Source organism: Pinus tabuliformis, chromosome X (assembly GCF_031772625.1).
Source record: "Pinus tabuliformis cultivar Carrire ecotype Pingquan chromosome X, CPIR1, whole genome shotgun sequence".
Lineage (NCBI taxonomy): Eukaryota > Viridiplantae > Streptophyta > Pinopsida > Pinales > Pinaceae > Pinus > Pinus tabuliformis.
Genome location: NC_142308.1, coordinates 744,673,274 through 744,817,452, shown reverse-complemented (window position 1 = coordinate 744,817,452; position 144,179 = coordinate 744,673,274).

The following is a 144,179-nucleotide window of genomic DNA, read 5'->3' as shown; positions in this document are numbered from 1 at the left end:
GTTGACGATGCGCTACAAGCAGTGAAAGTCGCTATCTTCAAAGTACCACAGGAGCCAATGGGTGTACTTCAGCCAGAATGGACAATACAGTTAAGTAGCACACTGGAGTGTTATAACATGAAGGTTGAGGAGGATGATGAGGACCCATAGAACATTAACATTTCAAAAATAGAAGGCTCTCACGAGATTTGCGGACCATCACTGGAAGACCCCGACATCACCGTGCCGCTAAAGACGAAGCAATTCAACATTGGAACGGAGGCATAACCAAAATACGCAATGCTTGGGGACTATTGGGATGATGCCATGGTCGATATGGTAACTGAGTTACTCCGCGAATACCAAGACCTGTTCCCGACCAGAATTACGGACTTAAAAGGGATCATGGATGATTTAGGGATGATGAATATCACCCTGAAACTCAACGCGAAGCAAGTTAAGCATCACCCTTACCACTTGAATCCAAAGTATAAAGAAAAGTTCCACGACGAAGTAGACAAAATGCTCGCAGCTAGAATTATTGAACCAGTGGAAGAATCCGACTGGGTGAGTCCTATGGTGGTAAATGAGAAAAAATAGAAGGGCGAAATAAGAATATGTGTCGACCTCGGGAAGCTGAACGATGCTTGTGTACACAATCCATTCCCAACACCATTCATAGATGAGGTACTAGAGAATGTTGGTGGTCAGGAAGCATACTCATTCACAGATGAGTTCTCAGGGTACCATCAGATCAAGATCGCGCCAAAAGATAGGAGCAAGACGACCTTCGCAATAGAATGGGGATGCTTTCAATACACCATGATGCTGTTTGGATTGAAGAATGCACCAACTATATTTTCACGCATTGTGGTAGCCACGTTCATAGAATACATCCACAAATTTTTGGAGGTCTATCTAGATGATTGGACTGTTTTTGGATTAGTTAAGCACCATGTAGCGAGCTTATGGTTAATGTTGGATACTTGCCGCCGACACCAGATGGCACTGAACCTGAAAAAGTGCACATTCCTCATTCCCTTTGGAAACCTACTAGGGCATGTGGTCTATAAACAAGGACTCATGGTGGACCTTGCGAAGATTGTCGTTATCCTCAATTCGGAAGCACCATGAAGTATTAAACAACTACGCACTACCCTGGGACACACTGGATACTATAAGAAGTTCATCAAAAGTTATGCACAAATAACCGTGCCGATGGAAAAGTTGCTGAAGAAAGATGTTACATACTGCTGGAATGATGATTGCATGAAGAGTTTGGATGTCTTGAAGGGGAAACTAGCCTCTGCACCAATTTTGGTCTTCCTGAAATGGGACATGGAATTTCATGTACACGTTGATGCATCGTGTATCGCGTTGGGAGTTGTAGTCACACAGGAGCGAGCAGAGGGTGTGGATCACCTGATCAGGCTTTCAAGTCGAAGATTTTCCAAAGAAGAAAAGAACTACTCTACCACCGAACATGAGGGGTTGGCAATGGTGTACGCACTTCAGAAATACCGACATTATTTACTTGGCGGACATTTCAAGATGTATACCGACCATTCCTCGTTGAAATACTTGGTGAACAAGCCTGTGTTGGGGGGGGCGCATATGTAGATGGCTTTTACTATTTCAAGAATATGATTTTGAGGTCATAGTCAAGCTGGGATGCTTAAACGCAATACCAGACCATTTGTCATGAATTGAGACAGGCGAGGAACCAACAAATTTGGAGGAGGGACTACCTGATGCACAACTATTTGTAGTACGCGTCGCAGATGGACACTTCAAATACATAATCCATTTTATAACAACAGGGACTACGTCGAAGGAGTACTCAATCAAACAAAAGAAGGAATTGGTGGTGCATGCAATAGACTTTTCTGTCATCGTGGGGCACCTCTACAAGATGGGCAACAATGAGATATTGCGAAGATACGTACTTGAATTTGAACAAGGTCAGATCCTCGCGGAAGCACATGGGGGCACTACAGGAGGACACTATGTAGGATGCATGACCACACAAAATATTCTTTGCACAGGGTTATGGTGGCCGACCCTGCACCAGGATTCGAAAGTGCATTGTAAGGCCTGTGATATATGTCAAGGGATGGGAAAACCATCACAAAGGGATGAGATGCCACTCCTTAAATGACACTACAACCATTTGAGAAATGGGCAATCTACTTTGTGGGCCTAATCAAACCTTAGGGAAAGACATGTGAGCGCTATATCATCACCGCGATGGAGTACCTAACATGATGGGCAGAAGCACAACCAGTCAAGGACTGCACGGCCACTACGACTACAAAGTTCTTGTTCGAAAATGTGTTGACACGATTTGGCTTCCCAAAAATCTTAATAAGTAATCGCGGCACACATTTCTTGAATGAAACCATTAGCGCACTCACAGAAGAGTTCCAGGTTTATCACCAGAAAAGTACACCATACCATCCACAGGCTAATGGAACAGTAGAAGCATTCAATAAAATACTAGAGGCTGCATTGACAAAAGTATGTAATGCGTAGCGGGATGACTGGGACCTACGCGTACCCACTGTGTTATGGGCATATAGGACAAAATGCAAGAAATTGACGAGACAGACACCATTCCGGTTGGTCTATGGTACGGAAGTAGTCATGCCAATGGAATACATCGTCCCTAGTTTGCAAATAGAAGCACTCATAGGCATGACGGACCACGAAGCTCTGGAAGAAAGGCTCGCGCAATTAGAGGAGCTCGAGGAAGAATGATTTTGGGCTGGATTTCATCAACAGGTACAAAAGCAGCATGAAAAATCCTGGCATGACCGCCATATCAAGTTGCACACCTTTATGGTAAACGACTTAGTGCTACTGTATGATAGCAAGTTTGAAAAATTTCTAGGAAAGTTTAGAATGCACTGGTTGGGACCATATGTGGTAAAAGAGGTTAGAGATGGAGGCGCGATCTAGTTAGTCAAAATTAGTGGAGAACCCTTCCCTGGAAAAGTAAATGGTAGTCGCTTGAAGCCCTACACGGGTGGGTCGACTATCTAACTAACCGACCAAAGTATAGTCTTCACGACTCGAGGAGTTGGACAAGGGCATAGGACTATAAACACAAGCACCAGCAACAGGTACCAAAGAAAAGACACAAGTCAGACACGGATGATGTAGAAGCAACAAAAGATCGCATACAATAGATCCAGTGGACTGTCGATTAGTGCGCCGTGGACCTCCGGGAAGCGAAGGAATGGTTGGAGGGGTTTTGTGCTAAGATCGTCGCACTAGCAGAGTGACTCGGGACGAGTCATGATGATTGTGTTGGGGGCCTGTTGGGCATGGAATCCCCCCACAATAGGTTTTTGGGGCTCAAAGCCAAAGTTTTGGTCAGAAATGTTGTAAAACTCCGCGAATTGCGGGCACGGAGCGTGAAGTGTACAATTGAGTCATATGGTTGTCCGCCCTAAGCATTGTATTGTAAAATAGTGTTAAGTCAGCCTACCCATGGTCCGCGGACCACGAGATTGTATAAATAGAGTGAGGCTCTAAGTTGTAAAAAGAGTTAATAAGGAATGGATAGATGAATAGTGAAGGAATGGTTCGAGCTTAAAATAGAGTTCTGAGTGTCTTGGGTTGTAGTAGTAGGAAGAGGCTCTGCAGCTAAGTGCGTAGAGGCCTAGTAGAGTCCACAACTGAGTGCGCAGACCCCTGTAGCTGAGTGCGTAGGACGGTGTCGAGTTTGTAAGCAAGATTGAATATTAATAAAAGTGAAGTTGATTCATATTCCTGTGTATTTCTTGTGCATTATATACTTTATGGTTGTATTCATTTATGTATTACATGCACTGTTATAGTTGATGAATATGTTGTAATCACCATAAATCTTACACACACAAGTTAAGTAATCGGTTAATTAACAAGGATCTTGGGTATTATACAAGTCACGCCCCGAGTAGGGCTATGCGGAAGTAGCACTGCAGGTTGCGAAGGGATCACAAGTGCACGTAGCGATAGGTCAGACCACAGACCTCCAGTAGCCCATCAGACATCCCTAGGGTGCAAAACCTGCTTCTAGCACCCTCCCATACTACTTTGGGTGAGACCTCAGTCTGCGCTCCACAGACTGTTGTCGAAAGGGCCAGTAGTACTAGGATTTTCTTGGCTAAATTACCTCTAAACCTAGGTTAGGCCCCACTAATCCAACAATATAACATAGAGAATATCTCTATAGAAAACTCAGATTAAATCATCATAACATGCTTACAACTACCTTGATCTAGGCATAGAAAATGATCCAATGACGTTATATGACTTAGATTGGAGATATGGGCTCAATTTGTTCGGAAATTGACCATCAACACTTCAAATTGATCCACAGTATTACATTCCATAAAAACCAACTGAAATGATCCACAACTAATTACTTTTCACACTATATCATATCCAAATCAACCATCTACTCCAATGCATCATAATCTCAGGTTACACGCACAAAATCTCTACCCCCACACATGCTACCAATGATCTCTGCAGGATGTATTCATTCACACACATGTCAGATTGTATTTCTTTTGTTGATATTAATTTAATATGCCTTCATGTTAGTGCTTAAAAAATATGCCACTCTTTATTATGATACAAGAGTCTATCATTTAAACTCTAATCACACTTCAATGTGACATATGGTCACAATTCAATGTCTACTCATTCCTTAAATAACACCATGAAACATGCATGTTTCTAACACATGTGTATCAACATTTGACCTAATTTTGCACATATCTGAATCACACTACATACCCATTAACCCACACAACAATTCCATTCACACTTCAACAATACCCATCAGACTTAATCCTCGTTATTTCTTAATCACATCGCTCTTACGTATCTGATAAAACAAGTCGATCTCGTCATGATTCATTCTTGGCATGCGTGGTTGATCTAGGTTTCTACAACTTGTGATTATGGTGTATAGAACAATCGAGAGCCAACCATTGTTGGAGCTCAAATTTAATGCATATATATGGATTCATCAACCAGTTAGGAGCCATTTCTTTATTTCCAATCGATATATTATGAGCAAAATTGTCGAGCTCATTCTAGTCAAAGGAATGAAACCTTTCATAGGGTTTTAAATTAGAACCAACGACACTACAAACCATTGTCCATGAGACTACTGCAAGACTTCAACTGGTACAAAATGAAAATTTTAATCATAATCTAAGAATCAATGAATCTAAAAGAACTCTAACTTATTCTTCTATCCATATAGTGAAACTAGCTAATTATAACCACAAGATTTCATACCATAGTTCTTCATCACATACACTTTCCATAAAAATGACACAATCATGCTCGCAACACAATTGTTTTCAGTATCCACCACCATATTCAAATAGTACATTCACTGTCATATTATCCATAATCTAACTAGGCCCAATCTAAACATTGAACTCATAAGACATGATTTGTATTGTTACTTGTTCTATCCAAAAACATCCTCTGTCACATATTCTGAATAGGATCAGATATATTTTCATTCATAGTAGCATGAGTTGATTAGAATGGAGACAAGCTCTATATTTAGATCAATTATATGGTCCATAGGTCAACCATTGAGCTTTTTAAATGCCTTCAAATAGGGACTTCTAAGTTTCTTTTTTTTAGAAATCACCAACCGTACATATCAATATGACCAAGGAATTAAGATTCGTGTCTTTATTCTTTTAGTAACTTTGGGTGAATTGGCCCATGCATTAGGTCACATAGACTTTAAATAAACATATATCCTCAACCGAGAGGAACCACATTGTATGAAAACTACCATTGGAAACAACTTGATGGGGACTACATGATTGTTCCATAAACTGCCCTGGATATTCCATTGGATAGTTAATCACAATAGATTTAATAATATTATATTAAAACTTTGAAAATTCTACACTATTACAGTTTATTAAACTTTAAGATATGTGGATTTCACTGTAATTAGTGCATGCATATGAATGGAAATTATGCAAAAAAAATAGAGAATGAAAAAATAAACACACACACACAAGACACAAGACACAAGATATTCTCTCTGGGAAACCCTTTCGGAGAAAATCCAATTGGAAGGTGAGGTCGCTTCGCTCTCTTTCTCTATCTGGAGATATGACTACAGGTACAAAGAAATAATGCTTGTGGCATGTGGGCTGCTATAGTGCACATATCCTCTGTGTGTGCTCTACCTCCTATCTCACCTAGCTATCTTTTCTAAGCTATGGAGCAAAATTCTCTCGAAAGAAATGGTATGCCTCTTCCTCCTAGTGGCCAAGTTATAACACAACTCGATAACCTACTAGTGAGAGAAAGATTTCGGCGAAAATCACATGGAATCTCATTTGTCGACGCGTTTCGAACCAACTAGTGTGGTTCATCGTCAGGACAAGATGAAGAAACAGATCTAGCTCCTCATGTTAAATAGTCTGAGCAGAGCCTCCAACAGCTAGCAAATCTAACGGCTAGTTTGACTTAAGGACAATGGTCAAAATTAATATAATAATTTAATTCGTAAAAATAAATAAACTAAGGTAAATGGTACGAGACCTAAAAATTAAAATCTATAAGTCAATTAATAATTAGTTAAACTATAAATAAAGTATAATTTACAAGTATTAGGAATAAAAGTTAATAATTAAAAATTCTAATTTAATTCATAATTAAAAGGAAATTAGTAAATTAAATGACCTAATGGATGAATAAAAATTATATGAGACCTAATAAATAAAAATTTTATAAGTTATAAGATAATTAAAATAGAATAAAGTAATTAATAATAAGTAAATTAAAGGATATATAAATAATTTTATATAAAAGTATTATTAAAAATATGTAATTAAGGTAAAAGGTACGAGACCTAATAAATCAAAACTATAAGCTAAATAATAAAAATGACCTTGAAAGGCCTAAAAATGTAAATAATTTTATTTAAAAGTAAATAAAAAGGTACTAAAGAAAATCAAAGTTAATAATTAAAAATATAATGATTAGAAGGAAAATTAGTTAATCAAATGACCTAAAATTTTTTATAATTGGTATGAGACCTCATAAATTTTTATTTTTTTATTTTTTTATAAGTTAATTAATAATTTAACAAGGAAATTGGTAATCTAAAAGTATTATTGTAAGTTAATTAAAAATTATAAGTTAGTTAATAATTTAAAAGGAAAATTAGTAAAATTAAATGTTGTTGTAATAAAGGGTGGAGTAATATATAAATTAATAAAGTATTAATAAAATGAATGTTAAATAATAAAATGTAATTAGAAAAGGATCAAAAGACCTTATAATAAAGGAAAAGTTAAAAGAATAGAGTAATGCATAAATTAATTATATTTAAAAACAAAGGATGATAAGCAGTAAAGAATTAGAAAATTAGTGAAAAATAAAGATCAAAAACCAAAGAGGACGAAAAAATGACTAGTAAGAGAGGGCTGGGACCCAGCACCTACTGACTTTCCAACCATCATCTCTATTGAGATTTCTTGGTCTCTTTTCGATCTCAAGCGCTTCCCTGAATTTTCGATGGTGGAAATGCGAAACCTTAGCAATAACACTGGCTTCTTCAATACATACATGATGATTGGTTTTCTCAGCATGTTCAGCCAAAGCAGAAGACTTAGATCTCCTATGCTTTAGATCAGCTGCGTGCTAGCTAATCCTCTGATTAATGGAACGACCAGAGGATTAGCGAGCACGCAGCTGATCTAAAGCATAGGAGATCTAAGTCTTCTGCTTTGGCTGAACATGCTGAGAAAACCAATCATCATGTATGTATTGAAGAAGCCAGTGTTATTGCTAAGGTTTCGCATTTCCACCATCGAAAATTCAGGGAAGCGCTTGAGATCGAAAAGAGACCAAGAAATCTCAATAGAGATGATGGTTGGAAAGTCAGTAGGTGCTGGGTCCCAGCCCTCTCTTACTAGTCATTTTTTCGTCCTCTTTGGTTTTTGATCTTTATTTTTCACTAATTTTCTAATTCTTTACTGCTTATCATCCTTTGTTTTTAAATATAATTAATTTATGCATTACTCTATTCTTTTAACTTTTCCTTTATTATAAGGTCTTTTGATCCTTTTCTAATTACATTTTATTATTTAACATTCATTTTATTAATACTTTATTAATTTATATATTACTCCACCCTTTATTACAACAACATTTAATTTTACTAATTTTCCTTTTAAATTATTAACTAACTTATAATTTTTAATTAACTTACAATAATACTTTTAGATTACCAATTTCCTTGTTAAATTATTAATTAACTTATAACAAAAAAAATAAAAAATTATGAGGTCTCATACCGATTATAAATTTTTTTAGGTCATTTGATTAACTAATTTTCCTTCTAATCATTATATTTTTAATTATTAACTTTGATTTTCTTTAGTACCTTTTTATTTACTTTTAAATAAAATTATTTACATTTTTAGGCCTTTCAAGGTCATTTTTATTATTTAGCTTATAGTTTTGATTTATTAGGTCTCGTACCTTTTACCTTAATTACATATTTTTAATAATACTTTTATATAAAATTATTTATATATCCTTTAATTTACTTATTATTAATTACTTTATTCTATTTTAATTATCTTATAACTTATAAATTTTTTATTTATTAGGTCTCATATAATTTTTATTCATCCATTAGGTCATTTAGTTAACTAATTTCCTTTTAATTATGAATTAAATTAGAATTTTTAATTATTAACTTTTATTCCTAATACTTGTAAATTATACTTTATTTATAGTTTAACTAATTATTTTTTTTTTTCTCGATAACAAGGCTAATCTATTAAATATGTACAGAGTGCAAAAATACATCAGGTAAGACCAGTACGTTCTTGCCCTCTCAGGGCACCAGACATAGACAAAAAACTAAGACTGACAAAGACCCAGACATAATTCCCTGTAGCAAGCCCACGCAGGGGTGATTCCATGAAGTACCAAGACTGTCCAAAGACGGAAGCCCGCACAGGGGTCATAGACAAAAAGAATTGTTCAAGTCTTCCCACGTAGGGGAAACAGTGAGAACTCTCATCATTAACACAAAAAACCAACAACTTAGACATCCTAAGAAAACATTGACAGAACCAACAACAAACCAGGAGGCGACGACTGAGCTTGGAGTAACCTGGTGGAGCAAGGGCGCCGGCGTGATTAATCATTCGGCTCATCAGGTTGCTCTTCCACAATTGGGCACCAGCCGTAGTAATTCGGCTCATCTTCAGTCGGCATGGTTGCTTCCGCTTCCCCAGTAGTCGCAATAGGAGCATTTTGGGAATGCTTGGAATTTTCCTCGACGGTGGCCCGGCTTTTTTCTTCCTGCTCCAACTCAGCTATCCCTTGCTCCCTGGCTTCTATGGGGTCATCTACCTCAGGAGGATTCTTGATGAATAGAATGGAGACGTGTGCACTGATACTCGGGTTTGCCGTAGAGCTGGTGAAGTTAAAAATGGTGGAGCCAAAAGCTGGCAAGGAGGCCGAGCTGGATGACCCAGCATCCATATGTTGGCCTGAGTGCAGGGGAGTGGCTCTAATGGAGCTTATCAGATTACAGTGGCAGCAATGCCTCGAATCCTCTCTCACAGGTCTGCTCGAGCCTCTACCTCTAGAAGAACCACAACGGCTCAGCAACCTCTGTCTGGGGCGCACCATACTGGGATGGGACTCCCTACAAACTGCCAAGTGAACCAGACTGTCGATTACCAGGACCAGCTCCGTAATGGACTCAACCGTCTGAGAGGGGACCTCTTCAGCGTCAAAGAGACCAGCCAAATGCAACACGACCAATATTCCTTGCTCAGAACCGGATATATGCTCTTCATCGTCACCTACCCACCTCGAATTCCCATCCGCCATAACTGCAGCTATGCTCTGGTTCGAGTGCTCTCTCCGGGCATTCACTGCTGCCGTCCTCAGTCCCTTCGAATTAAACCAGGAATGAACTCGCCGTCCTCTCGCATGGAGCGCCACGTGATGCCATGGATCGGCATGTGGCCGGCTTCCAACTCCCGTCCCATCGCTTTAAACACCCGCATCTGGGGGAGTCGCCTCCATTTGGACCAGTCGAGAGCATTCTTGGGCTTCCTCATTCGATAATATGTCATTCGGTTGTCCTGTAATTAGAGAGTGATTACCTCCCACTCCAACATTGGCCATGTAGTCCGCTATCTTATTGCCCTCCCTCTTTGTATGGGTAAAGGTGATAGCTCTGCTACTTTGAAGCTTCTGTTCTATTGCCTCCAGACGTGCCTCTAACCTCCAGCTGGTTGCTACTTTTTTGGCTTGTGATCCGTTTAGGATTTTTTTTACCATATTGATGAGGATTTGGGAGTCTCCTTCAACTTCCAGAGGATAGGGGTGTAGCTCCCCCGTGAGCTGAAGACCTTGCCATAACCCTTCCAATTCAGCAGAGCTGTTGGTGTCCCAACCTATGCTTCCATAGAAGAGTGTCATGGGAGTCCCTTTGTGATTTCTGATGATTCCCCCAAAGCCTGCTAATCCAGGATTCCCTTTTGAGGCTCCATCAAAGTTGAGTTTGAAAGTATGCTTTGGCAGAGGCTTCCATTCAATTTGTTTATCCATGCTGTTTGCAGGGGGATTCTGCTGATACGTGCCGTTGGTGCATCTGATCTGCCAATTGTCCATAATAGCTTTCTCATTGTCTAGGGTAGGCCAATCCTCCTTCTTCCATGATCTTATCATCAGAGTTTCTTGGATATTTTTGCAAATCATATGCCAGATTGTGTCCATCGAGGAGCGTTGATTTTTGAAGATGCGCTTGTTTCGCTCCTTCCATATACTCCATAGGATTATCCCAGGAATCAAGTGCCAAAGATGATTGAGGATGTTGCTCTTGTACGGGTCCTTTTGCCACTGTCGTATGGAATTCATAATTTCAGCTTCAAGTCGGCATCTCTTTTGGCATCGAAAGCTCGCTTTCTCCCATAGTTGATTGGCTAGAGGATAAGTGTTCGAGCGTTTCCTCATGGGCGCAGCAGTTAACGCATATGGAGGGTCTGTGGAAATTTCTTCTTCGGAGCTTGTCCCAAGTTAGGATTCTCTGATGCCCTACCAGCCAGAGAAAATGACAGATCTTGGGCCACGAGCCTGAGTTCCATATTTGGCCCCAGAGTGGGTCCTGAGGTGCAGCGTCATTGCAAATAATTTTATAAGCTTCAGATGTGGTGAACGCTCCCTTTGGTAGATATCCCCATCTTAAGATATCTTCCCTTTCGTCACATCTGATTTTTCTTTTGCTGAGCTCCGTTTCCAATGCTGTGGATGTCTGGCGATTATCATTTGAGAGGATTTGGGTGCCTGGTTTCCAGGTTCTGAAACCTTTCTCCACATCCTGGGTCCAAAAGTGCCTGATTTTGACCAGCTGTGTTTCCTCCTCCAGATGATGTATAGGCTGGTTCAGAGCATTGCTGAGGGTGGGCATTTGATTCCATGCGTCCGTCCAGAATCTGGCGTTGTTGCCATTTCTTACCTCCCAGAAGCTGTGCTTCTGGATCATTTTATAATGTTCCTTGGCAGCATTCCAAATTAACGAACCTTTGCTACAGGGTTCCAATCTGATAAGCTCTTCTTGGGGTCGCTGGTTTGCATATTTTGCTGTCCATAAAGTGACCCACGGCTTGCCTGCATTGGTGAGCCATTGCCACCAGATCTTGGCTCCCATGATGGCATTGCTATGCTCTGGATCCCTTAGTCCAATTCCTCCTTTTGCCTTTGGCTTGCAAACTGTGCTCCATTTTACCAGAGCCCACTTGCGATTGGTTGCATTGCTCCCCCAAAGGAAATTTCTCTGAATTTTCCTTAGTCTTTTTAGGACCCATTTAGGCGCTGCCAAGATGGAAAAGAGGTACAGCGGCATAGCTTGAAGGACAGCTTTAATAAGAACCGCCCGGCTGACAAGGTTCAGGGTTCTATGAGTCCATTGATTGAGCCGAGATTCGAGCTTTTCAATTAAATTGCGCCAGGAGGAATGAGTAATGGCTGAGGTAGTGAGGGGAGCTCCAAGATACTTTGAGGGGAGGGTGGCCATAGGGAATCCCAGGATATGGACTATGGCCGACTTGACAACTGGAGGAGTGTTGAAAAAGAAGATCTGCGATTTGGAGCAGTTGATATTGGTTCCTGAGGCTTCTGAAAAATCAGTGAGGACTGCTTTGAAAGCGGAGGCTTCTTGAACAGATGGGTATCCAAACAGCATCATATCATCAACAAATTACTGATGGGAGGTAGCTGGCAAGCGGTGAGTGGAGATGCCCTTAAGCTGGTGCATGTGGAGGGCATTCTTAATGTGACGTCCCAGTCCCTCAGCCATCAAAACAAAGAGGAAGGGGGAGAGTGGGTCACCTTGCCTGATACCTCGGGAGGGAGAGAAAGGGCGAGAGGGGATCCCATTTACTAGGATGGAGAAGCTAGAAGAGGAGATAAGGCTCATAACCCAGCGAACCCAAGTGGGGCTGAAACCAAAAGCAGATAACATTTGTTGAATATAGTTCCAACTGAGTTTGTCAAAAGCCTTGGAAAGATCCAGTTTAAGGAGCATACCTGCCTGCTTCGAATGCTTGAGAGTATGTGCGATCTCATGTGTATGGATGATTCCGTCTAAAATCTGTCTTCCTTCAACATAACCAGATTGTTCCGGCGAGATGAGCATTGGCAAGAGGGGCTTTAGCCTATTTGCGATGACTTTAGAAATGACCTTGTATATGACATTGCATAGTGCTATGGGTCGGAATTTATCCGGTTTGAGCGCATCCTCTTCTTTTGGAATCAGGGCAATGAAGGTGGTGTTGAGCGAGGGAAGCAGCCAATGAGCAACTCTCGACTCCCCCACCACCTCCCAGACTTCCATCTTAATCAAATCCCAGAACCTGTGAAAGAAAGTAGTGGTGAAGCCATCCGGGCCGGGAGCTTTTCCATCTTTGAGCTGAGACATTGCATTGTCTACTTCCTGCATTTGAATTGGGCTTAGGAGGAGTTCATTATGCTCTTCTGTGACTAATTTTGGTATATGGTGGGTAATTCTTTCAATTGCTGGATTTCTGTTGATGTCAGGTTCTTGGTGGACCTGCTTGAAGTGTTCGAGGAGAGTCTTTTCGATTTCCTCATGCTGCTCCACCTTTTCTCCTCCTGGTTTTTGAATGTATGGGATATTGTTGCCCATTCTGCGTTGCACTGTTGTTCTGTGAAAAAAAATTGTATTTCTTTCTCCCTCTTTGAGCCATCTAATTCTTGATTTCTGTTTCCAGTATATCTCCTCCTGCCTTCTTCTTTCTTCTAGCTGAATGTGGATGCTCTGTTCCTGTGCGAGAGTACGCTCGGTATGCCCGCATGTACTTATTTCTCTTTGCAGTTCCTCCAGTGCTTTTTGAAGATCATTTTTCTCCTTGAATATGTTTCCAAAGGTCACTCTGTTCCATCTTTTGAGGCAGAGCTTTAGATGTTTGAGTTTCTGTTGAAACTGAAACATTTTGGAGCCGTCTTGAGGGCGGAAGGAGGTCCATGTGGAGTTGACGAAGTCTCTGAGAGTGGGATGAGTGAACCAAAACTCCTCAAAACGGAAGGGTCTTCGCGTTTTATTGCCTGGGCGTTGCCATTGGAGGGCAATCAGCCAGTGATCAGAGCCCAAGTGAGGTAGAATGGCCATCGTGAAATCCCCCCCTAATTGGATCGAGTTATCTGAAATGAGAAAGCGATCCAACTTGGAGGCTATTTGATGAGGGCCTGTTCTGCGATTACTCCACGTGAAAGTGCCGTTGCAAAACTGTAAATCTATCAATGATGTATTCTGAATAAAGTTTTTGAAGTAGGTGTTTTCCTGCTCCAGCTTGTTTCTACCTCCGATCTTCTCCTCTGATTTTGTGATCATATTATAATCCCCTCCCGCAATCCATAGAGGGTGCTTGCGATTGGCGTTGAGGACCTCTAAAGTGTGGAGGAGAGCCATTTTTTCCTTTGCTTCCTGAGGGAAGTAAACATTCGAGAGATTCCCATGAATATTTGTGCCGACTATGTGGAAGGTAGCCTGAATGAGATTGTGTGAGGCATGGAAGTCCGACAGAGTAAGGGCTTGAGAGTTCCATGCAATGGCTAATCCCCCTGAAGCGCCCGATGCATCTACAGCGACTGATTGACATCCTGACCACGCTTTGGAGAAGATTCTTTCTATAGTATTGCTATTACATTTTGTTTCCTGGAAAAAGCAAATATGTGGCTTTTCCAATTTAATCATATTTTTAAGCATTCTGAGCTTTCCTGGGCCGTTGAGCCCCCTTAGGTTCCATGAGATGAGCTTCATGATTCACTATTGGGGGAGGGCTTGTAGTACTTCGTAAGCTTAGCATACTTACCGGAGTCCACCAGAATCTTTCCGAGCGCGATTGTTCTTTGGAGGTCTGTTCTTCTTCCTCTTTTTTTGGAGTCTTTTGGGGTTTGACTAAGATCCCAGTGACTGCCTGGCTGAATGCCAAGCTGATTTTGATAGTAGGCCCTGGAAATGACCATTTCCAGTTTGTCCAGCTGTAGTTCTGGGATACTTTCATATGCTTTTCTCTTGCATGCTGCTTCCATTTCAAGTATGTCTAAACCATATAGATCTATACTTTCCGGCTCTTCCTCCATTTGCTGCACCTGATTGTCTTCTTCCGCAGTAATACTTGGATCCTGGGCAGGGCCTGAGGATCCATCAACCTCCATTTCATTATCTTTGTCTTGTTGCTTCTCTTCGCTTTCCACAATGAGGATAGGGGGATCTTTGGAGGAGGGGGATTTGGATGGGTGGGCCTCGGGATGTGGCTGTGAAGAGGAAGAGGGGCGGTCAGAACTTGGAGGGGGGTAGGTGATGTGCTCATCCGAGATATTAGCCAGGATTCCAAAGCTGTTCCTGACTGAATGGTCAGGGCCTGTATTCGATTTGGGTTTCTTCCCTGTGGGTGGTTTTTTGTGAGCTCTCTTGCGAGTTGGGGCTTTGGTGAAGCCATCATTGGGCTGTGATTCAGAGGGTGAAGGGACTTTATCTTGAGCATTCAGAGGGCAGTCTCTAAATAGATGCCCTATGGCATGGCATTTACGGCAGCGAAATGGAACATGTTCATAGTCTAAAGGCTGAATCCACTCATGATCATGGTGAGAGAGACTTACCGATTCCGGCAGGGCTTTGTCTAGGCGCATGAAGACGCATAAGCGGGCATAGGATGTAAATCTTCGGAGTTTCGTTTCTTTAGCAGTCCTAATATATTCCCCTAAGCCATTTCCTATGTTTTTCAGAATGTTCTCATCCCAATATTCGTCTGGTAATCCATAAAGTCTTATCCAGACTGGTGCCCATGTAAGATCCTCCTGATCTGGGTTAAATCTGGGACCCCAATCCCTCAGATATAGACCTGCAGAGTTAAAGAAATAAGGACCTTCAACCAGGATTCTATATTTATCTTCCAGACAAAAAAATATTGTTGTGAAGAATCCTTTTGGGCCTAACTGCAGTGTTACATCTCCCTTAGGTTTCCACTTCGCGGCTATCCAACTGTACAGGGCTTTCTCCGTCGGCCAAAACCCTATGAACTTCCCGATGAGAGCATGGTCAGTCATGTATTGGATTCGGGCTTCTATTATTTCCCCTGGCAGTTCGATTCTGGGACGATCTGTGGCTATTGGTTTGCATGTGGTTGAAGAGACCTTCTGAGTACCCTCTGATGAGGTTGGCTTCACCGTCTCTCCATTTACCTTGTATTTCAGGTTCTCTTTTCCTTTGCGTTCATTCTGGCGCAAGATTTCTGGATTGATGACGTTCTCATGGATTGATCCAAATCGGATTGATCTCTCATTGTGTTGTTGTATTACATGTACGCTGGGGGAGGTTGTAGAAGCCCCCCCCTAGGGGTCTCCCATGTGTCCTGCGCCTTTTCCTCCTTGGTTTTGAAGAGCCTGCGCAGGTCGTCAGGTCCTTGGTGGTAATCTGCTCCGAACAGTCTGTGCCGTCTGAGCACGCAGCCAAACCCTAGCCGCAGTCGCCAGAGCCGTAGTCGCCTCCAAATATAGTCTTAGTTTAACTAATTATTAATTGACTTATAGTTTTTAATTTTTAGGTCTCGTACCATTTACCTTAGTTTATTTATTTTTACGAATTAAATTATTATATTAATTTTGACCATTGTCCTTAAGTCAAACTAGCCGTTAGATTTGCTAGCTGTTGGAGGCTCTGCTCAGAATATTTAACATGAGGAGCTAGATCTGTTTCTTCATCTTGTCCTGATGATGAACCACACTAGTTGGTTCGAAACGCGTCGACAAATGAGATTCCATGTGATTTTCGTCGAAATCTTTCTCTAACCTACTAGTGGTTAAGTTTGACTACATCAACTCTTAACTAGAGTTACAAAATAGACTCTTATAGATTATTTTACATCAAAAACACGTGGCTATCCCCTTTTCCATGAATAATGGGAGTTGACACGACATCCTCCCGAACTATAGGTGTGAAAATAGGAAGGTCAACTTATGAGTGGCATAACTTTTGCATACGGATTTTGATTGATGTGCTTATTGCACCGTTGGAAATATATCTCTATGTAGAATAGAATGAAAAGCTGCCACACTAAAGAAAAAAAAAAATCTATCCCCACAAAATGCCATTTGATGCCTCAAAACACTCTCGAAATGTTTCAGACCTCGTTTCGCCAAACTGGGTCTCTTCAATAAAAATGGTCTTGTGAGTTGATTCCTCCATTTTTTCCACTCCAAATGCATTGAGATGGATAAAAAATAATATAATGATCCAATTTAGATCACACCTCCCCATTTTGGCAGGATTTTAGTCCCCAAAATCTTTTATTGAATGAGGTGAGGAAATTGGTTCTCCACCTTCTCAATGGTAGACCATTTAGCTTTGCCTAGAAGTTTTCCCTTCAAACTAGTCTGCTAAAGGTCATGCTACCCTTTTCTTGTAGTTATGGATCTCTTATGCAAAACTATATATTCTGTCAACTCTACATGAGGATCTAGTGCCAAATCCTCCACAAAAGGTAGGACATGTTCCTCTTCCTGATCTAGCATAGAAGGCTCATAGCGTTTCAAATTATCTACATTCACAACTGAGTAAATGCACATATATGGTGGTAAACTGAGTCGATAAACATTATCACCTACCTTTTCTAGTATCTCAAAGGGACCATACCTTAGAGCCTTGATTTTCTTACCAGGCCCTTGTAGCCTCTCCTTGTTCAATTGTAGCCATAATCCTTCTCCCACCTTGAAGGATTTCTCTATTATGTGTTGATCATGCCTAGCCTTATACTTCTCTTGCAAATTTTACAATGTTTCCTATACATGTAGATGGATCTTCCTAATCTTCTCTATAAATTTTTCAGCCCTCAAAATGTCTCCTATAAGATCTTCCCTGATCCGGATTTAAACAGGAACGCAATAAATTACAGGGATAACCATATACACAAAGATGCAGCGGAAATAATACTTCATTTCATTAATGGAAAAATACTGAAATATGCTTACAACCAGAAATGGAAATAAACCAGCTAGGGTGATGGTAGCTTATCTCTGAGAAGAGATGTGATGGCTACATGCCTCCGAACTGTCTTACAATGAGGCTCGAAGGCCTATTTATTGTTGAGAAACAATGGAAAACCCTTAACATTCCAAAACCTAACCCTAGGAGATGAAACACCAAACTGTGGGCCCCGTTTGGGGGTAAATTGGTACATCAACTTCCCGGGGTCGTAACTTTGGCATATGATCTCCGTTTGATGCGTACAATAGCTCATTAGAAAGATCTATCCGAGCACTATCATTGTTGGAACGGGCAACATCGGTCCATGGACCCATGTTGCCCCTGGATTCCCCAAAAAACGTCGTTTAGGGCCTCAAAACGGCTCCGGAAGTTCAGGACCCGAAAAACTGCTAAAAATAGTAAGTTGTGCTACAATTAAGGAAACTGAAAATGCTGAGAAAGACAATGGTGGGGGTCCAGGTGGACTTGGAAGGTGGCCACCAATATCCACGTGGATCATTCCTCCCCCCTTAGGAAGCAATGGTCCCCATTGTGTTGAGCTCCTCCATGAGATGAGGAAACTTCTGCTGAACTTGTTCCCTGGTGAGCCACTTGCCCTGCTGAAGGAGTTGGCCTGCTTTGACAACTCGATACAGTTGGATATTCTGTTGGCGAGTGTTCTTGATCTGTGTTTCCATGATCCGATCAGTTGCAGCTTGTTCCATGCAATATGGATTTAATTCTGTGGGTTTGAGCTGTTCTGCAATGTCGGATGTGTCTAGCAATGGTGGAAAGTATGGCCGAAGGCGGTCCACATTGAACACTGGGTGCAGGCCAAGGAATGGGGGAATGCTGAGCTCAAATGCATTGTCTCCCATAGCCTTAGTAATGGTGTAAGGACCATATCGGAGTGGTCTCAATTTCCGATAGGCTCCAGTAAGGCGTTCCTTTTGCAAATGCAACCAGACTTTGTCGCCCACCTGAAACTTGTGTGGCACCCGGTGTTGATCATGTCGCTGCTTGTACTCGGCATTTGATTTCTCAAGAATGTCATGGACCTGCTGGCGAATATGTTGGATGCGCTCAATGAAGCTGGTGGCCTTATCTGTTTCGGACTGGACATGAGCTGAATTCATGTGAGTAGCTGCAAGGGACATGGCCACATCAATGGGGCATAGTGGCTGGAATCCCAAACCCACCTGAAAAAGGCTATGGCCAGTGGAGCTGTGAAGAGCTCGGTTGTAGCTGTGCTGAACATAGGGGAGGCTCTCGTCCCATGTGTGTGGATGCTTTGAGTTATACATGCGCAGAATGTGCACAATCATCCTGTTGACAACCTCTGTCTGGCCATCAGTTTGAGGATGGAAGGCTGTGGACTTCGTAAGTTTGGTGTCCAGCATTGACCAGAGACTGGACCAAAATGTGCTGAGAAACCGTCTGTCCCGATCTGAGATGATAGACTGTGGGATCCCAAAGTGCACCCACACTCGTTCAAAGAAGAGTTTAGTAGTGGCTTCTGCTGTGATATTCTTCTTGCAGGCCATCATAATGGCCATCCTCGAGAACCTGTCGACGACTACAAAAACACAGTCATTTCCATGCTTAGTGGAAGGAAGGCCTGACATGTAATCCATGGAAATGGATTCCCAAGGTCGACTAGGGGTAGGCAACGGGGTATAGAGGTCGTGCTTCTTAATGGTCGGTTTGGCAATGGCACAGGCAGTACATGATCAGATGTACTTCCCAACATCCTGTCGAAGATTCGGCCAATAGAAATAATTTTGCAGTACTGCCACTGTTTTCTTGACCTCGAAATGCCCAGCAGCCCGACTGTAGTGTGCTTCCCAAATCATCTTGGCACGCTCGCTTGAAGGAACACAGAGGTGACTGAGGTGGCATAATAGGGCGTCCTGGAGGTAAAAATCTGCAACATGCCGACCCTCCAAGAGTGTCTGGTATGTGTGGCCGAATTCTGGGTCGCTTTTGTAGAGAAGTGGCTAATCAGCAGTCTCGTGCCCACAAGAGTTGAGCACGGTGGTTAGCGCCATGATCGGTGGCCGACTGAGGCAATCTGCAACATTATTGGTGTTGCCCTTTTTATACTTGATATTCAAGTGAAACTATTGCAGGTATGTAGACCACTTCTGATGGCAATCATTCTGCAATTTCCCTTGGGTCTGTATGAACTGCAAAGGTCGGTGGTCTGTGTGGATGACCGTTTCCTTCCCCAAAATGTAATGCTTCCATTGTCGGCAGGCATGTACAATGGAATACATCTCTTTATCATAAGTGGGGTACTTCCGGACTGTGTCTGAAAGTGTTTCACTGTGATATTCCACTGGATGTCCATGTTGAGTAAGGACTGCCCCAATAGCATAGTCAGAGGCATCTGTCTCGACCTCAAATGGTTGTTGTAAATCTGGTAACGCAAGCACTGGTGCCGTGCAGAGGCGATCCTTCAATTCCCTGAATGCCTTCTGTTGAGATTCAGACCAAAAGAATTTTGCTTTCGCCCCGCCCTTGGTGACTTGACTCAAGGGCCAAGAAATATGAGAAAACCCCAACACAAACCTGCGGTAGAAGTTGGCAAGACCTAGAAAGCTGCGGAGCTCTGTTAGAGTGGTTGGAGAGAGTCAATCCCGAATGACTTGGATCTTGGCCGGATCGACATGCACCCCCTGTTCATCAATGATGTATCCTAGATACTGAACCTGGGTCATGCCAAAAGTGCATTTCTCCAAATTGGCACATAGCTTGTGTTGCCGCAGTGTTTGGAGAACCTGTCGGATGTGCTGGAGGTGCTCTTCCCAACTCTGGCTAAGATCAGAATGTCATCCAAGTATACTACTACAAAGGAGTTGGTGAATGGCCGCAAGATGTCATCCATTAGCCTCATAAAGGTTGCAGGAGCATTCGTCAATCCGAAAGGCATGACCAACCATTCGAAGAGGCCCTCCTTGGATTTGAAGGCAGTCTTCCACACATCGGAGGGTTCGATTGGTACCTCGTGATATCCTGACTTCAGATCGATCTTGCTGAAATATTTCGCCCCCTTTAGTTGGTCTAGGAGGTCATCAATCCGCGGGATCGGGTACCTATTATGGACAGTGATCTTGTTCAGCGCCCGATAGTCAATACAGAGTCTCCACGTCCCATCCTTCTTCTGTACCAACACGAACGGGCTCCCACAGGGCGATGAACTCGAATGGATGTGACCTTTCTGCAAGAGCTCCTGAATCTGCCTCTTGATTTCATCGTTCTCCCGAACGGAGTGCCAATAAATTGGTCCATTGGGTAGCGGCGCACCTGGGGTCAGATCGATGGAGTGCTTGACTTGACAGTGCAGAGGAACCCCTGCCGGGGAGGTGAAGATGTCCTCGTACTCCTCCACAACCTTGTCCATCTGTAGTTGTCATGCGGAGGGGCCCCGTTTGGAGGCCGCGACCACTGTCTTCTTCTTTCCTTGAGGGCATATCATCAGGAAAACAAATTTCCTGGTTTTGGAAATGATCTTACTGCATTGTTTTGCAGTAATCAAAGAGATGGCGGTAGGTGGTGCTACCTCTAGTATCCTGAACAACTTATTTCCCAATGTAATAATAACAGCACGGGGCCTTGATTCATACACAGCATGTCGCTTCCACAAGTATGGTTGTCCTAGTAATACATCAAAAACTTCAAGAGGAGCAATGTCACACAATACCTCATCCGTGAAGGGCTTGATGTTGTATGGAAGGCGACACTGCTGGCTCACGCGAAGATCTCGTCCTTGGTGAAGCCACCCAATGGTGTATGGTTGTGGATGTGCTGTGGTCGGTAAGCCCAACCGCTTCATGACCTCTACCGAAATGAGGTTCTTTTGACTCCTGCTATCAACAATGAACTGTATCGGGGAGCCCTTTACCCACATCTGGGAGTGGAAGAGACGCTCCTCCTCCTCTAGATCTTCGGGTTCATTTTTCTGGATCTTTGCGGTAGCAACAGTGGCACTGGGATCCGCATCAATGATCTGCTTCCCTTTTTCATACCCCTTATCGGGTTCTGACTCAGAGTCGGAACATGCATCTAATTCTGAAACCTTTAGCTCAGCCACCAGTGACTGCTTGGCCCGACACTCACTTGTGTTGTGAGTGGAGCTCTTATGGAACTCGCACCATTTTCCAGTGTCCTTTCTCGGCTTCGCGGCGCTGTTCTTTGCTTGCGGCTTCGGCTGGTTGTCTTGGGCTGTCCCGCCTTGGCTTTTTCCTTTGTTCTGTGGTTTAGGGGCACCTTTCCCCTGCTTTGGATTTGCAGATCCAAAGTCTTGCTTCTTCTGTTTAAACTTCTGCTCGACCTTGACGACATATCGGTATGCTGCGCCGAGCGAGGGGATGTTTAGGAATTGTATTTCTTCCTGGATGTACTTGTGCAGGCAGCCACGGTATTTGAGTATCAAATGTTGCTCCGAATCCTTGATACCCAACTTTGTGCGAAGGGTATGGAAAAGATTGGTGAACTCCGGCACGTTTTGGTCCCTTCGCTGCCGCAGTGTGGTCCACTTTATGTATTCATCCTCATAGCTTCTGACAGGGTAGTACTGCTCCTTGATGGCATCCCGGAATGAATCCCAGGTGGGTGCGGCTGAAAATAGTGAGCCAGTACTTTCATCCTTCTGCTCGCAGTAGGTTTCCCACCAGTCCTTGACGTGGGGGGCTGCTTTGAGAAGAGCAAAACCAATCTTTTCCCGACTCGAAAATTAATGAACAGAAAAATAACCCTCTAGCAGATTTAACCATTTATCTACGACATCTGCGTCTATCTGACCCTCGAATATGGGGATTTCAAAATTAACTTGTACCTTAAAGGGTGTGGCGTTTCCAGAGTAGCTGCTGGAAGCCGATGCGTTGCTTCTGGGTAGCCGCTGAAGGATCTGGGCAAAGCTGTCCATCATCGCGTTCCGTTGTTGCTCGAGGGCTTCTTCGAGCAAGATTTTGATGGGATCTCCTGCCCCCTCGTCTTTCTTTTCGTCCGCCATGGGAGGCCGTCGGGATTTGCGAGGCTGGTCTTGCAAAGGTTCAACCAGTTCAAGCCCTAACTCCTTATATCCCGACCTTGTTGGGGACATGCAAAGAAAAACAGAGAAAAAGCAGACCGCTCTGATACCACTGTTCCGGATTTAAACAGGAACACAATAAATTACAGGGATAACCATATACACAAAGATGCAGTGGAAATAATACTTCATTTCATTAATGGAAAAATACTGAAATATGCTTACAACCAGAAATGGAAATAAACCAGCTAGGGCGATGGTAGCTTATCTCTGAGAAGAGATGTGATGGCTACATGCCTCCGAATTGTCTTACAATGAGGCTCGAAAGCCTATTTATTGTTGAGAAACAATGGAAAACCCTTAACATTCCAAAACCTAACCCTAGGAGATGAAACGCCAAACTGTGGGCCCCGTTTGGGGGTAAATTGGTACATCAACTTCTCGGGGTCGTAACTTTGGCATATGATCTCCGTTTGACGCGTACAATAGCTCATTAGAAAGATCTATCCGAGCACTATCATTGTTGGAATGGGAAACATCGGTCTAATGTTGCCCTTGGATTCCCCAAAAAACATCGTTTAGGGCCTCAAAACGGCTCCGAAAGTTCAGGACCTGAAAAACTGCTAAAAATAGTAAGTTGTGCTACAATTAAGGAAACTGAAAATGTTGAGAAAGACAATGGTGGGGGTCCAGGTGGACTTGGCAGGTGGCCACCAATATCCACCTGGATCATTCCCTCACTCCTCCTTGTTGCCCATATGCAATATCCAAAGGTGATGGTAGAAAATATCCAAACCATGTACCTTGGTATCCCAAAGTGTACCCATACCTGTCCAAAGAACAAGTTCGTTGTTTCTTGTCCATTGATGGTCCTTTTACAGGGCATCATAACACACATCTTGTTGAATCTGTCAAATACCACGAATAGGTAGTCATGTCCCTTCCTGGTTGTTAGTAAACCTCCCACAAAATCCATGGAAATTCTTTCCCAAGAACATGTAAGTACATGTAAGGGATGATACAGACCTTATTTCCTATTTCTAGGCTTGCTAGTACAACAAAGCATGAATCCTCTTATGAACCTAACTACCTGCTCTTGCATTTTGGGCCAATACACATACCTCTGCAAGTTAGTCGCGGTCATCCCTAAACCAAAGTACCCTGCAACCTTCAAGGTGTGAGCCTCTCTAGTTAGCTGCAAACTCTCACCTTTAGGAAAAAATAGCTTATCCAACCTGTAGAGTAACACATCCTAGAGATGGTAGTCAACGGTGTTGTCACCATCTAGCACATGACTACGACTCTGTAACTGTTGATACACCTCCTTGAAGTCCTCATCTTCTGAATATGCCTCTCTGTATGCATCATGGGTGAATGGATCCATGTGAATAAGAGTCCCCAAGTATGTAATATTTGATATGGGTGGCCTTGAAAGCACATCAACCAACTTTTTTGTGCTTCCCTTCTTATACTTGATCACCAAATGAAATTGCTGTAAAATTTTAGTGTGGAAATTCTCATTCAAATTCCATGACAAGAGAAAGGAAAGAGCAGGTCTTCTTGGCTTCTGTTGAAGCCTCGAAATTCGTTGTGACAACATGGGGATAACCAACCAGTCCAGACCTTAAAGTAGCTCCTTTTCCGTTTGGTGTAGTGACTCCGACTGGGGATAATGGGACCCGTTTCCCAAAAAGGATTGATTTGATAATGATGTTGGGGTGATATAAGATATAACGAAGAATGATTTAACTAAAGATGATTTAATCTAAAAAATAAACACATGCATATATCTTATTCTAACATCATCTTACTATAAATATACCCGTGAATAATCTAAGATATGCGATTTACAAAGATGTCTCAAAGCAACTGGCAATGAAGATTATTCAACTGCTAAAAGGAATGAAATTGTAAATGATAATTGTTTTGGATAAATAGTTATGCAAAACAATTGAGAAAAGTTTATCAGATATAGTAATTATTAATGTATTAAATAAGAAATCACAGCTGAAACATCATAAAAAAGTGCAATAATGTAAGACTATAACTCAGATTTTCATACATAGGAAAATTAAAGAAAGACTACTGTTAATTCCTAAACGAAACACTATCATAAGATAAAAGTACCATATATGAAAATTCCTACTCATGAGATCAACAATATTGATCCACTTTCTTCCAATCAAATATACCCTAAGAGTACAAAAGTGTAATTTCAGTAGAGTATGCTTCAATATTCAAGAAAATTAGATCTTGTTCCCATTATTTCATCAAAACCTTCACAAAAATAAAGAAGTGAAATGTATTGTAAAGTGTTTTTGATAAAATCTTGGACCTCTCTCTAAATGCATGAGAGAGGTTTAATTACTAATATACATGTTTCAAAAATAGATTATTACAAAAAAAGCTGAGGAGGTTTCAAGCAACCTTCCTCAGAGTAAGCAAAACAAAAAAAACTAAAAATAGAAAATAGACTAATGACAATATTCTTTCATATTGAATTATCTTAGTCAACCACTTGATCCTTGATATTGCAAATATCGATCATTGGTTTCACCTGAGGCGGCTGGCCAATTGTATATTTTAATTGTCTTGCAAATATGGCATTTGAGAGAGTTGGCACCATTTTTTGTGCAGAACTAGTTAAGCAATGTAGAGTCATCCACTGGCTATGTGGTTTTACCAAATGTTGCTAGTATGTCTCCCAATAAAGTTTGGGCAGTAGTTTGATTTCTTCCTCTTTCTTTTGATATGTTTCTTTCCACTATTGTTCTAGCTGTCTGATGTCTAGGAGAGCCCCTAGTATGCATTCTTTAACAAGGTTTGCATTGTGAAGATTTTCATTCATGACCTCAATTATGTTGTTTATTGTACTTTCTACTATCACTATTGCCCTCTCTTCCTACTTTAGTTGTGTATCCCAATCTGTAAATAGAAAGTCTTTATGGGATTCTTCTATCTTTGGTAGATCAGTCTTTCTTCCCTCATCAGATTCCTGCCAGGCAATAAATTCTGAAATCTTTTTATGGATTTCTTCATATTCAAATATTAGATCAATCACTTGGTTAGTCAATTTATTACTTGTTTCATAGTAAGGATTGATCTGTGAGATTTTCTGGCAGAACATCTCTTGTTGTTGTGTCAATAGGGAATTTAGCTTGATTTCCTCTTTAATGAACTCATCTGTCTGAGGGTTATCTTTGAATCTGTCTACGATGGCCTACATTTGGAAAATTTGTGAATCTTTCTCTGACATGCTTGTCTGGTGTTGTGACCTCATTTGCTCAAAAGCTCTTTGAAGTTATTCTACCTGTTGTTCGTCTTTCTGATTGGTACTTTTTTTCTCTTGTTCCAATTGTTATTCCAACAATTGTATTCTCTATTCTTTTTCTTTAAGCAACAATAAGACTTTTGTTACTTTATCAATGGTTGCAGTGGAATAAGTTCTTGTAAACTGTGACAACTTCGTAAGGTTCTCATATGGGTCAACGGGAGTGTCTTTCCATATAACTTCCATTGGTTCCTTCTAAAGAGTTGCAACATTCGTTCTTTCTAACTTTTTCTTCTTTCTTTGTCTTTTTACTACAACCTTATGTGTAGGGTTGTAAAATATGTCGAGCGGAGGTATTTCTTCAATTTTTAAGACAATTTCAGAAGTGGGGAAGTTGTAATGACCTCAATATCTTGAATGTTTGTGGCCCCTTGCTCTGTTTTCTTTGGATTTGTTACTATTGAGTATATTTTGGGGTCTAGAATCCAGATGTATCCTCAAGACTTGTGCCTATTTGGAGCTTTTGATTGAATTGCTCCCATTTCTTGTCTAGGTCAACAATTGGAATCTTCCCTATTTGAGTTGATGTTGAGTCCACCTCTGTATGTTTCTTGGCCAAGGCTTGTTCGGTCGTTTCCTCAATATTTGCTTCTTTATTTTTCTCATAATTTTTGTTGGGACTTTATTCTCCATTCTGAGATTGTTTCTCTGAATTTTCAGACTCTTGAGTTGATTTTTCTTGCATTTCTTCATCAGAATTTTCCTTAGGACTTCCCTCCAAGCTCACGCTAGGAGTAGGTTATCTTATTTGTTCAATTTGTAACAGGTCCAATGGAACCTTCAATAATCTTTTATTTATGTATACATGAAAATAATTTATATCATCTGGGCTTAGTTATAGCGATGCTAAATGCAATACCTATGTAAATGATTCGAATTTCTGGAAGAGGTCATCAAACAAATCTTCTTCATGAGTAAACTGTCTGAATTTGACCATGGTAGTGAAGTCTTTAGAAATTTGATTTGGGTCATACTGTCAACCTAGAATCGTGGCTAATTTTAGAGATGTAATATTCTCTATTTCCTTTACTGTGTGCCCATAATCATGCAGTGCGAAAGCACCACGTTGCAATGGAAAGGTTGGCCAAATAAGATTTTTCATTTCCTTTAGGGCTTTGGTTAAACCATCCCCTGTTGTCTGGTAAGCTATCTCTCTTGCCAATAGTTGGTCTAGAACATAATATGGGAGGACATGTGCAGCTTCAATGCTCCCAAAAACTCTGATATAAGTAAATGTTTCTTCACCAAACCATTGTGTGACTGGAAAGATGTCTATATTTGCCTCTTCAAAAAGCCTTGGGGTTGTTTAATCAAAAATGGTTTTATAGATGGGTAACATTATACCATGGAAAATTTTGTAAAAATGGGAACTGAATTGGGACTCCCACAATAGTTTATGATACACATGGATGAGGAGAGAGTTTTGTGCAGTCCACTTCCAACCCATGTTTGGAAATCGAGAGAAAAAATAAAAGGCATACATTACATAAGTGCTCATATAAAAAGGGGTAATAGTTCTTGATGAGATATTACTATTAATCCTGTATTCCTTAATAGCCATAGCTAAATTATCTAACAAAATATGACTCTAATTCATAATCCTTGTGTTAACTACTGCATCAATTAATTGAACCCACTCTATAGAAAATTTGGTACTATCAGCCTTTCAAAATAATCTACTCCTCATCGCAGCTATGAAATTATGTGGAGTCGAGAGGGATGAAATTGGGTAAATACCAAATTTCTCTCGTTTGAATTTTCCAGAGCCTCACCTCCAGTTTTGGGTAATGTCCATTGGGTCCTCGTTCTCTTTTACATAATGTTCAAGAAAATCTTTGTCATAGAGCTTGTGTGGCTCTGGTAGATGGTACATTTGACGCAATTTATATGGTGTGAAAGATCCCATAGCCTCATGTATTGAATTTATGAAAGTCCTATTTGAAATATTCACATTATCAATTACCCATTTCACCATATCTGTGTATGGTAATATCTTGGGCCTTGCATCTATTCTGTGTAGAAACAAACATGCTTCCTCAAAGTAGGAAGCCTCAGATGATACTTTGGCACCTGTTGCGGCCTTAGTTTCTAGTGGCCTCAATTTTTCTGCCTTGAGTAAGTTATACATGGCTTCCCATGATGTGGTCCCTCCATCTTTGTTGCAGGTGGTATCAGAGAAGAGTGGGGTCATGTCTGATTTCTCAGACGTAGTAGCTTTTCCTTTCTTCGCCATCTTTTCAAACGTTGTTCCCTCAGAGGTTCCCTGAAATTGAGAAATGGAGATTATCAGATAAACACAGAGTGAAAATGACAGTGAAAATGAAATGATACAGTTAATTCTGAAAGATGACAAGGAAGAAGCTTTTATTTGAAAATACAGATGAAAGATATCAAATCTCGTTGAGCTGTTTTAAACATAAATTCCATTAAAACTCATTAATTATGCACTAAGGTCTTTTCATTATTTCCTTTATGATTCATTTAAACCATCGCGTCGTAAATTTGTAAGTAGTACTTCAAGTTGATGCGTTAAAGCATGCGATGACGATCACGCAATTGCGATTAATGGTAATTATCGCAATATCACAAATCGGAACATTGCAATATTGTTTATGTATCATTTCGAAGTTATTTAGTATTTCGCGATATGCGATGCGAGCGGCATACCTCTTATCCTTTTGAGCGCATATCATTTGAATGAATATTTATTATATAAAGTAGTTGTTTACTATACACCGAACCTAATCTAAGATATAACAATTTTTGCGTAATTCCATCGGGTCCAGATCACATCACATTTTGCAACCTTTTGTGTTTCACAAGTTTTGTCATTTGTGAAGAATTCGTGATGTGATGAGTGTTTGACTTGTCATGTCGTAATATCACAAATCATGTATTATTAAGGCTTGCTTGTTTTGCACCTTTATAAATCCCACTATGCGATTGGGATAAGTACTTTATTTCGTAAGAAATGATTTAAGCCTTAGATTTAATGAAAAGTTCAATGATACCATAAGTCTATTATGGTGATCCTTTTTATCTCAACTCATGGATTGTGATTGTCAATTAACCTTTGTTATGCAAGGTTCAACGATTTGCAATAAAGTGAGAATTCCTAGTAACAAAGAGATTTTGGCTTGATATCTTAAGTTTATTCGAAATTTCATTTCTAATAATTCAAAAAGGAAGCTCACATGTGCTAAGTTTTTTGAAAATTTTTAAAGGGTCCCAATTTATCATATAACATTAACTATTAAATCAATAAACTGGTGGGGGGTTGTTGAATAGTACAACAATTGGTGATTCACTAGAAGACCCAGTTATCTCTGATTATTTTGAAATTTTTAAAAGTTGTAAAATAGAGATAGTTCAGGAAATAGGAACGATATGAAATTTAAGATAAGTAACATTTCTTTGAACAAGAAAACAAACTCACCTGATTATAATTCATTTGATATCCTCTTCAAAATGAAAATTCCTTTGTCTATATCAGTGTTTACTTAGTGTAAAGATAAAGTAGGGGGTTGTTGCAGATCAACTTTTAGATGTACTCATTTGTCACGGGTAGAGCCTTTGCTTCCCACAGGTGTCCATAGCCTCGACAGGGTTACCTTTTAACCATCAATGATTCAGTATCCCTTCCAGATAAGAGTGCAATTTTTAGAGATAAATTCTGAATCACATACTTATTCTCTTCTTTTTCTTCTTTTTCTAAAAGATTTTCTTTTTTCTTACTCAAGTCATTTTCTTGGTTTGGTGGCCAAATAGTGACAATTCCATTCACTAGTTATAATTCAACTAAACAAGCTGGCTCACGATGAGACCCCTTGTCTTTTGATTAAAATAACCTTAAGCCATTACCTTGTTTTGATATGCAGTATTGGTAATGTCAGTCTATTATTTCCCTATGAACATGGTAAGCGGGCTCTTAATGGGACCTCTTATCTTTTGATTTTTAGTATATTTTAGAATTACATTCTAAAAAGAGAAACGTTTACTGGATGGGGAGAATCATTGACTCCTTAAGAGTTTCTAGATGACAATTATAGAGTTAAAGGTGCTTATCTTCAGAGAGTCTTTTCTTTGTTAGAGATACTTTTCTTGTATGATAATAGAACAAAAGTCCCTTTATAAAGTTGGGGTTCACAAAGAATAGATAGGAAACAAGCAGATTTCAGAGAGATAAAACTTAGCTTATTTTCAAATGTTATAATTATTTCCTTAACAATCTCTACTTATACAAGCGAAAAATAAAAAATTTATTAAGAGATTTTTTATTGTATGGCCAAGAGTAAATACTATTTAACTTTTATTTTCCTAGGAAAAGTAAAGGCGATGGTGTACAAGGGATATAAGAGGTTATATTCTATGAAAAATGTTTCTTTAAAATATGCCCATTCACAGGTAGAGAATATCTCCTACCTAATAAATCTTCCAATAGAAACGTTGATTGGTCGATCTGTTCTACAATCTGAAATGGGCCAAGCCACATTCTTTGGAATTTAGTATGCTTGCCTTCTTACTCATGTGCTTTATCCCACTTGAATACAAGGTCTACAAGTTGAAAAGATTTAGGACTTACAAAATTTGCATCAAAGGAAGATTTAACTAACTGTTGATGATGGGCATGTATTATCTTGGCTTTCTCTCTTTCTTCTTTGAGTTTTAGGATTTGTGATTTGCCTTAATTGCATAGAAGAGGAAGGAATTTCTTCGATAAATTTAACTAGGGCTAGAGAGGGAATAACTACATTTGTAGGAAGGACAACTTATTTCCCATAGACCATATTAAATGGAGAAGTGCCTATTGAGGCGTTCTGTGTTATTTGATCTGCTCACAGAGAAATTTTTAAATATTTATTCCAATTTCTTTGACTCTGATCAATAAATGGTTTGATGATCCTTATGATATTTTTATTTGTTGATTCAACTAAACCATTTCCTTGAGGATAATAGTTGGAAGAATACTTAAGTTTAAAACCTCTTTTGAGAGTGAATTTTGTCATAGCATTGCCTCTAAAATAGGATGCATTATCAAACATGAGGGCAATTGGTAGGAAAAATATGGTAATAATAAATTGATCAATAAATTCAATAATGTTTTCAGAAGTGGCTACCTTTAATGGAATTTCTTCCACCCACTTAGTGAAGTAATCGGCCCCCGTAAGGATGTATTTATGTTGCTTTGAAGAGTGAGTAACGATCTCACCTATTATGTCTAGTCCCCATTGCTCAAATGGTTGTTCAATGTTGACCGGCCGTAATGGAAATGTGGGTTTCCTTTATCTTCCAGCAGTTGTTTGACAAGTTTTTCACTTCCTTACATATTTGTGTGCATCATTGAACAAGGTTGGCTAGTAATAGCTAGCATGAAAGATTTTATGCGATTTTTTGTCTCCTCCAAAATGTCCACCAGTTGGTCTATCATGGAGTTCCTACAAAACCTTTTCTACCTCATATTTTTCAAGGCACATAAGTAAAATAGAATCATAATTCTTCCTGAACAAAACATCATTGATGATTTCATATTTCTTATCTTTTAATCTCAAAGCCCTTTTTCTTTTGTAACTGGGCTGCATAGGGGAATATCCATTTTTCAAATAAAAGACGATATCATCATATTTAGATTCAGTATCGTTGAGGCTTACCTCAGATATTTGTATATCATTACCTGAATCTTCTGGTGCTAGTAAGTTGGATGCTCTAGCTAACATTCTACAAAAACCTTGACCTTTAAGAATTTTGTTTGGTTTAATTTCAATGTCATATTCTTGCAGTGCTGTCATCCAATTTTCTCTTTTCTCACCTAATTCTCTTTGCATTTGTAAATTTCTCACATAGGAGAATGTAACTATTACTTTAGGGTGAGGTTTAAGAAGAAAAGGTATAAATTTTTTTATTGATTTGAAAACAACAAAATCCTATTTTTCAACACCTAAGTAATTCAATTCAACACCTTGCAAATTGGATCTAAAGAAAGAAATCAATGCTTCAATTTTCTCATCATCGACTTGTGTCAGAATAGTTGCATATGATGTTTCGGAAGAAAAAGTATATAAAATAAAATGATTAGAAAAATTCGGAGTTGCTAAAGAGGGAGCATTTATAATTGCTTATTTGATAAGATTGAAAGCTTCCTGCTCAGAATGTCCCCATTTAAGACATAATTTTTCTTGATCATAGATTTCAGGGATAAAACAATTTGTGAAAAGTTAGGGACAAATCTTTTAACAAAAAATATCCCTAGGAAAGATTGCATGGATTTTTTGTTGTGAGGCAAAGAAATTTCTGAAATTTCTCTTATCCTATTAGGATCTATGTGAAATCCATCTTTAGATACAATAAACCCAAGAAGTTTACCTTCACTTAAAGAAAAGAAAGATTTCTTTGTATTTAGAGAAATTTTATATCTTTTACAATGTTCAAAGATTTGGTTTTTTGAATATATAGTGATATCATATAAATAAATGACCATAGTTTTATTCACCAAACCTTTGAAAGATATATCCATGGCTCTTTGAAATGTTGCACCAACATTGATTAATCCAAATGGCATCTTCTAATAAGTGTATGTTTGCCATTTGGTTTTGAATGTGGTCTTTAGTCAATCATCTGGATGTACAAGAATTTGATTGTAACCTGAAAATCCATCCAGAAAAGACATTAATTCTAAGCCTGCAACTGACTGTAGTATTTGTTCCATAGGAGGCAGTGGAAAGTTGTCCTTTTGACAAGCTTTGTTGAGATTATGAAAGTATATACAAATTCGAATATCACCATTCTTTTTCCTGAATGGAACTAGGTTAGAAACCCACTTTGAATGTCTGACATGAAAAAATATTTTGGATTTGAGAAGTTTATTTAATTCAGATTTTATTTGATTTTCTAAATTTGGATGAATATTTCTCAAATTCTATTGTACATTATTTTCATCGGATATCATAGGAATGGTATGTTGAATAATGGAAGTATCATATGTCTTAAGATCATCATAATTCCAAGCAAAAACATTTTTATATATTCTCAACAAATGAATGAAGGGTAATCTTTCATTAGGTGTAAGACCAAGACCTAGATTAATGTTTTGTGGTTTAAGGTCAGTTCGAAGATTTACTAATTCAAACCTCAATGTCGAACTTTGATGTTTTGAGTTAGTTGGTTTCTTGAATATGTCCTTAAGATCATACAAATCCTCCAACTTAACTACAGATTTAGGTATGAGATTTACACTTGTGTTTTGTTTGAGCTAGTTATCATATTGGTCTTCATCTATTATCTGGTCATAATATGAGCCTTCAGATGTTAGAAAATGTATGATATCTGAATCATCATTAAAAACTCACCAATTGGTGATATTATCAAGAATAGAAGGTCTAAAAATTAATTCTATAGAAAATCGGTCAGGACTATAATCTCTTGGTGATATGAGCTTGGATGAAATGTTGGCCAAAAGATGAGCACTTGCATTTTGAAGTCTTGGAATTGGAGAAATGTTAAACGCTAGGAAATGTGAGGTGAGGTCCTGGACTAATGATTGATAATGCTTAAAATGTCTAGAAAGACATTGAATATTATTTCTTACCTATTTGATTACAATTTCCGAATCTCCAAATACATGAAGGTATTTGATATCAAGGGCTATGGCTTTATAAAATCCTTGAACTAATGCCTCATACTTAGCAGTATTATTTGTGCATTCAAATTCAAGTTTGCATGCGAACATAGCTTTCTCTCCTTCAGGGCTAACTAATATGCAACCTGCCCCAGCTCCATCATTAGATTTAGATCCATCAAAAATAATTTCCAAAATAAAGAATTGACTACAGGTTTATCTACAAAATTGATACATTTAGAAGAATTTGTTTTTGAATAATTAACAGAATTTTCCAAAAAGGGTGAAGTGTGTGCATTAAAATTTCCCAAAAATGATTCAAGTGAATAATTTCCAATGATATTATTATTATATGCAATGGGCTCATTCTCTCCTTCCAGTTTAGTCACAATATACTTTAAATGTTTTTCATGGTCAACCCTTATTTGACTTGGCTTACCATTGTAAGGAAGCCACATATGAGACCAGTTTGTTGCGAAATATCCATGAAGCTTTTCAGACCAATCTCTACTAAGGATCAAGTCGTATAATTTAGGAATATCAGCAACAAGAACGTTAATTACTTAACATACTTTCAGATTTGATGAGAGTATGATGGTAACCGCATTGATTTATCCTATGACTTTGACTTTTGTTCTATCTAACTATACAATACAAGAAACATATTTCTGGGGTACGACATTCAATTTTTCGCAAACCGTTTTTGGCAAAATATTGGATGAGGCTCTAGAATCAACTAAACAATTGTGAAAATTATTATTAAAATATCAAAATAAAAGGAGGAGTATGGGATTTAGATCTACCACCAATTAAAACATCATTTGAACTCATTTTATCTGATGAAGTACTGGGAGGCTTGCCCATCTCTTGAGCAACCTGAGAAATTACTGCAGCAGGAAGAGGAGAAGTGGGGACTGCTTTTAATTCTTTGAGAAATAGCTTTTGCTGATGTTTTAGCTTTCTAAGCTCATAAACCGTGATATTAGCTCTAGTCTTCTTCATGTCTTTGATGATGTTGTATTCCATATCATCATAAACGAGCAAGGTTTTGGTTGGAAGCGAAGAATTAGATTGAGGAGGAGATGTCTGAGTAGCCTTGGGAGAATATTTATTACCTATTGATTTTTCTTTGACAACAGAAGTTTTCTATTTTTGACTTGTCTATGACAAGTCTATAGTGTTCTTGCTTCTAGTAGCGATAGGTAAAGCTTCTTGTTATTCATCATTTTCTGACAAATGAAGAATGAAATCCCACATTCCTTGTATTTCAACTATCTCTTCGTCATCAATTTGTTCTTTAGTGTCGATACTTCTTGTTCATCCAAATCTGATTCAACATTTGATATTGTATTTGAGGTTTAGGATCAGAGACAAGACTTCTTTTAAAAGATCTAAAGGGTTTTCTAGAAGAAGTTTCAACTACATGCTTTTTAATGTCAACCATTTCATTGGACATATTTTTTAGTACTTTTTGTAGACCATCAAGATTGAAAGGATCTTTAGGCAATTTCTTCTTGGATTCATATTTGAAGGTGACCTTTTTGGATGTTCTTTCTTCTAATTCATTTTTCTTTTCTAACACTAAAATCCATTTCTCTACAGCTATAGCTTCTTTCATGTTTTCAGCCAAGGTTGTTTTGACAGCCCTATCAACAAAAATAACTTCATTTGAGGGAAGAGCAAAAATGTACCATTCATTTTGAACTTCAGTGCTTGTCTAGATGTCACTGGGATTTTTTTTAATTCTTTGTTAAAATAGGAATTGAAGTCCTTAACTTGCTCTCTAGATTCAACTTTCAAGTTGGAGAGATCATTAAGAAGAGTAATTTTTGAACGGTCATCTGAAAACTTGGTTAGGAATTATTCTTGAAATGCATTCCAACTATCAATGGAACCATATGGTAATGAAAAGTACCAGGATCCTGCTGATCCTTGTAAAGTATAAATGAATAATTGTACAACTATGTCTTCTTCTGTAACTCCATTGAGATTTACAAACAACATGAAGTTGTTTATATGTTCTTCGGTAGGAAGACCATCATTGGGATTGAATTTTGGCAACCATTTCAATGGATGAGTAGGTAATGATGCAATGGTCCTGCCATTTGAATGGCTCCTAGATTTGTCCATGGTCTTTGATCCATTATGGGTATTTATGTGGAAGAAGATGAACCAATAGTTGAAGGTGATGGGGTAGAGGAAGATTGTGCTCCTATACCATTGTAAATCACTATCTAGGATGGTGAGGTGGATGATCGAGTTTGTGAAGAAGATGATGGAATGAATGTGGGAGTTTGTGGTCATGGTGAACGAATATCACTCGAAAACAATCTCCTCGTGGGGCAAGAATAGTAGGGAAATATGTGAAAACCTCCGCCCCCTCCTAATTGGGTGAAAATGACAAATCTCGTAGGGAACGTAGTCGAAAGATTGATCGACCATAATGACATATTCGACAAGACCTCAAGAAAGAAAGACAAGTTGAGTTTCAGACTCTGATTTCTTAGTTTTCCTTTGAGGAGGAGGAAGAGGAAATTCAAATGGAGGAATTCTAAAATTTTCACTTTACGATCTGGTTAATCTTCAAGAGAAAGGAAAATGTGAAGAAACATTGTCTTGAGATAATTCAGAGTCTTCTTGATATAGAGAAATACCTTGTAATTTATGAATCAAAGATTGTACTTCGGGAGTTTCTGCAGAGGAAGGTTGATTGGGTTTCTTTGGGGAAAAATTATTAGATTGTAAATATTTTTTCACAACATCACGTTTAGGATTTAGTGATCTAGAATGTGACTGAGAATTTGGAGGTGATGGTGAGGGAGTTTTACTCTTAGAATGGATTTCTGATTTAGATTTTCATGCCATTCACGGAGGTGGCCCTCCTTCTAGCACCAAAATGTTGAAGCCTTGAAATTCACTATGACAACATGGGGGATAACCACCCAGTCTGGACCTTAAAGCAACTCATTTTCCATTTGGTGTAGTGGCTCTAACTGCGGATAATGGGACCAGTTTCCCAGAAAGGATTGATTTGATAATGATGTTGGTGTGATATAAGATATAATGAAGAATGATTTAACTAAAAATTATCCAATCTAAATAGTAAACACATGCATCTATATTATTATAACATCATCTTACTATAAATATACCGGGGAATAATCTAATATATGCGATTTGCAGAGATGTCTCAAAGAAACTGGTAATGAAGATTATTCAACTACTAAAATAAATGAAATCGTAAATGATAATTGTTTTGGCTAAATAGTTAGAAAAAACAATTGAGAAAACTTTATCACATATAGTAATTGTTCATGTATTCAATAAGAAATCAAAGCTGAAACATCATACAAAAGTGCAATAATGTAAAACTATAACTCAGATTTTCATACATAGGACAATTAAAGAAAGACTATTTCTAATTCATAAATGAAACATGATCATAAGATAAAAGTACCATATATGAAAAGTCCTGCTCATGAGATCAACAATATTAATCCACTTTCTTCCAATGAAATATACCCTAAGAGTACAAAAGTGTAATTTCAATAGAGTATGTTTCAATATTCAAGAAAATTAGATCATGTTCCAATTATTTCATCCAAAACTTCACAAAAATACAGAAGTGCATGTCTTGCAAAGTGTTTTTGATAAAATCCTAGACCTCTCTCTAAATGCATGAGAGAGGTTTGAATACTATAATAGATGTTTCAAAATATATTATTACAAAAAAATATGAGGAGGTTTCAAACAACCTTCCTCAGAGTAAGCAAAAATAAAAACTAAAAATAGAAAATAGACTAATGACAAGATTCTTTCATATTGAATTATCTTAGTTAGCCACTTGATCCTTGAGATTGCAGATATCGATCATTGGTTTCACCTAAGGTGGTTGGCCAATTGTAGATTTTAAGTGTCCTGTAAATATGGAATCTGAGAGAGTTGGCACCATTTTTTGTGCAGAACTAGTTAAGAAACATAGAGTTATCCACTAGCTATGTGTTTATACCAAATACTAGCAATGTGTCTCCCAATCAAGTTTGGATAGTTGTTTGATTGCTTCCTCTTTGTTTTGAGTTGTTTCTTTCCATTGTTGTTCTAACTGTCTGATGTATGGGAGAGCCCCTGGTATGCATTATTTAACAAGGTTGGCACTATGAATATTTTCATTCACAGACTCAATTATGTTGTTTGTTGTACTTGCTGCTATCATTGTTGCCCTTTCTACCTTCTTAAACTATGTATCCCAATATGCAAATAGAATGTCTTTATGGGATTCTTCTACCTTTGGTACATAAGTCTTTCTTCCCTCATCAGATTCCTGCCAGGAAATGAATTTCAAAATATTTTTATGGATTTCTTCATATTCAAATCTTAGATCAATCACTTGGTTAGTCAATTTATTACTTGTTTCATAGTAAGGATTGATTATTGATGTTTTCCAACATAACATCTCTTGTTGTTGTGTCAGTAGGGAATTTAGCTTGATTTCCTCTTTGATGAACTCATCTGTTCGAGGGTTATCTTGTTGGCGTTATGATACAAGTGTTGTCCTTGATGGCAACTCACTCAGAGGTTGATACAGGTGATGGCAACGTAATCAGAGGACAAATCTTAGTACAGCAGGTCAAGAAAGAGATATACGCAGGTTGATTGTGACAAATCAGTGTATACACGTGGGTTGGACATGCCGAAGACGCGTATGCGTATACACGCACTTTCACGCAAGGAAAAGCGCGTACATGTGGGAAAACTTATGTCTTGGTCCGTGGTAGTTAGTCCTCAGTATTTGAACCTATGGTTTTGGACCATGGTGTCTCGTCAGAAGTATTGATCCCAAGTATTGGGCCCATGGTATTGATTTATTATGGTTTTGGACCGTGGTATTGAAAGAAGCCTAACCTATATAAGGAGAAGATCATTAGGCAAAGGAGATAAGCAAGGAATGGATGTCTGACGAAGTGGGAAGATCTAGTATTGCTAGTTATCTGTTTGTGATGCTTGGCTAAGGTTGGATATGATATCGAAGGTATAAGTAATTATCTTTAGATCTGTACATGGGTTGTCTCTGGTGAAAGCGCGTACACACGTGGTTTTGATATAGTCAAGTAGCGTATGCATTATGAGATTTGGTGTTTCAGGTTGTTGTTGATTCTAGTGGTTGTTGCAGAGTTCTGGGCTCTGGTTTGTGTTCTGTGTTTTTGATGACAGGGTTTCAATGATTCAGTATTGGGTGATTTAGAGATTTATGATGCAAGTATAAGTTGATGATTGTATTGCAGCAGTGATTGTTTTTTACCCATGGATCCAGTCTGAAAATTTATGAAACATGGTCCCTGAAGAAAAGAAGGTTGTAGCCTTCTGTAGGTTAGCACCTACGTACTAGTATATTAGCTAGTACAAGAGCTGAGGGGGTTGTAGCTCCCTTCCAGAAGTAGCTGGAAAACGAGAGAGGGTTGTAGCCCTCTGCAGGTTGAAGCCTGCATGCTGGTAAAGGACTGCACCAGTACATTGTAAAAGAAGTTTCTTATTAAAGGAAGAAAGAGACGAATTGCAGCAGGTGGTTTTCACCCACATTGGGTTTCCACCTTATATCTTGGTGTTCATGTGTGCTTCTTATGTGTGATGATCTGTTATGTTTTACTGCACCTGATTACTATTATTATGGTTAATAATGTTCTGATGAATTTACTGAAGATAAGCTAACTGAATCATAAGATTACTGCATGTACGCCAGTTGCATTTAACACAGTTGCGTATATACGCTGATATATTGAACTGAAGCCACATATATGAATCTGAGTATGAAATTGAAAAGTATCTGATTTGATAATACTGATTCAACCCCCCCCTCTCTCAGTATTATTTCCAACAATTGGTATCAGAGCAGGTCCTTCAGAGGTAGCTTGATCGCTTGAAGGAAAAGATCCATTAGAATGACTAATCCAGAAAGAGAGGCACACATCAAGCCACCAATCTTTGACGGGAACAATTTTACCCACTGGAAGATAAGAACCACTGCATATCTACAATCACTTGGAGTAGAAGTTTGGGGAATCGTAGAAGGAGGATACAAATTCCCATCAGCAACTCCTACAGATGCAGCAGAGAGAAAGCAATATGAGCTCAATGCCAAAGTTGTTACTGTCTTATTGGGAAGTTTGACACAATAAAAATTTATGAAGGTCATGCATTTCAAATCAGCTAAGGAAATATGGGACAAAATCATTCTAAGCTACGAAGGAAATGATCAGGTAAAAAGAGCAAAGCTTCAAACTCACAGAATCCGGTATGAAAATCTTAAGATTCATAGTAATGAAAGCATAGCTAATTATTTCCTGCGTATGGATGAAATTGTAAATTGTATGAGGGATCTGGGTGAAGAATTTAAGGAAGTTGTCTTAGTTGAAAAGGTTTTGAGATCTCTGTCTGCTAAATTTGATTCCAAAGTGTCTGCCATAGAAGAAAAGGAAAATCTGCAGAAAATCACCATGTCACAGCTTCACGGAATCTTAACTACTTTTGAAATGCGAAAAGAGGGACCATCAGAAGCCGCATTCGAAGCATCAGGATACATGTCAGAGGAATAAGATGAGGTAAATTTTGTCAAGAATCTTGAATGGGGAACTGGACGGTTCAAAGGTAAGCTACCTTTCAAATGTTTTTCATGTGGTAGAGTTGGTCACTATGCTGCTAGATGCCCTCATAACAAAGGAAAGATGTCTGAAGAAGGTAATAGAAGCTATTATACCAATGTTAAAAGTAATGACTCATTCCATGGTAGTGAAGACATTAGAAGTCTCATGGCATATGAAAAGAAGAATGCAGAAACTGAGGAAGTTACCAAATTAAACGAACAATTGGAGATAGTAACCAGGGTAAGGGAGAAATTGCAGGATATAGTAAATGATCAGAGCATAACAATTCAGAGACTTGAATAAAAGATCCTCTCTCTAAAAGAAGATCTTGAAAAATCAAGAGAGTAGAACAGAGAAGCTCTTGAAGATCAAGAACATGAAGTGATCAAATTAAAGCAACAAGTGGAAGAAGGAAGAAAAGCTGAAGAAGACCTAAGGAATCAGTATCTGGAAAAGGAAGAACAACATCAGGTTGAGGTAAATATCTTAAAAGGTAAATTAGAAGAAAAGGATAAATTGTTGCAATTTCAAGATAGTACTAAGATTTTGGATGACATTTTGGTAGTCAAAGATCCCCTATTATCAAAACTGGTCTTGGTTTTTATGAATCCGTTGAAGGTGAATCTAGTTCACAAGGTGAGGCAAGAAACTCTAATGAGAAATCTGAAATGCTCAACAAGGAACAACCAAGGAAAGAAATTCCTCAAGGAAAATCCTTTAATCCTAACTATGGAAGTGATAGACAATTATTTCCTCCACTGAATAATGTTGAATGTTATGTATGTCATAATCTTGGACATGTTGCAACCAGATGTAGAAGTAGAATGGTTCAAGACCATCACAAAAGATCATCGCATCCCAGGTATTTCAGAGGATATTGCTTTGCCTGCAATGCATATGGACACAAAGCAATTGATTGCAATAGAAGGAACATGAAATATGTAAGATGTTATACATGCAACAAACTTGGACATAAAGCAAGGGAATGTAGGAGAAAATTTCAAAATTCAAAACAAGAGGAACATACATCATCACAATTGAAGAAGACAGAATTAGAGACAGAAAGGTGTGACATAACTCAGTTAGCTGACATAACAGACACAGGGGAATCTGAAAGTGAAGAAATTTAGTATTCCATCTTGCATACGCTGATATAATAAAGATAAGTCGCGTATATACGCGAGTTACAGGCTGCAGAGTCGTGTATATGGAGATCAGAAGAAAGGGCAGCAGAACAGACCCAAGAAATGGTTCGGTGATGGTTGGCTCAGGCTTGGGGGGAGCATATACTTCAAATAATGCATTGTTGGCATTATGGTTAGAAGTTGTTGATAAATCTAAATGATACAATTTGTTGTTTGATCAAAGGAATGGTATTGTAGGTGTGAATGTTGATGCTTATGGTGCAGATCATATATGATGAATGATAGTCATGGTCTTGAATGAATTGATGGTCTTAGAACTTGCATCTGCTCAGGGGGAGCATGGATGGATTGATACAATTTGGCATATACAAAGGGGAGCTCAATCAGAAACTTCAGCATGTACTCAGGGAAGTATGGACAACAAAAGGTATACCAAGGAAGAGAATATCTTGGTCCACCCTTTGCCCTTGATGTCAAAGGGGGAGAGTGACTTGGTGTGGTGGTTGCCATCAAGTCCAAAGGGGGAGATTGTTGGCATTGTGATACAAGTGTTGTCCTTGATGGCAACTCACTCAGAGGTTGATACAGGTGATGGCAACTTAATCATAGGACAGATCTTAGTACAGCAGGTCAAGAAAGAGATATACGCAGGTTCATTGTGACAAATCAGCGTATACACACGGGTTGGACGTGCCGAAGACGCGTATGCGTATACACACACTTTCACGCAAGGAAAAGCGCGTACATGTGGGAAAACTTATGTCTTGGTCCGTGGTAGTTAGTCCTCGGTATTTGAACCTATGGTTTTGGACCATGGTGTCTCGTCAGAAGTATTGATCCCAAGTATTGGGCCCATGGTATTGATTTATTATGGTTTTGGACCGTGGTATTGAAAGAAGCCTAACCTATATAAGGAGAAGATCATTAGGCAAAGGAGATAAGCAAGGAATGGATGTCTGACGAAGTGGGAAGATCTAGTATTGCTGGTTATCTGTTTGTGATGCTTGGCTAAGGTTGGATATGACAACGAAGGTATAAGTAATTATCTTTAGATCTGTACGCGGGTTGTCTCTGGTGAAAGTGCGTACACACGCGGTTTTGATATAGTCAAGTAGCGTATGCATTATGAGATTTGGTGTTTCAAGTTGTTGTTGATTCTAATGGTTGTTGCAAAGTTCTGGGCTCTGGTTTGTGTTCTGTGTTTTTGATGACAGGGTTTCAGTGATTTAGTATTGTGTGATTTAGAGATTTATGATGCAAGTAAAAGTTGATGATTGTATTGCAGCAGTGATTGTTTTGTACTCATGGATCCAGTCTGAAAATTTATGAAACGTGGTCCCTAAAGAAAAGAATGTGTCACACGGAATCAGTCAATAGTGCGGACACAACCGACCTTCCTAGAAGTCTAAGACATTCTAATGACAAACAAAACAAAGTAGAGCTATCCTTCTCTAAACATGCATTATGATATGAGATATCAAGTGTTTTGTTCTTACCTTTGTCCAAACGCTGTTGTAGAAGTCCAAGCTTTGTTGATCTGGATGAGCTCCTCCTTTTCTCCAAAACCTGCAATCACCAACAGTCAAACCATTAAATAGCACCTGATTATAACATAAAACAAAGCATATTCAACATGTAGACCAAGGAGTACATGAAACAACTCATAAACAACAAGTCATTGAGAAGAATGGACTAATTTGCATTAAAGGTAACAAAAGGAACCATTACAACCTGAGCCTTGGTGTTGTGCAAGCTCCTTCCAGGGTCCACAAGAGTCTTCCTTTACTTTGACAAAGCTCACCCCCCTCCCAATGGAAACAAGTAAAGATGAAAATCTCTCCTCACAAGTTCTCACAAAGAGGTCCCAATTCCAGTAGCATCTACCCTTAGGAATTATTAGCTTTCAGCCTCCCTCCCTCTGGCCCAATGTCTGTATTTATAGTGCTCAAAAGGAAGTTATTCAGGTCCACCATCAATGGGATAATCCCCTCTTTGGATGGGATAGCTCCCTTATTGATGGGATAAGTTCCTCTTTGGTAGGGGTACATGAACCATCTGGAGGCGCTTCATACACGTCGAACAACCTTCTAGAATGCTCTAGAAATGACCACAAGTAACTTTTTAAAGATGAAACTTGCGCATTTTGACCTTTTCAGGAGGACGCACCTGCCCCTTTAGATACAGAGCGTCTTTGGACGCAGACATTGTGAACATTAGGTGCGTACCCGCAGGCAAGGTTGAGAGAACCTGCGTACCCAGAGATAAACACATTTACAAAGACTTTCTCTCTTCTTGGAGTTTGACATGCATAGCAGAGGCATAAGACTTGCTTAAGAGGGTAGTATGACTGTTGATAGAGCCATACTAACTGTAAATAGCCATGGTGACATTTTTTAGTGTAACAGATTGCCCCCTAAAGTGCGAAGCCTGTAGTAGATTAGGGTTTCATAAGATCTAGGAAGGGTGAAGCACTTTATCATTTCAAGGATTATCTCGTGGAGAGCCTGGTCGGAACCTACAATTTTCAACACAAAATACATGTATAAGATTATATCATCACTAAGGTAGGCATTCCCATACTCAAATAAAAACTTTAACTAACAGACTAACTATTCTGATACAGGAATGATCTTGTAGTACATCATAATCATAGACTTTTGTAGACACAGTATGGGCGCAGCCATCTGTTTATGATTAGTCTACTTAGATAATGAATACAAAACTCCTCGCAGCCTGGATGGTGGAAACTAGATCCAGGGTCTTCATTTCTACTTCTCGAATTGGTACGATCCTATCCATGCGAATAAATGAGTTGATGTCGAGCATGGTAGAAACCACTTGATTACCGGTCGATGATGTAAACCGTTAACAAGTGTGAGAGAGACCACCAGTAATGTCAATGGTTCTCAAAGCACCCAGTACAATCCATGAGATGTGAATGAATGAGTTGATGTCGAACATTTCACGGAATCCTTTGATCGAAAGTCAATGATGTAAACTGACGTCAAAGGCGAGAAACCTGCCATTGATGCATGCAGACTTCAAGGTACTGACGATTTCTAAGTCATCTTTCTAGATAATGTGTCGATGTAGATAGAAAGCGACCCGTTGCAGGCAAGCCCACAACACGAAATCATTTGTTCAAGTTGAAGAAATGTTGCTGTAAGGACTGACTCAGGGATGGTCAAATGGATGACAAGTATTTTGCAGATGAAAGTTTTTCTTGCAGACCTCTTGAACACATAACGACACGACAGATGGCTTGGTGATAAATAACTCAAAGTTAATCCCCGGAACCCGGCTGAAGACTTTCAAAGTGGTTTGATCAACTGTGAGGTAAAGGATTTCCCAACCCAGGTGAATGAAAAGTGTCGTGTTCAAGAGTGGTAATAAAGTTTCTTCTGAGACAAAAGGTAACAAATAGGCTCATTCTTCTCTCTTTTCCCCCACCATTTCTGGCAAGTACCTCTTTATTTTTAACAAGCTTGAGGAGGATAACATATGCTTGATTATAAGCTCATCCTTCGGATGAGTCCATCCTAGTTTTGATTCGAACCCTAGGAAGGAGCGGTTCGTTCCCGTTTGTAATTGAACAGGTCCTTTACTGTAAAATGTTTAACGAGCCCAGTATAGGAGAAACTTGGCGTTTTTCAATTTTAGAGAGTCTGAAAAACTTAAGAAGACTCCAAGTTGAAATTTTTCGTAGATTTGTGTCCCTCAAGCCCGAAAAAGTATAAAATAATACCTGGGGGAACCGCTTGATCTTGCGACCAAGGAGTACTTTCATAATTAGTGCCACTGACCTGAAAAGTAAAAAGTGATCAAGGACACGTCGTTTTATTTCCGTATTGAGTTTGAAACGACAAAAACGCGGCAATCTTTTCGTGATTTTATGGTCCGAAAAGAGCTATAAGGGGACCGTCTTTTAATTCCGTTTTAACGAGTGTAAAAGAAACGCTTGGCAATCTTTTCATATTTTAGGAGTCTGAAAAGGGCTTAAAAGAGAACTCCAATGTTTCACTTTTTTGTAAGTTTTAACGAGTTCGAAAAAATGATAAAAATGTACTCATGGTTTTCACTTTTTCGTAAGTTTTAATGAGTTCGAAAAAGATGATAAAAATTTACTCATATGGCCAACTTTCAATTTAATTTACGAGCAGGAAAAGACGGAAAGAACTCGGCATTTTCATTTATTTTACGAGAATGAAAGATAGCAAAATAATCTCGAGATTTTCATGAGTTTAACGAGTCTTGAAAATAACTGAAATTGACTCGAGATAGGTTTCATTTTTACACAAGCTTGAAACAGAAAGAAAACTGTGCTTGATGCCCCCTAAGCATAACTGCTAGAGCGCATGCCCCCCCAGCTTCATTTCATTCAACCAGTTGGATGAAGTGAAGGCTGAGTTAAGAGATCATTGAAAGACTTTACCTTTAAAACTGTAAGAAAACTATGCAAAAACTGAAATAAGTAACCTAAAAATACGACTTAACATCTATGAGATCTAGTCAAACTCTCGACTCAATTAGAGGAGGATTTGTTTCATTTTTTAATGAGCTTGACATAGGAAAAGAACTATGCTTGGATTTGGTTTCATGTTTACGCAAGCTTGAAACGAAAAACTATGCTTGTTATAAGTTCACATGCCCCCAGCATAATGACGCAAAACGAGGTACATGCCCCCCAAGCTTCATTGCATTCAATGAGGTGGATGGAATGAAGCTTTACTTTCAAGATCTTGGAAAGACTTGTAGGAGCTGTTTCATTTTTTTAGTGAGGTTGACACAGGAAAAGAACTATCCTCATAACCCTTGTTTCATTTTTTAAACGAGCTTGACACAAGATAAGGAACTATGCTCATAACTACTCTCTACAATCTACCTAACAAAAACTCTACTCTAAAAACCTTGATTCATTTTTTAACGAGCTTGACACAAGACAGGGAACTATGCTCTAAAATCCTTGATTCATTTTTTAATGAGCTTGACACAAGACAAGGAACTATGCTCATGACTACTCTCTAAAATCTACCTACTTAACCTACCCTTGTTTCATTTTTTAATGAGCTTGACACAAGACAAGGAACTATGCTCAAAAAAGTTCGCATGCCCCCACTATGATGATGCAAAGCGAGGTACATGCCCCCCGGGCTTCATTGCATTCAATGAGGTGGATGGAATGAAGGTTTACTTTCAATATTTAACTTGAAAAGGGAGTTGTTTCATTTTTAAGGAGGTTGACACAAGAAAAGAACTATCCTCATACCTGATTCATTTTTTAACGAGGTTGACTCAGTAACAGGAACTATCCTCAAGACCCTTGTTTCATTTTTTAACGAGCTTGACAGAAGATAAGGAACTTTGCTCATACAACTCTCTACAATCTACCTACATATCCTAAAATCTACCTGATTCATTTTTTAATGAGGTTGACTCAGTAAAAGAACTATCCTCATACTAGCCTGTTTCATTTTTTAACGAGCTTGACAGAAGATAAGGAACTTTGCTCATACAACTCTCTACAATCTACCTACATATCCTAAAATCTACCTGATTCATTTTTTAATGAGGTTGACTCAGTAAAAGAACTATCCTCATACTAGCCTGTTTCATTTTTTAACGAGGTTGATACAGGAAAAAACTATCCTCGTACTCACTGATTCATTTTTTAACGAGGTCGACACAGTAAAAGGAACTTTCCTCGTACTCACTGATCATGGCTTCCAACTGGAAGAAAGACATGTCAATGGACACACCTTGATCATGGCTTCCAAGAGGTCTTCATCAGAAGGAAGAATAGTTCTCTGGAAGGAACACATGTCAAGGGACTCAAAAGGGATAAGAACATCGTGTTCAAGTAATCCCATAGAGTTTTCCATGTCAATTACCGGATCTAAATCGAAGGAAGATGAGCAAACAGTGGGAAGCTCACTTACATCGGTAACTGAAAACATGGGGTCAGTTGCCACATAATTAACCCGTGGCAGGGTAGATACCACTTTAGAATCAGGAACATTTAGGGGTGTCATACTATTGGTAGTTGAAACAAGACTAGGGAATGAAAGCTGGTCTACAGTCACAATATTTCCATTGTGAGGGAAAGACATCACGCGAAAGAGTGTCGATACGACAGCTTTCATTGCATAAACATAGTCTCGCCCAAGGAGTAAATTGAAATCCAAGGGACCTCGAACTACCATAAGATCAATACAGACAGTTTTACCTTCCAAGGTAATAGAAAACTTAGGAAGGATCCCTAAAGGTTCACTAATGGTTCTGTTAAAAGCTTTCAGATTCTGCGTAATAGGCGCAAGCTGAGGGGAACCCAAATCTTTCCAAACAGTTGAGGATAAAATACTAACAGAAGCACCTTCATCTACCTGAGTACGATGTATGTCCCTACTACCAGCCTTGACAATGATTTGGAAAGGGATGGAGGAAGGGAGACGAGGTTCTGTCAGTCTATTCCAGTCAAAGGAAAAGACCTCAGTACTTGGAGGGGGTTCTGTAGAAACAGGTGAAATGCCCCCCGGCATAGAAGAATCTGATGTAACAAGAAGAACCTGAGCGGTATGAAGTTCACTCTCTAAAGGGAAAGTGGGATCGACCGAATGTGAAATTGAATCGACCGCTTGATCAACTAATGGATCATCAACCTGAGTGACATGAGTTTCACTCTCCAATGGAAGAGTGTGATCGACTGTACTTGAATTTAGATCAATCACTCTGTCAGTTGATGGTAGGTTGGGAGAAAGTTTACGGTAACCAGTTGGAAATTCTTGCTGTGGAACAGTAAGATTTTCCAACAATGTTGAGGCTTCATCCATGTGAGGGCAAATGTGAGTTTGATGACTCCCTTTGCATAACTTACAAGAAAACCTAACTTTACCCTTTTTCCCAGGAACCTGACTATCACTGGTTGATGGATCAGCAGAAAGTTGATGAGATTTTTCTGACCATACTTCCAAGACCTTTGGAATACCAGGACAATTGACAAGGAAGTGGTCACCCTTACAAAGCCTACAAGGGTATTTGGGTTTACGATGCATGTCGGAATTTTCCTCAACACAACTAACACTTACAACCATGGTTGGTTGGTTGACTTCTTTCTTATCTTGCTTCTTCTTCTTCTTCTTCTTCTTCTTCTTCTTCCCTTTCTTCTTCTTCTTAGCCTCCTGGTTACTAGCATCAAGGCTTTTACCAGGCAAAGAGGAAGAAATGGAGGAAGAAAAATTAGGCGAAGAAGGTAAAGGGTCAACAGAAGGTTGGTGATGTTGAGATGGTGAACTCTGTTGAGGTGAAGCATCCGGTTGAGATGGAACAATTGGAGTATTTTGGGCCAACGAAGTTGAAAATAACCATATTGGTAAACCTATTGTAAATCCAGGTAATGACAAAGTAGCCATATAAGGAGGACCAACATTTCCAAAGTAAGGAAAAGTACTAGGATTCTCGTTAGGAGGGGTTCCTAGGTTGATAAATTCCGGACCATTTGCCATTATATTCAACTTCAGTGAATTTTATTAACAATTTAAAACTAAAATTAACAATTCACAATTCACACCTAACAATTAAAATTCACAATTCACACCTATGGTCTCTAAAAGTAAAAACAAACAAATTAACACGCGCTATCAAATCTAGGAGTCAAACCACACACAAACAGTAGCCTTCCAGACCGAAAACACTAGTTGGTGATGAAGCCCAACATCGTCGAATTCAGTACAAAAGTGGCGGGTGGAACAGTTACCCCGGCAACCTGCTTAATGAATAGACTGGACCAAGTTCCTCCACTTTAACCGTCTCGAGTGAAGTGAACCCCCCAGAAAATCCAAGTGAGTCTAGCCGACGTCTGCTCCAGGTACAGTGGGATCTTCCCACCACTGTCACCTTGGGTAGAACCCTAAAAGTAATGGTCACTAAGGTTACCAACAGAAACAAATACACCTGGGGGAACAGTCTACACTCCGACAGCACGCAAGGGCAGAGTATCAAGCTCAATCCCCTTGCCGGCTCCTTGACAATAATCCAAGGTTTACCGACAAGTGACCCCTGGCTCCTCGACAATGGTTAATCCGAGGTTTACCGTTTGTAATACGTGCGTGTCTGGCGTCGTTCCCAACGAGGGAGGATTGATCCCCTCACTGGTTTGGACACGAGCTCGTGCTTCTCCTTTAAGAGGAGCTTTCCCAGAGTACAAATGAAACAATTGGATTTATCCTACCACAAGATGAGCTACTTGTTTGGTTTTTCTGTCTTGGAGAGTTAATTACTCTCCTACTCCAAGACACTAGCTTAAGCTATGTTGTTGTATCAGAGCCCTAGAAATGTAAAAATTACTAGATGAATTTTAATTAAGCGCTGTGTTATTAAGGCTGTTATTACTCAAATGGGTAAATGGATACGAAACCAATGGTGTTATGACCCGACTCAACTGAATGCAATCGAATATGTTAATGCAATTCTTTCAATTTGATGAATCCTAACTAGAGTAAGGAGAGAGTTTCCATTCACTTCCAACAATGCAAAAAATTGATCACTAAGAGAAAATATAACAAATTCTCTAATGCACTAATTTTATCAAGAAAAACTAATGCAAATCAATTCCAAACCATTTTTTATTTTTATTTTTATTTTGTAAATTCAAATCAAAGAAAACTGATCTAAATCTACGATTGATTTTTCAAAATGTAAACTATGCAATTGTAATCTATGCACAATTCACTTGAAAAGTATGCAAATGTAATCTATGCACAATTTTTCAATAATATTCTGAAAATGAGAATTCTAATTATGCAAATGTGATCTATGCAAAAGAATTCTCAAACACAAGATGATTCTAATGTAATCTAAGAACCAATCAAGTGCAAGTCGAGAAAATTGGGTGAGAGTTCCAAAGATCAAAAATAAAAACACTCAAAGGCGATTAACACTCATACACAATTTAGCCCCCCCCCCCCCCGGCGAATGAGGGGGAATTTTTTTTGCAAAAACAAAAGCAAAAAGATGCAAAATTGAGAAAAGACTGAGAAAAACCTCCAAGTAATGACCAAAGGAAAAAAAATCAAGAATTTCTCAAAAAGAGACTCAAAACACCCAATTGATGAAAGCTTAGAGCAGGAATGCCAATGAAACAAGCTTAGGTGAAGATCTTTGACAAGAGACTAATGGATCTGGGCAGTAAAAACTAAGAAAAAACAAAATCTAAGAGGAAAAAAGGCAAAAAAATGGAATTTTCTCAAATTTTAATAGTGGACGCAGGCAGCCTGTTAAGACAGGTGCGGGCCCGCTCTGTGCACACAGCGAAAGTGCGTCCACGGACGCACTGTGCAATACGTAGAGGGTGCGTCCTTCGAAAAAACTCAAGAAAAACTAAAACTAATTCAATCCTAAGCTAACCCACCCAAATACAAGTTCACACAGTCAAAAACCAGAAAAATAAATCAATTTTCTCAGAGCAAAGTTCATTCAAAGGAAAAGACTTTCACAACAATGGTTCCCCAGCGGAGTCGCCATTTTGTCACACGGAATCAATCAATAGTGCGGACACAACCGACCTTCCTAGAAGTCTAAGACATTCTAATGACAAACAAAACAAAGTAGAGCTATCCTTCTCTAAACATGCATTATGATATGAGATATCAAGTGTTTTGTTCTTACCTTTGTCCAAACGCTGTTGTAGAAGTCCAAGCTTTGTTGATCTGGATGAGCTCCTCCTTTTCTCCAAAACCTGCAATCACCAACAGTCAAACCATTAAATAGCACCTGATTATAACATAAAACAAAGCATATTCAACATGTAGACCAAGGAGTACATGAAACAACTCATAAACAACAAGTCATTGAGAAGAATGGACTAATTTGCATTAAAGGTAACAAAAGGAACCATTACAACCTGAGCCTTGGTGTTGTGCAAGCTCCTTCCAGGGTCCACAAGAGTCTTCCTTTACTTTGACAAAGCTCACCCCCCTCCCAATGGAAACAAGTAAAGATGACAATCTCTCCTCACAAGTTCTCACAAAGAGGTCCCAATTCCAGCAGCATCTACCCTTAGGAATTATTAGCTTTCAGCCTCCCTCCCTCTGGCCCAATGTCTGTATTTATAGTGCTCAAAAGGAAGTTATTCAGGTCCACCATCAATGGGATAATCCCCTCTTTGGATGGGATAGCTCCCTTATTGATGGGATAAGTTCCTCTTTGGTAGGGGTACATGAACCATCTGGAGGCGCTTCATACACGTCGAACAACCTTCTAGAATGCTCTAGAAATGACCACAAGTAACTTTTTAAAGATGAAACTTGCGCATTTTGACCTTTTTAGGAGGACGCACCTGCCCCTTTAGATACAGAGCGTCTTTGGACGCAGACATTGTGAACATTAGGTGCGTACCCGCAGGCAAGGTTGAGAGAACCTGCGTACCTAGAGATAAACACATTTACAAAGACTTTCTCTCTTCTTGGAGTTTGACATGCATAGCAGAGGCATAAGACTTGCTTAAGAGGGTAGTATGACTGTTGATAGAGCCATACTAACTGTAAATAGCCATGGTGACATTTTTTAGTGTAACAGAATGTTGTAGCCTTCTGTAGGTCAGCACCTACGTACTAGTATATTAGCTAGTACAAGAGCTGAGGGGGTTGTAGCTCCCTTCCAGAAGTAGCTGGAAAACGAGAGAGGGTTGTAGCCCTCTGCAGGTTGAAGCCTGCGTGCTGGTAAAGGACTACACTAGTACATTGTAAAAGAAGTTTCTTATTAAAGGAAGAAAGAGACGAATTGCAATAGGTGGTTTTCACCCACATTTGGTTTCCACCTTATATCTTGGTGTTCATGTGTGCTTCTTATGTGTGATGATCTGTTCTATTTTACTGCACTTGATTATTGTTATTATGGTTAATATTGTTCTGATGAATTTACTGAAGATAAGCTAACTGAATCATAAGATTACTGCATGTACGCCAGTTGCATTTAACACAGTTGCGTATATATGCTGATATACTGAACTGAAGCCGCGTATATGAATCTGAGTATGAAATTGAAAAGTATCTTATTTGATAATACTGATTCACCCCCCCCCCCCCCCCCCCTCTCAGTATTATTTCCAACATATCTTTGAATCTATCTACGATGGCCTGCATTTGGAAAATTTGTGAATCTTTCTTTGACATGATTTCCTGGTGTTGTAACCTCATTTGGTCAAACGCTCTTTGAATTTGTGCTACCTGCTTTTCTTCTTGCTAATTAGTACTATGTTTCTATTGTTCCAATTGTTGTTACAAGAGTTGTATTCTCTGTTATTTTTCTTTAAGCGGCAGTAAGACTTTTGTTACTTTATCAATGGTTGCAGTGGCATAAGTGCCTGCAAATTGTGACAACTTCGTAAGGTTCTCAGATGGGTCAACAGGAGTGTCTTTCCATACAACTTCCATTGGTTCATTCTCAAGATTTGACACAGTCATTGTGTCTAACTTCCTCTTATTTTTTTTTATTTTTACTACAACCTTATGTGTAGGGATGTAAAATATGTTGAGTGGAGGTATTTCTTCAATTTTTAAGACAATTTCAAAAGTAGGGAAAGCCGGAATGACCTCAATATCTTGATTTTTTGTGGGCCCTTGCTCTGTTGCAGGGAAAATTTTAAGAACCCCCCCTAAATTTATAAATATAATAAATGGGCGAATCTCCATGGTATATAGGAAAAATGGAAGGCGATTTTATCAATAATATAATATGTATATATAATTTTTTGGCGAATCTCTCACCAGGCATGGCGAATATTTTACTCAATTATAAAATCTTGTAAGATCTTGGCAATTCTTTCACTAAATAATAAAACTTTGTAAAGTCCTAGTGAATCTTAGCATAGGCTACATGCTGGTTTAATTCCCCCATTTAAATAGGCGTGAATACCATGGGTCAATACCATGTGCCATTTTGGTGAATACCATGGGTCAATACCATGTGCCATTTTTATTTTTATTAATTCTAATATTAGGGTTAATAATGGTTTTTTGCATGGTATTAATAACAATCTAGTCCATGGTATTTGTCCCATAGTATTTTGGCCATAGGTTTCACCTAAATATAACCCATTTTTTGAGTGTTCGTAAATATAAGGTGACTTATGGAGTAAATATAAAAAAATGTTTTATTTGTTTACCATACCTCTCGTTTATTTATATTTTTATTAATTTACCATACCTCTTTTACAAATATGGTATTTGGCCCATAGGATTCACTTAAATAAAACCTCTTTCTTGAGCTTTCATAAATAGAACGAGGGTTATGGACTAAATATAAAAAGAGGTTTTACTTATTTACGATACGTCTAGTTTATTTATATTTTTATTTATTTACCATACCTTTTAGTAAGTATAAAAAGACGTTTTATTTATTTACCATACCTCCACTTTACTTATATTTTTATTTGTTTACACCCTTACATGTATATAAGGTGACTTATGGAGTAAATATAAAAAATGTTTTATTTATTTTCCATACCTCTCATTTATTTATATTTTTATTAATTTACCATACCTCTTTTATAAATATGGTATTTGGCCCATAGGATTCACTTAAATAAAACCTATTCTTGAAAATGGGCGAATGGATTCACTTAAATAAAACCTATTCTTGAAAATGGGCGAATGGAAGGTTGTAAGTCCTAATTTCAAGGGCTAAATTTACCTTTTTTACCCTCTCCCTTAAAATAAGGTGGGATATTTGAGGTGATTTGTAAAACTGTACTATGATACAAAATATTCGCCCACTAAAAATTTAAAACCCCTTAATTTCGCCAAAGGGCGAACATTCGCCCCTAAAATTATCCTTGCTCTGTTGTCTCTAGATTTGTTACTTGTTGAGTCTGTTTTGGGGTCTAGAATCCAGATGTCTCCTCAAGACTTGTGCTTGTTTGGAGCTTTTTATTGAATTGCTCCCATTCCTTGTCTAGGTCAACAACTGGAATCTTCCCTATTTAAGGTGATGTGGAGTCAACCTTTGTATGTTTCTTGGACAAGGCCTGTTCGACTGTTTCCTCAGTATTTCCTCCTTTATTTTTCTGAGAATCTTTATTGGGACTTTCTTCTCCATTCTGATATTGTTTCTTTGAATGTTCTGACCCTTGAGTTGATTTTTCTTGCGTTTATTCATCAGAATTTTCCTTAGAACTTCCCTCAAGGCCCACACTAGGAGTAGGTTCTCTTATTTTTTTTCAATTTGTAATAGGTCCAATGGGAGCTTCAACAATATTTTATTTTGGTATACATGAAAATCTTTGATATCATCTAGGATTAATTGTAGCGATGCTAAATGCAAGACCTGTGTTAATGATTCGGCTACCTGGAAGAGGTCATCAAATGAATCTTCTTCATGAGTGAAATTTCTAACTTTGAACATGGTATTGAAGTCTTTAGCAACTTGATTTGTGTCATACTGTCGACCTGGAATCATGGCTAGTTTTAGAGATGTAATATTCTCTATCTATTTTACTGCATGACCATAATCATGCAGTGAGAAAGTGCCACACTGCAACAGAAAGGTTGGCCAAATAAGCTTTTTCATTTCCTTTAGGGCTTTGGTTAAACCATCCCCTACTATCTGGTAAGCTATCTCTCTTGCTAATAGTTTGTCTGGAACATAATATGGGACATGTGGAGCTACAATGCTCCCAAAAACTCTGATATAAGTAAGCACTTCTTCACCAAACCATCTTGCGACTAGAAATATGTCTATCTTTTCCTCTTCGAAAAGCCTTGGAGCCATTTTATCAAAAATGGTTTTATAGATGGGTAACATTATACCATGGCAAATGTTGTAAAAATGGGAATTGAATTGGGACTCCCACAAGATTTTATGATACACATGGATGGGGAGATGGTTCTGTGCAGTCCACTTCCAACCCATGTTTGGAAATCAAGAGAAAAAAACAAATGACTTCCATTAGATAAGCGCTCATATAAAAATGGGGAATAGTTCTTGATGATATATTTCTCTTTTTCTCGTATTCCCTAATAGCCATAGCTAAATTATTTGACAAAATATGACTCCAATTCATAATCATTGCATTAACTACTGCATAAATTAATGGAACCCACTCTATGTAAAATTTGGTACATCAGCCTTCCCAAATAATCTACACATCATTGGAGCTGCGAAATTATGTAGAGCCGAGAGGGATGAAATTGGGTACATACCTGATTTCTCCTGTTTGAATTTGCCAGAGCCTAACCTCCAGTTCTAGGTAATTTCCATTGGGTCCTTGTTCTCTTTGGAAAAATGTTTAACAAAATATTTGTCATAAAGATTTTGTGGCTCTGGTAGATGGTACATCTGAAGCAAGTTATCTAGTGTGAAAGATCCCATAACCTCTTGTCTTGAATTTCTAAAATTCCTATCTAAAATATTCACATTATCAATTACCCATTTCACCATATCTGTGTATGGTAATATCTTGGGCCTTGCAGCTATTCTATGTAGAAATGAACATGCTACCTCAAAGTAGGAAGCCTCAAATGATACTTCAGTGTTTTTCGTTGCCTTAGTTTCTAGTGGCCTTGGTTTTATTGCCTCGAGAAAGTTATACATGGCTCCCCATGATGTGGTCCCTCCATCTTTGTTGCAGGTGGTATCAGAGTAGAGTAGGGTCATCTCTGATTTCTCAGATGTAGTAGCTTTTCATTTCTTCGCCATCTTTCAAATGTTTTTTCCTTTGGAGGTCCCTTGGAATTGAGAAATGGAGATTATCGAATAAACACAAAGAAAAATGACAGTGAAAATGTAATGATACAGTTAATTCTAAAAGATGACAAGGAAGAAGATTTTATTTGAAAATACAGATGAAAGATATAAAATCTCGTTGAGCCATTTTAAACATAGATGCCATTAAAACTCATTAATTACACACTAAGGTCTTTTCATTATTTCCTTTATGATTCATTTAAACCATCGCATCGAAAATTTGTAAGTGGTACTTCAACTTGATGCGTTAAAGTGTGCAATACCAATTATGTGATTGCAATTAATGGTAATTATCACAATATCAAAAATCGCAACATCGCAATATTTGTTATGTATCATTTTGAAGTTATATAGTATTTCATGATATGTGATGCGAGCGGCATACCTTTTATCCGTTTGAGCACATTTCGTTTGAATGAATATTTATTGTATAAAGTATTTGTTTACTATACACCGAACCTGATCTAAGCTATAACATTTTTCGCATTATTCCATCAGGTCTAGATCACATCGCATTTCGCAACCTTTCATGTTTCATAAGTTTTGGCATTTGTGCAAAAGCCATGATGTGATGACTTGTCATGTCGCAATATCACAAATCGCGTATTATTAAGGTTTGCTTGTTTTGTGCCTTTATAAATACTGCTATGTGATTGCGATAAGTACTTTATTTCGTAAGAAATTATTTAAGCCATAGATTTAATGAAAAGTTCAATGATACCATAATTCTATTATGGTGATCCTTTTTATCACAATTCGTGGATTATGAGTGTCAATTAACCTTTGTTATGCAAGGTTCAACGATTTACGATAAAGCGAGAATTCCTAGTCACAAAGAGATTTTGGCTTGATATCTTAAGTTTATTCGAAATTTTATTTCTGATAATTCAAAAAGGAAGCTCACATGTGCTAAGTATTTTGAAAAATTTTAAAGGGTCCCCATTTAGCAATAGAACATTAACTATTAAATGAATAAATGGGGGGGTTGTTGAACAATACAACTTCTTGTGCACAACTTAGGGTTTCTTCAACAAACCATCAACACCTTTTGTCTCATGCTTGCTTATCTCTTTAACCATTGACAATGGCATCATCTTGACATCAATAACAACCTCAATAATGACATCTAATATTGATCATTAATGGAAAGTTGATACTTCTTATTATTGCAATATATTGACGTATATTAAAAGCGTTCAAGTTAAAGTGTTCATGTCGAGGCTTTCCTTCTTTCCTTCACTTCTTCCAAAGAGGATGCACTCTTTATGTTGATCACTAATGGATGACTTTGACATCAATGACAACATCATTCAACATCATTCCATATGACACTTGTTCATGTGACATTTATTTTAATTAATGAATTTAATTAAAATGGAAAAAAATGCATAACCATTTTGTAAATATGTGTTTTATGTATACTAATAAGAATATTATAGAATATTATATTCATATTCAATCCTTACCATCCACATAATAGTGATTGATAATTAAATTAAAATTCTGGAAGCCCTATTTCAAAATAGACATGCATATCGACATAATTAATTAATTAATTAACTATATGTTTTAATTAAAATGATTAATTGAAAACAATGTCATATGAACAAGTGTCATTTGAAATAAGTTATAGTTTTTTGGGCATGTGGTATTGATAAGCCATGGTATTGTAACAATAACCTATTTAAGATTAATAATCTTCATGGTAAAGTTAGGGTAAATTTGGATGGTGAAGAATCTTGTTACATGTTCTTTGTTGTCATTGTTATTGTTGTCTTTTTTCTTAATGTATAAATATTTAATTTATATATTAATTCTTTTGATAATTAATAATAATCTAAATTATGTTATAATTTAGTTAAATTTTATGATTTTTTTAATTTCAGCAATCTGAGATATATCATGTGTTTTCTATGTTTATCATGGATTGATGCCTATCCACTTTTGCCAACCATTTATTTTATATACCTATGCTAGTTCTTAGTAGTCAAATTTGAGATTTACTTTAAAAGTAGTCATGCCTTCCCTTTTAATTAAACTGATTAATTTAATTTATATACATGCATTAGTTCTTAGTAGAAGTTACAGATCAAAAGTTGAGATTTATTTTAAACGTAGTCATGCCTTTTTTACCCTTTCAGTCAAATTGATTCATTTAATTTATCTGCACTAGTTCTTAGTAGTAGTTACAAATAAAAAGTTGAGATTTAGTTTAAAAGTAGTCATGCCTTTTTCCCCTTATAATTAAAAATAAATGTCTATTTTTTTTTTTTTTGGGGGGGGGGGGTTGGGGGGGGAAGGGAAACCCCATTGTTGAATGGAAGAACAACTTAATTCTCTCAAAGGTGGATCCCATCCCCAACTCCTCCCCTTAAGATTTGAGTTTGTGACCCGGTAGGGATTAAACCCAACAGAAACCAATTGGTATACACCGCATGGTTTAATTGAAAGTAAATGTCATACGCACGAGTTATGACTTTTGGGGCATGTGCTATTAGTAATCCAGGGTATTGTAGAAAGCCTATTTACAAGTTAAGAATCTCCATAGTGTTGAGAAATCAATGCTTTTAGGATTAGGGTTAGATTTCTCTTTCTTGATAATTACTTGGGGATTATGTTGGATTCTTTTACTTATTTGTTATATTATATTTCATCAAGAAATTACCAAATTATGTGTGCATGAATATCACAAAAACACAAGCCACAAGATGTAGGCACTCTGCCAGGGGAAAAACCCTATCTAGGGGAAAAACCAGTCAAAATCCCTTCCGTCAATAGTTTCCTTTGAGACTCTTCAACTTAGAAAAAGACCTCCTCCACACCAAGCCAACCTCTCCTTCTTCGATCCAACCTTTGACCTAGCAACAACAACACTTCAACCCTCGCAATTATGACTTGGCAACTTCCGAAATCAGCAACAACTTCGACCTTGACTAGGAGACTTCGATCTCCTAAACCAGCCCACAAGAGAGAGAGAGAGAGAGAGAGAGAGAGAGAGAGACCAAAACTTCAATTTTGTTCTTCCCTTGAACAAACTCGCACTCATTTTAGCCTCTTCCTTCAACTTCACAATTTCCCAGCTTCCAAATTCAAGCTTCAAATATCGAACTATGTGTGAGAGAGTGAGATGCTCCAAATGAACTCGAACTGCCTTGTATATATAGCCTTCCAATGAAGGGAAAATTTCCTTCCTTGAGGTGTACTTGAACTTCTTGAGGCCAACTTGGTATGGAGGTTACATAATTCATTTTTGACTCAAAAATTATTCTTTTTACATCATTCGAAAGCCCAAGAAGGGTCTCATAAAATATACAATGACTCTTTATTAATCTTAGGAGTCCACACTGGGGACTTTTACTAATAAAATGATGACCCAAGCATGAAAACCATGCTTTAATTATTCATTGTAACAATAATAAAAAAATCTTTTGACAAATACATTTTATGAAGATTGAACCTAGTTACATTTTTCAACACTCCCTCTTAACTAACGAGGCATTCATACGGAAGATCTCAAACTATATGAACCATGAAGAGTTTAGGCACTGAAATTCCATAGACTAGATTCCTTGCCATGGAAATATATCCAAGGTCTCTCAATAGTTTAGGCACCACAATTCCACAAACTAGATTCCTGACCAGGGGAATCTATCCAAGTGGGACTAAGATGGACTAAAGATTTTAGCCTCTCTAGGTACCATTAGGCTTACTTGCTAACCTTCAACCCAAGGATCTAGATTTGTATCTAAGGTCAAAGCTCCACGACCAATTCCACCCTCCCTACTTCAAGAACTAGGCATCAAGACATAATGTCGACCAGATGTCCTCCCAAACAATTTGTCTCGCACACAAGGCCTCAAGAAATCTCTTCCAAACTTTTATCATCATCAACAAAATCAATAATATCAACTAAACCATGCATGCTTCTAAGAAATTCAAACTTCTTATTAGGAAGAGACTTTGTTAGTATATCAACTACGTAACAGCCTGTTGGGACATACTGCAGCTTCATGATCCCATCTTGCACCAAGTTCCTAATATAGTTGAACTTATTGTTGATATGCTTCATCCTGGGATGAAACATGAGATCTCTAGACATATTGATACAACTTAGATTATCACAATTAATAATAGTAGGATCTAGAGGCTCCTCGAACAGATCTATCAGAAGCTTCCTCAACCATACAACCTCCTTTCCTACTTCACATGCAACCACATACTCTTCTTCAACACTACTCAAAGCAACATGATCTTTATTTCTACTCATCCATGAGATCATGGCAGATCCCAAAATAAAGCATCCTCCAGTAGTGCTTCTTCTATCGGTCTCACTACCACCCCAATCAGAATTTGTGAAGCCAATCGACTTGACTTCCTTGCTATTGTACTTTAGGGAGTGATGTATCGTACCACGAAGATATCTCAATATATGCTTGGCAGTTATCCAGTGATCATGACGAGGCTCAAACTGAACCTGATTGAGGATATTCACAAAAAAACATATATCCAGCCTAGAATTTACCATATACATCAAAGAACCTACCAACTAACGATAGCATGTAGGATCCATGATACTTGAGTTGGAGCTCCTCAAATTCTTGACATTGGTGATCATAGGAGTAGTCATGGGCTTGGAATCCATCATCCCAAATTTATGGAACAACTTGATGATGTACTTTCCATGACCCAAATATATCTCCCTAGGATTTTGCCATACTTCCAAACCTAGGTAATAGTGCATCGGTCTTAGATGCTTTTCTCAAATTCAGTTGCTAGCATCTTCTTGCATTCTTGTATTCTTCTCTCCACACTCATGATGAATAGATCATCCAAATAAAATAGAATAATGAATGGCTCATTATTCACAACCGTGATGTAGATATTTGGATCAGCGTAACTCTTCACAAACCCAATTCTTAGAAGGTATGCATCCATTCTTGCATACCATGCCCTACGAGCTTGCTTCAAACCATATAGGGGTCTTCTTGAGTCTACAGGCATGAGTATCCCTTCCATTTGCCTCAAAGCCTTCATGTTTCTCAATGGATACTTCCTCATCTATGGTCCCATTCAGAAATGTTATCTTCACGTCCATTTGATGGATGTTCCATCCCATTGTAGTAGCCAACAAAACCAAAGATCTAATGGTATTATACCTTGCAGTGGGTGCAAAGTTTTTGCCATAATCTATACCTTCCTTTTGACAGAAACCCCTTGCAACAAATCTAGCCTTGTATTTATCTATGCTTCCATCAACAATGTGTTTGATTTGATATGTTATGCGGGAGTTATGACTGCGGATAGAAATATCTCCCCTAGGTTTGGTGGCTAACCTAGAACACCAAAATGACAAAGGACCCAATTTTTTCCTTAAAGTAGATGAAGGGGGAGAAACCTACTTGGAATATGTCATATGTTTTTCTCCTTCTTTGACTTGAATGCTCCAATCCTAGCTCCATTTGCCAAAATTAGAACATGCACAACCAGACAGCACAAGCCAAGAAACTACAAGATCTATGTAGCATCATCTATCTAATTCATTCAAAGGATCAACATGGTATTGAAATATATAAAATAACGACATCACATATAGGGAAAAAAGAACTCTTTGTATTGATATAAACGGAGTGAGTTACAACTATAAATAGGTGTCGATCCTTCCTTTGTCACAAAGTGTACCTCCAATCACCCTAAATGCATGAAAGGATAACTCTCACAATAGCAGTATAATGGTAGAATCACTATCCAAAAGCCAACCCCTTGCATATGGAAGGTTGTGAATATATAGAGGAGTGAGGTACGTTGGGAGTTCTTATCCTTTTACCAATCTTAGGATTGAGATCCACTCTTGATGGGAGGATGAGATCTAAGGATAATGGATGGAAACTCCAAGGTAGGATAGGATAGGATTTGAAAGTTTTATCTAAAGGCTTCAAGATTCTCTATCCTTTTCTTGGATTTATAGAACTAAAACAGGGGCAAAGGGGAGAAAATTGTAGGTGATCAACACAGGCCACAGTGGAGCAACCTGTAGGTGAAATCTGTCCAGTAAGAGGCTAGGGTGTGCTGGTCCTAAAACTGGCTAAGATGATGTAGTTTAGGGCAAAAATTGTGGGGAATGAGAGATTCATGCATTAGACTTTGTTAAATGATGATGTAAAGGGGGAATAGGATTTGAATGATCCCATTAGGAGGGTAATTGATTAGATGTGAAAAAATAGCCTATAACAGAGTTCCCCCTAAAGTGAAAAGTTAGAGATGATGATTGATGATTGAAGTGATTTACCTTGTGACGAGTCAGGATCAAGAGCAATCGGCTTTCTTCATCTTCTATTACAATACATTTACATCATGAAATTATTTTATTGAGGGAGGCATACCCATACTCAGCACATAAGATAACATAACATGTACAGTGGTCAAAAGACATGACCATCGACGATTGATGGTGGACCCATAACTAAATGATTGTCAGTATGATCATATCCATTATACGTAGTGATATTTGTATAATCCTGAAATTGCAGCCCGGATGGCGGAAACTAGATCTAGGGTATTCTATCTCATTCACATGACCAACCAATGTACAAGTCTAACCATGTGAATCAATGAGCTGAAGTCAAACATGGTAGACACCATTTGATTACAGGCTAATGATGTAAGATGTTAACAGACACTAGAGAAACCAGCAATGATTTGCATGGCTCTCAAGGTACTATAGTACAATCCATATGGTGTGAATAAATGAGTTGATGTCGAACACCACACAAAATATTTTAGTCGAAGGCGATTTATGTAAACATGCCGCCAATAGTGAGGAAAATTTCCATTGATGTATTGTTATAGACATTTTTGGGCACTGCAACCCCAAGCATAAATGTCTATAAACCAAGGGCTCCTAAGTCCCTAAAGGTGTTGTTCCAACCCCTAAAAGAACAAGCTCAACTGATTACAGCATCTCCCAGAAGTTCTCCATGAAAAACTACTCAGAACTGGTCAAAACTGGACCATTTCACCTGCTCCATAGGCAAAGTGCATTGCATCCCACCTAAATACACACAGTAGGTGCATTGCATGTCAAAAATCCCTTCTATAGGGTGCGATGGGCAAGAAGGGACAAATGGCAGGGTCAATCCGCAAGGTTGAGAAGCATGGAATCTTCTAGAAACTTCTCCTGTGACACTTGCCTCTCTGAATTCGACCAAGGATGAGTAAGAGATCATCAATCTCCAAGTGGAATCAAGAACTATTAGAGGGGAGACACTAATCAAATCTCAAAAGCTGACTCACCTCCCTTGCAGACATCTATATATGGATCCCTCATCCCAGAGATCCAAGGGCTGGAATTTTGTATCTTGTAAGGAAGTGTTGTTGGTTTATTGGTGTAATGTCATAATGTTGGGTGGTCTAAGCTTTTCATGAGGTGAAGAAGGGCTTCTTACTGAGAGGATGATGCTGGGTCAAAACAATTGGTTGTAATTCTCTTGGCTCTTTCTTGATTATCAATAAAGCTATTCAAGTCTTCCTCCACACATTTGTGTGATTGATGTGTTATGCGTTTGAATGGTTAATATACATCTGATCCTATATTGTTTATGATAATAGATCTATGTTCTCGTATAGTGCTATGCTACTTTGACTCTACAGGTACTCTATGAAGCTGGGTATATGACAAAGCAAGTAGCAAAGGACTATCAGAAGAGAGAGGAATCGAGCAAGGAACCAAGCGCAAGACAGAGGTTGGTCTCCTTTATTCTTCTCTCGTCTATCTCTCATAAAGGAAAACGAAAGTAGTTTTAAGTTTGTTTGTTTCTAAGGTAGCTACCAGCCTTAGTGGGATTAGTATCTCTACATAGACACTATTCCCGGTAACAAAATGGCGACTCCACTGGGGAGCGAGTAGATTGTTTGTTCATCTACATTTGTTTACTTTATAAACTTACAGACGGAGCCTGAAGTCAAGCCAGCTAGCCTTCGAACTGCTTTTTCTATGCAAGTGCAAAGTAGATCAACGCTGCTTCAGTCAATCTCTGGGTTTTGTTTATGAATTAAACAATTGATTTACAAGCTCTCTAATTTCCCTTGTGGTGGCTCTAGTAACCTCCATAGATCTACCCCTGTGATTGATTTAGTGATTACCACTTGCTCGGCCAAAATCCTTGAACTGAACTGCAAACTGTGACCTAGAACCCAATCAAAGTCTCGTCTCTGGTCCATCGCACTATCTGTTCTATGAACTTCAAATGCAGCGCACTTCCCGAGTGTAGTAGGTGCGTTGCATTTCAGTTTCACTGTGTTACAGGTGTGTTGATCATACAAGGCCTTGTTCCTAAATTTTGGTTTCTGTGTTCACTCTTTTCAGATCTATTCAGGAGTTTTGCTGCTTGTAGTTAGTACACCTCTGTTTGAAACCCCTTTCCTTGCTGTTATTCCGCCTCCATTGTGCAAAGAAATGTAAATGTTTTTATGTATTTTTGAGTCATTTTCAGTTCTCCTTTACAAAGAAGTAGCGTAATTGTACTGTTGTTTCTTGATTTGAAAGTGTCGCAAGTGTTGTTTTCAGTCATAGAAGAGAATCTAATTGTTCTTGATAGTTGATTACCTTGTTACTCTTGTATTTGATCTGAATTAGTAGTTTATCTAGTGTCGAAAGCAAGTTTTCAATTCCAAATCGCAAAGTGTTGTCATTGTCTTCATTTTGTCTTGAAAAGAAACTTGTTAGTAATTGTCACTTTGAAAAATAATTCAGATTTGCGCTTAGCTTTCTTTTAACATTTACACATTAAGAAGGCTGAAAAAAAATACATGCATGTGCATTTTCATTTAGACTGTTTCTTGGTTTGATTTAGGACAATGCATATAATGTGTTCTCTTTGCTCTTTGTTGAAAGAACGCCATCTCTCTTTCCTTAGTAGCTAGGATTTTCATTTGCAAAAAGAAGACTAAACGACTGTTTATCATCTTAGATTGCATTTTAGGAATTGTACACCTACATCACGCGGTGAACCTGAAAGGAAACTTTCTTAAGCAAGATCAACTATAAAATAAATTTAATGAATCCAAAAACGCTTTGGAACCTAATGCACAACATCTAGAAGTCTAGGCTAGAGACGTATTCCGGCGTCGTAAAGCCTGGTAAATGTTGTTTTCACTGTTGGTTGGGTGATTCCTCCACTTTGAGACGATAAGTGCCAGTACGGACTTGTGCTCCCATGTACCGTCAAGTATATTTTTGGAGACCACAATAGGCTTTATCCTTTATCCATAGGAAGCCATGTCTGCCACCCTATCGATCGCAATGCACTGAACACAGCATTCGGGAAGATTGACTGCCGTACCGTAAAAAGTATTCTGCAGTTTTGCGATTGGTTTGGTAATCTCTCTGTCTAGATTTCCAGAGCAGTCCCTTTCGTTCCTTTTCAGACTCCTTAACGGAAAAGGTCCATCTGAGCACTTGTCACTTCAGGCTCATTAAAAATCGAAGGCGACTAGAGTAATCTTTTGTTTTTTCTCGACTCTTAAAAATTGAAAAAACAAGTTGTGTCAAAGCGTCTAAAATTCATCTAATTCGGAAACATACTTCCCCTTGATTTTTAGTTGATCGAGTAATCTGCAATCATGGAAGAAAGTCAATTGAAACCCCGTCGTTCGCAGAGGCTTACGAGTCAACCGTCTTTGTCTCCGAAATCGAAACTATTACGGACAAAGCGAACTCGTTTAACCAGTTCCAAATCTCCTCGTAAAGTTAGAACAAGTGTTCCAACACCATCAGAGACTCCGGTTACTCCAAACATTTCTGGTATCCCTGCCTTTACAGAAGAAGTTCAGCAGCCACTGAAGGACAGTAGTACTGATCCTAGTGTGAGGGTAAAAACTTGTGTTACTGAACCAGTTCCATCTACAACTGATTCGGGGGGTGTTATTCCCCAAGCATCTGTCGCTGCAAATTCCATACCTTCTTCGGCACCAGAAATATTTTATGGACCAGATGGTCTACCTCTTCCACCTGGTCTAATTGCTATAGAAGAGATTGTGGAGGATCCACCATCTAGTACTCCATTGAAATTTTGAGTCAGGATCACTCTATATCCTTCTTTAGTAGAAATTAGTCTACCGCCATCGGAAGCTCCTGTAGAATCGCTATGCAATCTTTTGGATAGACTAGAAATGTCTGAACAACCGTCGACATCAAGGACTGTGTCATCCAACATAGCGACGACAGAACTTCCTGCTGTCACTCCAACAATGTTCGCTGGTATACCATCTATCCCAACTAGCTCTCAATTGCTAGAAGGGGCCCACTCAGGGGCTATTCCGACAATATGGTCAGTTCCTATTTGTTCATCCGGAATAGTATCCAGAAACTCTTATGTTGAGTCTCAACAAATTGATCCTTCAGGGTGTCAATTTGGGCAGTCCGGTCCTCAAGGGCAAACAATTCCTTTAAGTACCGAATTACCGCCGTATGGGGGGCAATATACGCTTTCATTGTCTCCTCCGGGAGGACAACCATACAGGAGTTCGCAACAAAATTCAGGTTATGCTGGAATTACATCTAGCGGTTGGGTACCAATACTACCTCAACAACCAAGAGTTGTGTATTCGATGCAACAATGTTTACCTATGTCAAATATACTAACTACGCCGGCTATTGTGACAGTGTCACAAGTACATGCATTGCCTGTTGTATGCCAACCTCAGGTTTCTCAGGTTGTAATGCAACAACCTCTTGACCCTGAGACTCAACCACAATTGCCAACTAGTGGAATGACACAGGCCCAAATGGGTACAATTACCCCTCATCTTGGTCAAACAGTTAGTATCGGACAACAGCACATGGCTTCGCAACCATGGCTGGTGCAATACCAACAACCGCAATTCCAATAGGTATACCAAGGATCTGAGCAACAAATCTTTGCAAATAGTGGGCAACCGTATATTCAAAACGGTAAAAATCACCATTCTACAATGGTTATGCCCATCAACCTTACCAAAGTTACCAGCATCAAATGCATTATGTTGGTATGCAGAGACCAACTGCTCAGGCGATTCCATCTTATCCCAGGTATGCTTTGCCTAACCTGAATCAATAGTTACCCTTCGTGGCGACTTTAGAGTTACCGGATCTAAATCGGTTAACAAACGATCCAATCACCTATGCCCCTTGGTGGCCAGTGATTCCACATAAACTTCCGTCAGATATTCCTAAATTTAATGGAAATCTGGGTGAAGATCCGTCGAATCATGTGATGACCTTTCATCTATGGTGTTCATCAAACACCCTAAATGATGATTCGATTAGGCTTCGCCTTTTTCAGAGGATGTTAACTGGTCCGACAGCAAAATGGTATATCGAATTACCCAGAGCTTCGTTTGACAACTTTAGTACCCTAGCCACAACCTTTTTAACCCATTTTCAGTTACCAGTAAGGTACGAAACAGGAACTGAACTTCTTACCAATTTCAAGCAAACAACGGCCACTCACATATCCAATCATATTCATGAGTGGCGACGTCGTCGTAGAATGGTAAAAACGTATGTTCCTGATCAGCTTTTAGCTGAATGGTTTATTAAGTCATTATTGCCTTCCATTACAGAAGATGTGGCAAAAGGAGGAGTCGTCACCGAAGAGCAAGTTATTGCTCGTGCACAATATTTAGACTTGATTTATACTCAGTCTGGCATGCTCTACGATAAAATACCTGACGCTCCCAGACCAGAATTTTCGGTCCCCCCTCCTCCTAAATCAAACAATGACTCTCATGCTGGCGATGGCGTGATTGGCACGACAGACACGAAATTGACAAAGGCTACATCTAAAAAGGCCCGTAAGATTTCCAGTCAAAATGCGAAAGAAGAACTTCTCGCCTCGGAAGTAAATGCCATCTCGACTGATAAAGGCAAAGAAACCAAGCAACCGGGAGGCAAGAAGAAAAACAAAGGGAAGAAGAAGAAACAGGAGGAATCATCACCTGAAAAATCTTCTGCAAACCCTACTGGAAATAGGAAACCAAAAACTCCATGCATAATATGTGATGAGGATCATTGGACAAAAGACTGTCCATTTAAAGCTGACCTTAAAAAATTCTGTAAGAATTCAAAAAACTCGGCAGTATTAACTGATTTGTTTCCAAATCTAGGAACAAATCTGGTTGACAGTGGAAATTCTTCCCTGTCCCAAGTTCTGATGTTGTCAGTTTCCAAATAGCAAAATGATGCTTTGATATCGACAAGGAACAAAGATTACGGGAATCCACAGGCGTCGAAAAACAAGGATAAAGATCAACCTAGTAGTTCGACAACAACTTCGACAGAAGTTACGCCGCCCATCATTCCAGAACTGACAATAAAAACGCCAAAGGGAGTAGTACACAAGTCGACATTTAATCCTCATGCTAGAGTAGCATAGCATTATAATATAGTGGAAGATCTGGCCCAATCGCCATCCGCTATGTCAACATTTGAGGTATTGCAAAATTGCCCATCCCAAAAGTAGGCTTTATTATCAGCTATTGGTGGGATAGACCCAAAGGATTATAATCTTGTGTCCTTTAATCATAAAGGATACGATCCTCAGTTTCCAGCTCAACTAGCTTTCCTCATTCAAGTGAAAGCCCTCAACAAAACTGTTCATCGAACAATTATTGATGAGGGGGAATCTACATGTATTATGTCGATGAGTTGCTGGAAAACATTAGGATCTCCAACCTTGTCACGATCTTTGACAACATTAAAAGCATTCGATGGACGAACATATACCCCGTATGGTATTCTAAGTAACTTACAAGTTGAACTAGGGGGGAAAATAGTAGAAATAGATGTTGAAGTAATCGACAGAAACCTCGATTACAACATCCTACTAGGAAGACCATGGATATATGCTATGGCTGCTGTTGTGTCGACCTATTTTAGGAAGATTGCATTTCCCTTCCAAGGAGGGATTACAATCGTTGATCAACAAACTTTCCTCCCCAATGGTTCCCAAGTTACGGGAAGCATTCTGATGATCCATGGAAGCCCCCATTCGCTTCAAAATATCGGAGTAGGCCTACTAAAAGACCCTATATTAATGGGTACTTTTTCCCTCCCACCTCCACTCAACCTGGCGGAAGTGGCAGCGATAGGAACCTGCAATATGATATCTTCTATTAACAAGATCTCAGAAAACGATATTAACATGGATCATCGATTGGTGTTGCCTCCAAGACAAATGGAAATATTGTAGCAATCAATGTTTCTAGCATGGGAGGAAAACCCAAATCAACGCTCATCAAGCGTTTGGATAGATAGGTCTAAGGAATATGGCACCCCTTCAGATCCTTGGTCGCAAGTACATTACACCGACGAAGGAATTGTTCAATCAATGGTAATTGAAGGGGCACCATGGGAAGATTACCACCATCGTTCCCATCTTCTGACTTGTAAAGAAGATACTCCTGATGACCTTCATCATCTGTCAGTTTTTTAATTTCCTATCAAATACTGTAAACACGGTGGATTCCGAGCGAAACTTGTCCAATATTGAAGAGACTATCGCCATAAATATCTCGACCAAAACAGATGTTGTAGAGAATATTTATGTTGGCAAATGTTGTTCTCCTTTAGAACTAGAAATATATAACGCTCTTTTTCGCGAATTCAGGGATGTCTTTGCTTGGTCATATGATGAAATGCCAGGCATTGACTCGAGTGTAGTTGAACACAAAATTAAGATGTATCCAGATGTCAAACCAGTACGACAACGGCTACGATAGGTGCACCCCAAGAAAGCCGCTGCCATCAAGGCAGAAGTTGAAAAGCTTCTCCATGCTGGTTTCATTTACCCAGTTCCTCTAACCGATTGGGTATCGAACATTGTTCCTATAACAATGTAAACTTTGAAACGGGAACTGATACTGCTACCTGTTTCGTAGAGATAGCAAAAAAATGACCCGATTTTCAAAAGTGGTGATGTAGAATACACATGTTTTTTTTAGAACATGGTTTTTGGAACTTTAATTTTTTTTCATGTTCAAGGATGAAATCAAGTTTTAGAATGGTAGTGATTTTCATGCTGATTTTAAAAAGTGAGTATTCTGCATCACACCCTTTTTTTTAAAGACCTATTTTTTGACTTTTAATTTTCTAGTGTGTGAAATGTAAAAAATTATTTTCTAAATTTGATAGTTTTTGAAGTCGTCATTTTATTCATATTTTCTTGTTCTCTATTTTAATTTTTTTTTATTTTTTTTTTAGGGGGGTTTTTAATGTTTTGCGTTTTTAAATTAGAAAGTCGATAGTTTGAATTTTAGATAATGTACATATTTATACATCCTTAATTAATTTTTCAATCCACATGAAATAATTGTTTCTAAAAAACAACATTTTTTAACAATGGACATAAAAATAACCATTTTTAACATAAATATAACAAAAAAACTAAACGTTTTGATAATTTTTTGCTAGAATTAACATGTCAAAATCACAATTTTTATACAAAAATATTAACTAAAAATGGTCAAATAATAGTTTTTTTTTATGAATTTCATGTCAAAAAAATAATAATAACAACTTTTTTTTCAAAAAATAATAATTAACTTAAAAATCAATGCGAAAATCACAAATTACAAATATTGAACACATAACAACTTTAATTCATTGATTATTCTTTTCATGAAATGTCAGAGTCAAAACATTGCAAAGCTTGATTTCCAGGTATAACTTAAATTTAATCAACAATGTCACGTAATCCAAACGCTTCGTCCTCTAGAGTTTCATCATTGTCATCTTCCACAATATTTTCTGCTTCCTTTTGCGCAATTTCCTCTTCTAATGGGTCTTTGATGTCTGCAAATCTCCCAATATATGTCTTTCCAAACATTCCATGTAATGGTGGTTGGGGTTCCTTTGCCTTTTTTGCCACACGTGATTCATTAAAGTCCCCTTTCCTCAATCCAATTTCTTGCATTTCATCTGGAAGAAATTGAAGAGCATTAATTCTTTGTTGAATGAAATTGCATTGTAATGGATCTTTCTCAATTGCAATGCAATTTCTTCCTTTTTGAAGGCAGCATGCTAGTGTTGTACCTAATTATCAAGCACAAAAAAATAATGAAGTAAATTAGTACAATGACATATTAATTAAAAAAAAGAACATATTGAAATTCAATTCCATGTGGCAAAACCTACCTGAGCCAGAAAATAAATCCAGAACCCAATCTCCTTCATTTGAACATATGTCTATAAGATAGTTAATCAATAATTGTGGTTTCTGATAAATGTTAACTATCTCTCCTTTTGTTTCTTTGTCTTCATATGTTAGTTTTCTCACAACAGCATCATAAGTCAGTATTTGGCTATGACTCTTTCTCTCCACCCGATTAAAAATCATAGACATATGGCTATCATCTTTTTCCCAACTATCAATATGAATGAACTCACAGTCATTTATAAATTGTTGATCTTCATTGTTAAGAAGATTTGACTTTTGCCTGTAACATAAAATAGTAAAAGTTCAATTAACTTGTACATAAATGAATTTTTCAACATTAATCAAATATACCTTTAAACATCTTACCATGTAAGCTGTATCCTTGAATTTGATTTCCCCTTGAAGCTTGACAATACCATTTCCAATTGTGTGTCTGAATGAAATGTCACAAATCTCCATAATGGTGATGACGTCACTTCCATAAATCCCGCCACCACTTTATTAAAAGCTTGATAAGTATAAGGGTCACTATCATAGTAAATGTTTGGAATATTGAAACCATGGGGAATATCTGCAATAACCAGGGCATAATCCATTTTTGGTACGAGTTTAGCAATGTCTTCACAGTCGCCTTGTATTACTTGATATTGAATAGTGTCTAGCCCATTCCAAATGAAATGATTAAGAGTTGGATCAAGTACAACATTCTTAATACGTTGCTTTCTCAGTCTTTCAATCTTTATTTTTTCAATAAAAGTCTTGAAACTGTCTGGTGCTCCATTATCTTCTTTCTTCATCTTTTACCAAACAAACAAATGTATGTGTAAGTTTTAAATTAAAAATAGTACACAGATGATTAAAACTGAATGTATAAATCAAGTTACCTTTTTAAATGCAAGATAAAAAGCTTTTAATGTTGATGTAGAACTTGAATCTGGATAGTTGCGTACAACATCATCCCAACTATCTTCATTCAACAATTTAACCATTTGTTCCTGAATTTTCATGTAAACTTTGTGACTGCATAGATAAAGTAAGAAAAAGTTAATATAATGATATGTATAACAAATATTACCAATAACAACATGTTTTATTTAAAAGATAACTATAATCCTGTAAATAAGTAAAAATAATTCAGCAAACTTACTTTTGAAATTCTTCAGACATTTCTTCCAATGATAATTCCCCTAACCTCACACGAGATAATATTGTTTTGACAAATTTTTCATCTTTCACTCCTTACATCACCCTCCAAGGCATGATGGTCATATCGTCTGGAAGTTGCTTCAGTTCAGGAGCTGATTTATTGTTGCTACATATCAATGGCTTAGACTTTTTGACCCTCTGGTTTTTAATGCCAATGTCTTCCCACATGCTAAAAATGTCATCAATAAAATTCCAAATATCTCCAGTTCTAAATGCCAATTGGAAAATGATATCAATACCTCTGAATAAATCGCTATATCTGTTGTCTTTTCCACCTTTTGAATTGGTTTTCTCTTCAATTTGATAGCCTATTTCCATACAACATTCCTTTCGGAAATCTGCAGTAATATTTATCTTATCCCCACCACATTTTTCTAGGAATTCACTATGAATAAATCTAACCTTTTGGATCAAAGTCATAGACATTCTATATTCATTATCTGAATTATGATCCAATGCCACTAAATTTGCTTCTGTTTCATTTAAACCAGCATAAATGACACATTTCATTGTTTCAAAACGTGGGTTATTAGGATATTCCTCCATCAATTGTCTTTGAGCTTCAACAGAATGGTTCCCCACAAGCACATAATAATTGTATTCAAAACATTTTGACTTATCAAATGCTTCTTTGTTGGGAACTTGAAGTGGATCAACAAGAAGCACATAACTAACCACATGAGCATATGGATTTTACCTCATCAATGTATTCAAGTTGTGAACATGCAGATGATGTGGCTTTCTGATTTGATATTGGCATTGTCCTTCACTTGCCTTATAGGTTTGTCTGACATTTAACTGAAATGTACGACCACCATCAATTAAGTTTCTCTTTGTCAAATTCTGTCGAATGGAATTTTGTTTTGTTTTGATTATGCCATCATCTAAATCAGCTCCTGGTGTAATGATTTCTCTGCTTTCTTTTGAAGTTTCACTAGGTTCTTGACTGCTGGTAATGACTACTTCAAGATCTTCAACTCTACTTTTTTTCGTCATAACATTCTCAAGAGATCTATTCTTGGGCATTGTTACTTTTGGTCTTTTACGACCTTCTTCAGTTTCAATGTCATCTTCAGTAATGGCAACATATGCTTCATTGTCAATTTCAACTTCATCATCCTCAAAAGTGACTTGTTTACCCTTGCTAGATTTATCCACCAGAGGCCTTTTTTTCTGATTCTTTGGATGTAGTTTTCTAGCATCATCAATTACTACATTTTCCATGTTTTCCATATCTTCTTCTGACACTGAGTAAAAATGGCTGACAACTTTCATGATATCATTCTCTATGTAATGAATGCCTCCCAACCTAATTGAACAGCTTTCAACAAAATTCTGCCAAACAAAATATCATATGTTAATATAAAGAAAGTTAAAAAAATATAGCGAGACACTTTCAAAACGTAAAATAAAAATACAAACAATAATACTTACGATGTTTTGTGTCATCTCATTTACGATTTGTTTACACAACTTTGTAGATACCTCTCTCGTGTCATATAATGAATATGATAGTTGGTATTTAATCCTTTCATGTGACTTGGGAGCTTTTGTAAGTACGTAAACAACTTCTGTGTTTGTTACCGAACACATATCTATGACTCTTCCCATCACCTCCAAATTTTCATTATTTTGGGATATATCAATGTATAGATATATATTCACAGTTGTGCTCTCTCTTTCTTTCACATACCAGACTCTTGATGGAAATTTCACCTCTTTTGAACTTTTCCAATCTGAGATTAGCTTCTTATGACTTGAAGCACTTGAAATATTTGTAGGCATGAGCTCAGGTGGAATTCATTCACCAATGTTTTTTGAAGATACACCTTTAAGACTCTTTGGTCCAGAAAGATTCACAGAAATTTTCCTTGATGCCATTTTCCTAAAAAAAAACACATAAATTAGTAAATAAAAAAACATATTAACTTAAATTAATAACAAAAATATACCATAAATTTTTTATTTGTATAATCAGAATTGCCCAGCCACCTCTAACGGACAGGCGGGTCAATGGGCAAGCGGGAGGTCAGGTGAGGGACAATGAGGCTAAGTAGATATTTAGGCAAGTATGGGTGAGCCCCTACCCACGCGCCCCCCACAACCCCCTAAGCTTCCTCCCTCCCCGCCCCTCACCCCACCCCCTACCGTCCCCCCACACCCCCACCCCAAAAACCCCCATCCCCCGCCCCCAAACGCCCTACACCCCCCAACACCTCCCCGCGGTCGCCCCTCCCCACTGCGCCCACCACTCCCCACACCACCCCCCCCCTACCCCACCCCCAACATCCCTGCACCCTAGCCCCCCCCCTAAACCCTTATCCCACCCACCTACACCCTACCCGCGCGCTACCCTTACCCCTCCCCCTACCCCCCCCCATTCCCCACCCGCGTCCTACCCCTATCCCCCCCCCCCTACCCTACCCCCCATCCCCCTACCCCACCCCACCCCAACCGCCCCTACCCAACCCCACCCCAACCGCCCCTACCCCACCCTACCCCTACCCCACGCCACCCCAACCGCCCCTACCCTACCCTACCCACCCTACCCTACCCTACCCTACCCTACCCCGTCCCCACCCGCCCCCCATCCCCCCTCGTCCCCACCCCCCACCCATCCCCCCACCCCCCATCGCACCCGGCCCACCCGCCCTCCCCGCCCACCCGGCCCTCCCCGCCCCCACCCGGCCCTCCCCGCCCTCACCCGGCCCACCCGGCCCTCACCCGCCCTCACCCGGCCCTCCCCGCCCTCACCCACCTCCCACCCGGCACTCCCGCCCCCACCCGGCCCTCCCCGCCCCCCACCTGCCTCCCACCCGCCCCTCGCCGCCCTCACCCGCCCCCCACCCGGCCCTTCCCGCCCTCACCCACCCCCCATCCGGCCCTCCCGCCCACCCGCCCCCCCCCCCCCCGCCCACCCGCCCCTCCCCCTCCCCCTCCCCCTCCCCCGCCCCTCCCCGGCCCCCTCCGCCTCCCCCTCCGCCCGGGCAGGGCCACCCCCGGGCTGCCCCGCCCCGCCCGACCGGTGGCGGGTCGATTCCCCGGGGGTGGCGTTGTGCGGGCGCAGCGAATCGACCCGCCGCCGATCGGGCGGGGCGGGTCGATTCCGGGAATCGACCTGTCGCCGGTCGGGCGAGGCAGGGCAGACCGGGGGTGGCGCTGTGCGGGCGTAGCGCCACCCCCTGGTCGCCCGACCGGCGGCGGGTCGATTCTGGGAATCGACCCGCCGCCGGTCGGGGGGGCCAGGGTGGCCCTGCGTGGGCGGAGGGGGAGGCAGAGGGGGCCGGGTAGGGGCGGCGGAGGGGGAGGGGGCCGGGGAGGGGCGGGTGGGCGGGGAGGGCGGGGAGGGCGGGTGGGCCGGGTGGGCGAGGAGGGTGGGTGGGCCGGGTGGGGATGGGGAGGGTGGGTGGGCGGGTGGGCCAGGTGGGGATGGGGAGGGCGGGTGGGCCGGGTGGGGAGGGCGGGTGGGGATGGGGTGGGGGGTGGGGATGGGGGGGATGGGGGCGTGGGAGGGGGACGGGATGGGGGGGGCGACGGGGTAGGGTAGGGTAGGGCGAGTAGGGGTAGGGTAGGGTAGGGGGGTTAGGGGTAGGGTAGGGTAGGGTAGGGGGGTTTAGGGGGGGGTAGGGTAGGGTAGGGGGATGGGGGGGGTAGGGGTGGGCTAGGGCTAGGGGCAGAAGGGGGGGGGTAAGGGTGGATAGGGGTAGGGGCAGAAGGGGGGATGGGTAAGTGGGCACGGGGAAGGAGTTAGGGGGTGGGGCCCATGGGGCCGGCGTTAAGGAAGGGGGGGAGGAGTTGAGATTGGAAAAATTATTAATTTAAAAAAAAAAATCTTCTTCGACGTTAAATTAATTTAATATGAAAATTTTGAAAAAAAAATTGAACTTACCTTTCAATTGCGATAATTCTTCGTTGAATATGTTGTTGATAGCAATATAGCTACTCCACAAATTCACGTCTTTCAACGAACTTCAAAAAACCTGGATGTGAGGTAAGTAATAGTGATAACGAAATTTAATATATAAGTGAAAATACGAAGATGTTTTTCTGTACGATTAATGTGGGATAATTTGTTTTAAATTATTATAGAGCGAATATTGTAGAGTTATTTTACAATGGATTGAATGTGGGATTAATTTGTTTTAGAATATATTATAAAAATTAAAAAAAAACATTAGTTGTTTAGTAAATATTATATACTTTAACTATAATTTGTTTTAAATTATTATAGAGCAAATATTGTAGAGTTATTTTACAATGGATTGAATGTGGGATTAATTTGTTTTAGAATATATTATAAAAATTAAAAAAAAAAAATTAGTTGTTTAGTAAATATTATATACTTTAACTATTAGAATAATTAATATAGAAGTTGTTGTTTACAATTTGAATTTCAGTGATTGATTTCATAAAAAAATTTAGTTTATGTTTTTCAATGAATTGTAGAATAAAATAATAAAGGTAAATAAATCTAACAAACTTTTGGAGGGAAATATTTTCGCAAAAATTTTTGGAGGGAAATATTTTCACGAAAATTTTTGGAGGGAATATTTCATTCTTTAAGCTATATAATATTCTTAGGAGACTCCATTTGTATCATTCAACATCTTCTATTTGAAAGGGATGGATTGTTCTGATGGTGAAGTTTCGGTTTATACACCATCAACATCTTCATCGCGTAACAACTCTATTCATATTGATGAATATAGCGGGAATTCTTCCACTATGAATAGAAAGTCAATTCTTCCACTTAGTCCCGATTCTAAGGACTATGAAAGAAGCGGTGATGAAGAGCATGATGGTGAAGTTCAAAAGAATGGAGTGTCATGATGTCCACTTAGTCCTAATTCTGAGGACTATGAGAGTAGAAGTTTTGAAGAGCGTGATGGTCAAGTTCAAAAGAATGGAGGGTTACGGTGTCCACTCAGTCCTAATTCTGAAGACTATAAGAGCAACAGTTTTGATGTGCATGATGGCGAATTTCAAAATAATGGAGTGTCACGGTGTCCACTTAGTCCTAATTCTAAGGACTATGAGAGCAGTGGTGATGAAGCGCGGGATGATGATTTTCAAAAGAATGGAGTGTCAAAGTGTCCAGTTAGTCCTGATTCTAAGGACTATGAGAGCAGCAATGATGATGAGTGTGATAATGAATTTCAAAAGAATGGAGTGTCAAAGTGTCCAGTTAGTCCTAATTCTAAGGACTATGAGAGCAGCGATGATGAAGCGCGGGATGATGATTTTCAAAAGAATGGAGTGTCAAAGTGTCCAGTTAGTCCTGATTCTAAGGACTATGAGAGCAGCAGTGATGAAGCGCGGGATGATGATTTTCAAAAGATTGGAGTGTCAAAGTGTCCAGTTAGTCCTGATTCTAAGGACTATGAGAGCAGCAGTGATGAAGTGCGGGATGATGATTTTCAAAAGATTGGAGTATCACAATGTCCTCTTAGTCCTGATTCTAAGGACTATGAGAGCAGCAGTGATGAAGCGCGGGATGATGATTTTCAAAAGATTGGAGTATCACAATGTCCTCTTAGTCCTGATTCTAAGGACTATGAGAGCAGCAGTGATGAAGCGTGGGATGATGATTTTCAAAAGATTGGAGTATCACAATGTCCTCTTAGTCCTGATTCTAAGGACTATGAGAGCAGCAGTGATGAAGCGCGGGATGATGATTTTCAAAAGATTGGAGTATCACAATTTCCTCTTAGTCCTGATTCTAAGGACTATGAGAGCAGCAGTGATGAAGCACGGGATGATGATTTTCAAAAGATTGGAGTATCACAATCTCCTCTTAGTCCTGATTCTAAGGACTATGAGAGCAGCAGTGATGAAGAACAGGATGAGAGCAGCAGTGATGATCCAATGATGGAGATGTTGCCAAGAAATATTGTATCGAGGAGTAGGAGCAGACCTTTTCGTATCAATGCAAACTATTCTAGTTATACAAGGGGTAGAGCAGAATATCTGACGAGAAGAAGTTCTATCAGCGCTCTCATTTCAAGTGAATGTTGCCAAAAAAATTGCTTGAAACGTATGGATTTCACATTTGCATTAGAAAGCAGGAAGAGATATTTGTCAATGAATAAAAGCATGCAAAACTCATATTTAGTTGGCTGCATGCAATCTACATTGTCAGGTTATGATTATCATATTAGGAATTTATTATTGTGTAGAAAAGCTTTCAAAATGTTTCATTCAATTGGGAATTTTCGTCTCTCGAGAATTCAAGAAAATTTGGAAAAGGATCCCACATTTTATTCAGAAGTACGTTATAAAAGACAGTTTGGGCCATTATCAAATACTGCAATGTCATGGATGAAAGATTTCTTTTCAAAGCATGGAGAGTGTATGCCAAATAGAGAGACAATACATATTCCAGATAATTTTTCAAGACGAGAAATCTACAACTTATACAAAGAATATGCAGAAAGTGCTGAGGGACAGGGCCAATTTATTACATATCAATATTTTGTGAAGATATGGAAGAAAGAATTCAATAATGTTCATATTCCTAAGAAGACAAGGATGGGGATTTGCAGTACATGTGCTTCTCTTAAATCAAAAAGGGACAAATGTGAAGGCTCAGAAAGAGTTAAGTGTTCATAACTTTTACTTTCAAAATTGTATAGTCATCAACTATGAAAACATATTTCTTAATGAATTTCTTTTATGTTGTGTAGATTTAATTGTCAAAGAACTTCAGGAGCATCGTGAACAACAAACAAATGAAAGGAAGAAGTTGTACAAGCATCGAAAGAAGTGTTATGATAATCCAAATAAATATTTGGGTTTGATAATTGATGGTATGGACCAGAAGAAAACACTTTTACCACATTTTGTTCGCACACCCAAAAATCTACAAGAGGAAAATTTTATTCAGCTTCACTTGGTCGGTTGTATGGTCTTCAATGGGAAAATGTTGCCAAGGGTGTACTTCACAGCTCCAAATATTCATAATGATGAAAATATGACCATAACCATAATTCATGATGTGATTTCTCATTGGTCTGGTAATCTTCCTGAAGTTTTGTATCTACAATTGGACAACACTTGCCATGAAAACAAAAATCAGGTTGTTTTTAGGTATCTGAACATGCTTGTTGAATTGAGAATTTTTCAAAAGGTAAAGGTTGGTTTCCTTCTTGTTGGGCGCACTCATGACCATATTGATCAGATGTTCAGTCGTTTTTCAGTCACATTGAGGAAGGAAGTTGGGAGCTTGCCATCACTAATTGAATGTATTAAGAAATCATACATGCCAGAGCGTGCTTTTGAAGTGTTGGAAGAAACTGTTGACATGCGAAGGTTTATTCTAGGATCATACGGTGAGGGGAAATGCATTGAACAACTTAATGATATTAGCTTCCAACATCAATTTTGTATAAAAAAAATTGATGGGAAAACACTAATATGGGGCAAGAAGTTTTCAACTACTACAGAATGGGCACCGTCATCAAGTTTGCAATTTTTGAAGTTCATTCCAGATCGTCCAATATTTGCATCAAAAATATTGTTATTACAATCAGTTGGTGAAGTTCAGAATGCACAAAGACAGAATAGACATATAAATTATTCTGATTACCTAGAAGAAATTAAAAAATGTATTAGATATACATATGAGTACTTTGACATTGCTGATTCAGTTTGGTGAGAGTCATTTTTCAATAATCAAAGTGATATCATTTCAACAACAACCAATGAATATATACCTTTGAAAAATCCATTTATTTGGCCACAAAATGTGTCGAATGAACAAGAGGAAGTAAACATTGTTGAACAACAACAAACTCAAGGTATTATTAATTCTTCATAGGCAATGGAAAGAGAGATGTATATTGGTTCCAGAAGATCTCGTGCACAACGTGAAGCCATGGAAGACCTTTATAGGGGTTCAGTACATGATATTAAGGAGGGTTGCATGATTGCAGTGCTAGCAGATGGAGATCCCAAAGGCTATCCATTTTGGGTTGCTAAAGTTATAAAGGTATTTACAGAAAATGAGGATGTTACAAGTGTTGAAGTACATTGGTATGCTACAAATACACACCCATTCAATGGTGTGTATAAGCCAAAGATGGTAGTTGACAAAACAAATGGTGGAAAAAGAAAAAGAAAGGGTACAAATATAAATCGCCGCCGCACAGACATATTACAATTGGAGGATGTTGACATACTTGTTTATGACTTCAATTTAACAAAGAGAGGAACTCTTCGCTTCAAGACGATAGAGATTCTGAAAAGGTTGTTACCAGAAGGAATAGTGTTGACATGGGAGTCTGCTGAAACCAGTCGTAGATCTAGAAGACTTTTGAAACCTGGAATGTTGGGCATGCATGTGGACTCAGATGGGGCACTAGTTGATGTAAGAGAAGAATATGGAACATCTTCGTCAGCATCCAGTCACTCATCTGAAGATGTGAATTGTGATGGTGTGCAAGAAAATATGAGTGATTTTGAATAATTGTTTAAGACAGATTATATAACTGATGTATGCATCATATCTTCAAATAAAATTATTGTTTTCCATATGTTGTTAAATGAGAAGTTATGAAGAATTTTTATGTTGTTGGATTATGTCTTAAGTATGATAAATTTTATTGTTTAAATATCTACAATGAAATATCAAATTAGAGATATAATGTCTATTTTATTCAGTATACAAATAAAGACTTTTGATTTCATTGACTGATATACTTTGTTCATAATGTCATGGTTTTTTAATTTTATAGTTGAAAAAATTTCAATTTCTTTTTTATCTACCATGGTGTGGTTGAAAACATGTTAAATTTATACTTAGGAAAGAAAAATGATATTCTACCATAAACATTAATGTGTTTTTTCCTTAAAAATTAACTTTGTTTGAGACATAAAAAATTGGTTTTATTAGCATTTTTTAAAAAGTTTGAAAATTGACCCTAAAAAAAAAACGTTATTCCAGTAGCATCACTTTCGTTTTGAAGCTATATTTTGCACGAAAATTTCGTAGTAAATTTCGTAGTCATCGCCATTTTTAAAACACGTTCAAAATTGGCACCTAAAAAAAAAAAACATCGTTCCAGTATACACACTTTTCGTTTTTAGCACTGTTTTTGATGTTTTTTTGGGGTTTTTGGGCTAGAGTTCCCGTTTTGAGTTTATAGTTCCCGTTTCAAAGTTTACATTGTTCTATTATGAAAAAACAAGGAACGATTAGAGTGTGCATCGATTATAGGGATGTAAATCAAGCTTGTCCAAAAGACAACTACCCTACACCCTTTATTGACCAGATAATTGATGAATGCACCGGATGCGAAATCTTGTCATTCATGGATGGATTCTTTGGGTATAATCAAATAAATATCCACCCATAGGACCAATCAAAGACTGCATTTATTTGTCTGTGGGGCACATTCGCATATCGCAAATTACCCTTTGGTTTAAAGAACGCAGGGGCAACATTTCAGAGGGAAATGAATTATGCCTTCCATGACATCAAAAACATCGTTCAACCATATCTCGACGACCTTCCGGCTCATTCGCGAAAGTGAACCAATCATCCGCAACATTTAAGAGTGATATTTCTACGTTGCCGACACTACAAGATACGACTCAATCCACACAAATGTGTGTTCTGTGTAAGTTCTGGTTGTTTACTTGGCTTTGTAGTCTCAAATGATGGGATTCGTCTCGACCCATGTAAGGTTCAGCCAATCATAAATTTTCCTCCACCTTCGAATTTTCTTCAGATTCAGAAACTCCAAGGGAAAGCAAACTTTGTGAGGAGGTTCATTCCAAATTATGCCGAACTTGCTAAAGGTTATACACGTCTATTGAAAAAGGAAATGCCCTTCATCTGGGATCAGGTCGTGCAAGCTTCTTTTGATGCTTTAAAAGAATCCGTAATGAAAGCATCATTAATATACGCTCCTGATTATCAAAAAGAATTTAACCTGTATCTGGCTGTAGCGGATACAACCATTGCAATGGTTTTAGTTCAAGAAGACAATGGAATTGAACATCCTATATATTATTTAAGTAGGAACTTAAATGATACAGAAAGCAAATATTCTTATGTTGAAAAGCTAGCGCTCGTAGCTGTTCAAGCGATACAGAGATTTCAACATTATGTCCTCTTTCGAAAAACTACCATTCTGTCAGATTGCAACCCCATGACTTATATATTGTCGCGATAGTTGCTGGGGGGCAAATATTCAAAATGGATAGCAATTATACAAGAGTTTGGTCTAGAATTTGTAAAATCCAAGTCAAAGAAATCCCTAGTTTTCGCAGAATTATTATGCGATCTCCCATCGTCGTCCAACGATGAAACATCCGAAGAAACAATCTTGGATGAATCTTTGTTTCTGATATCTTCAAGCAATCCGTGGTATGGAGATATAATCATCTATCTCCAAACCCAAAAATATAGGCCTAGTACCTCCCGCTCTAAACAAAAGCGTATTCGATACCAATCAAAAGACTACATGATCGTCGGTGACATGATTTACTGTCGTGGAATCGATACAGTTCTGAGGAGGTGCCTCACCCATGAGGAAGACGAAAAAGTCCTGAATGATTGCCATTCAGGCACGTGTGGGGGGCATCAATCCGGTTACGCTACGGCGCAAAAAATTTTACAAGCAGGATACTTCTGGCCAACAATGTTCAAAGATTGCATAACCGTAGTCAGAAGTTGCCATGCCTGTCAAATTTTCGATAGCAAAACCAGAAGACCACCCGCACCCCTGCAGCTAATAGTTGTTGTTCGGCCATTCGCCAAATGGGGCATCGATTTCATGACATGTAACCCCACCTCGACCAGGGGGCATGGGTATATCATAGTAGCAGTGGACTATTTTACTAAATGGGCTGAGGCGATGCCTACATTAGATAACACTGGTGAAACAGCTGCCCTTTTCTTTTTCAATCATGTAGTCGCCAGATTCGGCGTTCCACAGGCTATAGTCACAGATCATCAATTGCATTTTTGCAATCACATGATGGCCGAATTAGCTGCCAAATTAGGGTTGTCTCATGACAGCTGTACTCCATACTACCCGCAGGCCAATGGACAAGTTGAAGCAACCAACAAAATCCTGAACCGCATGCTGCAAAGGATGATTGGAGTCCACAAAAGGAGTTGGCACCTGATCCTGTACTCAGCCTTGTGGGCATACCGAACATCGGTAAGGAATGCAATTGGGTTTACACCCTTCCAACTGGTGTATGGCCTAGAAGCAATCTTACCAGTTCAGTGTGAAATCTCATCCCTCAAACTCGCAATCGACCTTCTCCCCGGAACTTCAGAAGAGGAGGCTCATTTCTTGGAACTAATCCAATTGGATGAAACCTGTCGTGATGCCTCATGAAGCCCATAAGAAACGAGTCAAGGCGCAGTTCGACAAGAATGTCAAACCCCGTGTCTTCTCAGAAGGTGACTTGGTCTTACTTTATGACCAGGAATCCGATAAATTGGGAGCAGGTAAATTCAAGTCTTTATGGATGGGCCCCTATATTGTTAAGCGAGTGTTAGCAAAAGGAGCCTACGAGTTAATGTATCACGACGGAATTCCACTGGTGCAACCCCGTAACGGGTTGTACCTTAGGCGTTACTATGCATGATTCAGTGTGGTAACCTATATGCTTTTGTTACATTTTTGTTTTTGCTAAGGGTAATCGTTTTGGTCAAGTAAATCCACTTTTTACATTTGTTGCAGATGTCGAACCTATTGGAATCTTTTGTTGGATATGCCGACGGAGCAAGTCGTAGTTCGCAGAACCTATCTTCTGCGACCTGGGCCATTTTTAATCCAAGCTGCGAGTTAGTAAGTTTCAGAGTGGTATGTATTGGTCGATCAACAAATAACATCGCTGAATATAGCGCGTTGATAGAACTTCTCTTTGATGCCATCGCACATGGCATACGCCGACTGGTCGTCAGGCTAGACTCACAGCTCGTCATACTACAGCTCACTGGTATCTACTCCATCCGAAATCCAGCTATCTATCGCATGTTCCTAAGGGTCAAGATTTTGGAAAGGCAATTTGATTTTATTCAATATCAACATATTTCCAGAAACTTAAACACATTAACTGACTCATTAGAAAATTATGTGTTAGATAGACATTTGCAACATTTATAAAAAGAAGCATCTCATCAATATTTGCATTCGGATCATGTAATTTAACCAAAATAAAACTCCGAAAATCAAAAATATATATATAACTGTTTATGGTTTACACATAATGTTCTGTAACCAAGACAAAATTGGTCAAATGACCCAAAACTCAAAACGCTAGGGGGCACCCTAGTCTAATGATGCTGGTGATAACAAGTCACCGCCTATGCAATCATGCGTAAAAGCCTAGTCCATTGACTTGGCACGCCAGTAGTATGTCATTGCAACCTAAAAGGCAGCTCGTTAGTCCTCACATCTAGAATACTGAGAGTGAGGCCCTCGACCTGATCCTGTAATGCTGAAAGAGTCTCGGCCACATCAAGGTCACAAAGGATAGCCCTTCCCACAGCCTCTCATGCTGGAGCGGCAGCTGGCACTCTCAGGCGTACTGCTGGCTGAATGGGACCAACATCTTCATGAGCACATGAGTTCTGATTAGTCTTGACAGAATAAAGCACAAGGACATTATAAAAGAGAAACAATAAGCAGAAATATGGTCAAGAATTTACCAATGGCACCCCACTGCTCGCCAGCCGGCATTACCAAATCCGGGTCACCCCGGAAATCCATACCAGCATATGGATACTCGGAAAAAACCATCGCCTGAAGATCAAACCACCCGAAGAAGGTATCAAAAAAAGAAATCTGAGACTGACCAGCATGCCTAGACATATGGTTGACCCATCTCTACATCTGTGGTTCAGTCGGTGGAGGTAAACCAAGTGAAATATATTGCGGCTGCATCAGCGGGATCTTTTCCAAGGCGAAGGCGGTCAAAATAGAACCATATCCAAAGTTCTTCAATCTTCCATTTTTCACCTTGGTCAACTGTTCTTTCATCACAAGGAGTACTGCATCACACCAGTTGAACACCTTCGGTTCAAGACATTCTAAGGTGTACTATATATAAGACCGGTTGGCCACATGAAGAGCCACACCACTAGCCATCCTACCAAAGGTGAAGAGAATGGTCCTCAAAAACCTGTCAGTGACATCTCAGATGATGATCTTGCCATCTTTACTCGGCTGAGATCCCTCTCTGCAATACCTGCGAACGTAATGTCTCACAGATTCGCCTCCACGGGCCGAACCTGATAAAGAGATAAGGTCACCCCACCTCGATAAGCCGGTCAAAAAATACATGTCCATGACAGTCAAGGGGATGGATTTTCCCCTAATCTGGAACACCTGGCTGGTAGGGTCCCAAGCATCGAGCAAATACTGTGGCAAGTTGATTTGTTGCCTCATGCTAGAGATGCGGAAAAACTTCAGCAGGCCATAGTTCTGCAGTGCATTTATTGTAACCGTATCATGTAAAGCAAGCATGTCCTCTTCTTCATGCTCACGTTCTCTCCATGTAATAGTCATTCTGCTCCAGTAAATTTCTGAAAAAAAACAAGAGGAGTTAGATCCTGATTTGGTGAGAAATAAGCAAAAATTTCCATTGAAAATTGTGCACAAATTTCCTGCCTTGCGCCCATCGCACCTCCAGCTTTGTCCTGGGTGCATTGCATGCCAACTGTCCAGTGAGTAGGCCAACATGCAACGCACCTTTCGATGTAGAAAGGGTGCGATGGACCTAGAGCGAGTTTTTCAAACCCTATAGGCTCAGAAAAACTAGAAATCAGGCTCAGAATGCAAAATGGAAAAGATGAAATGAAATAGCTCAAGTTTAACTCCTACCTGGTCCAAACAGCGCCAAAAATTGTCCACAGAATCTCCCAGAATCAGCTGGTGAAAATCAAGGGGGGAAAGCACCTCCAAAGATCCAACAAGCCAAAGTTCAAATGAAATGATAAAATGAGGGGTAAAAGCACTTTTAAATTATTTTTTACGTAATTCAAGTAAAATATTAGTGTCTTAACTCATTTTTCAAACATATATTGTTCATTTCTAACTAGTTTGATGAAGCAATTGAGCGTGCAGTACAATCTTCGAAGGAACAAAGCTATTAATGGTAAAGTCAAGAAATGACCGTTATATCGAGCAGTTTAAACGCGGACTCCATGCTCGTTAAAAAATAAACATAAGCAATGAGGAAGTGTTTCCCCCAGCATTTAAGCTCATTTTAAAATAAAAAATGAACCAATTTCCGGTAAATAGCCATCGTGAATGTAGTACTTCAGCCTTTAAAGCCTTGGTCGTGCTCTCATCATCACCTCCACTCTGTATTGGCCGATCATTCACCTCCACTTGATTGTTTACCCCTTTTGAGGAACAGCTGCGAAGAGTGATCTCTCTAGCCATCCTTGTGACACTACCGTTATTGGAAAATTCCAAACCTTACCTGGAATCAGCTACTACCCGAATCTATCACTCGTTCCTCAAAAAACAAGTCTCCTTTAAGCTTTTTCAACTGACTCGTAAAATATGAAAAGATTGCCAAGCCATTGGCCTCTCCAGCTCGTTAAAGTGACCGGAAGTGCTATCCCTCCTTTAGATTTTAATATTTTTGGACCTGAGGGATTATTACACAAAAATATCAAGCGCTTGTTTTGTTCGGCTCGTTAAAAGTACCGAAAATTCATCCCTTCTGTATTATTTTAGACTTTTTCGGACTTAAGGGATTAGATGACGAAAAAGGATTTTTGGAGTTTCCTTTACGTCCCTTTTCAGACTCTCTAAAATTGAAAAGGACTGAGTTATCTTTTTCGTTAAACTCGTTAAAACCTAATAGTGACAAACTTGTCCATAACAGACAAGAACGAGTTTCACTATCGCTAGGCTCGTTAAAACATAGCGATGGGTTTGCCCGAAGGGAAAATTATAGAACAAGCATATGTTATCCTCCTCAAGCTTGAAAAAAATAAAGAGGTACTGGTCAGCAATGACTGGGGAAAAATTGGGAAGAAAACTTGAAGAAACTTTGTTGGTAGCAAGTCACTCTGGAACATGACACTTTCACTCTACATCCAAGTCGGGTTGGGTTGTTCCATTCACTGGTCACATCACCATGGTTCCATCACACCATCCACATTTGGGGTTAATGCTACCAATCCATCATGTCAGTGTCGCCGATATGTTCAAGAGAAGTCGCTCAGAGAATTCACCTGTGTCTCACCCACTATAGTACATTTACGCTCCATTCTTTCATGACCGCCACCCTGAACCTTATATCACCAGATCGTTTTCACCTCCATTAAAATCATTTGCTCCGTTCCGTGTCATTGATGTGGGATTCATTAAGGCCCTCCTATGACAGATCGCTTCTTGTCGACATCAGCTCATTATCCAAGAAGTCGATCTAGGAACAACCCTTTCAGTACTTTGAAGCTTGCATGCCTCAATGGCAAGTTTCCCACTTACGCCGACAGGTTTACATCAATGGCCTTCGACCAAAAGATTTTGCATGGTGTTCGATGCCAAGTCCCTTATTCAAACCACGTGAATTGTACTGCAACACCTTGACGATCATTATCATTATCGGTGATTCCTCTCGCGCATGTTAACATCTTACATCATTGGCTGGTAATCAGGCGATGTCTTTCCATGTTCGACTCCAGAACATCTCTCACATGGATCGACTTGTACTTTGAGTGAAGATCCAACGAGATTGAAGACCCTGGATCTAGTTTCATCCATCCGGGCTGGGATATATATTCAGGAAAATAAATTCATCAAATGTACATCTTTGTTGCACAGATAATCATCCAATCTAAGGGATGATGGCTCTACCAGAATCATCAGTCTACACTCAGACGATTGTCTGTCTCATGTACATGAAAAATGAATTTATAAAGCTGAGCATGGGGATGCCGCCTCAGCTAGATCATGAAAATATTATGAAGATAATGTATTGTATTGTATCTTATTATAGGTCACCTTCCAGCTTGAAAGAACTTTGGATCCTCATGATAAAGCATTTCACCCGACATCAAAAAGATTAACGACCTCATGCTTTAGGGGGCAACTGTTATAGACATTTTTGGGCACTGAAACCCCAAGCATAAATGTCCATAAACCAAGGGCTCCTGAGTCCCTAAAGGTGTTGTTACAACCCCTAAAAGAACAAGGTCAATTGATTACAGCATCTCCCAGAAGTTCTCCATGAAAAACTACTCAGAACTGGTCAAAACTGGACCATTTCCCCTTCTCCATAGGCAAAGTGCATTTCATCCCACCTAAATACACACAGTAGGTGCATTGCATGTCAAAAATCCCTTCTATAGGGTGCGATGGGTGAGAAGGGACAAATGGCAGGGTCAATCCGCAAGGTGGAGAAGCATGGAATCTTCCAGAAACTTCTCCTGTGACACTTGCCTCTCTGAATTCGACCAGGGATGAGTAAGAGATCATCAATCTCCAAGTGGAATCAAGAACTATCAGAGGGGAGACACTAATCAAATCTCAAAAGCTGACTCACCTCCCTTGCAGACATCTATATATGGACCCCTCATCCCAGAGATCCAGGGGTTGGAATTTTGTATCTTGTAAGGAAGTGCTGCTGGTTTATTGGTGCAATATCATAGTGTTGGGTGGTCTAAGCTTTTCATGAGGTGAAGAAGGGCTTCTTGCTGAGAGGATGATGCTGGGTCAGAACAATTGGTTTTAATTCTCTTGGCTCTTTCTTGATTATCAATAAAGCTATTCAAGTTTTCCTCCATACATTTGTGTGATTGATGTGTTATGCATTTAAATGGTTAATATACATCTGATCCTATATTGTTTATGATAATAGATCTATGTTCTCGTATAGTGTTATGCTGCTTTGACTCTACAGGTACTCTGTGAAGCTGGGTATACAAGAAAGGAAGTAGCAAAGGACTATCAGAAGAGAGAGGACTCGAGCAAGGAACCAAGCGCAAGACGGAGGTTGGTCTCCTTTATTCTTCTCTCATCTATCTCTCATAAAGGAAAACGAAAGTAGTTTTAAGTTTGTTTGTTTCTAAGGTAGCTACCAGCCCTAGTGGGATTAGCAGCTCTGCATAGACACTATTCCCGGTAACATGTATGCAAGCACCAAGGTACCAATGGGTGTTTCTAAGTCAACTTCTTGGATAAGGTGTTGATGTTGTTAGGAAGCGACCTGTAGCAGGAGGTACTTGATATATCCCCCATCAAAAACATGAAACAGGTATGATGATTGAGACAGAAGGATCAAAATGATGTTGATATGGAACTGGATCAGGAAAGGGAAACATTGAATGAAGGATTAAGAGTATTATAATAGATATAGGTTGAATGACTTCTCTTGAACACATCGGCGACGTTGAAATGGAGTTGGAAGCATTGACTCAAAACTGAAATGGAGGTTCTGTGAAGCTATGATGAACCAAAATACAAGTAGATTACCCAACCCAATAACCATGGAGATGAAGTGGAAGAGTTTCGCGTTCAAGAGAAAATAACTACCATTAACAAATGGAGTACCTTGTTTTCCCAATTTCCCAAACCATACTAGTCAATACCTCTTTATTTTTTAATTGGCTTGAGGAGGATAACATATGTTTGATCTGTAAATCCATCCTTCATATGAATCCCTCTGAGTATATTTAATGAACCCTAAGAAGGAGTGGTTTTACCTCATCATGATCGACGAGTGCATCATTGTTTGATGTTTTAACGAGTCCAACAAAGGTAAAAATCGACTTCTTTCTTATGTTTAGAGAGTTTGAAAAAGAGGAAAAAAGAAAATTCAAATGTCCCTTTTCTTAGGTAGTCCCTTATGTCATGTTATAGTTGCTACAACCACCCTCAAAAATTTTGTCTTAGCTTCGTTTTGGAGCCTCCCTACCAACCTTCATAGTAGCATGTCTTGCTTTGTCAAGTACATAAGCTCCAGTCATTTTCTTGCAGAGAGACAACCTGTTGATCAAACCTTGATGCATTCCCCTAATGCGTTGTTCTTCTAGACTTGGTTCGGTTGCAGGCTAAGAAACTCCCTTAATAAATTGCAAAATTCTGGAGGGGAACTAACCTTCCCTCTAGAAATTGCGCAAACCTGACTAGCAGCCTACTGGGCCCCAGAATTGTGCAATTCTACTAAGCAAGATTCACCCAGAAAATTGTGCAATCCTTCCCAGCTAGGATGCTCAGCCCAAAATTTGTGCAAACATGGGCAACAATTAGCTGCTCTACCTAGAAATTATGCAAATGTTCTGAGTAGCCAACCCAACTCCCAGCTAGAAATGTGCTTTTTCTCCTAGTAATTGAGTAGCCTCTTACATGTGCAGCTGAGTTTACCGGTTCTCTCTGGGACTGAGAAAAATAGACTTGCATGCATGGGCTGCTTTTCCTAAGGCAGCATGCAAAGACATCTCTTGTTTCAGGAACCTATTTTGGTAGTTGGAGGTTACATGCAAGGATCATTTCAGAAACCTCCCACCAAGTGTCGTTTTCCCTAAATTTGTGGCATGCGCATCACAACCTCAATTTTATCAAAACTCATCGGTCGTATACTGCAGAGCTCATTCCTCACATCAACTTTGCAGCTCTGACATTCCACATTGCATCTAGGAGATGTCGGCATATTCAACTCAACTGTTTTAGGGTAAGCCATCTTTCCATGACTTGTGTTGCATTTCTAGCGCTTTTTGTGTTTCACTTCATATGAACATTTTCTACTTAATTTCAGTGAGCACTTGTTGTCATTTTGATATGTACTAGCTTGTACTAGTACTGTTTCAGTTTTTTTTAACACCTCGCTGTTGTCACATGCATGAATTTTTTTTTCACGAATGGTGTTTGATTCGGCAACTCGCCTCACCCACATGCATGAGGTTCCATTTTGTGAATCTGTCATTCACCATTTTCATGCGTGATCATTCACTTATTCTTACACTCAGTATCACCATGCATTCACATTCACATTCACTTTCAATTGCCCATTAGTGAGTATGGGCAGCCTTGGCTCAGACTCTGCCTCACCAAGACAACATTGTGCAATCCTAAGAGGGAAGGCTCTGTCTTCCTCTCAAGAAATGTGCATTTCTACCCCATGACTATCCTCCAGTCTTGCATTTCGCAATTCTGAGGGACAGTGATTGTTGGCCCAAAAAATTGCGCAATGCAGTCACTGAGCCTACAACCATTGCCAGTGAAGATTGCACAATTCTAGCAGTCAACATCTAGCCTGGACTGTGCATTGCATAGTTCCAGCAGTCAGATAGCCTGCCAATAGCCTATACTATGCCTTCCATAGTTTTGGCACTCAGTCTCCCGACCTCTCAGTCAAAATTACACGACCTTCATGATCAGTCACACAGGTATGTTGCAAGTCAGTTCTCAAGTTCATTTTAGTTTTTTACTGACAAATTGCTTGCCATGAGTGTTGCCATGTCTCTAGGTATCATAGGTTTTCATATGCCTCTCAACAGCATAGGTACAATGGTTTCCAAGAGAGAAGATTCGAAGACACCATTCAGAGCACACTTGGGGATGCAGTCCATCAAGTGTCTATGGAATTGCCTACCCATGAAGACATCAAGTTGTTCGTAGACAAGGACATCAAGATATGATGGCAGCAGCATCCAACGAGTAGCATCATGAACAACAACTGAAGGAAGCATATCGGATGAAACAAATGAAAGAGGAAGGTTGTTGACAACACATAGGCGGAACAAAGTTGCAAGCTCAAGCAGATCCACTGGTGGTGAAGGCAACCTTGGAGGCTCAGGCTATGAGCTGATGGCACGAAATGAAGATCACACAAAGAAATAGAATGGAACAAAGAAGGAGTTTCATGTGCTGAAGAAGCAACTTAAGGAAGAACATGAGTTGCACAGACAAGAGCATGAGTTGCAGTAGGAATAGGAACAATAGGGGGTGCAACATGCACTCACGGATGAAACTGCACCCCTACAAGTAATAGATCCATCCCAACAGCTGGCACGAAGTAAACAAGGTGAGCAGTGTTGTTGATCACATGCAAGGGAATGGAGTAGCATGCATGTCATTATGCGCATGCATGCGATCCCACCCATTCAGTACACTGACCGAGGCAAAGACAAGAAGCAAGTCCGACTGGAACTGAACATGTAGTTGACTGTTGATACGCATGACCACCATCTCACACTGGAAGATTAACACAAACACTATGCATCAGTGTGTTGCCAGTTCAGCCGCACCGAAGAAGACCATGCACATGTTAGATGAGTTAGAAGGAGGAGCCACACCAATGTACCAAATGCAACGAAGGAAAGAGTTTGCTTCAACATGATGTCACCATGGAGCACATGCACACTATCATGGATGACCTATAGAAATTCTCACTGTACATTAAACTGATTATGCAATGTACTAAAGAAAAATACTTAATCTACTTCTACAGTCAAACTTGTGAAAGCTTAATCAATTTTGAGAAAGATCAAACAGAACACATATAACAAAGAAGAAGATTCAATCACACATGAAACACAGAAGAACACTTTGGGGAAAGCCTCAGCTAAAAACCCCCTATCCGTACTATCATACAAAGTGGAAATACATCAAGATTACACAAAGCTTTAGCTCTCAAGCTAGCTAGATCTCACTACAATCCTCCTCGATGATCACAGGCAAACAAAGCTTATTACAAGCCTTCTCCTCTACCCTCCAAGCCTCCTATTTCCTTGTGCTGTTTCTCCTGGGTGATCCTACTATTACCAAGTGTAACACGGATCACTCACACTGATCTCACACCCTGTCATAACTACGCAATCCTCAAGGAACCTTGTTCCTTCTGCATGGATGATTTTCCTTTATAGGAGAATTCCTCCAACTGATAGTACAATGTCCCTGTCTTTAATCTCAACTGGGTCTTTGTCTGAACTGACATGGATGAGTTGTTTATGAGAGAATATTCAGTTATCTGGAGAACACTAGTTGCATGCATTTATGCATTAACTGACTGAACTCACAATTAGTTCCACAAACTATTTGGAACTAATTTAACTGGACTTAACTCAGTTAACTGAGCTAACTAATTACAACTCAAATACAACTCATCCTTATCTCCTTAATTAAGGGATAACTTCCTCAATCAAAGGGATAATTGTTGCATGTCTTCACAAAGACTTCATGTTTGAATTTCTCCAACTAATTAACTCAAGATGAATTAATTAATTATTTTTCAAATAGCTGGTGAGACTAAATTCGAATTTTAATTCAAGGACAAATTAAAATTGGAATATATCCTGAAATGCTATCTATAGCAATGCTATTTATAGCATTTCTATTTTTAGCATTTCTTGTTGCTATTTTCAACACTCCCTCTCAACAAGAAAGGAATTCAAATCGACCCTGATCCTGAACCTTTGGAATGTTCTGCATGCAACACTTCTCTCAAGTGTTGTAGCTCCAGCAACTCTAGAAATAGAAAAACATCCAACCTGAATCAGAATGATGCCTCTGTCATCAAAGTCTTTGACTGTTATTTCCTCTGTCAACTGAAAACTCTACACCTCTGTGCTCTTCAGTATCTGACTACTCTAGCCTCTATCACTTTGATCTCTGACTACATCAATCACACTGATTCCTCCTGTTGCATCCATGCTATTGCTGGTCCTATCTCCCAGCACTACATCTGCAATGCACCTCCTCTCATCATGTTGCATTGTGCTGCCCACTGTTGCACTGCAACTCAGTTACTGAGAAGTAAGTAACTGATATCCTAAATGACCTCCCTGTTGGGCTAGAAACACCCTCTAATGTTGAAGCTCCCTCTACCACTCCATCCACATTTGTCTCTACTCACTCAGCTAGTCCTATTACTCCTCGTTGAGGCTCATGTAGCAAGGTCTAATCAAATAGGCTTGGTACCTCAAGGATCTTGCCCCTATTTCAGCGTTCATGGGACTATCACTTCACATCGCCCCACCTCACACCTGGAGGTATGGATACATGTGATCCCTCTGCTGACTTGGCTTGAAATTTCCCCCTATTGTAGGTCTCTGCATGAGTGGATAACTCCACTCGGTCTCCCCTCGGAATCTCCAATTGTGGCTCCTCCACAATTGTCTGAGACTTCTTTTGGGACTGGATGTTAAGAGGTAATGTACTCTCCCTCTCAACCACCAAGTCTCCAACATTGGCCTTGTTCCTCAAGGCTTTGCATGCATATTGAAACTCAAGAGCGTACAGGTTATGTACCCATGAACCGATCTGTTTCACCTATCCTGTGGTGATGTGTTTAAGGAAAACCTTTCCCTTATTGAAGACAACATCGTAGCCTTTTTCCTCCAACATCACGATCGATACCAAGTTCTTCTTCATTACAGGCACATACTTCACATCTATCAAGGTGATAGAAGCTCCAAGCTCCCTCTTAAAAGCAACCATGCCCACTCCTGAAACACTATACCTTTCATCGTCACCCATCTCTATGAGTATCTTGAGTTCTTTCTCCTCCAAGGTACTGAATAAACTTTTATCGTCGGTCATGTGGAATGAGGCTCCACTGTCAAGAAACTAACCACAACCCATCTTCGATGAAACCATGCATGCAATGAGGGTGAAATCCATCTCGAACTGAGAGGCCAATGCCTCACCTTCAGATCCTTCCGAGGATCCCTTATTGGACTTCTTCAATTGGAAATTAGTCGCATAATGACCCATCTCGTGACAATTAAATCATATCACTTTAGATTTGTCACCCTTCTTCCCTCCATGAGAAGAACTCGATTTGGGATGAGAATCCTTCTCCTTCCCTTTCCTTGCCTTACTCGCTAAGGCCATATTTTCTTCATCCTCCTTGGATGAAGAACTGTCTCGTGTGCTCCTCCTGATCTCCTCCTGCATGAGATCCAACCATAGTCATTCCCAATCCGACAGTTTCTCTCTTCCATTCACTAAGTCCTAGTAGCTATGTCAGCTCTTAGGAAGACCAAGGAGAGCAAGAATCACCATATGATCATCGACTGTCATTATTCCTACACTTCCAAGCTCGTCTTTGTAGGTGGTGAGCTTGTTCAGATATGTAGAAATAATGTTTCCCTTTTCACACTTGATTTTATAAAGCTTTTCCTTGAGCTCCAGCTTCCTCTGGTCGCTACTCTTCTGATATAGGTCCTTCAATGTCTTCCACATTGAAAATGGAGTCTCCTTCCCATGGAGACTCGAGAAAATATGGTCTCGAACTCCCTCTAGAAGAATCCTCCTCGCTCTCGCCACACACTTCTTCCATTCCGCCAATTCTTGGGCATTAGCTGCTGCTAGCTTGGGGACTTCTTGATCAATGAAATCCTTCAAACCGTTGTCTTTTAATACCTCTTCCATGCGATCCTTCCATGCTATCTAATTCGAGTTGCCATCCAGGGAATACTCGAGTCTCAAGCCATTGACACCATTGGTGAACTTTGAGATTTGATAAGAAATCGATTTTGTAACTGCAATCAAGAACTTCAAACTTTTCCCTTCTCAATATGCTATTCACAACTCTTATCAATTTGGCTTTAATACCATGTAGAAATTCTCACTATAGATTAAACTGATTATGCAATGTACTAAAGCAAAATACTTAATCTACTTCTACAATCAAACTTGCGGAAGCTTAATCAATTTTGAGCAAGATCAAACAGAACACATATAATAGAGAAGAATATTCAATCGCACATGAAACACAGAAGAATACTCTGGGAAAGCCTCAGCTAAAAACCCCGCTATCTGTATTATGATATAAGGTGGAAATACATCAAGATTACATAAAGATTTAGCTCTCAAGCTAGCCATCTCTGAGTACAATCCTCCTGGATGATCAAAGGCAAACAAAGCTTATCATAAGCCTTCTCCTCTACCCTCCAATCCTCCTATTTCCTTGCATTGTTTCACCTGGGTGATCCTATTATTATCAAGTGTAACACTGATCACTCACATTGATCTCACATCCTATCAGAACCGTGCAATCCCCAAGGAACCTTGTTCCTTCTACATGGATGAGTTTCCTTTATAGCAAAATTCCTCCAACTCATAGTACAATGTCCCTATCTTTAATCTCAACTGGGTCTTTGTTTGAACTGACATGCATGAGTTATTTATGAGAGAATCTTCAACTATCTGGAGAACACTAGTTGCATGAATGCATGCATTAACTGACTGAACTCACAATTAGTTCCACAAACTGTTTGGAACTAATTTAACTGGACTTAACTCAGTTAATTGAGCTAACTAATTACAACTCATCCTTATCTCCTTAATTAAGGGATAACTTCCTCAATCAAAGGGATAACTGTTGCATGTATTCACAAAGACTTCATGTTTGAATTTCTCCAACTAATTAACTCAAGATGAATTAACTAATTATTTTTCAAATAGCTGGTGAGACTAAATTGGAATTTTAATTCAATGACAAATTAAAATTGGAATAGATCCTGAAATGCTATCTATAGCAATGCTATTTTTAGCATTTCTTGTTGCTATTTTCAACATGACCAAGCTTGGCATTAGCTCACCACCTTCACCATCACAATCATGTCAAAGAGTTGGTCTCACCACAATGGACCGAGTGTTAGTGATGTCTTTCATGGCTTGCTCAAGCCATTTTGTCTCACATGGGCACATTTGCATTGTAACGTAATGTCTTGTCAAGTGGAAGTTCAAGTGTCGATAGTTGGATGTAACAGCCATAGAGTAGATGAAGAGTCATGAGGTAGATGAATTGTCACAAGGGGGAATGTCAGGGTCCACCCCACCCTTTGGTATAAATAGAACCTCATAACTCATTGTAAAGGTTTTTGGTCAGCCAAGCTTCCGATAAGACTATCTTGGAGAGAGCTTGGACAATATTGTAATGAGCCTTGGCTTCTCCACTGCACTGAGCTAATACATCTCTTTGGAGGAGCATGTGGTTGTGGCTGTAAAGTTCTGCTATCGGGACTAGAGGTTGGACATGGATGTATTATATGACTGGAACCTACACTTCTTTATATAATAAGAGCCAACACGTTTCATGCATATGTTGTATTGTATTCTATGCTATCTTGTTTACTCTAAATTATATATGTATTTGTTTTCTTACGCATGCATGTATAGACTATTCTGTATAAGTATGTATGAATCTTTCTTAAATGTGATGTTGGTCTAACCATCACTTTGGATTGCTCGCTAACTTTCCTTCCATGTTGTGATGTATCTGTGTTCGTGTCTTCCCTTCCAAGCCAAGTGCTATCATAGGTTTCCAAGGGGTGCACTCATCTCAACCCCCATTTGTTAGTACCTCTCGTGCACCCTCCTTGACTCACTGCAGCTGTCACACCCTTGCTACCAATAGAGTTATCTTACTTGCCTCTATGCGAAATCACGGTCAAGGCATTACCGTACAACGCACTACTGGGACTCCTATGCCAAATGGTTTGAGGTCTAATTGGGAATTCTTACCGGGGAGATCCCCTTACATGTTGGCAGGTCCAACACCATCAACATGTCCAAAAAGGTATTAAACAATACCCAAGAGAAACTCTTACCCATGTTCAACTAATTTATTCCTTTTCCATAGCTAGTCTATCTTAGTCTGGAAAAGGGTTAAAACCATACTGAGTATACGACTTTTCATTTACTTTTACAAGTTCGAGAAGACAAGTGCTCAGAAATATTTTCATATTTTGGGAGTCTCAAAAGAGTTGAAAGATCACTCCAAGGGGTTCCTTTTTCATAGGTTTGAATAGTCTGAAAAAGAGATAAAAGTGTACTCTTCTATAAAAATAATATGTTTAAAGCACAAAAAATTTTGTTAAGAGCTTTCGACATACTCAGAACAACATATAAAGGATTAAACATACCTGTTTCATAGTAAAAATGAATCATCACTAGGTGAAAACGTTATATATGAATAAAAAAATGAACAATATGATCATGTATACTCAAAATAACGGTTCATTTTCACCATTTCACATTTACATCTAATAGTGAGAGTTCTAAGTACTTTTACCCTCGATATTTTGCAGCTTATTATGCCCAATCCAGTAGATGATTTCAAGTACCATCGCTTTCAGGTAGTAGCTAAAACCTTTCTCTTTCTTACAATAGTTCCATTATGTGATTTCAAGCAAAATTTCTGAGTTTTTGAGGGCCCTGGGGTTCCAAAATTTTTCCGTAGGAGGAACGTATTAGTGTCAGTCTTGTTAGCCTATCACCTGGATCAAATGTGCTTTTACTATGCTTGTCGAGACTATCAAAATCAAATTTTTTATGTCACTAGGTTTACACAGAAAAATTTGGTCACTGTTGGTCAGTCTAGAGATGAGGTCAATCTTTTGGAAATTCACTCATGTTGGTCCCCTATCACACTTTTATGGAGCTATCATAATAAAAACATGTCATTCATCATCATCATTCCATTTAGTCTCAGGTCATTCATTAGGTCGCTAGGGTTTCCAAGGTCCATCATTTTCATGAATAAATCCAATGGTGAATGGATCATGACAAGCAGCTCTTGGGTATTGATTTCTGTTTTTTCACACATTCATCATGTTATCATGTTCACAACGTTCCAGAAGAAGGAGTTCCAGCACTTAGGAAAGTAAAAGGCAACTCAAGTTTTCAGTGGTAAAGGTAACTCTATTTTCATATGTGAAAAATCAATTTTTAAAGGATGGTGGGTCCCATTTCTTTTTTAAAAAGAGAAATAATTTTCCCTATATAAACTCAAAAGCCCCCAAACACGGTTCATTTACCTCCTATTCACTCTTGAGTATCGATCTATCCAATCCAAGAGAGAAAAAGTCAGTTTCCTAGGAAATTTTGGCAAAAATATTGAAGCGGTGTTTTAGGAACAAAGCGCTACGCTCAGAAGAACTGTGTTGCACATAGGTGCTGTGCTTAGGACATAGTGCCTAGAAGTCACCTAAAACTCTCCCAAATTTCATTTTTTGGCTTGCAAGCTTAATTTTATTGACTTCCAAGCCAAGAGACAAGTAAGTACACCATCATTATCACTCATTTTCTTTTCAAAATCATCTCATGCCAATAATACTTCAAATTAGGGTTTGTAGTGAAATGTTTCATGGGAAACGATGGGGTGATAATGGCCATTTTTATTTTTGGTTTCTAAAACATGTAAAATGTTTTCCTACACCTGCATACATGTTTAATAAACCATTTTAACCATTCAATCCACCTCAAAACAAATTGTTACCGCTCAAAAAGTAAAACCCTAGCTCATTCCTAGAGGTTTTTGAGCAGTTTTCATTACAAACCCTGTTTTTCCTCCTTGCATGAAGATCACTCTTCCACTATTTCTTCACTCATTTTCATCAGCTTCCAAAGTTCATATCCACCTTTTTCAAACCCCCTCTAACATTTTTTCAAAATCCACCTTCACATGACTTTATTTCCATTCATACCTCACACTTTATTTTTCATTGCCTGCTGTTAGGGTTTTTTGTCATCATGGAGGAAGAATCTTCACTATAGAGGAAAAGAAATCATAAGGGAGGGAATATCCTAATATATGTGCTATCAAATTTTAATGCAATCAACTCCTATCCTTTCATCAAACAGTGCTTTGAGGATGTACATTGCTTGGAGTTTTTCAAAAGAGTGAGTGAGGTGGGGTTTCATGAACAATTAATAGATTGGGTGGCAACTTAGTTGAAGGGTGAAAGTGTTGTCATCATTGGTGTTGAGTTCATTTTTCCAGTGACCTCCATCTCACTTTCAATAGGGTTAGCAAACAATGGTGAATATTGGTTCAAAGGAATGAGCCTAGATCTTGAATACTACAAGCCTTTCAAAAAAACACCATACAGGGAAAAACATGCTCACATTATGCCTTTCAGATACTTATTGGAGAAATATGCCCTTTTGATGAAGATTTTCATGAAGTTCTTTACATGTGAAGGAATATTCTCCAGGTTGTATCCTTATCATATTCGCCTCCTGATGCATTTCACCTCTCAAAAGCTACTCAACATGTGTAACTACCTATCCAAAAACATTTCCAAAATGTCGGAAAAGATACAAGTGAAGAACAAAGAGAACTCCCCAATCTTGTTTCATCATAGTCTAATCAAAACTATTGTCCTTCACCAGCTAGCAGAGAAAGGTATGGCTTGGGAATCCTTTTTGGAAACAACCCTGAAATGGCATGATTCCAATGTAGCAGCTAAGTCTTCTAGTGTGCCAAAACAACAAATGGAGGTGGCATACTCTAGCAAATTAGTGGAGAAAACTCAAGTACCTAAGCTTGAGGTGACTAAAGTGTACAAGATAGGACAAAGGCTTGCATTTTCTTCTCATGGAGAGAAAGGGGCCAAGTCCTCTTCATCGACAAAGCGGGGATTGACAGGGAAAGATAAAGACACAATTGAGCATGAGTTTGAGCTAGTTGATTCAGAGGTAGAGGATTAGACTTCAAGAATGTAATAGAAAATTAGAGATAAATACTATCAAATCAAGGAGCTTGGAAAGAGAAAAATATGTCATTTCATTCCTTGAATGGGAGAATAGTCAACTCAAAGCAAAGGAATTGATCATGGAAAAAGAACAAGCCAAGTTATTGCAGTAGGTTGGAAAAGGAAAAGAAATCATAGAATCAAGCGAGCCTGAAGGATCAAAAGGGAAAGGAAAGAGGAAAAGGCCAAGAACAAAGGGCCTGAAGAAATCTTTGCAAGAAGAGGAAGAGCACATTTTGTTGAATGAAGACCTAGACCTAGAGGATAGGATTTCTCTTGAGGTCAATCAAGACAAGGAATATTGGCTCAATAGGTTGAATCAACACTTGAAGAAGTTGCTTGAGAAGGCAAACAGAGATAATCAGTTGCTCAGACATATGGCGCACCACTACCAATCTCAAAACATGATCGCCAATGTTAAGGTTAAGCAGCTTGAAAACAAGCTTAAAGAAGCCAAAAAAGATCAAAAGGATGAGGGAAACTTGGAAATTCTTGCTGAAGCATCTATGAAGGTTTAACAAACATGTTTTTACACCTTCCATTCAATTTTGAGAAAATTCTGAGAAATTTAAGTTTTTTGAGAATTTTTGGGCTAAATTCAAAAAATCAGCTCCTCTAGAAGTGCAACGCCTTGACACTGCACTTTTTCCTCAGGCCTCCATTTGAGGAAAAGTCTATATTTTCAAAAAGCTCTTTCCATCCTCTAAAAACCCATTTTCTCATATCTCACATAGGTGGCTCCGTTTTGGAGAAAAGTGCAAAAAAGTGGCAAACAATTAGCTTTTTGGACCCTTTTTTGACAGGTGTTGTGCACAGGGAGTGACGTTGGGAGAATGGATTTTTGAAGGCCTTCCCATGGTCCAAATCCAAAAATTCAAACTGTTTGGAAACCCATAATTTAAGGGCTAGTTGATTGTTCTCTCAATTTTGAATTTTGACCCCTAGAAGGCACCTCAAAATCATCTCAAAGTCGGTGTTGCACTTCTACACTTTTCAGTGTTTTAATTTGTAAATTTCACTATGTAAAATTTCTAGTTTCTAGTTTGACTTAGTCAAAGTCAATATTCTCTATGTAATGGCACTATTTTCGAGGCTAGGAGATGTAGGCATGAATAAATGCACATCATAGGTTGTTTTTTATGTTTATTAGGCCTCATAAAAGAAGCAAATCTTAAACAAAGTCTTCATGAAGTGTTTGAGTTTCACCTTCTCACTCTCACCTGTTGGTTGAGAGAATCTTGGAGTCAGTTCCTCCACCAAAGAATTTGACTCCTGAAGGTGGGCAAGTGGTCTAATAGAGTCTATATGTATCATTTCTCTTTCAGAGAGAAGGGTTGAACTTTGTGTGAAGGAAGCTTGCATGTAATCATCATTTCAGCTAATACAGAGACAAGGTGCAACTATTTTCAAGGAACTCTAGCCCAGTGAGTTCATGGTGCTTGTACTTCATTATATTTGTTTTCTAATGGTATAAACATATTTATCTAAATGATATCTCTTATTTCTATGGATGCCTTACAATGAAATATACAGAATTCTTGTTTTTCAAGCTTTGTTATCTGGTTTTCATAGTTATGTTTATGTCTTCCTAAGCTAATGAAATCATGTTTACACATGCTCATTAGCTTCTTCTACACTTTCTCCTCTATAATACACTGACAATATTCAAAATACACCATGTATTCTGATATCTATCTCCTTCTCATATTTGCTCTTGCACTCCTACAACCTTGACCTATTTGTGGCTCCAAACCCTAAGTTCAACAAACCCTAAAACTCAAATTTTCACAAACAACAAAACAAATACACATATCTAGCCTAAAATTTTCATTTTCTTTAAAGTCATATAATTGATAAGAGACTTAGAGAGATCCATCTAATGCTCAATAGGGCTATCTAATAAGCTGAAGTAGTTTGAGGTTACCCTACCCTTCTCGATTTCCTTTTTAGCCTAGGAGATTGTAAGGACTAACAGAACGTAGGCCCAGAGGGTCGAAATTTATATTGTAGCTAGGCAGTCATGCACTGTAGGCAGAGGTGCAACGCTCTAATTTTCTCTGATGGGGTTCGTTGAGTGCAAATATAAAGATTTTTTTATAAGTTTTCCCTCAATATTTGATAAGTCTTTTGCATGAAAAGGATCCTAATGAATCTCTTGTTGATGTTTCAGGGGTTCATCAGCACAAAATGGCTTTTGTATGGAGAGAAATATAACATGAGGAATAGGATTTAAATGCAATAAATGATCCGGCTACCATCCAAGCATTAAAAAACTGTGGATTGCTAAAATTCATCTGGCTTCCTAGTATGAGGAAACAAATGGGGTTGTTGAAATACCTTATTCGTTCATGGGATGTTCAAGCATAAGTGTTCAGGTTTGGGAAACATATACTTGAGATAAAGGTAGAAGATATCTACATTCTCATAGGATTGTCCATGACGGGTTCCCCCATATCTCTCCTAAGTGGGAGAAGCAGTGGGGAGACAGTGAAAGATTATATCGCCACCTATTGTAAACCTCGAGACCAGCCAAAAAAGGATGGACAAATCAATATAAAATATGTGACATGGTTACCTTTGAGAATGATCCTATTCATTATTGCAATATTGGCAAGTATCTCCACATTTCATGTGGCAAGCATATCATATATGCAATATGGATTAGAGTGTCTGGATCCAACACCCTTCAATTGGAGCGAGGGAGTTCTAGTCAATATGAAAGAACAATTATAGACTAAAGAAAAAGAGGGAAAACTAAAGAAATTTGGATATCGTGTGATCTTAGTTTCCTTTGCATTAAAGCAGGTTCTATTAATTCAACCTAAACATATCATACTCAAGCCTATTGATCCGAGGGTGCCACGGATGAGGAGGTGGATAGATCACATGTCCCAACATGCGGGGCCGTCGGTGATCAACTTTTCACTAGCCTTCTTTGGATGGTTACACAGATAGTTTATCATGATAAATGAATATCCTTAAGTAGGCATGGATTTTCGTAATGACCCTGAGCTTGTGCTTCCTAAGGGGAGGAATGGGGTGCTTTAGATAAGAAATTTCAACCTTTTAAGTTTTGAGAGTTTTATAATTTTTTTTGTGGCCTTTTATGTTTCTGAGACTAAACTATTGATGTTTCATGCATATGTGGGACATGTTCGACCTATTCATGCTTCATACCTTGGTCATGCAAGGAATGACAACAAGAGGAGGTAGTATAACCAATACAGGTTGTTGTGGTGGGACTAGATATGCTACGAGATCCAGATGTAGCAAAGGTCCTATCATAGGTAGAATGCCACATTGAAGGGTTAATAGATGGAATTGATGATACCACGGTCGAACAAATCCCACAATGACTTTAGTAATACACCATAGGCCTAGTCATATCGGTCAACTCTTGTGTAAGATGGCTCATGCAATGTGATTCTATTATGAGCACCTTTGATTTGTCTACTTAGCTCTTGCATGAAGTTTTTTATATGGGTGATGTATGCCATATGTGCCTTGGACAATTTTTTTTGTAAAACCATTCAGTGTTTTTTGGGTTTCTATTGTATTTTCAATATGATGTGATGTGAATTGAAAATTAATTACATTCGTTGCAAATGTCTATATAAAATATGATTAGCTAAGGCATCTGTAAATGTATTTAGATTCCTAGAAATGTGTTCAGATTGTATGAAATTGAATGTATTTCTAGAATATGTACTCTTAAAACCATGCATAAGATGGTGGGACTTCTAGCTAAATAAATACGAGTAAGTTGTATTACTACGAGTTGTGATTCAAGTCTGACGATTAAACGATTGATACCATGTGCAATAGCATCAGATAGTAGCTCTACCACTGTGTTATACTCAACGATGTTATTGGTGGAGCGACCAATACAAATCCCTTGCAGACTCACTAAGTTTCCATTTGGAGCAAAGATAGCCCATGCTATGGAAGATAAGTTACAAGTACTAGGACTGGTACCATCAACATAAATGACGAAATTTTTAAGAGATACCGACATCTGCAAACAAAACGTAAAACAGAATCAATAGAAACCGTGTAAAAATTTGAAAAGACACACTGAAAACACACTCAACACACCTATAGACACTATGTACACAGTGAAAACTATACTTGAGATCAAGCATAGTATTTTTTGAGGTACAAACCATTTATAGGTTGCGCTAATGGAACGCCATCACAATCTACTAACTAGTAGGCCCCTCTTACAAGGACCCGCTTGAAAATGTATGTACCTAACCACATGGGTTGAAACTACCCTGAACCTAACTTATTAGACTCCTGGTCATATAATAGGACAAGGTCTCCTTCCAAGAAGACACAGGGCTTGACACTCTCTTCATACCATGCCTTGATGCATCTTTTATGAGCTTTGTTATCTATAGTAGCATCACTTCGGGTTTCATCTAAATGAGTCAAATGTAAAATACACTCGTCCATGGAAGCAGTAGGAAGAAGTTCGATAGCTAGTTTCAATGATGTAGTTTCACATACAATTGGGAGGATAGCTTCCAATCCATATATGACTTGAAAGGGTGTAAATGTAGTAGTCATCCTGACTCAAGTTCGGTATGCCCAAAAAGTAGTGTAAATGAGTAAATTCATGTCTAATTTGTGGACCCCCACCATGCATTGAAGCATTGTCTTAAGAGTTGTGTTGATGGCCTCAACCTGTCCATTAGCCTAAGGATAGTAGGGAGTGGAAATTTCATCAGAAATTCCAAAATTAGAAGTTATTTCAGTCATCATATGATTCTGAAAATGCTTTATGTGATCCGTATTTATTTATTGTGGAACACCAAACCGTGCGATGACGTGGTTGAAAAAGAATTATGAAATCATTTTGCCAGTGTTGTTAAATGTAGGCATCGCCTCAGCCCACTTAGTAAAGTAGTCAACAACGACAATAATATAACCATGCCCCGCGACCTATTGAGGGTTACATATCATGAATTCGTTGCCAAATTTCGTAAAGGGACCCAAAATGATAATGGGATGCAACGGAGCAGGCAGAGCACAGGTATTACAATCATATATCTCGCATGCATGACACTTCTGGACAATGATGATGCAATCTTGAAAGATGGTAGGCTAGAAGTAACCAGTACATAAAATTTCTTGGGTAGTAGCATTACTAGATTATGTTTTTCCACATGCCCCTGAATGGCATTGATTTAAGACTTTATCAGCTTCCTCAAGTTGTAAGCACCTTCGTAAGATCGTATCAATACCACAACAATAAAGGGTGTCGCTGATAATAATGTAATTTTAGGCTTGGTAAAGAATATGTCACTACTATGAGTGAGAGGTATTAGACTAGAAAGTATAGGTCTAGATATAAATCAAGAAATCTCCACACCACAGGTCAGATGATGAGATCGGAAACAATGACTCATCGGGAATAGAATTTTTAGATGTAGATTTCGAATCAGGGGGAGGGAGATCGCACATTAGTTCTGTGAAAACTAGGGATTTCTTCGACTTGGATTTGATGAAATATAGGTCTAATTCTTGTAAGATGACAATCCATTTCAATTACTTGCCCCCCAGAAATTAATGTGATAAAATGCATGTCATAGGGTTGCAATTTGAAACGACCATAGTTTTTTGAAGCAAGATGTAATGGAAAAATATTTGGATGGCTTTGGTATCATTAGGATTCTGACTCATATAGTAAATGGGATGTTCAGTCCCTAAATCATCTTCTTGGACCAATACCATTTCTATAGTAGAAATAGCAGCAACAAGATACAGGAAGTAATCACGTTGATAGTTAGGGGGATATAAAAGAGATGCCTGAACCAATACATATTTCAGGGCATCAAATGATTTTTGAGTTATGTCATCCCAATGGAAGGGAATCCCTTTTTTTAGTAAGTGATTGAATCCTTTGGTCAATTCAATGTAACTAGGGACAAATATTCATAGAAAGTTAACTTTCCCTTGAATTCGTCGAAGCTAAACTAGTGAAGAAGGTGAAGGAAAATCGACAATTGTCTGTAATTTCAATGAATCCATATGAATTCCTTGTTTCAATATGAAGAAAACTAGAAGTTGATGAGAACTAACACAAAACACAAATTTGTGTGGATTAGGTCAAATACTGTAATGTCTACGATGAAGGAAAATAGCCCGAAGATGCATCAGGTGATCAGTTTGATGTTCTGAGTGCGCAGGGAGGTCATCCAAATATGGTTGAATGATGTGTTTGATATCACAAAAAGCATAATCCATGGCATGTTGAAAGGTGGCCCCAACATTATTTAAACAGAATGGGATTTTCCTATAGGAGAAAGTGCCCCAGGGAAAAATAAAAGTAGCTTAAGGTTGGTCCACTGAGAGAACGTTGATTTGATTATAGCCCGGAAATCCATCCATGAATGAATAAATTTCACAGCTAGTGTAGTCATCAACAATCTGGTTAATAAACAAGATGGGATAATTTTCCTTAGGAAATGCACGATTCACATCCTGATAATCAACGCACACTCGAATGGTACCATGTTTCTTCGTGACATGAACTACATTCGACACCCAATCAGTTAAAGAAAAGGGGTATATGTAACCACCTCGAAGAAGCTTTTCAACTTCAGCCGTAATACCAACAACCTTCATGGGATGGACCAGATGGAGAGACTGCCGAACTGGTTTAGCATCAAGATACGTCTTAATTTCATGTATAACTATATTTGGGTCGATACATGACATCTCCTTGTAGGTCCAAGCAAAGACATATCAGAACTCACGAAAAAGGGCTCGATAAGTCTCAATCTTGGATGGAGAACAAGATGCTCCAATGTGTGGATTTTTAACATCACCTGGATTGATGGAAATGTCAAGAGGTATCATTTCTTCGATATTCAAAAGGTTCCTTTCCAAATCAACCTCATGAATAGACACAAAATTTGTAAAAAATTCGACAGAATTGGGTGAGTATACATCATTGAGACTATCCTCAATGGAATTAGGTAAGGAGGAATGATGGTGATGTTCATCCCATGGTGCATCATCTGACATCATGATTTCCATGATGCTTTCGTCAGTAGGAAATATACATGAGAAAGGATCGAAATATGTACCATAGTCTAGTGATTTGTCTACCCAATTAAGCGAATCAAAAGAGGAAATCATACAAGCTGAATAAATGGCTTTGTAATCTAGCTCAATGGGGCTTAGTGGTATTCAGTCACCAAAAATTTGGATGTTAGTTTCATCTGGTACAATCCACAAATTGGCTGAGATAGCAGAAGACAATATCATGTTGATATAGGCTACTGAAGATGAGCTGATGGGAAGGAGAGGAGGAGGGAGTGAAAAGGTCCCATAAGAGAAGAATCCTTCAACAATACAACTCCGACATCTTGATATGACTGTAGGGTTTCCCCCATAAGAGGGACACTTCCAGTAACATGTGAATCAAAGGCAAAAAAGGTAAGTTGGTCTATGGCTACAATCCTACATTTATGAGGAAAGGTGATCATATGGAAGTAACTCAAGACGACAATAACCATGGCATAAAGCCATGTACTAACTAATAGAATATTGTAATCAAGAGGTCCATCAATAAATTTGACTTCTATGGACACCGTTTTTCCCCCTAATTCAACTTGTAGGGAGTTCAAAATCCTACATGGTTTGTATGTTCTTCCATCAAAGGCTTTCAATGTAGTAGGTGACTGACTCAGTTGAGGAGAACCAATCGCCTTCTAGCAAGACATGGACATAATGAAATTCGAGGCTCCCTCATCCATGATAGAATGATGAATATTCTTACCATGCACGATGACTTGGATTATAAAATATAACTGAGACGGAACCCGAGGGGTATATTTTTCATGAGAGAAAACAACAAGGTTTGAATTTGATGGATCCACACATCTGATAGCTGATCAATCTTGGTGTGGATTTTTGTTGTATTTCCATGACATTCCCTGTCGGAGCTCAGTTGACACTTAGATGAGATTGTTGTGGATTGGGGGCTTGGGTTTCAAACTCCATAATAATTTTCCACTGCAGGGTAATATATTATTGTATGCAAGAAGAGGAGCTTGTAGATTACGATCTAGAATATTCACCTAGCATTGATATTTTTGTGTCATATTTGGGTCGTTTAGAATCTTTTCCTGACCTTGCGGGGTCCTCACTGCTTACAAATGTTTGTCACTCTCCATTGCTTACAGTTCTAGTTATTGTAGAAATTTTGAATAATATGACACTTATTCACAGAGATTATCCTGATTATACACTATTGTGGAATACGTGCATAATACATAACCTCCTCTACGTTGATCATCAATTTAGCAGCATTAAAAACAATGAAACATCAATCGCATGCACACATTAACACAATATGTAACCCGAGGAAAGCTTACAGCTGAAAACCCCACACTATCTATATATTAATGATTGAGAACATGTAACGTTACATAGTACAATACTCCTCACAAGTATCCAGCACTATCTCCACCTGTTACACACAATACAGCTCAGATCTGATCTCCAAATCTCCTCCGCTGCTTGCCTGCCTCCACTGCACAATCCTGCAAGAGAATGAATGAATCCAAACTCGTTCCAAGTTCTATTTACCTTGGAAAATCACTCACACTGTAAATCACGTGAGCACAAGCTATATCACTGGGCATATGCAATTGTCATGGGCATACTCATTCCTTTGATTGTGCAAGATCTCATGCACAACTATAGTCACAACTGATAGCAATCTCAACCTCTAACACCTGTCTCCACTGAAATTTACATGCACTGAGTTAAATGTGTATTCTTCAGTTGCATTATGAGTTAATAATTAGTGAAATAATTAATAACTAATTCACACAACTCATCACTTAGTCTATTGGCTAGTTAGACTAAATACAACTAGTTCAACTAAGTCAAACTGAACACAACTCCGTCAACTCCACATCCAACTCCACAGAACTCAACCAGATGAGTTCTAACTGATGTCCTACATGAAATAGCTCAAATAATGCACAAAGAAAGCGTATTTCCTTCTGACAGTTGCATGTGCCACATCTGTAGCTCAAACTGAAGTGCTCCAAGAGGATAAGATAAAGTTTATAGTCTAAATATTATTATGAGACAATAATATTTGACTTTTCTATTTTTGACTAGCAGTCTAAAAATAGACTCTGATCACTCCTGCTGTGATCCAAAAATAGAAGTCCATCTATTTTTCCCAACATGACCAATCATCCATAAACAACAAACTGCAACTCATAGACCATGATCCATATGTCTAAAAATAGACATAGTCTAAAAATAGACTTTGCGCCAAAACTTACCTGCGGGACCACTTAGTGAAGGTGAATCCTTTCCACTAAGCTCCATCATCTTGTTGCATTCTCAACAAGCATTTCTTGTTGCACACTTTTCAACACTCCCTCTCAACAAGAAAGGCTTCCTCTCAAACCCGATCCTGTAACTCTGGAATGTTTTGCATGCAACACATCTACCCGGTCCACTTTGGTCCAACAACACTTGGAACAAAAACACTCCCAACTGACCACTCTGTTGGGCTAGGAACATACTCTGATGCTGAAGCTCTACCTGCCGCTCACAAGTGCTCCCTCTTTGACATCTGCGCAACTGCAACATCTCCATGCACCTCGCACCATTGCACACCTCTCTGTGCCACCTAGCACTGTGCAAAACACTTGTGCCTCTTGCATTGTTGCAGCCTACATGCTATGTGCTATCCTAGGATTCCCTGCACTGTCGCTCTCTCTACCGCTCCATCCACATCTATCTCTACCCAATCAGCCAGTTCCTACTACTCCACATTAGGGCTCCCATAGCAAGGTCTCATCCAAGAGGTTGGGTACCTCAAGGATCCTGCCCCTCCTCCTTGGGACGATCAATCCACATCACCCCACCTCCTACCTGGAGGTATGGCTGCATGCGATCCCTCAGCCCACCTAGCTCGAAGTTTCCCCCTACTAGAGGTCTCTACATGAGTAGATGTCTCTACTCGATCTCCTCTCAGCTTTCCTTGTTGTGGCTGCTCCACAACCTCCTGAAGCTGCTGCACCAATCGTGGCTCCTCCACAATCGTCTGAGACTTCTTCTGGCTCTACATGTTGAGAGGTAATATACACTCCCTCTCAACCACCAAGTCTCCATCAGTTGCCTCACTACTCAAGGCTTTGCATGCATCTTGAACCTCAAGATCGTACAGGTTCTTGACCCATGAACCAATCTGCTTCACCTGTCTAGTGATGATGTGTCTAAGGAAAACCTTTCCCTTACTGAAGACTACATCATAGCCTCTGTCTTCCAGCATCGCGATCAACACCAAGTTTCTCTTCAGTCTTGGTAGATACTTGACATCGGTCAACGTAAGGCGAGCTCAATGCTCCCTCTGAAAAATAACCGTGCCTACACCTGAGACACTATACTTCTCATCATTACCCATTGCTATGAGTATCTGGAGATCTTTCTCCTCCAAATTAATAAACAAATTTTTGTCACCGGTCATGTGGAAAGAAGCTCCACTCTCAAGAAACCAACCACTTCCCACCATGGATGAAACCATGCATGCAAAGAGTGTGAATTCCAACTCAAACTGTGAAGCAAGTGAGGCTGCCTCACCTTCGGATCCTTCCCCGGATCCCTTCTTGGACTTCTTCTTTGGGCAATTAGTAGCATAATGGCCCAAATCATGACAACGAAAGCATCTCACCTTCGACTTGTCAACCTTCTTCCCATCATTGGAAGAACTGGATTCGGAAATAGAAAACTTCCCCTTCCTCTTCTTTGCCTTACTCACTAAGGCACAGTTCTCCTCATCATGCATAGATGAAGAACTGTCTCTGGTGCGCCATCTAATCTCCTCTTGCACAAGATGTGACCAAATTCTCTCCCATCTTGGCAATTTCTCCCTTCCATTCACCGAGTCTTGGTAGCTATGCCAACTCTTAGGAAGGCCAAGGAGTGCTAGACTCACTATATCCTCATCCTCAACAGTTACCCCCACACTTCCCAGCTCATCCCGGCATTGGGTGAACTTCGTGAGATACTGGGGCATACTGTCTCCATTCTCACACCTAATGTTTCTGAGTTTATCCTTGAGTGCCAACTTCCTCTGGTTGCTCTTGCTTTGGAATAATTTTGTCAACGTTTTCCACATCAAATATGGAGAAGCCTTTCCATGGAGGCTGGATACAATGTGATCCCTCACACCTTCCAACAAAATCCTTCGACACTTTGTTATCTTCTTTTGCCAATCCCCGACTTGAGCAGCATCAGTAGGTTTTGGGACATCTGCATCTATGAACTCCTTCAACCCATTATCATCTAACACCACCTCCATCTTGTCCTTCCATGCAATATAGTTCGATTTTCCCTCAAGGGCATACTCCAATCGCAATCCGTTGAAAGACATTTCAACTTTGACACCAAGAAAACACTACTGCAAATTCGAATTCCAGTAGCTCAAAACTCAACTGCTTCTGATCTAAAATTCATGAGAACAAAGTATTTCTCGTGCAGAGATCGACTGTATGGGAATTCACTGGATATCTCACCTTCCAAAAGAAGGATGAATCCAGAGGCTACCTAGCCCGATCACAGACTCTGCCTGAAGAAATAAAATGTAAACACTTTCTGAATAATAGATCTGATGATCAATCCTCGCTTTGATATCCTATAGAACTTTTTCTACAAATCTAAGTGGTCTGATACCATGTAGAAATTTTGAATAATATGACACTTATTCACAGAGATTATCCCAATTATACACTATTGTGGAATACATGCATAATACATAACCTCCTTTATGTTGATCATCAATTTAGCAGCATTAAAAACAATGAAATATCAATCGCATGCGCACATTAACATAGTATGTAACCCGAGGAAAGATTACAGCTAAAAACCCCACACTATCTGTATATTAATGATTGAGAACATGTAACATTACATAGTACAATACTCCTCACAAGTATCCAGCACTATCTCCACCTGTTACACACAATAAAGCTCAGATCTGATCTCCAAATCTCCTCTGCTGCTTGCCTGCCTCCACTGCACAATCCTGCAAGAAAATGAATGAATCCAAACTCGTTCCAAGTTCTATTTACCTTGGAAAATCACTCACACTGGAAATCACGTGATCACAGGCTATATCACTAGGCATATGAAATTCTCATGGGCATACTCAATCCTTTGATTGTGCAAGATCTCATGCACAACTATAGTCACAACTGATAGCAATCTCAACCTCTAACACCTATCTCCACTGAACTGTACATGAACTGAGTTAACTGATGTATTCTTCAATTGCATTATGAGTTAATAATTAGTGAATTAATTAATAACTAATTCACACAACTCATCACTTAGTCCGTTGGCCAGTTAGACTAAATACAACTAGTTCAACTAAGTCAAACTGAACACAACTCCATCAACTCCACATCCAACTCCACAGAACTCAACCACATGAGTTCTAATTGATGTCCTACATCAATAGCTCAAATGACCCACAAAGAAAGCGCATTTCCTTCTGACAGCTACATGTGCCACATCTGTAGCTCAAACTGAAGTGCTCCAAGAGGATAAGATAAAGTTTATAGTCTAAATATTATTATGAGACAATAATATTTGACTTTTCTATTTTTGACTAGCAGTCTAAAAATAGACTCTGATCACTCCTGCTATGATCCAAAAATAGAAGTCCATATATTTTTTCCAACATGACCAATCATCCATAAACAACAAACTGCAACTCATAGACAATGATACATATGTCTTAAAATAGACATAGTCTAAAAATAGACTTTGCGCCAAAACTTGCCTGTGGGACCACTTAGTGAAGGCGACTCCTTTCCACTAAGCTCCATCATCTTGCTGCATTCTCAAAAAGCATTTCTTGTTGCACACTTTTCAACAGTTATGGCTTAGGAACCATATTCATATGTCAGGGACACTATGGTGTCAGCTACTCAGCTGATTCCTTGCTCCAGGGAGGGCACATGACAAATCTTGGCGGTTTGGGACTTAGGATCACTTGGTCCAGTTTGAGGTCTAGGACAATCTAGAATAGTTTCATTATTGTGTTTTCTTGATTAACAACCCTCAGTATATTGGTCCAGGTTCACGAGAGTCAGTTGGTTTTTGGTTTGACATCGGAATCACAAGGGATTTTAGGCCAGAAATTTGATGTCAAGCATATGTTTTGGTACCATATTACAATTTTTTTAATTTTCCAAACCCTATTGGTACTAACTTCTTCCATTAATAATGGTCATAGTTTTTAGTATCACAAGCCAGGTCAACACATTCCAAAGGGTTCCCCATGAAACCTAACTCAGGGTTTCATCTTAGTAAAAGTTCAAATTATATCAGAAACATCATTTTTGGGGTGGGTACAAGGCCATCATTTCTCAATAAAAACCTCAAGGGAGTGGGTCAGACATGCCATTACTCCCTTGGTATAGTCTCTACCAAAGGTGGAGCTTCTTGTGGAGGGATGGTTTAATCTAAAATTCATGGCAGCAGGGGACATAAAAGCTATTGAAGAAAATGTTTGTCACATTGAATCATCCCCTGTCATTTTTCAATTCTTATTGTCATCATTCAATGCTCATAAGGAGAGGTCAGATTTGGTTCCCCTATGGGTTCCATTACTAAGCTTGCCTTTGGATTATTGGGTAAATGGTATTTTTTAGGAAATTGGTAGCACTATTGGCACATATCTGGCCCATGATTCCTTGTATCTCACTTTGGGGATTCTGATTATGGCTCACATTCTAGTCAAGGTGGACCTTAGGGATGGTATCTCTAAAAAAATAGACCTAAGGGGTGGGGAAGGGTTTATACAGGAGCTTGATTACGAAGGAGTACCCCTCCACTACTGTAGATTCCATTAGTATGACCATCTTCTTAAATATTTTCCAATGGTTTAGTCAACTTTGGTGTATGAGGAAAATCAATTTTGGGAAGACTCAAGGCTTTTGAACATAATTCTTCTTCTAGTGGGGAGATAGGTGTTCCTCCTTGTCATTTGGAGGAGCTGGCTTCCACAAATATTTGCACCTCATCCACACCCTATGCATGTGGATGGTGGTTTGATGGAACCCTTGGAGAACTTTTTCTTGGTACCTCTCCTTCTTCCTCTATTTTTTCACACAATATTAACATTTTTGCCACTCTTATATGTAGCATCGCACCTCCTTTTTCTGACTTCACTGCGCCATGTTGTATATATCTATCAACTCATTTTTTCTGACCTCATTGTTCATGCTCGTCACAGTGTCACACATTTCTATACTCCATTTCAACATCATTGTGCCATGGTACAATGAATTTCTGACTTGAATGTCACACAACAGAAGTTTTAATATATATTTATACCAACATTGTTTTAAAGGTGTGGAAAGATTTATCACTTTAAGAGTTGCATTTTAGAGTTTAGTATTAGGGTTTAAGGGTTGCATCCTAGAGTTTAGAGTTTAATAGGAGGGTGATCTTCAAGAGTTTCATTTTAGAGTTTAGTATCAGGGTTTAAGGGTTGCATTCTAGAGTTTAGAGTTTAATAGGAGGGTGATCTTTAATATTATGAGGGTGAATCTATATAATAATAAAATATTAAATATAATAAAAAACAATACAATATATATGGTTTAATTTTAATTAAAAGTATTTAAAAATATTAATATTAGTTTAGTAGATATTTACAATTCACTAAATATGTTGAAGGAGTTATAGTAAAAATAGTTTTTTCTTATTTTTAGTTATATTAAACGAAGTTTTTTAGTACGATTTTTTGGAAGCTTTTTCGATGGGTTTTTTAGGTCTAATTTCTCTTAAATCTGGCAAGAATTTATTGAAACCACAAGCTTGATAGGTAACCCCTACAAATAACACAAATCAAGATTTCACCTCAAATTTATCCGTCGAATCTAGAAATTCCAAAAAGTTGCACTAAAGACAACTCCTAATTAAACTAGCAATTGCACCAAGAGGTGCACAGGAACGCCCATATGAGTAGTGGGGAATGTGGAAGGTAATATTGAAGAAAAATATATGGACAATGAAATACAATCAAAATTTGTGTTTTTATATATCTTCTAAGGAATGTAGCAAGAGGTTAAATTTAAGAAGAAAGTTACACTAACATAAATGTCCCAGAAAAATAAAAATCCTTGTAGGCACAAGGTACATAGCAATGAGACTACAAGAGATTATAAAATTCAAAATAAAAATGTAATTTTGGTCTAAGATACACTGCCTAGAAATATTTATATTATAAGATGCTTAGAACATCAACATGAGTTAACTGCGCTAAGGGATTTGAATCCGAGATAACAATCTGTATGTGTTTCTTTGAGCCTTCAGGTGGTGTTCCTAACATAGGGGGTATGCCAAGGTGTTACTCTATTACGTCAAATTTGTGGTCCAAGTCTCTCAAATGTTCATGAATGTACTCTAAAGAAAGGACACCCTATAGGTGTTGTTTTCGATCCACTAGCATGGGTCCCAATAAGAATTTCATCTGCCAATAAAGGTCAATGTTTGCATGTATTGGTCAAAATGACCCCTGGTCTACCTTGTGTCTGGTATTCAAGTGTAGGTCCCAATAAGAATTTCATCTACCAATAAAGGTCAATAGTTTGCATGTATTGGTTGAAACGACCCCTGGTCTTCCTTGTGTATGGGATTCAATTACCCATTCTATCAGTACCTTTGTATTTGAGAGAGAAGTTCTATGCATGGAAGCTTCTCCCTTAGCTGGTGCAATATCTTCTTAGACAGAGCCTAGCAATAGGTCACAGTATCATCCAATGAAAACTTTAAAGTGATAATGCATGCATGCGTGCCCTCTTTGGGCTCGAAACCTACACTGGCTAGCTAACTAATATTATTTTTGCACGAAATTACATATCATCTTTATCTTAAACATTTAATTTTTAGTGTTTACTTTTAATTATTTTATATCTCTATGTAAATTTAATGTAAAATTAAAATGAAAATTAAAAATATAATTACAAAATCTTTAAATAATAGATTTAATAAGGAAAGCCTCCAAGCATATGCTCTTTGTGGTTTATCTTTCTATGATATATTTATGAATTGCATGTGATACTAAACTAAAAAAGAGATTGAGACATCATGTTTAATCTAAAATTATTATGTATTTACACATAAAAATATTCATCTCTAAAATTATTGTTTATTTATTTTCACATAATAAAAAATTCTTCAATTGTTAAATTTAGATTAATAATGTAGATAACCATTACTCATTATGAATTGATTTTTTATTATTTATTAAAACTACACCATTATGTATCTCTAATAATCCATAATGAGTATCATGTTAAGACACATGAAAAAAATAGAAGATTTGGAAAAATTATTTTGAAAACTTAAATCACTAAATATAAAAACTTTGATTTCTAATAGAACAAATAATATATAAGGATTATTTGAAAAAAAAAATGAGATCTATAAAATGTATGACTCCAAAATTGGTATAGCACGTATTGTATTGAGATAAAGTGGATTTAATGAATGACCCTTCAATAGATAAAGCCTTATTGCAAAGGGGAAACTAAAGAATCAACGAAATGTCATAGATGAGGAGAGAGAAAAAATTTAGAGAGGATGGTGACTTTCATTTCCACCCATCCCATGGCTTTTTTAATCGCAGAGTGGAAACTAAAGAATCAACGAAGTGTCATAGATGTGTAGCGAAAACAAATTTAGAGAGGATGACGACTTTCATTTCCACCCATCCCATGGATTTTCTTCAAATGCTATATATTTAAAAGTGGATCGACTTAATCATGGATGTAGTATGCTCCTCTACTCCCACAAACCAGTCCAAAAACACTAAATGTTTCACACCTAGAAACTATAGTATCTCATTGCATTAGGGAATACATAGTCTTCGAAGATGGTAGTGATTCTTAGCTCTTATATATTTTTACACCAGCTAATGTCTAGTTGTTTCAAAATTCAAGTAACAAAACAATAACAGTGACATTTCCAACAAAGGAAGTTGAATTAAGACAACTTCCAAACTGCCAACAACGTCATTGGAATTAATCTTATATTAATAAATAAATATTTAATTAAGTTGTAATTAATAACCATTATGTCATTAATTAACATTAAGTCAAATATGATTTATCAAAAATATTAAAAATCCATAAGTAATCATTTAAATTAATTAATATAAGAATTAATCAATATTTAAACCTTTAAAATTGCATTTAAATTATTATTTAAAAATAGAAACTATAATTTAATTAAATAATTAATTAATAAACAATAAATTAAGTAAAAATAAGAATAATAAAATAAGAATATATTAAGTTAAATTAATGTAACATATAATTTAAATTTCACAAGGTGTATAGGTTGTAAAAGGAAAGTAGAATGTCTTTTTTGGATAGTGAGTTATGGCCTATTATGTTCTAATAACAAGTGGTTTCTTTAATAGACTATTAACAAAACTAGACTAATAATAGGTGATTTTTTGTAATAGACTAAGTTGTCTCTCAGTTTGTTGGTGGCCATGATGCTATCTTCCGAAAGATTTGTAAACAAGATATTCATATACAACCTTTTTTATTAATAGAAATATATAGTTGTGTGAAAGAAGATCTTAATCATCTCTTTTAAAAAATCATAAAAACTAATAAAATTATAACTTTATTTTAAATTACTATTATTATTAATAATTTAAAAAATAATTAATATATAAGTTAAATGTATATACATTTTACAAATATATGGAAGATATTCTTAACCATGGAGAGTTTCTCTCACTTTACTATGGTGATTCTTAATCTGTAAATAGGGTGTTTTACAATATCATGGAGCAATACCATGCCTTATCAATACCACATGTCCAAAGTTTTCATTAGCATACTAACTATAAGTAAATCATAATGTTATTTTTTTTAAATTATGTTGTGTTTTTTTGTTTTTTTTTTTTAAATAAATATGTATTTGTAAATAAATTTTATATGGTTTAATATTATAATTGAAATGTAATGAGTTATTCAAAATTATTTTTAACATTTTAATTTTAATCATATATTTGAAAAGTTAAAAAAAAAAACAAAACAAAAGCAAAACAAAACAAAACAAAACAAAAACAAAAAAAACAACTCAAAATATTTTCTTTTGCTTTTTTATTGTTAAATATTATATAGATGGGGAGGATTCAATAAATTGTTAATTTCATAATACAAAATTGAAAGGTAAAATTGAATACAAATCATACTTCTAAATGTTTTCTAATTTAGATTGTATATTTTTATATATATATTTTTATTTCAATAAGTAGGTATTGACTTTAATGAACAAGTGCCCACTAACTCTTACACACCTTTTTCATTATATTCATTTCACTTAGCAAAATAGGAGGCCTCTCAAATTCGTGTCTATTCATTTCAAAGTCAAATGGTGCATTTTGTTATTGAGTTTCAATTTAAGTGGGTTTCAAATTCACACTTATGTTTTGACTTTGACTTTCATTATTTTGATTGCAGATTTCAATCTGACTAATAAGTCTTTGGTTAAAATGTTACCTTCATCCTTATTCATTATAATTTTGAACAGTTTTGAAAATAGAATTAAGTTTAGTTGTTTATGGCATGATTTTATGGTGCATTTATTTTAGACTTTATTTTAAAACTACTTTATTCTATAGTCATCTTTATTTTGATTACTTAGTAATTTTTCATCTTTATTTTGATTATTTATTTAGTAAATTTTCATCCTTATTTTGATTATTTATTTGGTAAATTTTCTTCAATTAGATTAACAAGATGTAAAAAAGTGCCAACCTCCCTAATTCTCTTATAAATGTTCCACAATCATCAACATCAACATTGCCCAATTGATTCAAATTGTCCCTATAAATAACAACTATCACTCTTGTCGATTACTTTGTGCAGCCTTCACCCTCCTACATGTAGATAGATGCTATTGCTTTTATACGTATTGTGTGTTTTATGTTTTTTTAATCAAATTGTGTATATATAAGTTGTTAATATTTAGAAAATTTCCAACACATACTTTGATGCATTTGTTGTTGTTTTTGGTGAATTGGTTAGAGCATCCCTTTAGTAGTATGGATTTCATGAGTCCAAGTCTAATAAGAGCTATGTTCTTTTACGTTTCGAATAGCTTTGATGTATGTTGCTAGAATTATATGAGTGTGCTTCCCATAAAGCAATTTTTCTTGATATAAGAAGGATGATAGAAGGAACACACAAAAAAATTGGTTTACATACATTAAAAAAAAATAGTCGCATAGTCTTATTCAATGAAAGTAAAGAAATGACTATGGTGGTTGTCATCTGCAATAAAAATCAAATTATTAAGGCAACTATATAAATCCTTAAAGGAAAATCATTGCAAGAATTTCGTTCAAAACCTGCAATGTTCAATCCACTACTTTCACAGTGAGTTGCAATTATAAAATTGGTGGATGGAACACTGAAATCAAGAAGAAATGAAAAGGAAAAAGACCATAGTTATATGTGCATTCAGTTGTCTCACATATATTACTTTAATAATTAAAACAAATCTTCATTCTTTAATGACCCTATAAAATCACAAAACACCCTCTAAATATTTTTCTTTAATAACCATGTAAAGTAAAAAATCAAATTTTATAAGATACAAACTTTATATATTGAAGTTAAGCTTACCTTTTGAATATTTACAAAATTTAAAGGGCTAATCCCCATCCTATACTCCATTATAAACTAGTCAAGGGAATGATATTGGGACTCACCACGTATCCCAATTACATATGTCGTCCCCAATATCAGCTCTAGCCCATGCCATCTCTTCCATGTTTTCTCTACATTCTTCAGTGGATCAATGGTAGGGATTGAGTGATACTGCAATGGCTCTATAATCGAAGATGGTAGGTATATCACTTATTCTTAGTGGAGTTCGACACGATCAAGAGTGTGAAATTCTTTGATCCTGATGAAAACCACATGTTCCTTTTATTTTCCTTCGATGTTCAGATCTTTTAATCATTTTCTAAACATGTAAATTAGCCCTACTGATGGGGTTGAACAAAAATGAGTCTAATCCTATATCAAATATAATTCTATGTGCAGTATTCAAAACTACCAATGTAAGAAGTGTATGTATGAATTTGGGGTTATACTCTAAAGAATTGAAGGAATTGCGCATTGTATTGTTCTTTGTATTGTAAACTCCATTTTATTTATTTGTATATTTTTGTAGATCTTCCATTGTATCATCAACCATAGTTGTAAAACTTTAGTGCCAATAGTCACACGAAAATGTCTTTGTACCATCCACACTAGGGAAATAAGGTGGTTCAAAATATATTTGAGACTGAGCATCACAAACACCTAGATATGATGGACCCTTCATTTCAATGCTACCCATGACTGCAATTACCAGCTGCTAATATGAGAAGAAAAACCTTTTCATCCCAACTTTTATTGCTTGGAAGTCCAACATAACACATATTGTTGTAGCATGATAAGCACCTGAAGTGCCATGTGATGGAAGTCCATGTGAATGAAACAAATGCATAATTGTCTCCTGGAGCCTTGGTCCACCCTTTGGATCATCCTCAATGCCCATGACTTTGGGCACCAGATGCCTTAATTTATTGCATGAAATTGTAAGGTATTTGAAGTGGGCAGACTGAAGGAAATATGCACCTGTAGGAGTACTAGTGCTACTAATGGCTAACTAGTGTTTAAGGCGAAGGAAATCATTTGGGTCCATCACTAGAAGAAAATTCACAATTTCTGTGAGCATCTTCCATATCCTTTCAACCATCCAACAATTTGTGGATGCTCCTATTAATCCCCAAAGTCTATTCTTTGATATATTATGTGCAACAATTCTTGGGCTACAAATACCTAGGCCTCAAATATCTGGCGGACATTGCAGAGCGTGCCATCTTCTGGATTATGGAATTGTTTATGTTGTTTTAAAGAGTGCAGATAGTTTGGATTGCATATTATGTCATGAGAGACGAAAAGTAGGAAAACATCCAGTGCAATGCCTACAGCTTTCCTGGTTCTCGTGGGGATCATAATCTGTGGTGGCCTATGGCTTCCCTTGATTGAAGATGAAGATTTATCCACTACTGAATTGTAAGAACCAATGGATAATGTGAAAGTCACTTGTAGCAAAACCCTCTATCCAAAGCTTTGTTATTCTAGACTCTTTTGCCATTTAGGGTCATCCCCTTCACAACCCATAAAGCTCCTTTACCTTTCTCTAATGGTGGCCCTAGATGAGGCAAATGAGGCTTTTTCCCATGTTTTGAGAGTCGTTAAGCAAAGATTTGATAACAATATCTCTCTTTTAAAGAACCACGATCTTACAACATTGACTTGTGAACAGTCAGTGGAGCAGTGATGATAGTATAGAGGTGTCAGGCAGAGGCCATCGTACAGAGGTGTTAGGAGACATTTTAGCAAGTACACGATGCAACAAGTATGCAAAGAGAAACTTCCACTTAACTTTCTCTGCATGTCAAATTTTGATTTGACTAAACGACGAAAATGAAGGTTTCAGATTGGCTGGGGTGAACAGTGTTTACTCACCCCAAGCTCGCAAAGAAAATTCCTATTGGCATAAATATTTGAATATTTATATAAAGTAACATAATTTTATATTAAGAAATAAAATAATTAAAAGTAAAAAAATATTATATTTCATTTTTGAGTGTTGTATTATTATTACACTTTTTAAAATATTTAAATATAGGATTTAAATAGACTATTTCAATGTCTATGTTAACTAATTTATTTCAATATTAACTTATATATATATATATATATATATATATATATATATATATATATATATATATATATATATATATATATATATATATAATAATTATAATTATAATTATAATTTTAATGTTATGTATTTTAAAAAAATTTGATATCCAAACAAAATAAGGAATTGAAAGTAAAAAAAATCAATTACAAGATATGTGTAATTTATATATAAAATTGAAACAAAATATTTAAATATGTATGCAATATCTCCCTCCAAAAAAAAAATTTATCACTATTTCATAGTCATGGCATTTACTTTATCTAGAGTTAAGGTAAAAAATTATTATCATTTTCTTCCTTTTTAAAAACTTATCACAATTGTAACTGCCATAATAATTTTTTGGTTAATATATCTATTCTCGCCATTGAATTATGGTGTGTGTAACAACCCTGGTGACAAGTTCATGTAATAAAATTTAATAAAGGAAAAATAAGTCCACGGTTAAGGACACTTATTCCAAGCTGAATGTTGGGTAAATATATCCCAGTGGGCATCACTGGATGTGTGTTTTGGCTACGGAAAATTGGAAAAGGCTAACGCAAAAGGGCATTTTTGGCACATTTATTTATGAAAATAAAGGAAATTAGGAGAAAAGGAAGGCAAAAGGTCAGAGGTTGCATGTGAGGAGAAAATTGAAGGAAAAATAATGGAAAGTGAAGAAATTAAAGGCCTCATGCATAGAAAGGCTTCTGAGGATCAATTCATGGCTTTTGTTAAGTTCAAGTTTGGAGCTCTCTCATTATTCTCTCAGTCTCTCAGTCTCTTGGTCACATAGAGTTTTCTTGGAGCACTATAGTTTGGAGCAAAGGAAAGGGAAGGCAAGGAAAGGAAAGAAAAAGCAAGCAAGGAGCAAGGAAAGGAAATCAGGATCAAGTAGCTTCAGCAGGAATACATGCAGGTAACCTTTTTCATGTGTGATTTCCTAGTTAGTTTGGATATTCATGTAGATTCTCTTGTTGTCAGTGGCATGGTCTTGTTAGGTTATGACAATGGATTTAAGCCTAGCCTAGCCTTTTTCTGGATGCCATGGTATGTTGGGATGTTTATTTTGGTTTTGGAACTTTGGAATTTCCAGACGGAGTCTAGAATCTGGGTTGGAGGTGGTCTCAAGGTTCATTCCCAAATGCCTAGGAATCCCTTGATTGATTTTGGTGGGATACACGGTAAATCCTGAGGGAGTAGTCTTGGTTTATGGCCTAGTGATTTGGGTTTGGATTGCGGTAAAGCCTGAGAGATAAGGAGACAAAATTCCTCAAGGATAGTGATGGATTCTAGATGGCATTCCATGTTTTGTTCGGTTGTGATTGAAGTACCGGTTTTGGTGTGATCACAATTTGATGAGGGTGGAGGTGGTTTAACCTTTGGATTCACTTGGTTGTTCTTGGATTAGTTGTTCTATGAGACCCCACATTCATGCTTAGAATATGGCATGAGGGTGAATGGATGAAAGAGAGATTTGGTTTAGCCATGTCTATGGTCGGGTGGTACGTGGAAGTTCAAAACCTAGTTGGATTTGCCACTGGTTAATAAAATCTAAGTTATCTTACTTTTGCACTGATTTATATGTGGATTTAATGGTTGTCATATCTCTGATATTTATATGGTTTAATGTTGGTTATAAGCATGGTTGTGTGACTGGTTAATGTCATGGCTATTTCATGTATTTACTTGTAATTGTTAAATGGATGGATGCAAGACCTAATTGATGGTGTAGTAGTTCAATGACGAAGTAGGTGATCCTTCTAATTATGTTTCATAAGTTGTTTCAGTTATTTATACTCTATCTTGTATCCTAGACCTATAGGTTGCATTGATGCCGAGTGTTTAACAGAATTTCAATCCCAGTTGGGGATGCTCAGGCCTAGTCCTGAGGGTGATTTTGAATGATCAACATTGTTATTATGTTTTTAATGATTTCAGAAAGTTGCAACAAGTTTTGGGTAGAGGTCAAGATTCTGGGCTAGAAAAGTGGCTCAAATCCTGGAGTTGTTGGCACAGAACTGGCAATTATGTACCATAGTCGCTAGCAAGCAGGCCTATGAGAGTGACTTTGAGTTGTTGGTCACTCCCTTGCCCATAGAATGAGAGTGACTGAGGGCTAAGATATGCATAATAATATTGGGACTCAAGGACAGACTGTTTGAGTGGCTGACTTGTCTCCTGAGGGATCTATTGATGATGTTGAATGACTGTATGTGATGTTCCGTCAATTCCACTTCCTTAAGGTGACATAGGAGGTTGAATCTGATTGTAGTGGAATCTCTCCTCATGTTTACCCCAGTTGGTATCGTACCTTTAGGTAGACCTGGGAGGGAGTGTTACAGATTGGTATCAGAGCATGGTTACGCTCTCTTTGGGTCATATATGGTGAATGTGTTGGTCATGCCTACATGTCAGTTGTGTGTGTGGCCCTTACACTTGCTTTCCATGTGCTTGTTGCACTACATCATATTGATCATGGTAGAAGTAAGGTTATCATGAGTAACTTAATGTCAATTTTATGGAATGCATCGTCATGAGTATATGGTTGGTTATACAATTACATGCATCTTGATTACATTCTTGTATGTTGGGTTCATTCTTGGTTATTTGATTGCATGCATCAGTCTTGTAGGTTGATTACAAGAATCGATCGCTTATGCTCGACTACATGTGGTTATGCATATGTGTAATTGATTAGGCATTGCTTATGTAGGTGGATAGTTGCATGAGGCAATGTGTATATTGGAGTAATGGTTGTTGTCATGCATGAGGTCATAACATGCATTGTTGATATGGCCTTGCATTGATGACTGGACCCTAGTTAGTATGATGGTTATGCATTTCTGCACTTATTGATATGTGTCTATATGTTATTATGGCTATGATGTACATGCATCGTGTTGATTTGATGATCTTGTAGACAAGGTATCCTCCCCGAGTATGCTAAGGTGCGTTGATTTATGGTGATTTGGTTTAACTGACATAGTATGCCTTGCAGGAAAGAGATCTGATGGAAAGCAAGGTGGTAAACTACATAGAATCTCCCTATGAATTAGATGGGTAGCGTGGTGTGGGGCACTCTTCTAACTTAGAAGACACCTTGAGCAGCCTGAAGGAAGAAATAAGGAGTTACAAAGAAGACAATGACAAAATCATGCAAGTAAAAGAGAAACAAGCAGAGGTGAATGCAATATTACTTCAGAGTTTGTCAGATTTGTAGTGATAGGGACCTATTCAAATCAGCCATGTACATGAGGACACTCCAGATAAGAGACGTACTAGACACAAGTATTACTCTAGTTTTGGTTCTGACAGACATCATGATCGTCATCATTATCATCTGTATAGGAGAAATGATAGGGGATACCTATTGGATGAGTTAAAGAAGGCAAAACCACCTACCTTTGATGGAGAGATGAAGAAATCAAAAGATGCGGAGGCTTGGTTGCTTGGCATGCGGAAATTCTTTAGATTGCATGATTACTTAGAAAACATGAAAGCAAGGATAACCCTTTTCAATCTCAAAGGTAAAGTGGATATTTTGTGGGAATACATGAAGAATGTCAAGGACATACATGAGGATGATTTGACTTGGCATGTGTTTTAAAGGCTCTTCAAGAAGGAGTACTTGTTTGAGAGGTATTATGATCACAGAGCTAAGGAGTTTTATGATTTGTGGATGGGTTCTATGACAGATGAGGAGTATACTAGCAGATTTTTTGAGCTGTTGAGATATGTGCCTTACCTCAGAGAGGAGAAGGCCAAGGTTCATAGATTCATCAATGGATTTCCAGTTTCATACAGACACTAGATTGAGTTCGATGAGCCTAGATTGTTGGAGGAGGCCATCCGAAAGTTGAAGCATTTTTATGAGAAGTCGAAGTGCAAAGTTGAGTAGAAACATGACTTGAAGAGAAATGAAAAAGTTAAAGGAAAATGGGCACCAAAGTGAGGAAGAACTCAAGATGAAAGCGAGAAAGATAATGCAGTTCCTTACAAGAGATTCAATGTAGCTGAGAAGGGACATGGAGAGCAGTAAGGAACCATTAAAGGTGGTGGTAAGGAACCATTACAGAGTTGATTATGTGGTAAGGATCATCGTAAGAGGGATTGTCTATACCATTCAAGTGGTGGTAGACCCAGATCTATAGTGCTCAGGAAGCGCATACAATTGGTGATGTCGGTCATAGTATTCCTCGGATATATGTAGCTATGGACAACAGGCAAGCAGATCATCAAGCATCGATCATTGAGATGGACGGTAAGCTTTGTGATTAAGTTGCTTCTATTTTGATTGATCCTAGATCTAACTATAGTTATATTAATCTTGACCTGGTCAATAAGTGTGGTTTGAGAAAATAAGTGCATGCAAAATCCTAGTTGGTACAGGTGGTTATAGGTACAAATAAGAGAGTTCATCATTGGATAAGAGCTTGTGCATTTGACTTAAACGGTATGCCTACAACATCACATTTGAATGTATTTCCATTGGGATCATATAGTATGATTTTGGGTATGGATTGGATATCTTCATAAAACCAAAGTGGATTACTTCGACAAGGCCATTGAGTGTGTGGATGATAGTGAGGAAAAGAGGACCTTGTAAGGAAATAAGAATCCTACATCAGTGAGGATGGTTACTACTGTGTAGGCTAAGCGTAGTTGCAGAAAAGGATGTGTGATGTTTTCAGTACACATTTCCAGTGACAAGGGTAAGGAGGTTGAGGATGCTGATGTGTTGAGTAGGTACCCAGTAATAAAACAGTTTCGGGATGTATTTCATGAGGACATTTTAGAGTTGCCACTTCACAGAGTGGTAGACTTTTTTACTGAGTTGGTTCCAGGGGCAGCTCCAACATCGAAAGCACCTTACAGGATGAGCACACCTGAGTTGGTAGAGTTGAAGTTGCAGCTAAAGGAAATTTTGGACAAAGGATACTCAGACCCAGTGTGTCACCTTGGGGCGCACCAATGTTGTTCGTAAAGAATAAAGATGGTACTCTTAGAGTGTGCATTAATTACAGGCAGCTGAACAAAGTAATGATCAAGAATAGGGACCCTTTGCCGAGGATTGATGATTTGTTTGATCAGCTAAATGGAGAACCAGTGTTCTCTAAGATCGACTTGAGATCTGGATACCATCAAGTACGCATCAAGGAAGAGGATATCTTCAAGACTACATTCAGGACCATGTATGGGCATTACTAGTTTGTTGTTATTCCATTTGGTTTGATTAATGCTCCAACTACATTCATGTGTTTGATGAATAACATGTTGCATCCTTATTTGGACAAGTTTGTTATTGTATTCATTGATGACATACTGGTATATTCTAAGAATGAGGAGGAACATGCCGAACATTTAGCAGTAGTGTTGAGATTGCTAAGAGATCATCAACTATATCCTAAACTTAGAAAGTGCAACTTATTTCAGACTGAGGTACATTACTTGGGACATGTTATCTCCAAGGAAGGCATAACAGTAGATCCAGAAAAGATAAGGGCCATCATGGAATGGGCAGCTCCTAAGAATGTAGATGAGATGAGATCATTTATGAGATTGGTAGGTTACTATAGGAGGTTCATCAGGAATTTCTCACGCATTTCATATCCTATCACATCATTGTAGTGGAAAGGTAAGAAGTTTGAATGGACGGCAGAATGTGAAGATAGTTTTGAGTAGCTTAAGCAGTTGTTGACACATGCACCAGTGCTAAAGATTGTGGATCCAGACCAAGAGTTTGTTGTGTGTACATGTGCTTGCAAAAGGGGACTTGGTGGAGTTCTCATGCAAGAGGGATGGGTAGTGTGCTATGGGTCATAGAAACTGAATGAGCACGAGTAGAACTATCTGATGCATGATCTTGAGCTAGAAGCAATTATACTTGCATTAAAGATGTGGAGACATTATCTTCTAGGCGGGAGGTTCTGTTGTGCTATACAACAACCCTCCCCATTTCAAAATTTTTATCCAAAACTTTAACAAGAAATGGGTCCCCTTTTTAAGACTTAGTTAAAATCAATAATTCAATAATAATCGCAAACTTTGATTTAACCACATAACACATGAAAGTCCTTATGAAAAGTTCCGATTTGATATAAATATCAACCAAGACCTTTTTGTAAAACAAATGTAAAATAATATGTCGCATCCTTTATTTAAAGGATAGACTTAAAAGGCTCTCATTGGCAAATCTTTGATGCGATAATGCTATCGAAAAGCGCAAATCGCAAGTCATCAAAGAAGCATTCCAATAGTCCACTCAAATCTCCCGATGTGATAATCCGATCGCAATTGGCCATCACTGAAGGCATGAGACACATAACTATCTATTGGCAATCGCTGATGCGATTTCATTAAAAGCACACTTTTCGATAAAAGGTTTTTAAACGAATGTTTTCGAGTTTAAAACCTTAAATCAATTATAAATGAAAAACAAAGGATTTATTGATTATCCCGCCTTCCCATGATAATTCACTTTTATCGCAATCGAAGCTATGTATGGAAACAACTAAAGCTTAACCTTTGTGCCTCCCGATCTGCGATATGCGATTTTTGTCAATCACTGATCGGGAAAGCCAAGAGATCCAATTTAAAGGACTGTTATTAATATGTGTGATACGACATATCATTATGACATTTAAGTATCATGATTGGTGGTTACGGAAGTAATTAATAGAGAATTTAAGGTTGAATCCTTCAAGGATTTCATCCGTGGTAATATTTGAGTTCGTATTGCTTATCACGCTTGAATTACCATTAATATTTTTATTCTATGTTGGCTTTGAACAAGTTTTTTTCTGTTACATTCTTTTGTTTCTTTTAGAGAGCAAGTCTGAGTTAATGAATCTAGCAAAAATGATGAAGAAGTCAAAGAAACCAAAGGCCCCCATCATAGCCAAAGAGGAACTAGTGAAGAAGGTCTTGATATCTGATACTACCTGCCTCAGTCTAGGCAAGGCTTCCTGGGAAAGTATTTACAATTTACTAGAATTTGAGGATCCGGAAGAGATCGAAGAAGTGGCAATAGCAGATTCCACGGACAAGTCATAGAATACTCTTAAGGATTTGGCTAGCTTCTCTCTACATAGAATAGCAGCTTGCGCCAAAGTTTTACCCTATAATGACCTGGTCATATGGGCTATTGAAAGCATCAATATCACAGACAGAACTTTCTTTACGACTGATGGAAGAATGTTTAGGTCGTTCAGAGAAAAAGATATCAAAATAATGTACCATTTGCCTGAACCGCAAAAGCGATATAACAAAGCATTTTTGGAGGCTTTCACCAAAGAAAACGCCATTGAATCAGACCCTATCGGAAAATGGAGGCATTTTCCAACCAAACACATGCATGAATCATCGGGTATGTACTCCATAGACTCATTGGCATCTCCTTAGTATTATGATAGTACTATGATGTGCAGACTCTTTGGAGTCCATGATTCTGCCAAATTTTCTATAGAGATGGTACCTTTAATGGAGGCTGCAATTAATTCCTATATCATGGATTGGGCGACCATTTTGTCTGATAAAATGGCCAACCAAATACTTGACTATAGGAAAAACAGGTTCGTGACTACCCGGGTAATACCCTTGTTTTATATGAGTGCTTATATTGTGGACACTATCTGTTTCAATTCTGAATATCCCATTCTAGGATGGAAATGGACTCCATAGGACCCGAACCCCATTCATATCTATCATAAGGAATTGTGGAAAGCCCATTACAAAAATCATCTTTATAGAATCTGTCATGGTTTCATCCTCCCCGTGTATTATGCCATATTCAATAAACTCGCTCCTAGGTTGTCCGAGGAAGCCTGTGTCGACCTAACTGCAATTGGTAGTTGGTTTGGTGAAGAAACATTCACCTACATTAGACTTTTTGGCAGCACTACTGACCCACATGTCCTTCCCTTATACATCCCTGATAAGTTACTTGCCAGAGAGTTAGCATATCAGATAACAGTAGAAGGGATGTCAAGGAACCTAAAGGAGTCTAAAAAGCATATGTGGCCTTCATTCCCCCTTCGATGTGGTGCTTTCATGCTGCATGACTTCAAACATGTAGAGAAGGAAGCTGAGAAAATAAAAAAGTTTAAGTTAGCAGTCATCCCAAAAAGGCAGTATGATCCTAAATCTATTGCCTACAATGTCACTTCTCAGGCCAAAATCGCCAAGTTTGAACATGAGAAGGATAGTTATGATGATTTTTTTGCTTCAGCCGAGTTATTTTCTCAAGTGAAACAACTAGAAAAAATCAAATTGGGAGCAGAGGGACTAGAGGAATTTTACAAGTTCAGTACACAAAGATTGAAAATGCTACCTCTGGACTTGTTAAATACTACCTCTATGGTGCAACCAGAAGACCACTGTGAAGAGAAAATTATTGAAAAGACTCCTAAAAAGGAGAAGACCCCAGAAAGGGAGCAGACATAGGAAGGAACTAGTGAGCCCCTTGATACAAATATAAATATTGATCCTACTTTACTCAAGGAATATGAGCAGTTTGACTTAATCATCAATAACCCGAATAAATCCCAAGAGCTCACTACACCAAAAATGCCTACAGTGCAAAAGCCAAAAGTTATTACAGTTTCGATTGAAGGAACAAGCGACCTACCCAAAATTCAACAGGACATAGAGATTATTCCCGAGAATCCTACTGATGAGATTGTACTACAAATTGAAGAAATACCACCTCTCAATGTCTTCTATAGTCCGAAGCACAGGGTTGTAGTTAAAAGACAGAGGAAGAAGAGGAAAATTGATCAAAGTCCTCTTTTAATTCCTCAGGCCAAAATGATGAACGTGGTATGGAAAGCAGAAGTCAATCCCTCCGAGGATTTAACAAAGCTATCTTAGTATGTAGGAGCTTACACAACGACGACAATGGATAAAGCCTTAGAGGTTAGCCATCTGATGAGGGAAAAGGATCAGACGATTACCCAACTTGAGGTGCAATCAGCAGAGCAACAACAAAAGATAAATCAGCTTGAACAACAGTTAATAGAGTAGAGGCAGCAAAATGAGCGATTAAAAGAGCAGTTGAAACTGGAAAAATAGAGGATTGATGAGCAGACTCTCCATAAACAACAGGAGTTGTCTCAGGAATTGAGCAGGCTTCAGATGTTAAGTGAGCAAGAAAAGAAGGCAAAGGAAGATCAAATTGCACAAATGAAAGAACAAATAGAGAGGTACAAGGGTTATCCACAGGTAAGCGAATTCAGAACAGAAGCCTTGGAAATAACCAAAGCCTTGTCCGACAGTTGGATATTCTTTGCCACAATATATCATTGGCAAACACCTTATGTGATATCTCTGCATCAATGATTGAGAAGGTAGCAGACGCCAAACTTGAATTAGAAAAGGCAAATGAAAGGTTAACCAATTTTCTATCCTGGCAAGATTCCACAGAAGGAATGGCTGCCAACCTGCCAAGAATACAAGAATCACATAAGGAAATCTTGTTTTCCGAATGGGAGTCCCAGCTAATGAAAGCTAAAAGAGCAACCTCTAGATGCAGAACTACAATGAATGGTCTGATTGAATTGATAAATAATAGTTTGCATATGTCTAATTTGATCACCGATTGCTCTCCAGGTAAACTCCCAAAAGCAAAATCATTAGAAAAACATTGGAAACAAGTGCTGGTGCATAGAGAAAAACAGATTGGAGGAATGCAAAGCTTGACATGGGAAACATTCTGGTTTTTCCTAGTCAAGCCACATAACTAGCAGATGGCCATGAAATGTATTTCGGATGCAGCCAACTGCGTGATCTTCAAACTCTCTGATGCCACCTATACAGCTCAACTACACTCCAGGATGAGTTAACCTCTAGAAATCTAGCCTATGCTCGCAATCTATCAGCTACAATCACAGGAAAAGAAGTTGATACAATGAATTCATTCAACTGCTACAACACCACTATTTTCATGATGAATCCCAGATTTATATGTCTATAGTTAGACCAGCACATAGTGATTTTTATTGATAGTTTGTTGTTATTTTTATTATTTAAGACCCTTTCATGTATTTAGAAAGGGTCCACAATTTGTATTAAAAATTGACATGGGAGTTGCACTACTATACTTCTAATATTTTTTTATCACAAACTGGACCAAATTTCTGCATTTTTGTCAAAGAGGCTTTTATAAGATTTGCACTTTTGCATCTTTTAAAGGTGTTCTCAAATAGGAAAGTAGAATCTGAATGTTGTTTACATCGGGAGAATTCAAATGCATATGGTACTATTATCACTATTTTTGTCTTATTTCTCTATGCGAATGAACATTTCTCAACATTTCTAATATATATCTATATATATATATATATATATATATATATATATATATATATATATATATATATATATATGTTTTTCAAGCAATTCTTTAGCTTGTCATTTCTGAATGTTTTAGAATTGTTATCACTTGGATATATATATGTCAGTGATATATATTATGATCAATGCAATAATGTTTTTATTATTACTTTGTTTAACTACTTAACCAAAGTAATCATCATATGAATGCATATTTCTATTTTATGAATAAGTCATCTGTATGGTTATTTGTTTAATAGAAACAATAAAAAACCTGTTGTTAAAAGAATACCTGGGATAGATTAGTTATATATGTATATTTTTGCATCATAGGATAAAAAACTTATCACCTTCATTATACACTACAAACCGATCACCCATCAATTCATATATCACTGGGAAACTGGTCCCATTACATCTAGTCGGAGCGACCACACCAAACGGAAAAGGAGCTGCATTAAGGTCCGGACTGGGTGGTTTTCCTAGATGTTGATGTAGTGATTTTAGAGGCATCAATAGGTTCACATTGATGATTGATCATAGTGGGCTGAGGTAATTGTTTGACCAGTCGAATCTAAATGCCAGGCAAGCTAGATGGTTGGCCACTATTTTAGGGAAAACTAGTGTCGATTTGAACTTCTAGTCCCGCTAATATGGGTAGCTATCTTAGAAACAAACAATGAAAATCTTTCGAGAGTTCCTTTAAGTGTGATAGATTAGAGGGAAGAAAAGAGGACCAACCTAGATCTTCTGCTTTTATCCTAACTTGATTTCTCCTTTCCTTGATAGAATTTTCCACTCCTCTCCTACTTGTCCCACTTCAAAGAGTACCTGTAGAGTCAAAGTAATAGCAAACCATCAAAGCATCTCCATCTAAAACATCATAAACAATGCAGAATCAAAAACACAATGACCATACAATTGCATTCATAAACAATAAGATTTATAAACACACGATTATATGGAGGAAAACTCAAAGAACTTTATTAATAGTAGTGAAAGAGAGGATTACAACCCAGCTATCTGATCTAGCATCATCCTCCCAGTGTAGAAGCCCTCTTCACCTCATGAACAAGAAAATCACCCAACAATGCAATGTCTCTTCTCACAGATAAACCAACAACACTTCCTTACAAAATACAAAATTCCAACCTCTAGATCTCTCAGATGAGGGATCCATTTATAGATGTCTTGCAAGGGTGTGAGTCAGCTTTGGGTTTTTTATTAGTGTCATTCCATTGATAGTTCTTGGTTCCACTTGGAGATTTCATTGATCTCTTACTCATCCCTAGGCGAATTCAGAGAGGCAAGTGTCACAGGAGAAGTTTCTGGAAGATTCCATGATCATCCACTTAGAAAACTGTCTCTGCCATTTGTCTATTCTCACTCATCGCACCCTACAGAAGGCATTTTCAGTATGCATCACACCCCCCATGTGTAGAAGGTGAGATGCATCGCACCCTGACCATGGAGCAGTCAGTATTGTCCAATTTTGGCTAGTTCTGAGTGGTTTTTCAGGTGGAACTTTTGGGAAATGATGTAATCAGTTGACCATGGTCCTTTAGGGTATGAAAAAACACTTTTAGGGGTTAAAGAGCCCTTGGTTTATGGACATATAATTTTGGGGTTGCAGTGCCCAAATATGTCTATAACAGTTTCCCCCTAAAGCATGAGGTCGTAAATCTTCTGATGTCAAGTGAAATGCTTCAATATGAGGATTCAAGGTATTCAAATTGGAAGGTGACCTGTATAAGATACAATACAATACATCATCATCATATTATTTTCATGATTTATTTGAGGTAGGCATTCCCATGCTCAGCTTTATAAATTCATTTTCATGTACATAGGATAGACAATCATCTACTGTTGCAGACTGGTGATTCTTCGCATGAAGAGTCATATTCTTTTGCTTAGATGACTATCTGTGTAGATTCTGTGCACATTTGATGTCTTTATTTTACTAAAAATATCGCAGCCCAGATGGATGAAACTAGATCCAGGGTCTTCAAAACTCGTTCAATCTTCGCCCGACGTACAAGTTGATCCATGTGAAAAGATGTTCTGAAGTCGAACATGGAAAGACATCGCTTGATTACCAGCCAGTAATGTAAGCTATTAACAGACGCGAGAGGAATCACCGATAATGATGATGACCCTCAAGGTACTACAGTAAAATTCACGTGGTCTGAATATATGAGCCGATGTCGAACACCACGCAAAATATTTCGGTCGAAAGTTATTGATGTAAACTTGTCGCTGGAAGTGAGAAACTTGCCATTGAGGCATGCAAGCTTCAAAGTACTGAAAGGGTTGTTTCTAAGTCAACTTCTTGGATAATGAGCTGATGTCGACAAGAAGTGACCTATCATAGGAGGGCCTTGATGTATCCCACATCTATGACATGAAATGGAGCAAATGATTTTTCTGGAGGTGAAAATGATCTGATGATATAAGGTTTAGGAATGGAAATCATGAAAAATGAAGGGTGGAGGTATTGCAGTGGATGAGGCATTTGCTGGATGATGAATTCTCTGAATGAATTCTCTTGAACATATTGGCAACACTGATATGGACTGGTAGCATTAACCCCATGGATGGTACGGAGGACCAATGGTAATAGTGAACGGAAAAACCAAACCCAACTCAATCATGGTGATGGAGTGAAAGTGTCATGTTCAAGAGTGACCTGATGCCAATAAAATTCTTCAAGTTTTCTTCCCCTTTTCCCTAGTCATTACTGACCAGTACCTCTTTTTTTTTTGTCAAGCTTGAGGAGGATAACATATGCTTGGTCTATAATTTTCCCTTCGGGCAAACCTGTCGCTCTGTTTTTAGCGAGCCTAGCGTCAGTGAGACTCGTTCTTGTCTAGGTGGACAAGTTTGTCATTATTGTTTTAACGAGTTTAATGACAAAGATAACTTGGTCCTTTTCATGTTTAGAGAGTTTGAAAAGGGACGAAAAGAAAACTCCAACAGTCCTCTTTCGTGGCATAATCCCTTAAGTCTGAAAAAGTATAAATAATAAGAAAGGGATGACTTTTCGATCGCTTTAACGAGCCGAAAAAGACAAGCACTCGATATTTTTGTTTAATAATCCCTCAGGTCCAAAAATATTAAAATATATAGGATGGATGGCACTTCCCCTTACTTTAACGAGCCGGAAAGGCTAATATCTTGACAATATTTTTATATTTAACAAGTCTAAAACGCGTTTAAAAGAGACTCGTTTTTTAGGAACGAGTGGTGTTCTTGGGTAGCAACTGGTTCCAGGTAAGTTTGGAACTTTTCAAAACATGGCAGTGTGAAGAGGGTGACTAATAGAACCACTCATTGCAGCTATTCCTCAAAAGGGTAAACAATCAAGTGGAAGTGTATGATCGGCCAAAAGAATGGAGGTGATGGTAAGAACACAACCAAGGTTGAAAAGGCTGATAGCAGGGCAATCACAAAGGTTATTTACCGAGGGTGGATTCATTTTTTAATGAGTTTGAATCAAAAGAAACCACGCTCAGTGGCAGGTTTATTTTTTAATGAGCTTGAACCTCGCGGAAACATTGCTCTTTTTCCTTTTTATGTAAGCTAGGAATGACCAAACTATAAAGCTAAAAAGCTAAAAAATGAAATTGGTCGTTTTTGCTTGTAGCAAAAGGTTTTCATGCCCCCAACATAAAAAACGTCTTCAGTAACCATATGGAAACTTACTGTGGTTAAGCATGATGATTTTCTGTCAATACTTAGATAAAACACTTCCTGCACTTTGTCCGCCAAATAGACAAAGGTGAAAGGTCACTCGGGCCGATCACATAACTTACAGGGAAACTTATCTCTACAGCTGGGTTTTTCCACAAAATAGACAAGGGTGCATGCCCCCTAAGCTTCGTTACATTCACCAGACTACTCACGGTAATTAGGTGGATGGAATGAAGGTTCCTTTACGAGATCAAGTGAAAGACTCGACTTGGAACTTTGCTCAGCCTTGTTTCATTTTTTAACGAGCTTGACACAACACAAGAAATTCTACTCAGATCCTTGGTTTCATTTTTTGACGAGGTTGACACCAGTCAATGAACTATCCTCTGGCGACCTTTGATCACAACTCATAAGGGGTCATGAAGGAAAGATCTAGTTCCAATGCCCCCAGTATATAATGTACAACATCACTGAATTGATCATCAGATGATGTAGGTATGGTAGGGCTTGGGGGCAATACCTCGTGATGATCCACACTATCAAAACGGTCAGAGTTCTTCTTAATCTTTGATGATGTAGAAGATATCATATGACAGGTTTCCACTGTGGCCACTTCCACCAAATTACTCGGAGGCGGGAGCGTAAAAGTACCTATTAAGGAAGGGTCTTTTAGGAAACCTACTCCAATATTTTGAAGTGATTGAGAACTTCCATGGATAAATGGAATGCTTCCAGTAACTTGCGAACTGTTGGGGAAATAGGTTTGTTGGTCTATGATTGTAATTCTGCCTTCGAAGGGAAATGCAATCTTTCTAAAATGTTTCGACACAACAGCACCCATAGCATAAATCCAAGGCCTTCCTAGCAAGATATTGTAGTTAAGGTTTCCATCAATGACCTCGACTTCAATTTCTATTGTCTTGCCCCCTAGTTCAACTTGCAAGTTACTTAATATCCCATATGGCGTGTATGTTCTTCCATCGAATGCTTTTAATGTCGTTGATGATCGTGACAAGGGTGGCGAGCCTAAATTTTTCCAGCAACTCATTGACATAATATAGGTAGATGCCACCTCATCAATGATTGTTCGATGAACAGTTTTGTTGAGGGCTTTTACCTGTATAAGGAAAGTGAGCTGTATCGGTAAATGAGGTTCGTATCCTTTATGATTAAAGGCCATCAGATTGGAATCCACTGGATCAGTCCCACCTATCGTTGATAACAAAGCCTGTTTTTGGGAGGGGCAATTCTGCAGTACTTCAAGTGTTGATATAGCAGATGGCGATTGGGTCAGATCCTCCACTATATTATAATTTTGTGTTGCTCTGGCACGAGGATTAAATGTCGATTTATGTACTAATACCTTTGGTGGTTTTATAGTTAATTAAGGAATGATGGGTGGAACAACTTCTGGCGAGGTTGCTGTCAAACTACTAGGTTGATCTGTAGCCTTGTTGTTTGACAATTGTGGATTTCCATAATCTTTATCGATATCAAAGCATCATTTTTCTATTTCGAGATGGATAGCATAAGCACTTGGGATGGGGAAGCATGATTGATAGCAACCAGGTTTGTTTCTGGGCTCCAAAACGGATTAGTCAACACCGTTGGGGTAGTTGAAGTTCTTAAAAATTTGATAACCTTAGCTTTATGGGGACAATATTTCGTGAAATTCTCGTCGTCGCATATGTAACATGGATAACGAGGTTTCTTTTGCCTAGCAGGGTTTTCAAAAGATTTTTCAGGAGGTGAATCTTCCTGTTTCTTCTTTTTTTTTTTTCTGTTTCTTCTTGTCCCCTGGTTGCTTTGGTTCTTTACCCTTGTCAGATGACACGGCATTAACCTCTAAGGCAAGAGGTTCTTCATTTGCTTTTTGACTAGAAACTACAAGGGACTTTTTAGATGTAGCCTTTACGGTCTTCGTGCTTCTGTACCGATCACACCATCGCCAGCATGAGAGTCCCAGTTTGATTTAGGAGGGGGAGGAACGGAAAATTCTGGTCTAGGAGCGTCAGGAATTTTGTTGTAGAGCGTTCGAGACTGAGTATAGATCAAGTCTAAATATTGCGCACGAACAATGACTTGCTCTTCAGTGACAACTCCTCCCTTAGCCACATCCTCTGTGATAGAGGGTAACAATGACTTTATAAACCATTCAGCTAAAAGCTGATCAGGAACATACGTCTTTACCATTCAACGATGACGCTGCCACTCGTGAATATGATCAGATATGTGAGTGGTTGTCATCTGTTTAAAGTTGGTAAGGAGTTGTTTCCCTGTTTCGTACCTTATGGGTAACTGAAAATGGGTTAAAAAGGTAGTGGCAAGGGTGTTGAAGTTATCAAACGAAGCTCTAGGAAATTCAATATACCATTTTGCTGCCAGACTAGTTAGCGTTCGTTGAACAAGGTGAAGCCTAATCGAATCATCATTTAGGGTGTTAGATGAGCACCGCAAATGGAATGTCATCACATGATTCGACGGATCTTCACCTGGATTTCCATTGAATTTAGGAATATCAGAGGGAAGTTTATGAGGAATCACTGGCCACCAAGGGGCGTATGCAATTGGATTATTCGTCAGCTGGTTTAGATCTGGTAATTCTAGAGTTGTTACAAAAGGAAACTGTTGATTCAGGTTGGGTGAAGCATACCCAGGGTAAGATGGAATCGCCTGAGCAGTAGGTCTTTGCATACCAGCATAATGTATTTGATGCTGGTAACTTTGATAAGGTTGTTGGACATAACCATTATAGTATGGATGTTGATATCTGTTTTGAAAATGCGGTTGCCCGTTACTTACAGAGCCTTGTTGCTCAGTTCCTTGGTAAGATTGTTGGAAGTTTGTTGATATTATATCAGCCATGGTTGTTGGACCATTTACTATTGCCCAATACCGGATGATTGACCAAGATGCGAAGTGAGAGTACCTGTTTGAGCCTGAGTCATTCCAGGTAAGGAGGCACTAACCTGAGGTTGTGATTGAATCGCGGAGACAAGAGGTTGTTGTATTTCAACCTGAGAGACTTGAGGTTGACATACAATAGGTAGCGCTTGTACTTGCAATACAGTCACAATAGCAAGTGTAGTGGGAATATTCGACACAAGTTGGACTGGTTGCATTGAAAATACAACCTTTGGTTGTTGAGGCAGTATTGGTAACCAACCACTAGTTGTGATTCCAGTTTGACCTGAATTTTGTTGTAAACTCCCATATGGTTATTCTCCAGGAGGGAACAATGAAAAGGCATACTGCCCCCCATATGGTGGCAATCCAGTGCTTAAAGGGTAGATCGGCCTTTGAAGACATATTGGATCAACTTGTTGAGTTTCAACATAAGAAATACCAGATGAGATTCCGGATGAAGAAATAGGAACAGACCATGTTGTCGAAACAGTCCCTGAGTGGACTCTGGCTTGTTGTTGATAACTAGTCGGGACAGATGGTATACCAGCAAACGTTGTAGGAATGACAGCAGGAAGCTCTGTCGTAGCCGTATCAGTTGACACAGTCCTAGATGTTGATGGTTGTTCAGACATATTTAGTCTATCCAAAAGATCTCCTAGCGATTCGACAGGAACTTATGATGAAGGATGATTAAAAGAACTAACTTTTGTAGTGGAAGGATATAAGTGGATCCCAGTTCCAAAAAGCACTGGAGTACTGGGTGGAAGATCCTCTACTATCTCTTCTATGGCAACCAATCCAGGTGGAAGAGGTAGACCATCAAGTCCGTAAAATATTTCTAGAGCCGAAGAAAGTGTAGCTTCTGCAGTAACAGATATTGGAGGGGTGAGACCTTCTGAATTCTAGAACGCAACTTCTAGATGTTCAGGCAAGTGAACTTCAGTTTCTGGATCAATCTTAGGTGGAGTTGCTTCAGGAATAGAGATTTCTACTGTTACACTAGGATCAATTCTAATGTCCTCTTGTAACTACGAAACTTTTTCTGTAAAGGCAGATGTACCAGAGATAATTGGAGTAACTGTAGCCTCTAACAATGTTGAAACACGAGTTTCAAATAAATCAGGTGAATTGGACTCAGTTAAACGAGACCGTTTTGCCTAGGATAGTTTCGTTTCTAGAGTCAAAGACGGTTGACTTTCCAGTCTCCACGAATGATGGGGTTTTGATTGAATTTCTTCCACAATTGCAGATTACTTGATCAACTAAAAAATTAAAGGGGAAAAAAGTTATTTTGATTTAAATGAATTTTAAGACACTTTGATGCAACTTTCTTTTTCAATTTTTAAGAGTCAATAAAAAGCTAAAGGTGACTCTAGCCACCTTTGATTTTTAATGACCCTTAAGTGACAAGTGCTCAAATGGACCTTTTCTTTTAAGGAGTTGAAAAGGAACGAAAGTGACTACTCTGGAAATCTAGATAGAAGGATTACCAAACTGATCGCAAAACTGCAAAATACACCTTGGTGATAAATGATAGAGAAATTACCAAGGACTTATGTACGGCAGTCAATCTTCCCGAATGTTGTGTTCAGTGCATTGCGATCGATAGGGCGGCAGACATGGCTTCCTAAGGATAAAGGATATCAGCCTATTGTGGTCTCCCAATATATACTCGATGGTATGGGGAGCACAAGTCCATACTAGCACTTGTCATATCAAAGAGGAGGAATCACCCAACCTTCGATGAAAACAATAGTTACCAGGTTTTATGACGCCGGAACACGTCTCTAGCCTAGATTTCTAGATGTGTTGCGTTAGGTTCCAAAGCGTTTTTATGTTCATTGAGATTTATTTTAGAGTTGATCTTGCTTAGAAGTTTGTCTTTCAAGGTTCACCGCGTGATGTAGATGTAAAATTCCTAAATATGCAATCTAAAATGATAAACAGTCATTTATGTTCTTTTAGCAATGAAAATCCTAGCCACAAAGGAAAGAAGATTATGATTTTTCTTTCAGCAGAGAGCATAGGGCACACATTAAATGCACTTTCCTAAATCAAATTTTCGCATGTAGTCAAAATGCAAATGCACATACATGTATTTGTTTTCCACTTCCTTAATGTGTGAATGCCAAAAAGGAAAGCTAAGTACAGATCTGAACTATTTTCTTTCAAAGCGACATTTCTAACAATTTCTTTTCAAAATGAAAGGAAGACTAAGACGACACTTTTCGATTTCGAATTGAAAACTGCTTTCAACACTTCAAATACTAATAACTCAAATCAAGTACAATGACAAAAGTACAATCAACTATCTAGAAGAGGAAGACTTTACGACACTCTTCTTTTGATTCAAAATGACAATTACGACACTTGCATCAAAAAACGACAGTTCGATTAAGCTACTTTCGACAAAGGAAGATTGTAAATGATTCACAAATACACAAAAACATTTACAATTCCTAACTGATGGAGGATGAAAAATGTGAAGGAAGAAGGTTCCAGCAAGAAAATATTGATCATGTACAACAAAACTACTGAATAGAGCTAAAAGCAAGGAGAAAAAACCAACTCTCGGAGAGAAAAAATAGTATCACTTAATCATCGCACCTGCAACACAGGGAAACAGGGATGCATCTCACCTGCAAGACACAGGAGGTGCGATGCATCTAGGTTGCATAGTTACAGATAATGCGATGGACCAAGGAGTGAAACTGAGCTTGGTTTTTGCTCAAAATTTGCAATGAAGTTCAGTGTTTTAGGCTGAGTTATGATGGACAGTAAAAACAAAGTATAGGGGTAAGATCTTATGAGGTTTTGAGCTACCACAAGGGCACTTATAATGCTTTGTAAGTCAGATGTTCAGTTCATAAACCAACCCGGAGATTGACTGAAGCAGCATTCATCGACTTCACAATTTCATAGAAAAGGCATTTTGAAGGCTAGCTGGCTAACTTCAGGCTCCGTTTGTAGTTTATAAAGCGAACAATAAACAAAAAAAACAAACTATTCAATCCCAAGTAGAGTCTCCATTTTGTTTCAGGGAAAACTAGTGTCGATTCGAACTGCTAGTCCCACTAAGATGGGTATCTATCTTAGAAACAAACAATGAAAGCCTTTCGAGAGTTCCTTTAAGTGTGTTAGATTAGAGGGAAGAAAAGCGGACCAACATGGATCTTTCGCTTTGATCCTAACTTGATTTCTCCTTTCCTTGATAGAATTTTCCACTCCCCTCCTACTTGTCCCGCTTCAAAGAGTACCTGTAGAGTCAAAGTAACAGCAAACCATCAAAGCATCTCCATCTAAAACATCATAAACAATGCGGAATCAGAAACACATTGACCATAAAATTGCATTCATAAACAATAAGATTCATAAACAATCGATTATATGGAGGAAAACTCAAAGAACTTTATTAATAGTAGTGAAAGAGAGGATTACAACCCAACTGTCTGATCCAGCATCATCCTCCCAGTGTAGAAGCCCTCTTCACCTCATGAACAAGAAAATCACCCAACAATGCAATGTCTCTTCTCAAAGATAAACCAAAAACATTTCCTTACAAAATACAAAATTCCAGCCTCTAGATCTCTTAGATGAGGGATCCATTTATAGATGTCTTGCAAGGGTGTGAGTCAGCTCTAGGTTTTTGATTAGTGTCATTCCACTGATAGTTCTTGGTTCCACTTGGAGATTTCATTGATCTCTTACTCATCCCTGGGCGAATTCAGAGAGGCAAGTGTCACAGGAGGAGTTTCTGGAAGATTCCATGATCATCCACTTAGCAAATTGTCTCTGCCATTTGTCTATTCTCGCTCATCGCACACTACAAAAGGCCTTTTCAGTATGCATCACACCCCCCGTGTGTAGAAGGTGAGATGCATCGCACCCCCCGTGTGTAGAAGGTGAGATGGATCGCACCCTGACCATGGAGCAATCAGTATGGTCCAATTTTGGCCAGTTCTGATTGGTTTTTCAGGTGGAACTTCTGGGAAATGATGTAATCAGTTGACCATGATCCTTTAGGGTATGAAACAACACTTTTAGGGGTTAAATAGCCCTTGGTTTATGGACATATAATTTTGGGGTTGCAGTGCCCAAATATGTCTATAACAGCCACCCTTAGTGAGTTTGACTTCGAGATCAGATACATCAAAGGGAAGGAGAACTGGGTTGCATACGTTGTTAGCAGGAAGGTACAGGTAAATCATATCATAGTTATAAGCTCTTATGGGACAGAGTTATAGGATAGGATTTTGTAGGCAAGTAAGTGGGATGAAAAATACATGGAGATTATGCATAGGTTACAATAAATTATAGGAATAGGTGCAGGTACAAGCACAGGGGATCAGGACGCAGACTATCGTCTCACGATAGATGGCTTGGTGAGGTTTCGAGAGAGGATCTATGTGTCAAATTGTAGTGAGATCAAGAAGCTTATCTTGAGGGAGTTTCATGTGAAACTGTATTCGGATCATCCAGGATATCAAAATACATTGAAGGAAGTAAAGAAGTTCTATTATTGGTCGAATCTGA